We start from the raw sequence: 144,179 nt of genomic DNA, 5'->3' as shown, positions 1-144,179 counted from the left end.
TAGGCCGTGTACTGAAAATAATGTTTTAGAGTTGCTTGGCATATGACTAATGAACAGATTATAACTCTGAAAAACAGGATATCAATTAGAAATCAAATCAAATTGAAAATCAAATGAAATCAAACTTTAAACTTTTTTATTTTAAACTTTTAATTTTATTTTTGTATTTTTAAAAAAACTTGCCTTAGTCTTGCAGTTATGGCCTAGGAAAATACATAGTACCAATGAAACCAAAGAAGAATGAAATGCTCAGGGTCATTTCCTTTTCACCAGCAGTGAATAATTGCTTCATACAAGTGCGACCTACAAAGTGTATCACTCCCTTTTAACCTCAGAAGATACAGTCTCAGCATCTGGCATAGAGCCTGCTGGGAAGATACGTTCCTACACACAAGGATCTGAACAACACCCCCCTCCCAAAAATAAGGTACTGGGGGGGGGTCGTCATATTAAAGAACAACAATTTAAAGGGAACTGAAAAGTGGATCCTGAAACATGCTGCAATTTTCAGCATGATTCGGGAAGCTTTGGCCCTGCTGCCATTTTTTTTAAAAGGAATCTCCTGTCCCATCTCCTAATCACTTGGCTGATAATGGGCTTCACCACCATGGCCTCCTGATTCCATGTGGAATTTGGAGATCACAGTGTGCACGGAAGTCCAATGCTGCAGCCTTCAATGTAGTCCAAAATTTGAGGTGGGTCTCCTGCTATCCTTTATGCCCAAGTGTTCCTCCAGAACTTGGACAAGAGGAGCTCCTCCCTTTGTACTGTGCCTGGAGACTCACCTGGCCTCTCTGTCCTGGTTGACCTCCAGTGACGGTTTTCTGCTGACTCTGCATTCAGACATTATGATGTCAACATGTTTTTCATCCACTGATATCAACTCCAGTTTTCAGCAATCCACTTCTGGTAGAGTCATCAAATCCACTACATGCCTTAGTGTAGCAGCTCCAGGCTTCTACCATGGAAAGGCCAAGAACTGCAGCCAACGAGTAATGAAAATATGTCCTAAGTGTGACAGAACATGTAGACAGCTACCCCTTTATGAAATCATTACCAAAAGTTCAGAGGGGTGGCCATTTTTGTCAGTTAAAGCAAAAGGAATCTCATGGCACCAATTTATCACCAGTATGCAGATATACATATTCACAGGAATTCACACTACACAAAGGAGGGGAAGAAGCCACAGGGGGGTGTAATAGTTTTACAAAGTGCAGCTAGAAGGCCCTGTGAAATTCATCACTGGCTCAATTATACAGAGAACAATACAATTATAAGCCACAATCAGTTCACTTATGGAGTAAGATACTAGCGTATATACATATGTATATGAAATTCTACAGGTGACAGGATATTTTTCAGATCCCCAGTTCTGCTGCTCATATATTGCAGCATACAAATTGCCAAAAGAACTGGCAAAAATAAGCATTCCTTCCAAGTGTTGCTCCATAATTCAATTATAAGCTTTGTTTAATGATTCAGCGCAAGCTTTAGATCATTTTTCCAATGAGTGCTTTGACAAAATAATCACCATTCTTTCTTTAACAGGATTAAGAGATATGGAGTCATTTACTTAAATTATGAAAGAATTAGTTGGAATTAATAATTTGAAGATATTCAGTATGGAATAGGTGGAAGTAATTTGAATGCCAAGAATAATTTCCTTAGTAATGCAAAAGACTGTGTTCTGATTTTAATTACTATGCACTAAAGATCATCAAAGCTAGTACTGCCAAATCATTCTTTTAAAATGAGGTTTCTGGTCATTTTAAAGTAAAATTTTCCAAAGCAATCTTCAGAGGCCTGGAACATCAACAATAGTGCTGATTCCAACCAATATTTGAAAAGATTGCGTGCTTCTCTGATTACAAAACAAAACTGATACCAGCACTTATTTCCCATTGACTTGATGCCATTTTGTCACCAAGCCAGATCCAGCCCAGTTTTTTTGTGCAATTTCTTCCAATTCCTGTCCTTATTACAGCTCCTGTCCCACACAGCTGTTGCCATGCAACTCCCAAGACTCCCATTATAGCTTTTTTTGGTGATCAAAAGGGATCTTCTTTTTCACAAATGGAAAGGTGGATTCAATCTGTAAAGTGCCATCAAATAGCAGCTAACTTATAGCAAACCCATAGGCTTTTCAAGGCAAATGAAAAGCAGAGGTAGGTTGCCATGCCTTCCTCTGCAAAGTCTTCCTTGGTGGTCTCCCATCCAACTACCAGCCCTGCTTAATTTCTGACAAGATTGGGTCATACTATATCACATCTCTCGGATTGAATCTACCCACTATTTTTCAAAAGACAAACAAACTGTAATATGAATCTTGCTAGGAGCTTATTTTTCTAAATGACCTGATGGGTATTTAAACTATGTGGACAACATGGTTCATGTTGATGTAGTAAAGATAGCCCTGTGAATTCAGGCCATAATGACATTTAAACAATGCTGCTTAAATTCCATGGTTTACCCAAGAATACAAGGCAAGGGTCACATGGTTTAAGCTTATTTCAACAGCATGGGAGAATTAAGGTTGAATATGATTCGGATTTAAATTACTGGCATTTCTTGATACTCTATGTTCTATTTCCCATAAGTAAAAAGTAATAAGTAGCAATTACAATGTTGGACTGGGGTCTGTGATACTGGGGTTTGAATTCCCGCTATGTAATGGAAGTTTGTTGTATGATCTTGGACCAAGCACACAAAACGAAGAAACATAAGAAACATAAGAAAGAGCCTGCTGGATCAGAACAGAGTCCATCTAGTTCAGCACTCTGCTACTCGCAGTGGCTCACCAGATGCCTTTGGGAGCTCACATGCAGGATGTGAAAGCAATGGCCTTCTGCTGCTGTTGCTCCAGAGCACCTGGTCTGCTAAGGCATTTGCAATCTCAGATCAAGGAGGATCAAGATTGGTAGCCAAACTACATCAACTACATCACATGGGAGTTATGAGGATGAAATGGAGGGTAGTAGAATGATGTAGACTGTTTTGGGTTCCCTACTGGACAGGAGGATGGGACATAAATAAAATAAACAAATAAATCATGCTCTGGTTCAGATCCTGAATTGTGTCCACTTAGTATTATGCATTTTAAATGTTCACCATCTCCCATTCAGTGAACACTGTAACAATTGAAAGAAAGATGTATATTTATACACCCAGGGAAAAACAGTGAAGGTACACTGGGGAGCCATAACTAATTATGTTTAAAGGCATGAATTTCCTCCATCACACCCCATACCTGCCATGTAAATTTTGATGCACCCCCCTCCCAGAAGTGCAAAGTAGTTCAAGTCTCATTTCATCTGTGGATTTATTAGATGGTTCTGAATATGTCAGTGGCCCTCAGTCTGTGCAGGTTTAGTGATAAAAATGACTTGTCCACATGGCTGTGATGAAAAGCCTTTGGTGAACAAAGAGCTTAATCACAGTTCAAAACAATAAAATAAAAAGGACAAGAGCAATCCATTTTATTTGGGGATTCCAATTGGTAGGTCAGTTCTTATTTTATGCAATCCAAATCTATTTTGAGCCTTGTAATCCAATTGTGTACATTAATAAATGGATATCAGGAGAAAGTGGGCTGTAAGTGCTCTTTTTATTTAATTTTGAGCTAGTGGATATTGGTTAAGAGAGCCAGATGGTTGTAAGGAAGCTAAACACTCTGAAGGATTTAAATGCAGAATCCATTATAACAAAATCCATTATAACAGCAGCCTCAAAAAAATCCCTGAACATTAAAAAATGTATTTTCATAATGTTTGCAATTTTATGTGACAGAAAATATCTCAGTGCTGCAGAAGAGAGAGCCAGATCTGCCTAACAGTGAAGGATTTTATAAGCAAAGTCTTCTAAACAAACTTGACATCCGGAAGATTTTTGTATGCTGTTGGTAAGATAGTGCAAGGCCCAATTCTCTCATGGGAAAGATGAGAGAAAAGTGTCTTATCGGTGTCCTTGGGACAGATTTCCAAAGAACACGGGAGGTTCTTTCCTTGTCCATGATATAAAGCACATTATGATCCCAAAAATAAAGGGCCATAGCAACTTACTTTTACACAAGCTGGCTCTTAATTACAATGAATTCCATGAAATGGGAATAAAAGAAATATAAACAGCTTTTATTCACTTTGTTTAAAATATGTCCAGACCCTTCATAACTCACATGATTTTGGGTTCCAAACAACCTTACAAATGCAATGTAGACTACAGAATAAGTGAAGACAAAAATCAAAATGCATAACATCAACAAATTGGCAGAAGGCAGTAAAAATGTAGGCGATATTAAAAGGTACAGGTTTTTGGGTCACTGCAGTTCAGCAACAAAGATGCCAGCAATGGATATGTTAAGAGACTAAACACAAGTCGGGGAGCCTCTCCCCCAAACAAAAACTTGCCAAAAAACTCAAGGAAGTGAAGTAAATACTATTTATGGTGATCAATACTAAATATATTTAATGACCTGATTACAAGCTAATATAAAAAAACCACGGTACTTATCATGTAATCAATGCTTATCAAGCTCAGTCCATTCATAAGTGCGAAAACTTTTTCTGAATGACGTGCGCAAACGGGAATAGTTGAATGGAAGCCGATGCGAAAAGTCGCTGGTAGATGGAACTAAATCCTGACTAAAGGAAAGGAGTAGCAAGCTTCTTCGCAGTAAATTTTCTTAGATGATCACAGTCATGGCTAAGCTGGAGTGTATTAGATCCGGCGGTACAAACTGCACCGGCCACAGCAAACTCCTCAACTTGAAATCTTCTGCGCGATCCGGGCCGCGACTTCAAGAATGTGTATTCAACGAAGAAGTATCAATTCGCTTAATAAGCACTAGATAGCAAGCCGCAACGTCTTGTGAATGTGTTCAACAACACGGCACAAGCTGCTTAATTTGCACAGATAACAAGCAAAGCCGCTTAATTTGCACTGATAATAAGCGAACGCTATGCGCTAGAAGGCGTTTTCGATTCTTCATCAGTGCCATCATATTAAAGTGCCCACACGCAATAAATCTATATATATAAAAATCTAACAGTTCGTTTTTCTCCTGACAAGTGAACTCCCAAACTACTGGACCGATTGCTTTGAAATTTTCCCACAACGTCGCACTCACGTGCGACCAGGTTTGCATACTGTTTTCACACATCCTGTTGTGTACATGTCACAACTGTGGCCGTTATTGTGAATCTGCCACAACTGTGACAGTTGGAACCACAGTTCTGTTCCGCAACAGCGCCATCTGCTGGCTGTCAAAGCAACACCCTCTGATACAAGGGAAACAAACATGCCTTCTATTCCAGACTATTCCAGACTATTCCAGCCTTTCTCAAAGCAAAAAGGACTTTCAAATCCCCACAGGCTAACCGTATATATGACCGCCTGGAATGTGCATTAGTACGTGAGAGAATTCACACCACCCACAAAGAACTTGCAGCCATAGACAAGGTGTTACTACTTCTCCTCATCCACATCAGTCAAAAAATGAGAAGCCAGGACTGGGACAAAATTGACAATCTCACCTACAGAAAAATGGAGAAAGACATTGCCAGCCACATAAACAGCAGAGGAATTAAGAGGAGAAACAGCAAGAATATTGCGAAAAGCAAAACTTCCCCCCACTAATATTACATGAAAGTAAAGAAATACTATTAAGAATCTCATCTCAGATCCAGAAATCATCATCCTTCCAGCGGACAAGGGAAATGCAACAGTGATCATGAAGACTGAACAATATAAAGAAAAAATCAGAGAACTCCTGGATCCCACAACATACAAAAAACTGAAACAAGACCCAACCAAGAAACTCACTCGCCAAACCATCACATTGATTAAGAGCTCCTCCATTCAACCAGACACATGCCAACGACTCTGCAAGTCAGAAGCGCTTCCACCCTGGTTATATGGACTCCCCAAAATCCACAAGGAATCCATCCCACTCAGACCTATTGTGAGTGTGATTGGTTCCCCCACATATGAACTGGCAAAATTCTTGACTTCACAGTTACAAAGCCACATTGGACACACAGTGTTATGTTAAAGACTCAGCCCACTTCATCGAAAAAATTAGCAATCTCCATCTCAACCCTAGCGACAGACTTATCAACTTTAATGTTGTCTCACTGTTCACCAAAGTTCCAGTGAAAGACACACTTGCACTCATCAGCCAAATGTTTCCAGATGACATCACTGCTTTATTTCAACACTGCCTAACAACCAGCTACTTCCAAGGGGACAATGATTATTATGAGCAGACCGATGGGGTGGCCATGGGAAGCCCCCTCAGCCCAGTGATAGCCAATTTTTACATGGAACATTTTGAGAAAGAAGCCCTCAACACAGCACCCAGGAAATCTGCAACTTGGTTCTGATTTGTGGATGACACTTTTACAATCTGGAGCCATGGTGAGGAGGAACTGCTGAATTTTCTGAACCACCTTAACAGCATCCACCCAAACATACAATTTACCATAGAAACTGAAAAAGAAGGGAAACTGCCTTTTTTAGATGTCTTGGTCTTTCGCAGACCCAACCACCAACTAGGCCACACAGTATACAGAAAACCAACACACAGAGACTGGTGTCTACATAAAAACTCCAACCATCATCCACAACAGAAAAAGGGCATAATCAAAACTCTGACAGATAGTGCAAAACGAATCTGTGAACCTCATCTCCTCCCTGATGAAATCAACCATCTAGACTGGGCTCTGCAGGCTAATGGCTACTCCACAACAGAAATCAGAAGAGCTGTAAGACCAAGAGAAACCAAGAGGACTAAGGAGAAACAGTCTACCGCAGGAAAAATATTTCTACCATACATCAAGGGAATCACAGATTAAATAGGGAAACTGATGAAAAAGCATTACCTACAAAACCATTTTCAAACCCACCAGGAAAATTCAGCAGATGCTACGCTCAGCAAAGGACAAGAGAGACCCCCTCACTTCTGCAGGAGTATATCGCATACCCTGTAGCTGTGGAAAGGTCTACATAGGAACCACAAAACGCAGCATTCAGACCTGTATTAAGGAACACGAAAGACACTGTTGGCTTAACCATCCTGAAAAATCTGCAGTTGCAGAACATGTGTTAAGCAATTCTTAAATTCTGGACAATTCAGAAGCCTACTATGTTAGACTGCATAGGGAGGCCATTGAAATTCACAAACACCAGGACAATTTCAATAAGAAAGAAGAGACTTTGAAGATTAGCAGGGCCTGGCTCCCAGTACTTAAAAAATGGACTGATAACCCCACCTGCAATACAATGCACTCAACCACACCTTTGCATAGCAAGTTCCACCCAAACAGTTAATGATTGGTTCCCCACCCTGGGACATGGACAATATACCACACTAAACTTTCCCTTCTCACTTAGACCCAGTAAGAAACAAACTTTTCTCTGTGATACACCTCTGAAGATGCCAGCCACAGATGCAGGTGAAACGTTAGGAACAAAATCTACCAGACCACAGCCACACAGCCCGGAAACCCTCCAGAACCAACCATGCCTACCTTGAAAATTGCTGCCATCTGGAGTGAAAGGGATGGAGCCCGCAATCTGGACATGGCCCACCCACCCTAGCGGAGGAAGGGGAAGGTGAGGGAGGGTCTGGGGATTTGCTGGACCAAACGCTCTGACAAAACATCGCTCATGCCTCCCAGTGTGTTTTAAGTTAGGTAATTCGCCTGCAAGGGAAGGGAGTGAAAGGGACAGGGACAGCCACCTAGACATGGCCCACCCACCCTAGCAGAGGAAGGGAAACATTAAGGAGGGATGGGGTGGGGTGCCATGCAAGGGAACGGGAGAGAGGGAGGGGAGCGAGGGGTCCCTTGCCCCTCCCCTCTCTTGCAAGCATTGTACAATGATACATGTTCGAACTGTTCACTTCCCCTTTTCTTTCTTTTCCACCTCACCAGACTGAGCCACAGCAACGCGTGGCAGGGCCCGGTAGTTCATTATATATGTGCAATATCGATCACTCAACTGCATGAACCTGTCACCGGATGTATCTGGGTTTTTTATATTAGCTTGTATGTGTATATATATATTTAGTATTGATCACCATAAATAGTATTTACTTCACTTCCTTGAGTTTTTTGGCAAGTTTTGTTTGGGGGAGAGGCTCCCCGACTTGTGTTTAGTATTTTCGGATTCCCTTACTTGCCTTTCATTTGCTATATGTTAAGAGACTATCAGGGCTGATGTACCACATCAGAAAATACCCAGATCTTCAAAAAATGGGCCACTCAGAAGATCTTAAAGAGATACTGGGAAGATTTGGTCTTTTCAGTCCCTAAGTGGGTGAATTGCTGCTTCCTAGATTTCTCCTCTCAGAATTTAATGTTCCCAATAGTTGGGGCATGGAAGAGATATGACACACCTTATCCCTAATTCATAAGATCATTAGAGTTCTCTTAAAAATGCCTATTTCAGTTCCAGAACATATCACTATTTGGCCATCTCTTGTTATAAACATTCACCATGAATGGTTCCAAAGTCCTAAAATGAATCTAGTGTTCTTAAAAAGGTACCAGAGAACTATAATTTGACCACAAGGGCCATTATTTATTAAGAAACCTACTTTTCCCCATAACTTAAAGCACTGGTCATTTCTTCTCATAACATCTTATCCAATTCAGAAAGAGACATTAGCTTAGAAAATGCTTGGATTAGAAATGTGAAACCTATAACGTGAATAAAGCAAAGGTTGAAGTTCTGAAAAGATTAAATTATCATAGAAAAAAATATCAAAGAACAGCCTGAAGAAATAAAGTTCTGTCACACTATTAATGCTGTGGCTGTGATCCTGGCCATTACCTTGGGTGGGAGCTTCCGCAAGAGAACCATCTGCCTTTCTGAACTTCCTGAAGTGTAGCAAATGAAAGCTCTTTCCTATCATTGAAAAATGTGGTAGAAATAACTTTTACATAACATTCAAGAACTCATTCCCACCACACCACCACAAATGGTAGCCAGTAGCCACATAATGGAGGACAGGACAATCAGCTTGCAGAACTGAATACAGCACTGCTCATCTGTATTCAGTCATCCCTAACAAATTGGATTGCCAACCTCCAGTTAGTGGCTGGAGATCTCCTGCTATTCCAACTGATTCCCTGGCAACAGAGATCAGCTCATCTGGAGAAAATGGCCACTTTGGGATATGGACTGTATGGCATTACATCCCACTGAAGTCCCCAAACCGTGCCCTCCTCAGGCTCCTCCCTCAAAATCTTTAGATACTTCCCAATCTGTAGCTGACAACCCTACTAACAAACCACCGCTTGTTCATTACAAGCACAGAATGCTCCCTCTGTCTTCCACTGGCATAGGGAATGTAGTTGAAAGCTTTGTGGTTTCTAATTCCAGTTTCTTTTGTTTCTTTCCCAGTAGCCAGGATTGATTGCAAGTTAGAGTTCTGCTGAAAGCTTCCAAAAGCAGGAAATGATTGATCGTGCACCACACAAAGGAGGGGAAGAAGTGAGCATGACAATAGAGTAAGTTCTTTGCTTGTATCAAACTCGGATTTGTTTGTGATGTCTGCATAGAGTTAGGTAGAAGCAGATGGTTATTATTATTATTATAAATCACACGCAACATGTGATTGGTGTTTGGAATATGCTGCCAGAGGAGGTGGTGATGGCCACTAACCTGGATAGCTTTAAAAAGGGTTTGGACAGATTTATGGAGGAGAAGTCGATCTTTGGCTACCAATCTTGATCCTCCTTGATCTCAGATTGCAGATGCCTTAGCAGACCAGGTGCTCGGGAGCAGCAGCAGCAGAAGGCCATTGCTTTCACCTCCTGCATGTGAGCTCCCAACCTGGTGGGCCACTGCGAGTAGCAGAGTGCTGGACTAGATGGACTCTGGTCTGATCCAGCAGGCATGTTCTTATGTTCTCATTTACAAGAAGATTTCTGGAAGAGAATTCTTAAAGTGTGGAGACTGGACAGTGAATTGCTATGGACAGAATTAGGCTTGTAAGTCTTGTGGCTCTGCCTTACCCAATTGAGCAAGAAGCTGAATACTAGGAGCAGCAGTGGCGTAGTGGTTAAGAGTAGGTGCATTCTAATCTGGAGGAACCGGGTTTGATTCCCCGCTCTGCCACTTGAGCTGTGATGGCTTATCTGGGGAATTCAGATTAGCCTGTGCGCTCCCACACACGCCAGCTGGTTGACCTTGGGCTAGTCACAGCTTTTCAGAGCTCTCTCAGCCCCACCCACCTCCCAGGGGGTTTGTTGTGAGGGGGGAAGGGCAAGGCGACTGTAAGCCCCTTTGAGTCTCCTACAGGAGAGAAAGGGGAGATAGAAATCCAAACTCTTCTTCTTCTTCTACTGGCTCTTCTTACTGTAACTGTTACTTTTTTTATTACGGTTATTTGACCAGTCCAAAATGGTATCAAAATATGAAAAACTTGATTTACAAGATAAAATCATAAACCCTAAAACAAAAACTATTCTACATCAAACAAAACAGTAAAATCCAGCTATTAGAAATTCCCATTTAAGTATTAAATGCAGGGTGCAAACGTAGCAAAGGTCACTGCTGAAGCAAGGCACAATGGATCTTTGGGGGCAACTTTGTCCTGAAATAACTGTAGCAGAGTTAGTGATGTATTTTTGATAGACCACACTAGAGTTCTGACCTGGATAGTCCCTGTGAAGCGTGATCTCATCAGATATCAGAAGCTAAGCAGGATTGGTCTTGGTTAGAATTTGGATAGGTGACCTCCAAGGATTACAAGGACCATGATGAGGAGACAGGCAATGGCAATTTACCTCTGAATGTTGTCTCTTGCCTTGAAAAACCTATTGTGTTGCCATAAATCAGTTGTGACTTGAAGGGGCACACACACATACCTAAAATTCAAAATATAGCATATTCTAAGTAAAATTATTCTTCAGTTTAAATGTACTTCAAAGGGATGATATAGATGTTTCTCAGCACAGCTAAGAAGTGATCATTATGTTTACATAATCTCCTGGAAAATTTCTCAGGATCAGATAATATAAGAGAGGCTCCCAATTATTTTATCCAAATTATCACACCAACGTATAGCTAAATCTTGGTCAACCAGACCATACATGGATACAGCCTGCAGTGACCAGCAGTCATTATTGTGTTCATGGCACAGTATCTTTCAGTGCTAGTGCTAGTTTTTCTTCCCCTTCAATACTTCCATGTTGATTATTTTTGGGGTTTTTATTATTATTTTTCATGTTCTGCTGATGTAAGCCTGTTTCCTCTTATGATCTAGTTAGTCAATTAGATGTAAGTACTAATGCATAAATATATATAGCCATTTCCAAGAGCTGGTGAAATCTTGAAAAAGGTTTGCCAGTGGCAAAATAAGTTTCTGATTATGCAGAGAGAGCGAGAGAGAGCAACTCTTTTCAGGGAATTAATAATTGCAGCAGTTTCGGGGTAGAAAGTGTATAGACTGAACATAAGCATAATTAACTAACTAATCAAATTTCATTCATGCACCCCTCCTCCCATTCCCCAACACTGTTATGTATATGAGCTAGCTTTAGCCAAGACTTTTCATCAATCACTTACGTGCATAAAGAATACATATGAAAACCTAAAGTATGGATGCATTAGAAAAGTAGGTTATAAACCTGTTCAGTCATTTTAAGATGTTATGTACTTACTCATTAAACTGATGGAAAATTAGAAACTGGGTTCCATCGGTTTCTTTCTTAGGAGCTCATAAACAAAAGCTCTGGAGAAACTTTGATGTTCCAAAGCATTTTTTCCTTTGCCAGAATTTTCATTTTTAATTCTCTTTTGCTTAGAATTCGTCTGCAGCCACTGTGAGCAGATTGAGGTCATAATGTCAAGCAAATCCCCCCATCTTCATTGGTAGAGTGACTCCAGCTGGTAGAACACGGAACTAGAAAAGTAACCACAATCAGCTCTGCAATAGAAGCCTAATTCTCAGAGAAGGCAGGACATTTTTTTAAAGGCAAAGCTCTTGGTGTATCTGTTGGTATTATATCAGTCATATTTCATTAAGGCTGATCTATAGTGGCAGTTCCTTCAAGTTCAAAGAACCTTCCCCATATGTAAGAGGCTCCAAACCCCACTATATTTGAAAAAATGTTGTTGACTGTTGCAAGCACCTTTTTAACTAAGACCCCTTCCGCACATGCAGAATAATGTACTTTCAACCCACTTCCAATGCACTTTTCAGCTGGATTTAACTGTGTGGAATAGCAAAATCCACTTGCAAACAGTTGTGAAAGTGGATTGAAAGTGCATTATTCTGCCTATGGGCTCAAGGCCCTTTCCGCACGGGCCAAATACAGCGTCCCAGGGACACTAAAAACAATGTGCCTGGGAGACCGTTCATATGGCCGGCGCTGCTGCCTCACAACTCCCGAGCAGCGCAAAGCCGCTGTTTCCGAACCTCGCTCCCTGAGCAAGGTTTTTTGAAAACAGCGGCTTCCAAATGCTGCCGTGCGAACAGCAGCAGCTGGAAGGTGCCATGTTTCCCCCCACACTTTCCCAAATGCCTTACCGTCCCTCCAGCCTTCCGGCGCGCCGCACAGGCCAGGGGACATGCCGCCCCGCCTTGCAACTCCAGAGCTCCAGAGCTGTGCAATGTTATGGATTTTATTCCCTTGTGTGAACTATTCATATAGAAATCCTCTTCAAAAACAAAACAACATATTCATAAGCAGTCCATTTGACTGAATCTTAACTAACAGGAAACATCTGATTAACACCTATACCTAGGAGTCATAAAAAAAATTGACTGAGCTCTGCTAAAGAATTATTAAAAGGCTTCTAACTGTTGAAGGGAAGGGTCAGCTGTTAAATTATTCAACTTCAGTGAAGGAAGCAAAAGGTTGGTTTGGCTGTCTCAAGCACTTTATATAGGGCCTACCCAAAACTTAAATGTACACCCCAATCCAGACTGTGGAGGCGGCCAGGAACTGTGCTGCTGCTGCCTCAACCCTTTGCCTTCAGAGGGCTTTATGGAGTTATAGAGGGGGAGACAATAGCAAAACCCCTCTCCATCTCTGGAAAGCCCTCCATTGGGGTCAATGGACTCAAAGGCACAACTGGCCACAAAACCCTGATGGGAGCCAACTAATGTCCGAAACACTCTGTCCCCCCCCCCCACACACACACCAGCATCTGTTTTGGACACTAGTGCAGCCCAACCACAACTTTGGCTTTTGTTGTGGTTGAGCTGAGGGCCACCTGGCCACTTTCATATTGGACTCTTCACTGGCCATTCGCACCTCGCCCTGGCAGGGTGGGCATCTGCACCAGCACAAGACTGCACCAAATCGGGGGGGGGGGGCACAGCCACTTAAGAAGCGTGATTTGAACAATGGAAACACCTGCTGCTGCTCCACAAGACAGTTTGCAAACACACACACACACACACACACACACACACACACACACACACACACGCACTTAAAGCAGAGGGGAGAGATTAAAGCTACCTGCTTTGAAAGGGGCTGTTGTGTTTGTGGGTGGCAGATAATATCTCATGCAAATTCCCTATTGTTCCATGATGAACAAAAGGTCTTTGTAAAATGTAGATGGAAGCTGACCTTAGGGCCCCATGGACAGTTGCTACAGCCCTTCTAAAATCTCCCAGCATCAAATCTATTTGTCATGTTTTCCATTCACTTTGAATGACCTTTTCAGGGCTTATGTCATTAGCCCTCCTGCCCAGTTTCAGACAAAAAGGAGGGAAAGACCCAGGTGTACAGGCGATTTAAGGCAAATACTTTATGCTGCATGATACATTTATATTGTACCTTATGAGTTGCAACCAAAACAAACTCAGCACAGTGTTCCTCAGCTGCTGCTAGAACTAATTCACTGCTTCCTCTTCTTCCGATACAAGATCTATTTTAATGAATTACTGAATCTTTCCTATATAATTTTCATACTTCTTGAGCAACTGTTCTCTTTTTCTCTATATGAAACCAGTTATATTTTTATGACCAACCTCAAACTTCCACCAAACTTATGGGAAATGAAAGCTATGTGGTTGAGTTTATTCCTTTTGATTCCAATTACTTTTCATTTTCAGATAAAGGGAGTTTCTGGTTGGTTTTTGGTACCCTGTTTCTCCGAAAATAAGACATCCCCTGTGAATAAGACGTAGTAGAGGTTTTGCTGAAGTGATAAATATAAAACATCCCCTGAAAGTAAGACGTAGCCAAGTTTTTGTTTGGAAGCATGCCCGTTGAACAGAACACCAGAGCATGCAGCTGTGGAGCGGAAAAATAAGACATCCCCTGAAAATAAGACATAGCGCATCTTTGGGAGCAAAAATTAATATAAGATGCTGTACAAATTGTACAGGCCTGTCTTCAGCTCCTCCTCCTCTTCCTCTCTCTCCTTTACAGCTTTGCAAAACACAAGTACGTCCAAAGTACAGTTTGAATATACAAAGCTGAAGAGAGAAAGGCTTCCTTCAGGAACAAAGCCAGCCTAGTATTTGGTTGAGATGTTAAGGTTTTTTTTCCCCTTTTTCATGAAAGCAAACAAGTCTTTGATGCAAAGTATTGGGCATGTGGTTTTCATTGGTAACAGTGAGAACATTATGAAGAAATGGCTAGGGCTGTGTTTCAGGCTAGATCTTATCTGTTGTTATTATTCAACAATTTCTAATTGTGTGTTTATGATTCTATTTTTTTTTAAAAGACACAAGTCTTATACTTTGGGAAAGGATTCCCTCACCCTTCATGATTGTGCTAGGAAGGGAAATTCATCCTGCAGGCGAAGGAATTTCACAAGTGGTGCCTGTCAAAATTCCCTTTTCTAAATAAATGAAAGTGTGCAGGAATCCCAGCTTCCCGTTCAACAGGGCACTTTCCAAAGGAAGAGTATCCAATGACCACAGCAGAAAAGGTCCTGTCTCTGCTGCTTTCATCATCAACAGTTCTCCTTATGGGAGCTGAGATAAAGGACCTCAACAGATGATTATTTCAGGTGAACAAACATTCTTACTGTAAATGATAGTACTGGAGAGAAATGGTTTAAAACAGCTCAGATAGGGGTCATGAGACCCCTAGGGGTGTAAAAGGGTACTCTAAGTGATCTGTGAATCACTGGTAATGACTGGGGATGAGCCCCTCTTATACCCATCCAGCCAACGATAAAAGCCAACGATAAAAGTTTTCTACAAACGAGCGTAGTGATTCTCCATCTCAAGGGAAAGGGATAGAATCCCTCCCGCTTTTAAAGGGCAGAAGCTCACAGAAGCTGTTTCTGCCATCTGCAATCATATAGCTTCCATCTCCAGAGATCAGTCCCCCTGGAGAAAACGAATGCTTTGCAGAGTGTACTATAGGGCATTTTATTCCACATAGATCTCTGTCCTCCCCAGGCTCCACTGTCGAATTTCCAGGAGTTCCCAACCCTTGACCCGGCACCACCAAGGAAATGTAGTCCTAACATATTTATCAGCTATTTCAATTATAAAAATCAATACTCCTTGATGTCAATCAAGGCTGTGACAGTTTGTTGTTTACTCAGCCTGCTCACAACTTAATTTGTTCATCAGTCAATCAGCATTATACATTTTATGTACATTTTCCATATATATGGCTCCCTTACATGTTTAAATGCCATTCAAATTATGTATAAAAGCCTGCAACATGCAAATATTTTAAAAAAATGAATTTACAAAACTAAAAGCAAAACAAAAGAGAACCAAAACTGTGGACAAAAAAATATGTTCCAGACATTAAACATTCACTCATCCTTGCTTTCAACCCTCCACTCACAATCAGTAACGTGAGGAGAACCCCAAGATGCATCAGTTCTCTCAAACATATTAAGCAGCCTCATTCTGAATCAGACCACTCCTACGCAGTGGCGTAGGAGGTTAAGAGCTCGTGTATCTAATCTGGAGGAACTGGGTTTGATTCCCAGCTCTGCCGCCTGAGCTGTGGAGGCTTCTCTGGGGAATTCAGGTTAGCCTGTACACTCCCACACACGCCAGCTGGGTGACCTTGGGCTAGTCACAGCTTCTCGGAGCTCTCTCAGCCTCACCTACCTCACAGGGTGTTTGTTGTGAGGTGGGAAGGGCAAGGAGATTGTAAGCCCCTTTGAGTCTCCTGCAGGAGAGAAAGGGGGGATATAAATCCAAACTCTTCTTCTTCTTCTTCAAACTGCCAGCAGCAGTCCAGAGTCTCAGGGGGAAGAGCACTGTCACATCACTGACTCTGTCTTCAACTAGAAATAGTGGGGATTGAACCTGGGGACTTCCTGCCTGCAAAGAAGATGCTCTGTCACTGAGCCATGGACCCTCCAACTGGAGTCAACCCTTGAAAAAAGGAAGTTAGACTTAGAACAACTCATTGTCTCCAAGTGGCTTTGTTGACTACGATATTTATGGGGAGGAGGGGATGACACACACTTTCCCACTGACTTGGAAAGCAAGTATTGAAAAGTTCTCTTTTGTTTAAAAATGGTTAGCACACGAATTAAACGCCGCAACTGATATCAGCTTGCAATGGTTGTTTTGCTCTAAAACTTGAAATGGAAATTGTGGCCTTGATGAAAATAGTAAAAATCCGGTAAATGGTATTAGTCATCCTTTTGTGTGCACTGAGTTTCAAATAGCCAGCAATAGCCGCCTGAGCTGCCAAGGGGATTCAAACACTCTTCAGAAAAATAGCTGTACCCGGGCTGAGTAATGCTTGACATTTCAAACTTGGATTTCTTTTCTTTCTTTGTAAATGTCTGCCTCCCAGAGGGTAGCTGGATTTCCAAATATTTGGTTCATTGTGGTGACTCTCTTTAATACTGGAGCCATAAAATCCATCAGAAGAACTAACTCCGTACAAAAACAATTTTTATTTAACTCTTTGCACACTGGGAGGCTTGAAGGCAAGAAGTGGGCCATTCAAGAGGCTTAGCATGAGACTTAAATGAATAGAATTGTGGGGCATTTTTCTTGGGCTATGGCCTGCCTTGATGCTTGCCCCATTAGACCACAGTTCAGTTGCACAACCATGCAGGAGGATTGATCCAGAGAAGAAACATGGGGCCTTTCCCCACTTACCTTAAGCCCCGCACTACTTGAGGAGAGTAGCGCGGGGTCCCCCGGCACTCCCCACGAGAGGGGCGGCGACAGCCCAGCCACCCTGACGCTGCCGCTGTTGCGCCCCCTCAGCGCGAGGCATGCCTGGCGCTCTTGCAAAGGGCGCCTTTTGATGACCCCGTGCAGAGCACGGGGTTGTGGGGACGCCTGGGCGCGCACCAGGGATGCTGCGTGCTGGGAATTGCGTGCAGTGACGGCGGCCGAGGGAAAAGTGGGGAAAGGCCCACTTGTGAAGGATCACATTTCTGGACTCTATGTGCTTTCTAAGTGACAACAATCCTACCCTTTTGCACACAACACCATTTTCTTCATCACACTTTCAAAAAATTTGTTTTTCTTTTTGTTGTCAAGTTGCAGCTGATTTGTGGAAACCCTGTACTTTTTCAAGGTAAGAGATGTGCAGAGGTGGTTTGCCATTGCCTACCTCTGGATAGCATCCCTGGACTTCCTTGGTGTTCTCCTATCTGAGAATTGATTAGCTTCTGAGAATTGATGAGATCCAGCTAGCCTGGGACATTCAGGTCAGGCCAAAACAAGCTGTTATACTTCCCTTATTTACTATGATTTTTAACTTCCAACTTCATAACAAAAGTGTCATCAGTATGACCTTGCTGTTCACATTAATAATGTTCATGTTTTTAATATTTATACCCAAATAATAGAAGTCTTGAAAGCAGCACATTTTAAACTTCGACAACAGTGTCTCTAATCCATTCTTTGTCAGTTCAAAGGCTTCCCACACTGTTTCCTCAGCAGAAATACGTTAAGATTTTTTAAAAAAATGTATTTTGTTTTATTGTGCTCATATTTTCAAATGTCAGCAAGGCTTCCCAAATCCTATCTAACGTATAGAAATCCAGTATGCAAATCTGACATTTATGCATTTGCAGATTTTCCTCTTATAAAGATTAACATGCCCTTTAGAAGACAGCCATGGCCCAACCTTTATACATAAAACATTACATCTGAAAAATGAGCACAGATGAAGGTTGCTGGCGAGCACAGGCATTTTTGTACAACAGAATCATCTAGACTAAACAAGGTCAATGTGATGACAGATGGTGTGATTCTACCTTGAAATAATTTCCTTTTAACATCTGAAACACGTTCCCACACCCATGTATTTCAGGAATTCTGCTGTATCACAGGGAAAAAATAGCAGTTACCTTCAGACTGAAAACTTTTGTATATAAACAGAAGTGATTTTAAGTGGCGAGTGTGCCTGGAAGTGAGACGTGGAAAGAGATTCCTGTTTCAGGCAATGGAATGAAAACTCTTTTGTATTAAGCATCAACTTTTATGATCTTCTGAGGAATAATTTCAGATTTATTTATTTTTTGTCAGCCTGGATTGAATTGCAGCATACAAATCTTCAACATTTCTATATTTTGGATCCAATGAGCATGGACACACAAAGTTGCATACATAACTGAAATTATATGATACGAAAAAGAACAGCCAGAGGTATGATACTTCCCTTGTGGCAAGATCAGGGTCATGGGCCACTGATCATCAACAAGGAAAGTCTTTTCCTGTCAGGTGAAGGGGGGGTGGGGGGCGTAGGTACAACCATAGGGAAAAAAGTATGAGAAAACAGTTTACTAACCTGACATGTGGGTCTTAATGGAAGAGCACCTGGCCTGCATACACAAGACCTCAGGTTCAGTCCCTCGCATCTCAATCTTATTTATTGCAAACATTTTTCTGTCACTTTGCCAGCCAGTTCAGGGTCTCAAGCCACAAAACAGCAAAAATTTTTTGCAAAGTGTGTTTCTATAAGACAATAAAAACAATTCAGCAAAGCACAAGCACATAAGTACATTTACAAGTAGTAGTAGTAGTAATGAAGAGAAAGAGGAAGAGGAGGAGGAGGAAGAAGAAGAGGAAGGGGAGGAGGAGGAGGAAGAGGAAGAAGTGGAAAGGCCAGTGAGGGTCACTGAGAGTATGCCAAATAAAATAGAAAACCTTTCATTTGTTGGTGGAAGTCAATGGTAGAGAGAATGAAAGAATCTCCCTGTGGAGGAAATTCAACAATTTCCGAGCCATGATTAAGGAGGCTTACCATCTAACGTGAGAGTACAGAGGCACCTGAAGGAGATCCCCTGAAGAGGTCTCTAATGGATTGGTAGGTTCTCATGGCAGTAGGCAATCCTTAAGGTATGCTGACTTCAAACTACATATGGCTTTAATTAAGGTCAATTCCAGCACCTTGAATTGGACATGGAAGCAAATTAGGAGCCAGTATAGGTGGAACAATACTGGAGTGACATGGTCTCAACCCACTGAACCCACCGAGAGCCAGCATGGTGTAGTGGTTAAGAGCAGTGGACTCTAATCTGAAGAACCAGATTTGATTCTCCACTCCTCCACATGGGTAGTGGAGTATTATCCATTAAATGGGATTTGCTTCCCCACTTCTTCACGTGAAGCCTGCTGGGTGACCTTGGGCTAGTCACAGTTCTTCAGAACTCTTTCAGCCCCACCTATCTCAGAAGGTGTCTGTCAGGGGGAGAGGAAGGGAAGGCGTTTGTAGGCTGCTTTGAGACTCCTTACATGAGAGAAAAGCACCAGATTGGTATAAATCCAAATTCTTCTCTTCTTCACTCTCATCAGCATTCTGACCATAGCGTGATGTATTAATTGTAGCTTCCAAACAATCTTTTAAGGTATGCCCCACATAATGTGCATTGCAGTAGTCTAATCTAGATGTTACCAGGGTGTGCACCACAGTGCCAAGAATGTTTTTTTAATCAGAAAAGGCCACAGCTGGCTCACCAACCAAAGATGGTGAAAGGGCACTGACACCCCTGCTTATCCAGCAAGAGACTTGGATCCAGCAGCATCCTCAAGTTATGGACCTGTTCTTCTAGGAATGAAACTTCATCCAAAACAGAAAATACCTCAGTTTTGGATTCATTCTTTCTCTCAGCAATGGTTCATGGTTTCTACAACCTCTATGGGATCTGCTGTAAGAACTGACTAAAAACTGCATATTGATATGCCAAACCAAACCTCCAGGTGACTTCTCCCAGCATCATCATTTAGATGTTAAAAAGCATGGGGCATGAGGAGAGAGGGGGTATATAGAACTCTATAGGCCAGAGGCCAAGCAGCACCATCTCAGCACCACCTTCTGGGACCTACTTTTTAGGTAGGACCAAAGCCACAACAAGATAGTATTTCTCAGTACCATCTCTGAAAGGTGGTCTAGAGAGGATACTAATGTTGATGGTAATGAAAGCCACTGAGAGGTTCAGGGGAATCACCAGGATCACACTCCTCCCCTCCCCCTCCCCTCACATCCATCTCCCAGCATAGATCATTAAAAAGACTAAGTAGCAGGTGATATGAAAAAGCTCTGCCCAAGACCCTGGAGAGCTGCTGCTAGTCAGATTAGATAACACTGACCTTCACAGATTTGACAGTGACTCAGTATAAGATAGTTGCATGTATATTCCAACCAGGTCTATTGCAACTTCTAAGAATATGTTAAAAAACAGGCATAACATTTATTTATTTATTTGTCTTGTATACTGCCCTCCCCCTGAGGGCTCAGGGCGGTTCACAACAAGGTTAAAACATACCTTAAAACATAATTTAAATATCAGTTACAGAAAAACAGAACCCATTTAAAATGGAGCAGCAGTGGCGTAGTGGTTAAGAGCAGGTGTTCTCTAATCTGGAGGAACCGGGTTTGATTCCCTGCTCTGCTGCCTGAGTTGTGGAGGCTTATCTGGGGAATTCAGATTAGCCTGTACACTCCAACACATGTCAGCTGGGTGACCTTGGGCTAGTCACAGCTTTTCAAAGCTCTCTCAGCCGCACCTACTTCACAGGGTGTTTGTTGTGAGTGGGGAAGGGAAAGGAGTTTGTAAACCCCTTTGAATCTCCTTGCAGAAGAGAAAGGGGGATATAAATCCAACTCCTCCTCCTCCTTCTGCTTCTGCTTATATGCATGTGTTTCTTTATAATGACTGTCAAATTGTAGATGGATGGGGGTAAAGGGGGGATGAGAGAGTGAGATGATTGGTTGACACTGGAGAAAGTATTTACTAAAACTGAGAGAAAGAAGGACGCTGAGATAAATTGAGAACAGTATGATGTTAACAGCCTAGTGTTTTATGATTTATAAGTAGAAAACACTGGGAGACTAGAAATGGAGTCAAATCCTAATGTGGTCTCAGAGATAGCCAGCCTAGATGTGGGCGGGGGGGGCAGTTCCCCCGCACATGACGAACTCTGTGCGCACTTGACCACAGAGAGGGCTCTGAGTGCCACCTCTGGCACCCATGCCATAGGTTCGCCACCACTGATATAGCTATTCAAAACTGCTTTAGAGCTCATACAAACTACTTTAGGACAAATTATAAAGGGGGAATTGAATTCCTGGTGGCAGCAATATATAGATATGGTAAGAAATAAATAAATAAACATTATTTTGCACCTATCATATTTATTTACCAAGAAATAAGAGAGTGGTCATTGCACACTGAAACATAGGGATTATTCCTAACTACAGGTGTCCACTTGTCAATTGATAATCTACCATGGTGAGTGCATCCATTTCCTAAGCTTGTCTTGACAAGTAGTGGGGAAAATATTTCCAGACTCCTCCACCTGATCAGAGATCTTTACTTCTTGATAAAACAGCTTACTTGTGTGTGTGTGTGTGTGTGTGTGTGTGTGTGTGTGTGTGTGTGTGTGTGTGACCATTCTCCATATGCCATTCTCCATATTTTCAGGCTGAAAAGAAAAGTATATTCCATGTTCTCCATTGTTTCTGCCTCTTTTGGTTTGGGAAAAATTTCCAAAACACTTTTTCTCAGTTGTATATGAAAAAACTTTTACAGCATTTTTTTCACTGAAACATTTCCAAGTATGCTTCCTCTCAGTGCAGTCATATTGAAACATTTTATTTCCCTGCCAAAACCACAGGCCATTTTCCATGATTTCTGAGCGGTAACCAAACCTCAATTTTGGCACTTGCTCTGCCATTTTTTTTTGGTCCATCACCTCACAGCTTTGCCTGTCTCCTCTTAAAATATATTATTTCTGGGGTTGTCCTTTTCCCTACCCCCGCAATCTTTGGTTTCACTGAATCAGTGATACTACAAAGCATCACGACAGCACATGCATGGGGAAAAAAACTAAGAGCCAGGAAACAACATTTTGATTAGGAGAGTGCAGACAAACTTTGTTGTAAACGTTGGGATCGAAAACGTCTTTGAAACAGTGTAAGTGGCTTGTGTGGAAAAGGCCTATATTCTGTAGCAAGTTTCTTTTAAATATATTTTGCCTGTATTCTCCCATCAAGTATTTTTTTTTAAAAAAAATTCTAAAAACTCTCTAGACCTTGAAAAGTCCTTTCTTCCTGAATGTCCTGATCCCATAGTTTATAGATTGTGAGTGCAGTCCTAAGGAGAGTTAAACTCTTCTAAGTCCATTAAAGTGAATGGGCTCCAAAAGGTGTAACACTGCTTAGGACTGCATTGTATACCTTGCAGATGCAATGCTGTAGGCATAGACCACAGACATAGGCTAATATTCTTTCCACAAAATTTAAAATATATAGAATTTTAATACAAAAGTAATTTGCCAAAATGTCTGGTAAAAGAGAAGAATGTGGTTATGGGGCATAAGTGTTATAATCATTTAAGGATTAATTGATCAAAAGATTCTCCTTGACTGTGCCCAGGAAGTACAGGTTCTCCATATATCAGTATACATGATATTTTTCTGTTTTATAAACAGCCACCAACTTTCCAGTATACAACCAGTCAGGGGTTGTATTCAATTTGCTTTCAGATTGGTCAAGAAATCACGGAGTTGCTGCATTTTTTTGTAGACGTGCACTAGGTGGCAGTGTAAGACTGAAGGCAGAGCGATTTGTAGTGTAAAAGAACGGGTCTTCCTGTAACATGTACCAAATCCTGGAATTGTGCTTCTCGGAGAGCATATTTGAATCTTATTCTCTCCCAACTGACTGAATGAGGCAGATCCTCCATGGGCAACCATTCATATCAGATTCAGACCTAAAAAAGAAAATGGTGTATGTCTACCCTGATCCACTTGGATTTTAAAGACTGCCTATCTATCAGCAGAGCTGTTCTGAAAAAAGAGCAGGTGGTGGCAGCCAGGGAGAGCATCTGCCTAAAGTGTTATTCACCCAGGGGACCAGTTAACAATGTCCTCTGTTTAAATTGGAAGCAGGAAAGGCTGAGGCAAATCCTGCATGATATCAATAATAAATTATGTGGAACACAACATGGTATTTACTCACTCCAGTCTTTGAGAACTGGGTTTGATTCCCCACTCTTCCACATGAGCTGCAGACTCTTATGTGGTGAATTATGTTTGTTTTCCCAATCCTACACATATGATGCCTGATGAGATCATTCTTGAGCTTATCACAGTTCTCACATAACTCTCTCAGCCCCATCTACCTCACAAGATGTCTGTTGTGGAGAGAGGAAGGGAAGGTGATTGTAAGCCACTTTGAGACTCTTTACTGGAGAGGAAAGCAGGATATAAATCTAAACTCTTCTTTTTCTTCTTCTGTTCATCTCTTGAAAAACCTATGGAGTGACAATAAGTCAGATTGACAACATGTTCCACCAGTTCAGTAGCCAAGTCTTCATCACTTTAAGAGCATCTTGAGTTGGTTAGTAGGCTACTGAAGTGGCAGAGAATATCACTTTAAAATAATCCAAGGCCATTTCTCAGAACTTTACCCTCTCAAATGTGGAAAAAACTGCAGAACTGTACCTCTATTTATGGTTTTCAATGAGTACTACTGCTACCTTATTTCCAAATCCTTGTCTGTGCTGAGGCAACAACTCATAGGATGGGTTTATTATTGGCACTTACAGCCAATACATTACAGGGTTCTAGTGTTTCTCATAAGGCATACGGAGGCAGGTAGGACCCAATTCAAGCAGGAAGTGCTTTTGAAACATTTGCCCAGGGGGTTTCACCTCAACCAGTGTAAAAGGAACATCAAATCTGTTCAGTTTGCAGAAAAACAAAAATTCAGAAAGGATCATATGGGGCAAAAATGTTGCTGTAGTCAAGAAACAGTTGCAAAATTGCCGCTGTCTCAGATGAGGCTGAAATGGAATAGCCCATTGCCACGACCTGAATATTGCTTCAAATCAATCTCCTTCTCATTTACCTCCTCATATAGTAGAGCCAGCTCTTGTTTGACAACATAAAACTTCACATCAAAAGCGCTGCTAGACCCTTAGCAGGTGCTCTCTATGGTACGTTGCAACAAGCACAGTCAGCTGCTGGAATGCACCTTTGAAGCTGCTCTTCCCATTAGACGGTGTATTGGATGATCAAAGCAAAGAGTCCAGGTCACACTTCAATCTGTTCTGTCCCATAACAGGATTATTATTTGTGTCACACCCATGAAATGGAAATTTAAGTAACTGAAGATACTAATGGAGCATATGGGACTAACCTAGGAAAGACTCACTGTTAACAGACCTTTGAAAATGTTCTTATATTATGTGCAGAACACATTTAAATAGAAAACTAAGTACACAAATAATTATTTGTAATTCCTTTTTTTAGACAGCCTACATTTAAAAAACTTCTATCTGAATGAACTTCCAAGGCATATTCCTGAATGAGATAAAAGTAAAGAATAAACGCTTTGAACAGAATGGGACTTGCATCTGAGTAAACCTGCATAAGGCTTATTTTATTATTTCTTTAAAACATTTGTTAGCTGCCTTTCTACCTTGTAGGAACTCAAGGTTTATATGTAAATAATAATAAAATACTTAAAAAACACTACTTGAAATCAATAATTTAAAATTGCCAGGAGGCACAAGCAATAATCAAATGCCATCATGAATAAAACTATCCTCATCTTCCTCTGAAAGATCGAAAAGAAGGTGGACAGATGAACCTCCCTGCGAGTTTGTTCTGTAATTATGAATCTTGTACTGAAAAGACCCTCTCTAGTGCACCCATCAGACATCAGTAGGCCAGTCAAGAGCCTCATCCTTCGTTCCCAGGCAGGGACATAGGGGAGAAGAGGGTCCTTCAGATACCCTGGTCCCAAGCCACACAGGGCTTTTGTGGTCAAAACTGATACCTTGGATTGGGCTTGGAAGTAGATCACAAGCCAGTGTAATTGGTGTAGGATTATGGTCACGTGATCCTGGTAGCTTTGACCAGCAGTCTAGCTACAGCAATGTGTGCTAGCTGCAGCCTATGAACACTCTTCTTTAGGTAGCCCCAAGAAGAACATATTGCAGTAGTCCAGTCTAGAAGTAAGGCATGGATCAGACTAAGCTAGATAAGGATATCTGGTGCATGAACCGAAACTGACCAAAAGCCCTCTGAACCACAACAGTCACCTAGTTTTCTCCCATGCTGTGAATCTGATTTCTCAAGGGAACTGCAATTCCACCTAGACGACTCAGAGAACCTCTGTTCTGTCAGGGTTAAGAGGGCTTTTGCCCAGTTTGTTCTTCATCCATCCCATTCATGACTCCAAGCCCTGGTTTAGAATATTAACAAGTTTCCTCAGAATTAAGTAGGATAGAAACCTAGGACTGGGTCTCATCCACTCATTGGATGAGAAGGCCATTGCTTTCACATCCTGCATGTGAGCTTTCACTTCCTGCATGTGAGCAGCAGAAGGCCATTGCTTTCACACCCTGCATGTGAGCTCCCAAAGGCACCTGGTGGGCCACTGCGAGCATCAGAGTGCTGGACTAGATGGACTCTGGTCTGATCCAGCAGGCTCTTTCTTATGTTCTTATGTTCTCATTGGTGACATTGCAGTCCAAACCGCCTGATCACCTCTCCCAGTGGCATCATGTAGATATTTAATAGCACAGGGATAATATTAGAAGTTATGTTTTAAAGTTGCAATAAATCAATCCATCAACAGATGGACTTAACACAATATAGTTTAATACTATCTTGCCTTCCATTTATTGCTCTGTCCAAAATTCAAATATCATAGTCAAAAAGTCCAAAGAAAACCCAACAACCAAAACAAATTAAAATAAGGATTAAACACACACACACGCACACACTTTAAACCAACTGCAGATTAAAAAAAAGCATGCAGATTAAACCAACAGCCAAATCTGTCCAAGCAATTTAACGTCCTCTAAATGCCCTCTGAAATAAAACTGTCTTGCAAGCCTGCTTAAATGCTGCCAGTGAAGGTGCCCTCAGAATAATCGAGCTACCACCAAGAATGCCCAGAATCTAGATGTTGCATATGCACAATCCTAAGTAAGCTCATAGCAAGAGAAAGGCTGTCCAAAGAACATAACTGGCATGTGAAAGGACATCAGGACATTTAATAGATATGAGGAACTTAGGCTGTGCAGGGCTTGAAAAGTGAGGTAATGTGTTTGGAATCGTTCAACGGAAGTTAATTTTGTTTGAAATGAAATGTTCTCAGAAATTGTATATATGGGCTGCAGCCTTACTCTCACTGACCTAGGTTTAAGTATTTATGCTCCTGGGGTCTTACTGCTGTACCTAGTCCCAGAACAACATAGTAGCGCCCTGTGCATCTAAACTTTTTTTTTAAAGTGTGGTTAGGAAGGGAAAAGTTTTCCAAAAGTGTTTAGAATATGCCTACATTTCAGAACTGGGAACTGAGTTACCATAATGTAGTGGGATAAGATATAGGGTGAACAGTCAGGCAGTAGGTTCACTGCAGTGCTGGAAATCTGCTGGGCTCAGTGGCTGGCCCTGCTAAGCCCCTGATAACACCAGCTGGAATGTGTGCTATAGAACTGCAGACAGCTGGAAAGAGAAAAGGCTGGTCACAAATTAAATTAAGAGGTGTAAAATGCTGTGAGAAGAAAAACAAATTGAGATGGTGAAAACAGGTGCCAACTGACATTTACTCCCATAGTCAGTCACACTTTCTTTTCTCACTGTGTGATTAGCGGCTAAGCCGAATTAGGGCAGATTTCATGCTCCTGTGACCTCCAAGAGCACCCGTAAAGAAAAAGGAAAAACACCTGCAAGTAGATGTTTTTCCAAAGAGCTAAAACCATAAAATCCTCAACTACTGTTGAATTGGCTCAGTAACAGCGATATGCTAGTCAAAAATTAAAGGACAACTTTGCATTCAGGTCTGTGGGATCATGACCCAATTTATATCACCACTTCTCATAGTATTAGTTATTCAAAGAATGATTATGGTGCGTTAACGTGTAAACTGCATAAGAAGTTGTAACTTCTTTGTTCTGTTCTAGAATTAGTTATCTTAAGAGAGCCATACACTTAAAAAAAGTTTAACCTTGCTTTAAAAATGCGGCAACAACTTGCGATACGTGTTAATACCGAATGGCATCCAAAATCAGTTGGTCTCTGTATCTGGGCCATATGGCTTTTCAGTTAAAAGTCACACCGAAGAGGAAAACTGGACTAACCACAAGATACATACAGTATAAAGAACTCTATCTCTTAATGTTCATTTGGTTGTATTCATAATACTTGCTTATTTAAATAACATCACATTTCCTCTATTCATATATGCAGTATTACAACTGGCTGCCATTAGTATTCGTTTGGTGATATGACATAGCCTAAATAAATAAAATTTGTTCTTCAGGGTACCAAAGAACCACAACAAAACTATCCCCACAGGAACAAACAAAGGGGATCTCAGCCACTCTGTAACATCAAGATAGCCAAGATAAATGCGGAACAGCTGGAATGCTACATCTCTCAAGAACAATAGTGCTTGCATGCAGTCCCAGCTGTTGTGAAAATAAAACGTAAGGGGGAAAAAAAAGCTAAAGGACATTATTTCACATTGTGGGTGTAAAGATAACATAATACTTTGTGCAAGGTCTGCTAGTATTTATAGCTAATGGCTTGGACCCAGTGATGCGTGAATGGAAAGGATACTTAGTGCAGTTCCGCTTGCACAAGCAATAGCCAGAGGTTGCAAGCAACACAGGGCTTCAGTGATTTTTAACAAAATAATAATGTGCATATAGAACGAAAACATTCAGAGACTATTGATATGATTCTATTTTCAAAATTTTATCATAGGGAATTCCTTGTGAGTTAGCTTGAAGTGCATTCATTTATAATAATTTTCATTAAACAAAAGAGTGTACTGAACATGTACTGTCAGCTGTAGTCAAAAGCCTCTGCTGTCTGGCACCTTAAAGACTAACATGTTTTATTACATAAGATTTCATGAGCTAGATATAATGTTGTCATATATGAAGGCTGATCATATATGGTTTGTAAACACACAAACAGAAACACAGTGCAGGGAAATGCATTATGCAAGAAGTAACAGGTATCCAACCAGCTTTTTCATGCATTCTCACTCAATTCCCTACAACAGGTACCATGATACTTAGCATAGCCTTTTTTGGTGCTCTGTCACCAGCAGAAAAACTGATTAAATCCAACCTAGTATGTTATTCTGAGATCCAAACAGTAAAGTTGAATGCAACTTTCAAGCAAACAACCCTGATGCCACCTCTGTCCCTTTATCTACTCAAGTGCAGGGGCGTAGGGGGGGAATTGGCGCCCAGGCCCCACTCTGCTCCGGCTGCCAGGGCCTGGCTGGTAAGGCAGAGGGGGCCCCTCCTCGCGGAGCCTTGCCACCCACCCACTTACTTTATTTCAGCTGGCAGCCGGCTGAAAAAACAACCTGCTCTGGCTGCCAGGGCCTGGCGGGTGGGGGAGAAGGGGTGTGGGACACCTCCCCCTCAGAGCCCCATCCCCCACCCAGTTACTTTATTTCAGCCAGCAGCTGGCTGAAAAAACAGCCTGCTCTCGCGGTCGGGGCCTGGCTGGTAGGGTGGAAAGTGGGAGGGGTGTGTGGGGCAATTTTCCACCCCTCACGACTCCAAGGGTGTGCACCTGGGGCAGGGCACCCCACTGTGCCCCATTATCGCTACGCCAGTGCTCAAGTGACAGTGTCTCACAGCTCAGTTCTACAGGCCATGCCATCATTCACCTGCACCTTCTATAAATTTTGGGCCAGCAAGGTCTATCTGCCAATTAAGCTGGCAAAATTGGTTGCTGCACTACAACAAAGCAATATAAAATGGAGACTTCAGCATGAAGCTGCTGAGCTGCAATTTATATGCAGATTCCACAATACCAAGTGTGAGCACAACAGGGGCTGGGAGAGTCTAGCTCACAATAAAAAGCAATTGTCCCTCTGTTCGATTTCGGGATGGGAGGTGTTAATCAGGAGTTGGGAATGATTCACCCCCACTATAATGGGAGCATTTTTTTGACTTGGTCTTGTTTTCATGTGTGCTCTGCAATGTAATGGAACTCATCTATTTCTTGGAATAGCAGGCAACTGACCATAGTACTTCAGGCATGTGATGATCTGGCTAATGAAAGCTTATGCCAATGTAAATTTGTTAATCCTATTTGTGATTATATCAAGAACCAACACAGCCCACCACAACCCAAGATTCCAATATTTCTGCAGTCATTCCACACACAACATTTTACAGGTCATTCTGCAGTTTAAAAAAAAGACAGAAAAAAATAAAAAGATACACTCAAAGCTTTCTTGTTAATACTTTATTAGTGTATTTTTCTGAGCTTTCTCTATTGGACAAAACATAATGCAAACTCCAAAGAAAAAAAACCTTAAAGAGTTCTTAGCTGTTCAGGAAGGGGGGGGGGGGCACCTTGCCATTCCAATTTGTTTTAATTCTTTGCTAAAGAACTGGGGGAAATATCAATGGAACCATTAGGCACACAGTTGACACATACTGTACAATGATATGCACAAGCCATTTATTAACAGCTATATTAAATGTGCTCTTTAGATTTTGCTCCTTGTAATGTAAGACCCATGCTCATTTGAGCACAGATAAGAAGGAATTTACAAGGAGCGACAACCAGACTTTTAAAACAAGTCCTTAAGTAAGCCAACACAGCAGCAGTCACAGAAGATAAGTTGTTGGTTAAGACAGTTTACCTTTTATCTCAAAACCTTTTTAAAAAGCTTCTTTTTGATTACAGTTATTCAAATACACATGCATGACATGAAAATATTGCACTAAAATTAAAACTGAGATTGTGGAATCCATATTTTACTTTTTAAAAAAAAAAACTGGTACACATTCTGGTAGCATTTAAAGTTAGTTTTTAGTACTAGCAAACACCAGCAGCAAAAGTTTCATGATGACCTATGTGAAATATTCCACCTTTTACGGTTCATGTTCTTTTAATTAAGGCTAAAGTAAGTGCATTTTGTTGGACAATGGCACATTTATTTTCAGAGGCTGGTCACAGCAATCATAAGCCAGGACATACCTGACTAGACATTTACACAATCAATTTTAGGGGCGCTTTGAAAGATGTAAATGACACACAGCTGATATAATGTGCAGGGACAACATGAACTATACACAACAGTTAAATCGGGGAGAGACATTATAGATGGTTTCTGCCAAAGAGACACTTGGAACTTAAATACAGATGACAAGACCTTATCTATATGCAGAAAATGCATTAAATGAAACGATACAGCATTATGTTCCATTCACACAGTTCAAGATTTTATAGATACTGAACCAAATTGTAAAATTCAGCTGTTGAATATGACTCTGTGGCTTAATATGAATGCCTACAGATAAGAGGCACTACACGTTTAGTTGACATATTACCCCATTTTGCAATACTGTAAACTAAATTGAGTATTAATATTTTTTTTAATCACAGATTTCAAATGCTAGGGTTCTTTTATTACTTATATATACACCCGCCATGCTTTTGGTATCCAATACTCCATGTAGATTACATTATTTTACCATGCTAGACGTTAACTGGGCTAGAACATGCAGATATCAGGGGCCAAAATACATCTTAAAGCAGATCTGGGGTACAGTTTCCTGACATTTCTATTTGGATTTAAAAGCAGTTGCAGGAGTTCTGAATTTGACCGTGTAACATGTAATTTGGCCCACAGAAGCGGTGTACACCTTATTCTCAATACCGTATTAAGTCTGTTACTGGGATGAATCATTTCAGACTTGCAAATTGAAGCTCGGCAGAAAAGCACATTGCTTTGCATGGAGAAGGTCCTGGATTCAGTCCCTGGCATCTTCATTTACAGGATCTTAATTAAAAGATGCTGGGAAGGCCCTTTCTGTGCTTGAGAACAGCTGCCAGTCAGAGGAGACAATACTCAACCAGCCAGGTCAATATTCTGACTGTGTAAGGCAGCTTTACATAATGCTTATCATAGAAGGAGACAAAATCCCTGCACATAGAAAACTAACGTTCAAGAAAAATGCTAAGACACAACCGTCAGTCTACTATGTGGAATTATTTCTTCCTGTTTGTGAAGCATTCTGTTATGTCTGAAGTGGTACAGCCCCAGGACAGGTTTATCACCTCAGTGAGAACTAGGCCACAAACCAAGATGTGAACTGCCGAAAATTTTGGAAATATGCGCATGAAGGTCAAAATAGACTTGGATAGCTTTTCTTCTCTTTTTAAACACACCAAAGCAGTTGCACCATGCTGTAATTTGACCAAGAAACCAGAAATGAGGGAAGCATCAATCTTTACTTTCATGGCAATTTCCTCTGTGAATCATCCCCCTCATGCCTCCATAAGCTGCTATGAGCTTAGTGGAGGGGAGGAGAGACAGACAAGTTAGGGGCAATTATGAGGGGAAGGCAGAAGAAGAAAGGATGAAAAATCCCTTGTAAGGCCACTTTCCTGGTCAAATTAACAGTCCCACGCAGCAGCTTAAGTTTTTAAAGGGAAGCAGAGTATTCCAAGCACAGGTCATTTCTAAGTAAGCCCAGAGAACATTTGTTAGCACTTCAATTGCCACCTTTATTTAAGAACATGGAGTATGACAGACATGAGTAAATTGATACTCCACATGTTACCTTAGCTCTCCTTTTACTGGTGTAAGAGATTATATGTACAGCATGTAGATATGAAGAAAAAATGCACTTGAACACATGCATACCGTAATAATGACGGCAAAATTTTTATTACAGCATGGCCACCTCACAGCAGTCCAAGTGGGGGAAAAGAAAGAAGTAGGAAACCTGCTCATTCAGGCCTCAGACAGGTGACCTTCTTGGGTATGCCTCGTTGGACCTTCCATTTCCTTCCCCAAGGTTTTAACTATTTTTTTTCCTGAATTTTAAGTTACTATATACAGACCTTAGTTCAAAGATCTTTTAAGTACTGCACTTACACCCCCACTGGAATTACATAGCCTGGAAGCAAGTCCTTCAATTAAAATTAATTTTCTTCCAAGAAATGTGCTCAGTATGAGAGTATTAAATGATTGTTATCTTAGATGTTTGCACTTTCAACTATGTAACAGGATATTCAGAGGTTTATAACCGATATGTGGTAATTCCTTGGTGGTAGAAGGTGCTAAGGAAGAGTCGGAAAAGGAGATGCTGCGTTCAAGATCAATTAAGGCTAAGCAAGCGGAGTCAATTATTACTTCACTCTTAATTAGACATCATGTTTAGAAGTAAAGAGCATAGTAGACCGGGGCTTTTTTTGTGTAGAAGAGGTTTATTTATTAAAATTTTACATTATGCAAAAAAATAAAAAAGATAGTTATTTAAAAAAATATTGTAGTTGTGTCTCTTATTTTCATATATACACAATGGTGCATTCAGGAATTTGCAATTGTTTGCATATGACTGTTTGATGAAGTCCAGAAGACTTTCATGTCAGTAAGAAACCAAGTCATTTTAGTAGTTTTTCCACATGAGGTGTACATACTTAAAAGGTATCTTAGGGTGACTTTAAATGGAATACAGTACAGGTTTTCTTGAAACAGGTTCTTAGTGGAAATAGTGGAATTATGTTATAATTTGATTCTCCCCTTTATTTAAACAGCTCCCCTTTTTCTAGACACCTGTCCCTCCCATTAGTATGTAGTTACTATGAATCTTCTCCTTTAAAATTATATTCAGATTGCATATAAAGAGGCTAATCCAAACCACTGTCTATTTTTCTATACTTCTGCCTTTCCCCACAGAATAATAAACCCAACCAAGATAGTTCATTTAGTTTATTTTCTGAATCCAGGAAGGGGACTTGATTGGATTTTGTGCCACAATCTGACTGCTTTCAGTTAGTAAGAGTAGTTTTTTGGGATAACAATATCTCTCAAAACCAGCTGATCCAAAAGATTTTGCTTCCTGCCAGGTCAGCTTGTCCAGAGCTGCTGACCGAGACTTACAAAGTATCAACAGCCATAATGCAAATCAAATCACACCTGATTCTCACATTGCACAATCTCCCCGTTGCAAGCGAAGCAGTCAAGTCCTCCATTGCTCTCACCATAAGTTGTGCTTTACTTATCTTCCAATGGACAGTCTAGCACTTATTCATTTCTGGCAATCATCAATTCTGTCAGGAGTGGAAGGAACAGACGTTCTCATAGAGCAGGCTAGTATGCGTCTCAGCGTTGCATGACGATGCACCAAATCATTTAAGACATATGACCCAGTTTATGGCGTAGTGGTTGCATTATAGGTGAAGGATGAAAAAGAACCACATTTCTTATGGATGTATTAATAATCTAATATGTGACACTAAAAGACTGGTGCAGAAATAACAGCATGAGAGTTTTAAGCCCCAGAGAATCTGCCCAGGATAAGGGCAAATGGACACCAACGCAATAGTTTGGAGTGTCACCTTTTCTGTAAAGAAGGCGCTTGTGTAGATTGTAGTCTATGCTTGTATCGTTGCATCTGCTTTGAACGTGAATGCAATTTGTTGAAGAGCTCACGGAATTTATACATTGGGAATAAAGTTTCCAAAAAGCCCTCCAGAAAGACATACACCATCCTCTTATTGAGCTGGGTATGCTGGAACATTTCGAAGACACGGAGAATGCCTTTTCTTGTTGTCTCAGCACCAAGGATGTGCTTCAGCTCATCTAGACAGATCACAAAGTTATATAATTAACAGCTTTATCTGAACTATTGCATTGCAGATTCTTAAATAAGATTTTCAAAGAAATACCAAGGCAATGAGAATCAACACGAATGAAATGATGAAAAACTCCTTAGAGAAATACACTTTCATTTGACATTGAATATATTAGTCCTTTGCAGGTAAAAAATTGCATTGTTTCACTGAAAACACTTCATACTTCGAGTCAAGTCGTAACCACAATCTGAATTCAATATTTCACATACCTGGCATTATTCCCAGTAATTTTGTTTTTCCAGCTATTCGTGTTCGCATTCTGATGGCTTTGTCTCTGCGTGGAACAGTCTCAGCTAAGATGCCGTTGGGCCAAAAAGCATCTCTGTAAGCAAAGAAATTTATGGATTAATATGAAATTCATGTTAGAATTTTTAAAAATCTCATTTCATTTTAAGATCATTGGTAGGATACCAACATTAGATGCTGTGTTAAACCCTCAATATGTGTAGAGATTTTTTAAACAGATCAGTTGAGGTTTATTTTTGGACTTTCACTGTACAAGAACAGTAGGTACCAGAGGGAGGAAGGAAGGTAAAGAGGCAGCCTGCACAAATAGCCATGGTCAATAAACTGTTCTCCCTAGAGTGGTCAGAGCAAAAGAAGAGTGAAGAAACAGCACCAGGCTGGGGAATATGCAGAGTCTAACTCTAGACAGTTGAATGTGAAGAAAGCTATAGCCATTTTGGCAAACAAGGGATATTAGAACCTCGATACATTAATATAAAGAAAAAGAAACTTCTCCCTTTCCTATTCTCTGTAGGAAAATTACACAGCTAAGAAAATATTGAGAGCATACAAGAGATGGTCTGGAACAATTACATATCACATTTATTCCTACCTGTGTGCCTCCAAAGAGCTTAAGGCAACACAGGTGATTAGACCCTCTGTCCACTTTAACAGCCACCCCATTAAGCTGAAAGACACCATCTAACCTAAGGTCACCTACTGAACTTTGTGGTGGAGTAGGGACTGCATTTGTCTCCTGCTGCTACACCAGTACTCTTTCCATTATATTACACTGTTCGGGGTTTTTTAAAATGATCTGCATACACCCTGGTCTACACCTTCAGCTGCAGCAAAAATATAGCAATATATAGTAGTGCCTTGGTATGACTTTTCCTTTTCTATTTGGAACATGTCAACATTGGCAGAAGCACAGCCAAGTGTAGTTTCTGGACTGCGGACTGCTCCGCAATTTGGCAGTGCTCCACAAGCATGCTATTGTGTACCAGCAGAATCAGGATAAATCCAATGACCCAAGCTATGAGATACAGACACAGCTCTGTGTATGAGAGGAACTTTGCATATGTGGTGCCAAAAGAGGGGATGCCACTGAGTTCAGTATGACTAACAATTCATTTGCAGTATTGTATTCGTGTAGCACAATCACACAGGTAGTAAAAATGATTACTCTGTGTTTAATAGTGGAAAAAATTAAAAGGTAATTTTAAAGTCGTTCAGTGTAGTTTATGAAAAAATGTGTAATCATACTACAATCAACCAATTTTCAAATGCACAGGCCATAACATTAGGTTCAATCATCAAAAGGGAATTGTAAAAAAGATACATGAAAAAGCCCTGTGAAACAGCTTTGCAAGCATTCCAAAAGTCTTGCCAAGATAGACGTTTTCATATTGTCTCTGGAAGTCCGTTTTGATGAATGGGTGCAATGACAGAAAATGTCTAACAACAGACAATGGTAGAATGAGCCTTCTTTAAAGAGGCTACTTTGAGCTGAAAAAGCTGAGCAGAACTGGCCCATGGCTACATAAGGCTGATATATTTTTCCAGCAAGTGGACAGAATTACAAACCAGCTTTTTTCAATACTGACTTCCTAGAAAGCAATCTTTTTCAAGCCCAAGGTGATTTAATAGTTCTAATGTGAAACAGCATAAGTTGTCAGTTAATGCGGCATGGTTGTATATATTCATTTGGACATGAAATACGTCTTGCTTTCAACACAGCATGAACAAAAGGGACATACCTGAACCGTTTCACTGCATCTGCGACTTGTTCAGGAGAGGTCATCCAATCAACGTGATCAACTATTTTTCTGAAATGAAGATGGACATGCATTTCTGGGTTAATGATTTTAAGCCAAAGATACTGCTTCAGTGCCTTGAATATAAAAACAATGAACCAAAGAAAACAGGCAACAGTTTCTAGTCCAACACTCCTTGGAACAGTGATAGCTGAAATAGGAGAGAAAACTGATATTTCTGTCACAATATAAAATTTGGCAGAGCGTTAACAGGTCCGCAGCTATCGAAAGTTCTGAAATGTTGAAATGTGGGGGGGGGGATATAAATATTATAGCTTACCATAGGATGCTCTTGTTTATAATACACCATCATTAGAATCAAGCTTAGGTTTTAGTAATATTTATTGTGACGTTTTATTGTATTTTCTTGTTTTAGATTTTGTAAGTTGCTCAGAGCCCATTTGTAGTTGGGATTGGGCGAGATATAAATTTAATAATAATAAAAAATTCCCTTCGGGGATCGGGCGGTATATAAATTTAAGAAATAAATAAATAAAATAAATAAAATAAACCTTTGTGTGAAGTTGACTAGAACAAGCTTAGCCTTGACTGAGAATCCTTAATAAACTACTGTACAAAAGTAATGATGTTTCATTCATGATGTTTTAAAGGATACCAGGTATTCTGCGTATTAGTTGAGCCAATTTTAGCCTCACAATATCCCTGCATAGCATGCCAAAAGCCCAGAGGTGCTGAACAACACAAGGCCAACTGTTAATCTTCACAGTGGAACAGGGATTTTATCACATTATCTCTGCAGTGCATATCCACTCTCATTTCAATACATGACTCAGATTCGAAGATGGTGGGGAGTGGGAGATGCTGTGTTCCCACAATGGAATGCAGCCAGTCCATAAGATAGCAGGGTAAAAGATAAAATAGAGACGAAGGAGCATTAAGAACTGGATGACATGAACTGAAAGAGGAAACTGCACAAGAACCAGCCATGATTATTCTGATAGTCTTAATAAACATTCGTTGTTGTGTGTTTTCCGGGCTGTGTGGCTGTGGTCTGATAGATCTTGTTCCTAACGTTTCGCCTGCATCTGTGGTTGGCATCTTCAGAAGTGTATCACAAAGAGACATCTGTGTGTAACGGACTTCCCTCTGTGATACGCTTCTGAAGATGCCAGCCACAGATGCAGGCGATTAGGAACAAGATCTACCAGACCACGGCCACACAGTCCGGAAAATCTGGCCGTGAAAGCCTTCGACAATACATTAATAAACATTGTTGCAGGGTAGGAAGAAGAGTTCATCTCTGTTGAGAAAAGATTTGAGAACTGAAAAGGTGGCCTTTCAATGCAGCTAGAGTATGTCCTGGACCCAACCATGTGATCAGATTAGAATTAAAAAAAACTTTTCTACATAGTGCAATAAAAATAGAGGTCCAGCGTGGTATCTTAAAGACTTAACAAAAGTTATTCCTGCATGACCTTTCATGAATCAGAATTCACTTCTAAAGATGCTATATGAAGCGAACTCTAGCTCACAAAAGCTCATGCTGGAATAACTTTTGTTAAGTCTTTAAAGTACCACTGAGTTTTTATTTTGTTACAACAGACTAACACGGCTGCTCCTTTGAATTTTAGGCAATTCTTTCTATAATTAAATGGCATTCTAATTAAAGTTTTTTTAAAAAAATAGTTTCTCTTAAGCATTCTTCTAACACACAAGGTTTAAGAATTAGGACAATGAAGTCAGTACTTATTTAGTGTGTCTCCATGCATCGCTCTAATAAGCTGCTGAAGCAAGTTTTTGATATTTCTTCGTAACCACTGATTCCTCTCCTTCAGATCAAAGACTTCATCCATGAGTAGCAGCATTATTCTAAGGGGGATTGTGTCATCCACCTAGTAAATTAGGGAGAAAAACCCCACAACACTTAAGTAAAACTGGTAATCTTCTTTAGAGGTTTTCAATAATACTTAGTGCAGAAGATAAATATTATCTTCAAATGATCACATTAACAACTTGATTACATTTTGGTAATGAAAATAAAAATAGCTCCAAACAACTTGTTTTGTTCAGGAGTGTGAGCACACTGGAAAGTTTCAGCTCAAATAAATATCATTACTTCCTCATCAGCTACACTTATTGGACTAGCTGCTCAGCACAGAAAATCGTTTCTTAGTCACTAATATACAGTGTTTGCATGTTACAAAATCTCCCCCAATAAATAAATAAATAAATATATTTGAAGATAAATATTTATTTATTTATTTATTGATTGATTGATTGATTGATTGATTGATTGATTGATTGATTGATTGATTGATTGGGGGGAGATTTTGTAACATGCAAACACTTTATATTAGTGATATACATATATATATAGTCCAGCACTGAATGAGTTGATACACAATTGTTCTCTCCCATCAGCACCTGGAAAGGCTACCCATTGAACGCAAGCATGCAAAAGTGGCATAAAGTACTCCACTTAAAGTTCCTGCTTTTAGAAGTTCTTATATTACAGAATTTAAAACTAGATTAATATCTAGTTTACCTTGATTATATCGACAGCATTAAAAAAAACTGTTTTGTACTCTAATCCCAGGAACCAATTTAGAATAGCTCACCCACTACAATTTTTACTTTAAAAATAAGCATATTCCTATAAACTAAGGCCCCTTCCGCACACGCAAAATAATGCGTTTTCAAACCACTTTCACAACTGTTTGCAAGTGGATTTTGCCATTCCACACAGCTTCAAAAAGCACTGAAAGCAGTTTGAAAGTGCATTATTCTTCATGTGCGGAATGAGCCTAAGTTGGCTATTCTTATCACATTTAAATACGTTTTGCCACACAAAAAGGATCATGGAACACAAGAGCCTTTGGACTGGGCATTTGGATATTGACAACTCTGTTAACTTCAAATAAAACTGTTGGAATAATGATGCATTATTTCAAGCAGCCTAAAGACTGAATCCATTAGATATTTTCCCAAGAAATTAATACACATACACTGAATTGAGGGATACAGGAATTCAAGTAGTACAACTGAATATCCATCAACCGCATTTTAGAAGAAGTAGATCTCCCATAATATGCATATACTATAGATCTTACACAATTAAAGACACAGAAAATTTGCATATTACATCAGAATAAAGATAAGCAAACCTCAAGATAATTAAAAATGCATAATATGAAAGCTGTCATGTTCAGGGGGAGGCATTTGTCAAAGTCACAGTAGCATAGTTGATATAAAGGAACACAAACTGGAATGCTTTGATGTAGAAAGAAAAAAAATGTGTGAAGTGTAGAACAGGTGCAGATCTGTGACCATGACAAATCTGCATATAATCTGTAGTAATCTTATGGACTGTCTGTCCTTATTAAAGATAAAAGATTTTTCTCAACTGATTTTCACATAATTCATCAATGTTTCAACCAAACATTATACAGCTTTGAAGACATCAAGAGTTCAGCTTTTTCAGCTTCTACGTTAAATTTACATTTTCCACTTCTGTGCCTTACATTTAATTGTACAATAATGACTCTCCATCCAAAAATTATTTTTGTCAAGACACAGATGTTGCTCTTCTTATAAGGTATTTATGAAAACTCTCACATTTAAACTGAGAACAGACACAGAAACAGACAAATTATTTTCATGCTGTTAGCACATAAAATCATATAGGCTTTCAAGTTTTTTTTTATGATATATAGAATATATCTTTATAATGATATATAGAATGGGACTCAAAGAATTGCATAATTAGTTTTACAAGAGGATTTATGGCAGTTCTGAAACAGGAGCCTTCCACTCCATGAAAACCTTCATTGGAAATGGAGGAGAGTTTTAAAAACAGCTTGGGGTATGGTAAACTGGTTGACTGATCATTGGAATGTGCATGCCAAGGAACAATATTTAAGTACAACCTGCAGTAGTTTCCTAAGTGAAAACAAATAGAGAAAAGAGCATCTACTTCGTTTAATAAGGCGCAATGCATTCAACAAGGATTTTAACTGGAAACAAAAAAAGAAAGCAAACTCACAATGTCCTCGAGCTGTGCTCCAACACGGCTGTGCTCAGGATCAACATATGTCTTCTGCATTAAAGGAGACTCCTAAATCCCAAAGAGAAACACTTGACAAACAGCACCAGTGGCAAATTATCTACTTATCCACCCACCCATCCTTTCCAAAGTCACAGAACAGTAGTGAATTCAACATTGCACTTCATATATGGATTTTATATGGTAGAATGAAGGTCGTTTAAAAAATGGAACAGAAAAGTAGCTAATTAAGATGCACTGCAAATCCAATGCTAACCTAATGTGAAAAAGGCTAACTAGTCCCAGATACTAACTTCCTGACAATGACCAATATTTATTTGCAATAGGAAAAAAAATCACATGAGAATTACACACACACGCGCACAAACAAAATCTTGCATGTACAGACACACTAAAACCTATTTCTAAATAGTCCAAGGGAGAAAGATTTTATACTTGACAATTCTCTTACTTTTGACTTCACATAGACTTTTATGCCGACAATCTAGCATTTTTCTGGTGTCATATTATTCACTGTTATTATTTACAGAATTTATACCCTTTCTGCTCTCAATGGGGCAATCAATGCATCTGACAAACTACGAAAATACATAATAAAAATACATTTTCAATAAAAACACAATTAAAGCCAAGTTAAAATATACATACAATATATATATTTTAATCCAGTGTTAGCTGACCCTTGGCTCACCCTTGGGTTAGAAAGATTACTTATACTACTTTTACATCTGTTGTCACATACTTACACATTTTTTAAAATTAACACTAATATGATTGAACAATCTCATATTCATGCAATACAAACAAGATGAGAACCAGGGGGAAAAAAGGAAAGGTACCCCCTACGCTTGGGTTGTGACTGCCATGCATTGTGCTTCATTCATTTTCAAACTGAACACACTTGAAACATTCTAGTGTATAGAAAGATGCATTCATGTGAAACAGAGCAGAAGTTGGGTTAGCAATGGCAGGGCTCAATGGGTTAAGTGTACCATATTCAGAGCAAGGGGAACCGATGAAAAGCAAGGTCACTGGCAAAATGGAGGGAAACTGCCCTCATCCAGGGTCTCTAGTACAAATGTGGAGAATTCATGCATTCAGGAACTTGACTCAAGCAAGGAATACCCCATTTGTAACCATTCTGGAGCGTGCACCTCAAATGCACGGCACACAGAGCATTCACTCCCCGCTTAGGTAAAGCAACACATGTGCATTGGAGCCCTGCGAAGTTTTGGATTGCAGTCAGTAAGTGGAAACATGAAATTGTTACAGTAAGCCCAAGCCCTTCAGTAATTCAGTAAGCGTCTGTAATGGCGCAAGTGTTGAAGTAAATGCCATGTGTACTGTTCAGATAAGTTTGAAAGAAGGGATGAGAAGCCTGAAACTGAACATTTTCAAGATTGCCTGGAAATAAGCCCCGAATACCTCCTTCTTTCTGAGGAAATGTATGTTGGGTTTGAAAAATTAACCCCTGTAATGTGACACAACGACTTATGCAGCATGCTGATGACAGGACAAAAGAAAAGGGGGGGGGGGAGCCACAAGACAGATCACCATCCATAAAGAAAACGATGCTCCAAGCCTATTTAAATACAGTTTCAGAGAACTAGAGGCTCCTCACTATAAAAGGGAAGCTGTTTAATACTTGTCCTTACATGACTCTTACACACAAAAACGGAACAGGGGTTTCCCACAGATTTTACATAGTAATAGTCAACACACATGACTCTCACAAATCAGTTGTGTTTCCAACAAAAAAAGCCCTGAAATCTAAAGGAATGAACAATCACTGAGCTAACTTAGACCAGATGCAGTAAGTTTTTCTCTCTGAAAATATCTGACTTCTCCCTGAAAATATCTGACCACATAAAGGACCTTCTCTGTTTTCCTTCTCCACCAGCTGCTGTGTGCAGCCAGGTGCTATATAAAACACCAGGCATCTCAAGGTTAACAAGGTAGCAGAGCACTCAGTGCCTATCAGAACTCCACAGGAAGAAATACAGTGGATCACAGATGTCAGTACCTTAAAGCAGACAGTACTACCTTTAATTTCAAAACAAACATGGTAAATAATGCCTGGTTTTCAAAACTACTTATTTTCTTGGCTCTCAGACTTCCAATTAAAAAGAATAAGCCAACACCATTAATAAACGTTATCCAACTCTGGGCCTCCCTCATTCTCACTTGCTCAAAATGAGGTAGCCCCAAACGTAGCAGAGTCCGCTGTTTATCACTTCAATGCATTCTTACCTTGAAAAATGATTGCTTTATGTCTTGTCCCAATCTTTCTGATATTTTGCCCATGTTGTCTGACATTTTAGTCATCCCCTCTGTCAAGCTGTCAGGGAGGGACTTGACAGCATTTGAAACATTTCTCATAGAATTACGCAGTGGGTTTACAAATGTGTCCATCTGAAGAGGAAAACATTTACCACGATTGCATAAGTCTATGAGGATTACGACTACAGTCACTCAGTAACGTCTGCTGAAAAAGTCACACCGTTTTGGAGAACAGTCACATAAAATCATTACTACTTTTTTTCTGTTGTACTTTCAAGCATCCATAAAGGCTCATTTCAGCAAAAGAACAATTTGGCTACAAGCAGCGAAAACAGGGAAATCAGAAGAATGAAAAATATCATCTGCTGTATCAGTCTGATACCTTCTCTCCCATCCCTCCCTTAACAGCTTCCCCTTGCATCCTGATTTAAATTTAGATTGCAGATTTTAAGAGCAAGGATTTTCATTTTGCTTACACGATATAATGTGCCATGTATACTCCTAATAAATAAATCTTTACTATATAACAGTCATTCCGCACATGCAGAATAATGCACTTTCAAACTGCTTTCAGTGCTCTTTGAAGCTGTGCGGAATAGCAAAATCCACTTGCAAACAGTTGTGAAAGTGGTTTGAAAACGCATTATTTTGCGTGTGCGGAAGGGGCCTAAGACAGCAACGCTAAGAAAAGTTGAAGGCAGGAGGAAAAACTGAAGACACAACAGATTGATTGACTCTACAAAGAATGCCAGGGCCCTTAGCTTCTGAGATCTGAAAAAGGCAATTACCAGTAGGACATTTTGGAGGAAATAGGGTCACCTTGAGTTGGTAGTGACTTGACAACACATAACACACACCTATAGCCAACGATAAGTCTGGGGGGACTTGATAGGTATATAGAAAATATGACTTCATAAATTAACTGCACCAGCAAAAACACAGACCCAAAATTGCTTGCTAAGAATTGAGAAAGTTCCACATGAATGTAGAGAGCAGCTAAGCTTTGAGAGGAGAGATGGGGACATATGCCTACCTCAAGCCTCGAAGAGCTTATATTACCCTACATAATGAGATCTGGGTTGGGAAGCTGAGGTCCCAGTTGATTTGTGCCCATTGCAATTATTTGCTGACCCTAAACTTCTACTAAAGCTTTGCTAATAAAAGAGAAATTATGAACAGGTGCTCAGAGATAAAAGAAGAAAATTAAAACAACAACAACAGATACATCATAAATATTTCCTGGTCTATTAATGCATAACTATTGAGAAATATTAGCAGTTGGATCACAATGCCAGTAAACATTATCCTACGTCGGTGGTGGCAAACCTATGGCACAGGTGCCAGAGATGGCACTCAGAGCCCTCTCTGTGGGCACTCGCGCACAGAGTTCATCATGTGAGGGGTGTGTGGAAAATCACTCTCCACACACACATATCTAGGCTGGCCTGGGCATGATACTTTACCCGGGAGTGAGCTCGGTTGCTGGCAATGGGGCTTGCTTCTGAGTAAATCCTCCTAGGATCGTGATTCACACATTTGAAGCATTGCATGGTTGCTTCACTAAGCTTACTCCTGAGTAACGCGTGCCTCGGAGCCAACCATTTTTTCTAAACTAAAACCTCAGTATTCAGGTTAAATTGCCGTGTTGGCACTTTGCGATAAATAAGTGGGTTTTGGGTTGCAATTTGGGCACTCGGTCTCAAAAAGGTTCGCCATCACTGTCCTGTGTACATATTATGTTATTTTGAAGGGCAAGGATACTGCATCATAGTTAATAAATGGGCAGAATTGTCTGGTCCAATAAACAGAGGGCTGCTTTTTCAGCAGAGGTTCTGGATTGAGTTCTTCTTTCTTGTAACATATATGAATTTACCAGAGCTCTGACTTTACATGATTATATACCTCTTTCATCACCAACAACCAACGTGGGCCTGGGAAACACAATATTATGACATGATAATGTAGACAATTTCTGCTAAAGATTGTGAAAAGGGGGATCTGATGTGGGGTTGATGTTTCCAGTGCAGTATAAGCTAACTGTACGGTAGTTCTACCCTAAGTCTAATTAAAATACTTTCATTAATCTATGCAACTGTTCTTAACTCCCTTTCTTACAATCCTAGAACAAGTACAAAACCTCACTGATTCTCCTGAACTCCTGGGTTTGCAGTTTCCTATTTATCTGAAATTATTCAAAGCTCTATTAACCGCTATGTTGAGGTGCTAAGTAGTTCTGCTTCCAAACTGGTAATTTCTTAATGTGAGCTGTTTACTAACCCCTGTAGCTAATAATCACCTCTGTAAATCTCAGAACTTTCATCTTTATAAAAGAAAATGGTTGCAGACCTAAACTACAGAACTAGCTAAGACTAACTCAACAGTAAAAAAAAAAATTGGGAGTGAATTTCTGGGGCGGGGGCCAGGACACAGGGCCGTGCATGAGAAGAAGAAAGATACGGTTCTCTCTATCAGGATTCCCACTTAGCTACAAAGCTTCATAAAGAGCTTGCAGAGTTCTTGAGCTTACTCACCTTGCTTCCTTGCTTCACAATGTGGGTAGAAAATTTAACATTTTTATAATAGCAAACAAGAATTTTTTTGGTTTAGCCACTTAGTGAACAGTGGATAGATAATCTGTTCTCCAGTTTGACCTGGTGTTCAAATGAACTTGGGTCAATTACAGTTCACTTCTTCCCCACAAACTGGGATCAGGTCAAGGTTTCAAATCCAGCTTTGTGCAAAGGGTCACAATCATAGAGGGCTTTAAAGGGGGATTAGACAGATTCATGGAGGAAAGATCTATCAGTAGATACTATGCATCCACTGGAGGCAACCATCCAACCACAAGCAACATCACAAGAAGCCTTTGGCCTCTATGGCTTGTTTGGTGGTCCCCCAGGGCAACTGGTTAGCCCTCATGTAATGCAAGATACTGGACTAGGATGGACCATTGGTCTTATCCAGCAGGGCTCTTGTGTTCTCACAATGCATTTTGACAACTAGTTTCTGAGGAAAAGGTCTTGCAGCAAGGAATTTTGGGGAAAAGATTACCTCATACCTCAAGCAAACCTCACACTATGGAATAACGTGTATTAGTGGGGAAAGCACATACCATGGAACAATAAGATCAATACGCTAGCTCTGAAAGCTTAATTAATTCCTTAGAGAGAAGTCAGTTCAGTTTCCAAGCAGTTATGGAATCTTGAATACCTATCAACGCATGCATTTTAACTAAGTAATTTAAAATTTTATCACAGCACCTAATCCATACAAGGGAATTCTCAAGGCAAAATGAGGAAATCATGCTGTACAATCTGCAAAGGTATCAACTTCAAGCACAGCTGGTGGATGATCAGCTTTGACAGAAGTGCTGCATTGGAAATTTGGTGCTTAGTGCCATAGATTGTTTGATGTGAAACAGCCTTTTTAAAAAAGCCAAGGGAAACATGCATTCTTTCTTTTGCGCAGGAGAGTGATAATTATAAAGCATGTAGCACTTGAAATGGACAAAGGATTTGAGGGTAGAGAAAAGGAAAGGAGTAGTAACATTCTTCAATAACTGGATGTAATTTTGGATTGATAGTGTATTATAAGCAATTTATAACATTTTTGTACTATAAAAAACTCATTCTGGAAGCCTGGCTTCTTTGAAAATAAGTGTCAATATAGTAAAAGTCTGGTTAACTGGCATCCACAGGGAACTGGCTAACCAAATAGGCCAGTTAACAAAATATGTCAGTTTACCAGCTATGTCCCGAATCACATGAGTGAACAAAGTTTTCCATTTAAATTGCTATTTACATAGTATCATTATATCAAGTAAGTCTGTTGAAATATTAATTATGGAACACACATTTAGCAAATGCTTATACAAACAGCAGATAAAAATGGACTACACTGACTTATTGAATACAACACTGTAGCATCACTATATCACTATGACCTATACTAAACAACAGACATTAATCTTACCTTCCGAGCAAAATCTCCCTTCCCTTTACTGTAGGCCTTATTTTCCAAGAAGTCGTATACACAGTGGGCTAAAATTGGGGAAGCTTTCATCATTTCAGGAGTTAGCAAAAGCTGAGAAATAAAAGAAGCAAGTAATTTTACCTAATAATTAGAAAGGAACGAATCATAAAACTGGCAGTCACAGGAATGAATCATAAAACTGTGTAACAGAGACAAAGCCAGACTATTTGTTTTGCTCCTGATATGGTGGTAGAGAATTAATTTCTTTGTATTGTTGAAGGCTTTCACAGTCAGAATCACTAGAGTGTTATGGGTTTTCCAGGTTGTATGGATGTGTTCCAGTAGCATTTTATCCTGATGTTTTGCCTACATCTGTGGCTGGCATCCTCTGAAGATACCAGCCACAGATGCAGGTGCAACGACAGGAGAACATGCTACTGGAACATGGCCATAGAACCTGGAAAACCAACACCCTAATTAATTTCTTTTTCATACCCAAACCATGAAAGTTGTTTCAGTTTTTTAGAAGTGCAAATACTTGTAGATTTTTATCTTAATTTTGAAGAATATCAATGTGATATATAAAATCTGTTTTGTGAAAAACGATTCTTCTTCCACAACCATAGTAATATACATGAAGTTGCTGAAAATGGTAACTACCTGGTATAAATTTGCTGTGAGTGTTCCTTGCACTCAGAAATACCAAGATACCCTGACTGGTAAGTGATTTTTCCCACTGGGTCTTGAGACAAGGCTTAGCTCAGAGATTACCAAATCTTTTTGGGTCATCACCCCCTTGGTTCCAGAAACTCATTCCCAGTACCCCCTGCCCTAACTTACAAAATGCACAACCCACTAATATTTGCACAACCCACTAAAGAGAATAAAAGTGAAAAAACAGTAATAATTGATTGCACATTTACTCAAAATCTAATTAAAACTTCTTAGTTTAATCCAGTGACTCCAGATCTTAATGCAATGGATAATCCTGATGGAAGCTATATCACTTTCCAAATGTCTGGTTTAAAGTCACTTAGAAGGGCTTAAATGTGTGTGTGCGTGTGTGACACACACACACACACACACACACACACACACACACACACACACACACACACAGAGAATCCCCCTCTGGAGCGAACGCACCCTTGCGCTGGTGTGGGTGCCCAACCCACAAAGCAGAAACAGTTGAACATATTATGGGCAACTCAACAAAGGAAAACACTCTGAACATTGAAACATACCAGCAGCATACTTTTTCCTTCTTAATATATATAACTCGAGAAAATAAAAGATGTAGGGGGACCACAGATAATATCATGAAAGGCATTTGCAAGGTTACAATCTGGTTTGGGAAGCTTGCTGGAGCTTGGTCAAACAAGTTCAGGGACAGCACAACTTTTCTCTGTCCCACAGTTCTCATAATACTTGAAAATAAAACTATCTGAAACAATGGTATTTTTACTTACTAACACAATAGCTGTTAACAATTACTTGACGGAGAACGCTCAAAACGCCTAATTATGATTGTGCCGTACATATGTTGACACAATTAGTCCGTTTTGCCCCTGAAGTGCTAAGATTGCAACTGAACAGTTTGTTGCAATTTCAAGGGATCAAATAAAAACCAAAAATTCATACATACACCCCTTACAGAAAAATGTGAGTGAGAGAACATACCTGCAAGTACGCATTTAAATCTTTCTTCCTTTTTTCTAAAAATTCTCTGTCCATGTTATTGAACGTTTTTTTACCTGGAAGCTTTAATATACTTGCTAGATTTTCAACCTAGAAAGAAATACAAGGAGCAACAGAGTTACTGTTCAAATATATCCATACCTAGAATTTACACAAAACTTGAATTACCATTTGTTATTTAACAAATGTGTTATTTAACAGACACATTTCTAGACCAACGTAAATGTAACACTGCCAAACCTCTTTAGTAATGGCTACAACATGAAGGGGAACTCCCTCCTGCTTTTCTCAGCATTAACCATGATGGAGTTAAATCTTCACCAAATGATTTGGCTAGTTTGATAGACATAATCAATCACATTTGGTGTTAATGCAGACATAATTACAGTGAATAACTCTGGCCAGGATTGGAAAGATTTCTGAACCTCATTTAGTAGATTAACTTGACATGTTTCATGTGAGTGCTGAGATTAGCTGTGGTTAACGACAAGCCACCCAAGCTTCTGATTTTTGTTAAACGCTTCAACAAAAAATGTTATTTCTAGACCAAACCCACAGATTCAGCAGAAAAGCCTGCCGAAGGAGTTGGTACTGTGGACCTTTCCTGTCTTCCCAGGAGCGTATCCCAGGAGCCGAGTGTTTGTCCCGAAACAAGGGATCCACATGGACAAAATGCACCACAGTACTGAGGGCTGGTGAAAGAGAGAAAACATTCTACTGCACATGAACATACCCTTGTGTGTGCCTAAGTACTTCTCCGGATGTTGTCTCATGATGTTTTACACATTCACACATCTATTTTGCTATACCACCAAACTCTTGAAAGGTGTAGTTTACAGCGGTTCCTACACTGCAGACACATTTTTCCTGGACTGGTATATGTATTGAAGAGCCTGTCCAGGATTGCCAAAGTTTTGCCAAGTATTTCAGAAACCTTCAGCTATAGATATCAATATCAAACCACTAAGCCAGCACTCTGCAAGCTATGGTTCCAGAGCCATAAAAACAAAAAGAGCACGGTATATTAGAAAGGTCGATGGGTTGCTAGCAAACCTGTATGTGATGGGAAAGAGTTTTACAGGATAACACGCTTCACAACTTGAGGTGAACAGCTGCCAGTAATCTACATGGAAACCATGCAGAGATTTATGCCAATCACACATGGTGCTCCTGTATATAATAATTACATATTGTGAGATCTTGTGTGTGCCATTTCTAATGGGCTCTCAACAACCAGTGTAGTTAGATGTGGAAAATTTATGGACAATTAATCAACATGTCAATTATTAGTAATGTTAAACTGTATAGGTTCAGTTATTCAAATAGGTTCCCAAAAACTGGCTCATTTTTTACCACGTTCTAAATTTTGACGTAGTTCAGAATTTTCAGGCTAATTATGAGCTAAGGACAAGCATTACCAAAGTTCAGACTCAGCTTTTGCTTCGCCTCAGCCGTCCCCTTTTCTCTTTCCCACTGAAAGTTACCTGAAGGCGTCAGCAACAGGAAAATCTGCTGCTGTGCCCCCCTTGGTTGGTTATAGCAGTCCTGTGATAGCAGAACTCTTAAGAAATGTATCTTTGGACTTTTTGACTCTGTAGCTCACAAAGCTGCTGAATGGATATGTGTGAGAACAGTACAGATCATCTTGCATTTTTCCCACTTGGCAAGAATGTTTCCTCATTGAGGGGGTGGGGTGGGGGTGAGAAAGCTTAGAAAAGGCCTGAGCTTATAATATCCTGACACATAGCAAATCTAGATTGTTTACTTTACAGGCCAAGAGGTACAGTCACTTCTAAATTAAATGAAGGAAAGAGCCACCCCGCCAAAAGCCTCTTCCAACTGTCATCTTTACCTGCTCAGTAATCCTCATATGGAAGTCATGGAAATCACTGTAGCGACGGTATGTTTTCCACACCTCTTCACCATTTGGAGTACGACGACGGACGGTGATGGCATACAGCGCATACGTCTTGCCATGATCGTTACAAACTCCTGCCATGGCATATGGATCATAGTCAGCAAAGACTAGCAATTTGAAACAAAGAAAATGGAAAGGAAAAAAAGGAGGTACAGAAAAGAGGAGAAAGACGAAAGGGCAGAAGAGACATGAAATGAAAAGATGTTGGAAAATGACAACACGAGACAAAATGGATATGAAAACGGAGGAACAAAATGAACTGCTGGACTTTGTGAAAAAATCTTTAGTAGATGCTGCAACAGAACTTTCTCAAGGCCTAAACTCCATTGAAGGTGTGAACTCCATTCAAGGAACACAGAAGGTATGTTTGGACTAATTAGCTTCACTGAAGGTGAGGGGACAGGAAATTGTTTTCAACAATGGAACTTGTCATCCTTCTTCAATGAGCACAATGTGCCTCGCTGCATTTGCCACTAACCTTCCTGTTAGCAGCTGTACAAACATGCACCACTGCAAGACAAGTTGGCAATCTGAGCATCATATGCGTACCAACAGACTTTGGGTAGGGGATACTATGGCTCAGAACATCCGCTTGGTATGGAGAAGATCCTAGGTTTCAACCCCAGTGTCCTAGTTTCAAACCTCAGCATCTCTAGCTAAAGGAAACAGATAGAAGGTGACGTGAAAGAGCTCGGTTGAAGACCCTGGAGAGCTGCTGCCACTGTTCTTGATGGAGCAAAGGTCTGACCAGAAAAAAGGAAGCTTCATGCATTCACATGGCCTTGTATGTAAATTCAGACAACACTGCATCACGGCAGTGCATTTTGGAACAATATGTGAAGGGTTCTAATAAATTCTTGTAACTGGTTCAGCAGCTATGGGACTTTTTGGCCAGCCGGGGCCATGGAAGATGCCTTACTTTCTTTCCTTAATAAAACATCAGTCATTATTACTGGTGCTAGAATACAAAAATTCCTGAATGAAAATCTATATTAGGCAACTTGAATTTTACCAGCGTATATCAACGTACATTCTGGTCTGATCTCCTCAGTCAAGACATAACTCTACAAATCTTTCAAAGTTGCAAGTTTTTAAAAAATGCCATCTTTGTTTATGTTGGGAACAAAAACACTTTCCTTTATGATCTATCTACTGTTTAATTTGTTACTAAAAATAAATCAGGTTACAGTGAAATGAAAACTTTTGCTTGGTGAAAATGCTAGATGAATGTCAGATGTAAACAAACAAAATTCTGATGGAATGCTCGCAAATTCATGCAATTCAATGGTGACACTAATGCACATCAGTACGTTATACATAGACGAATAAAGTCTAATCTTACACAGTGTAGAATTCAAGGCATTTAGGTACAAGTTACATTTGAGTAACTCAAAAAAATTCAAAATGATAGAGGGAACCGGGAAACAACTTCTGTAAGCCCAAGGAGATTTAGGCAGGCTTTACTCAATCATTAGTGCTCCCCAACAAAGGGAACTTTCAAAAGCAATTTGTGATATTGGTAAGTGGGTCAACTTTTCTTCCCCCGTAGTCCAAAAAATCTGCTAGGCTGTAGCAAACCCTTTGCTTAATGCTCAGCAACTCTTTGTTCCAGAGTTTAATTCCAATAACTCTGCTAAGCAAGCAGAGATCATGAAGGAAAAAAGGTCACAGGACAAAAAAACCGATTCAGATGTAAGAGATTCCAAATTATTTAACAATGTAATGCTTCTGAAGGAAACTGCGATATCTCTGTGATAATGTTCAAGTATTATGGTGATAATGCCCAAATATTAGAACAGAAAGCGTCAGTCAGCAGTGAACTCACCGGTATCTGAAATACAAGCACGTAGTTGTATGAACTCATCAGAAGACACATTTGAAAGGTCATCTAATGACTGAAAGAAAATAATTACAATTAAAACTGTTAATATTTAAACATGCTTACCAGATCAGGGGGCTGAGCCTATCCTGAATTTTGTGGCCGAATGCCTGTTGCATCTCATAACCAGTAAGCAGGGCATAGAGGGGATGATCAACCCTATGTTTGTCCCAGGCCACCAGTGTTAAAAAAAAAAATAATGCTCCTGAACATAGAGTTTACATTTAGCTACCGTTTTTACAAGTCAGTAGAGTCTTCAGCAAATGTGTCTAATGCTTTCTTAAAAGCCACCTAAGCTTAGGGCCAATTATACAGGGTAAGAACGCCTGAGGCTGCAGAGGAGAGTTGTATTTTTGAATGTTCTCCTATGGAAAAAAAATTAAAAACCTACATGTTATAAACAAACACATCGTTTTAAAAAGTTGAGCACAGCCACCTCACTGGTGTACTAACTTTTAACTCCCAATTTCAATAATGAATCCAGCTTTGAAGTAGGTACACAGCAGAACTAATATCGTCTCAGAAGTGACGGTGTCCTTAACACTCTCCCTGACTACCTAAGATCTCCTTCACTGCAGATGTGGCCGCTTAGTCATCAGCATGTTGAGCTAAGATATGAGAGATGCAGGTTCAAATCCCCACTCTACCATGAAGGTTCCCGCCATTCTTTCTTAGCCTAACCTACCTCATAGAGCTGTTATGAAGATAAAATGAGGATTGGCAAAACATTCCTTAGAGAAAGGTGGGGCAAAATTAAATTATTATTAAACGGGTAGGGTTTTAAAAAAATTAACCTGCTATTTCCTCCACAGAATAACAGGATCATGATGTAGAGGCAAACAATGGCAAGACACCTCTGAACGTTTCTTGCTTTGAAAACCCCGTCAGAGGTTGCCATTAGTCAAATGTGACGTGACAGAAAAAAAATCAAATGCAGTTCTAAATAAAGCTGTCTTCAGCTTCTAGTCCTAATAAAATATTTACCATCTATTAGTACTGAAATTATGTAGTAAATATGTAGCAGGGACAGAAAATACAGCAACATGCAGTTTCTATGGTGACACAGCAGCTGAGTAAAAAAAGCAGAGGCCCAGGATATAAAATCTTATAAGAATAAAGAATATCCCCATGCATATTTTACAAGCATTACAAAAGTAAGGGAACAGGTCCTCATATATGCACACAATTATCACTATTAGCATTCCACGGAGCCACTGTTACTGTCCAGAAGATCAATTGTTAAATGCCTAAAATGTGACAAAAAGTACGAGCACATTTGGAAGTTGTAGGAATGTGGAAATATGGAGCAGTCCCTATGTTTGCAGCGAATAAGCAATTTAAGCTTCTCACTCTCAAATACAAAAGATTTGTACCCACAAACTACACTGATGCAATTTTCAAAAAATACAGTTTTCCCTATAATGTTCCAAGGTACACTTACCAAGTTAATGCTTCCTGTAGGAGACCCATTAAATGATTCTGCAATAAGAAAATGTTTTATTTTTATGATTGAATTCACACTGACTGAATTGCATTACGTTCAATTTTCCAAACAAAGATTTCTCAATAGGTAATATATATAAATTAAGATTCAAATCTGGATGCAAACTATTCCTGGTACACTTACTACTATACTCAAACATCATAAATAAACTCTCATGCTCACAATGTGATAAGCCAGGAAGCCTTGTCTTATGGGCCTATATCCTCCCAGCTTCTCCTCTCAAGAGGGAACATTTATGTCCAGAGCCCTTCGGGGATAGGGCGGGATATAAATCCAAATAAAAATAAATAAACAAATAAACATGTCCTGCAGTATAGATTGTTCTCACCACAAACCAAACAAATCCATTTCAGTATCTAAATGCAGCTAGCATTTAACCTAACAAAAGAATGTCATTTAATTTTTACATACGTAGAACTTACAGTACGCAGACAAAATACTATATGCCTGCACCCAACAAATTGATGACTAATTGTATGATCATAATGTGTTCTAACTAATGTACCTGGATATAGTACATGCGTATACAAGTGGGCACGATCTAAGGAAGAGGGCAGGCTGTACAATTTGCAGACTGAGGAGAAGCAGAGTATTCAATAAGTTTGTACATAGGGCAGATGTGCATAGGAAATTGAAAATATGACTGAAACTTTTTTGCAGAGTGCGGTTTGGAGTATGAGTACACAAATTTACTGGAATGTGTGTGGCTATTACAGCATCTTAGTGAAAAAAAGTAGGTGAAACCTCTATATTCACTAGATTTATTCACAATGAAACTGTAACATTGAGCTATTAGAATAATACCCAAGGGGGGGGGGGGGGGGGAAAGTGATTGCTGCTTGGACAAATGTTTTCAGCATCCAAAACAAAAGGATTATTAGTGAACTCTATGAAACTCAGCTGCACACACTACACTACTGCCATGTAATCAAAACAAGGTGAAAGGTGTGTGGTATGCTCCTTAATAGCCACCATGCTAGTCCTGTCTCACTTTGAAATTCAGAAGAAATCCACATGTACTGATAATATTCACCACTAGGAAGCAGCAAAGTAAACCTCCAAAAATGTGCCTTTTTATATGTTGATGGTTTTATCTACAGAAAAAGTGTTCTAAGGCAAAGTAAGATTATGGAACTGGGCTAGGTTTTTTTTGCAGAGAGAGGGAAGGAGGAAAACCTGGAGATGGGGGGGAGGGGGGGCAGAAAAAGGTAGGTTGATTGTGGATGGGAAGGAAAGAAGGAAGCAGGAAAAGGGGAGACCCTCAGGGACTTGCAATAAAGGAAAGAAGAAATAGTAGTGCAGAGGAAAACGAGATGCCCTCCGCAAGTTCCCACTTGTAACATTATAATCCAGTGCTTAGTATGCTTATGTAAGCATATAATTTATACAAGGAAATTCATTTAAGTTTTGTATCTAAGCCCAAATATAAAATCACTGCAGAATGCAAATGAAGATGTTTAAACCTGTACAGATTGGGCACACACTTTGTACAATGAGGAAGCTACTCTGAGACTTATCTGTGCCAGGCTTCTCTGACAACTCCTTCAGTCTGAGTTACCTTTTGGTAATTGAGGCTAAGTGGGTGACAGGAAAGGATTTCAGTGTGACTTTTAGTCTACTTTTACTGGATTCCTCCTGTAAACTGTTCTTAAAATGCTATAAATCCTGAGCCGATGTGATTAGGCAAAGCAGAATATTTAAACAAACTCAAAGACAAAATGTTACCTCCATCACCATCATCTGATCCTCTGAAGCTGGGATCTTTCAGCATATCTAGTTCAGCAAGCATTCGAACATACAGTACGTGCTGTTTGAATGAAGGGTAGAATTTCTCATCCCGAAGCATCAATTCATATACCTTATGGAATTAAAGTTAAGTATTATCCAATAAATACATTGCATAGAAATGATATATTGCATATGCTTAATGGCTTGTCCCATTAAGAGCGCAATTAAGATCAGGGGGGCCGAAGGATGGCACTGCTGCCGTGCTGCCTCCAAATGGCTTTTGGGTAGCTGGGGAGGCAAAAAAACACAATAGGCCTCTCCTCAGCCACCTGAAAGTCCTCCACAGGGGAAAACAGAGACAATTAGAGCCAGCTTGGTGTAGTGGTTAAGAGCAGGTGGATTCTAAACTGGAGAACTTGCTTTGATTCCCCACTCCTCCACCTGAGTGGCACAGGTTTATCTGGTGAACCAGAGGTGTTTCCACACTCCTACATTCCTGCTGGGCTAGTCACAGTTTGATAGCCAAAAAAAAATAAATCAATTTTTGCCAAAGTCATAGAAGGCAAACTACAGTGGTCGCGAATGTGGAAACCATAGCATAATATTCCTGGGAAAATCTTTGATTTCACACAAATTGGCAAAATAAATCCTAAACAAACCATTTCCACCCATCCACATGAAACAGCAGAAATGTGCCATACCTTTTTCTGAACCTCATCAAAGATTTCTGGGGTTGGGTCCTCATGATTCAGTTTTTCTGCCAACTTCGCTACCAAGGCGTCATCAATGTTAACTCTTGGTGATGCCTGCCACAGAGAGCTAAATAAACCTCTGCTCTGCACTGAGTGACCTTATTTTAATGCCATCCATTTGTATAAATTAAAATACAGAGAAAATAAAGCTACAGATAAACCGTATAAAGTAACTAATATACAACAACTGTTTAAATCAAAGCAAACGAATAGCCTTCAGGTCTACCATCACCCTGAAGTGCATTGCAGTTAAGCGACTACAACGTCAACAACCTTTACTGGCACAATAATACAATTCTATCAACAGCGAATTCAGTAACCAAACAAATATCAGTATATAAATTGAATGGGGAGAGGGAGAGAAAGGAATTAGGCAAGTTAACCCTTGGATCTCTGGTTTATATATAGGTCAAGAATCTATATATACTGGAGCTGTTACCTCGCTGCTGGTGTTATCTAATAAAAAGGTGATCTTTTGCAAATCGGATGCATGCTCTTTTTTTGCTAACAGTGGAGATAGCCATTTTGTCTAGGTGCCATAAGGAAGGGATAGCATAAGGAGCAGCAGTGGCGTAGGAGGTTAAGAGCTCATGTATCTAATCTGGAGGAACCGGGTTTGATTCCCAGCTCTGCCACCTGAGCTGTGGAGGCTTCTCTGGGGAATTCAGATTAGCCTGTGCACTCCTACACATGCCAGCTGGGTGACCTTGGGCTAGTCACAGCTTCTCAAGCTCTCTCAGCCCCACCTACCTCACAGGGTGTTTGTTGTGAGGGGGGAAGGGCAAGGAGATTGTCAGCCCCTTTGAGTCTCCTGCAGGAGAGAAAGGGGGGATATAAATCCAAACTCTTCTTCTTCTTCTTCTTCTTCTTCTTCTTCTTCATAATAGGTGCCATAAGGAGTGGACAGTATAATAAAATATGTACTACAGAGTCTGGACAGTCCCTATTACATGCACAAAGCCTTTGCTGATAGGGAGTTTTGGCAAATGTACATAAGCAGCAAAGTACAAGTGTTTAATCACTGTTTGTTTTAATAAAAAGGGTTGAAGCACTTGGGTTAACATTCTTCCATTCAAACCAATGGGCTTCTAAAGTTCTGGTTTGGCTGTGTTACAGCTTTGGCCAGACATAATTTATTTGTGGGGAGGAGATACAAGCTGAAACAAGCGAACAGGAGATGAGGCAGTGGTGCGAAGGAGTGGCAAGAACTACGATTATGCAAAAACCCAAGTTCTGTGGCACTTTAAAAACTAATAAAACTTACTCCAGCATAAGCAAGGGTGAACTGTGTATTCTTAGCTAAGACTTTTATGAGCCATTTCTGATATTTAATTTATTCTGCTTCAGATATGTGTCCTATTACAGTTTGAATTTCATGTTTAAATCAAACTAAACACAAAAAGACAAAAAAGAGAAACAAAAATGAATGTCCTCTTAAAGTCGCAACACAGTGTCTTATTGTATTAAGTTCACCAAGCTGGTTCCATATTCAATCTTTAGCATACTTGTCGGTCACTCTATTTTAAGGAGTTGCGTAACACCAAACATTTATAACAGCTCTAGACAAAAATGTCACTGTTAATACCATGGATACAAATTTTTTCTCTTGCTGACCCTTCTTGGGATGTAAAAGCTGAACGAATAAAAAGGATCAACTTGGCAATGTAGCTGCTACGCTGAGATTTCAGTGTTCACAACTTTATTTTAAGCTTGTGATGTAATGTTTTTCTTTTATAATTCATTTCCACAAGCACATTCTTCAAGGAAATATTAGCCTGTTCAGCTTTTTACCTTCTCTGACAAATACTGGTCATAAACTCCAACTGCAGCTGTTCTTAACAGGTCTTTGGTTTGAGTTGTCTGATGCCTTCCATCTTTCTTAGGGCTTGATAGAACAGCTAGCTGCTGCTGTGCTGTAACCCTGTATCCTTCTACAGTCATCCAGAAGAAGAGATGCGCTTGGCCTCCCACCTGCTGCATGTAATCTGCCAAAAAAATATTAATTACGGTGATAAAAATATTCAGGAATATAATTTGTCTTGACAAACTGAATGTGATAGTTTTGAAAAAATTAAAATAGTATGGTGAAATATAAAGATGTATAATAAATCTATAACAATAAAAAGAATAGCATGATGAACTATTGGAATAATGAACTATGCTTATCCTAGTTTTGGACTAGAACGAGTACAAATGCAATCAAACAAACAATACAAACATGGCCCATGAACTCTGACAGCATCAGATTTATGATTTAGTATAAAATACAGGATTTTTCATAGAAGCAGCCTAAGCTAAGAAAGCATAAAGTCAGATTAATATCAGCACATTCTAAAGTACATTCAAAGTGACTTACTTCCACATAGGTATATTTAGGATTAGAGTCTATGATCCCCCACTAAACTAGTTAAAGGCTCGAATCTAAACTGGCTAGAAACTCTTCTAGGACACAAATACAGTGGGTTGCTAGGGGCAATTTTGCATGCAACATTTCTCAGAATACTTCCTGTCATTCTCAAAAAAGTCTGTGCTTTGAAGTGCAGAGGAGTGGGAAATTATTGTCTGTCATGACTCCAGGGCAGCCTCAACATGGAGGGAAGTTCAGTCTGCCCATCACCATCAAACTCTGACTTGAAAAAAGAAGTACACACAAAAAGGCAGAAAAGATAATGCGGTAAGGTGGAGCTCCACAGACAGCTCCATCCACAAGCTGGGCACCCAGCCACTCCCAAAAGTGCAAAAGCCTCCCCGCCGCTGAACAGCCTCCAGGGGGCTACTCCAAGTTAAACCACAATTTTCAGTGGCTCAACTCTGAACCAAACACTGCCGACCCCCTCCCCGAGTCATGTCTCCGGACTGCACAGGAATGCTGGTGCCCCAGGGAGGGTGAATCTGCTGGTGTGACTGGCGCAATGCTCCCACAGCGGATTCGCTCCCCTCCCCTTTGGAAGGGGCTCACAATCTTCCAGATCAGGGGTTTTTTTGGGTAGTTTAACCATCCAGGAGGCTCTGCTGCTACTTGTCCTTCCCATCCTCGTAATTTTTCTCTAGCTTGCCTACACCTCATCACACCTCGCTCCCCTGACTTGGCAGAGAAAGAGAAGCATTCCCTTTTGCTCCATAGATAAGACAGCAACCCTGAATTTAAAAGACCACTGAAATTTTACTTCACAGATTTCTTCCCAAGCCAAGAGGATCTACACATTACTCCTCTGGAGACATGTTGGTTCATAAGAACTGGTTTTTTAAAGGCCAATACATTAGTTGAGTGTTCATTTCCCAGTGTTAAGTGGTTTTAATTTACTAGTGGTAATTACATTCCAGTAATTTTATCATCATGATGCATTGGGACTTAAACCCCCCCCCCCACACACACCTTTATTTCTCCAGCATTCTTCCCAAAAATCAATGACAGTGAGCAGCTTAGTGTAAGGGAAAGAATGCTGCTAATTACAAAATGTGGCTACTGCTATCTGAATACACTACAGTACACTAAGGCAAAAGTGGTCTGCGTAGTCTTTTAACTTGAGAAGTACCTGGTATATGCCTGTGCTGAACTTGGGTGCAGCAAGTAAAAATCAAATTGTCTGTCTTTCTGTAATGCAAACATGGTTACAGCACCATATGAAGATAACTCATAGGACTAAAATCACAAAACCAATCAGGATTTTTAAAAACAACAACAACAGCTAATGTTCTCTTACCCATAAAAAATTGTAGTGCAATATTGTGTACTAGAATGGTGTCCAGAGGGACTGTGCAAAGTTTTCCACATTTTACAGCCAGTTTCACAGTGTCTATTTCCTGGATAAAGACCACAGCACGTTAATAGGTTCATTAGTTAAAAGAGATATACCACGAAACAGCACTATTTTAGAAGCACCATGTATGCAAGCTTCCCACCACATGTTCTTCTTTACAGCAACAAGTTCAGTAACTAACTTTTGAAAGGCTGGATTAGGGGAGGGGGCACAGGGTCAGCAGGCAGGGAGGCTCAATTGTACAGAAGAGATGGCTCCTGCAGCACATGAGCCCCATTCCCCCAATTAGGTTGCTGCTAGAAGGTAGGAGAGGCTGACTTGCATAGAAGAGATGGCTCATTCTGCAGCATGCAGCCCCTGTTCCCCCAATTAGGCTGCTCTTTGGAGGTGGGGGGAAGGGAGAGGGAGACCTTGGTAAGGCAGAAGCTGCGGCTGTTAATCGGCGAGACTACGGAGAGTGAAGAGGTAGGTAAGCTAAAGTTTCCTGAAAAGATGTTCAAAGATGTCATGTTCTATGCAGTGGGAGAAACACACCTCCGCTAATCTTCCTTCCACCAGCTTTGCTCTTCTACCTGCAGAACCTTACAATTTCCTGCCTTCCTTTTCCAGGACTACACATTGACAGGTGGTCATGCAAGACTTCTGGGATAGGGGGCTTAGGTTACATTCTAAACACTCACAGGAGAAGAGTTTTTGGGGTTGGTGACTGTTAATTGTTTAGACTTAACAGTTCAAACCCCCCCCCCCTTTCCTCCTGCCCTGCTTTGTGCTCTGCTGAGGTGCTACATGTCCTGGAGCAGACTGGAGTTGAATTGGGTGAAGGAGAAGAGGATGGGCTCTTCTCTCCCCCCACCCACACTGCTTTACAAGTGGGAGCTGTGTTATTCTTGGCTTTGCCAAAGGCCATGAGTAGACCTGCCCTCGTATTTGATGATTTGGCTGTCCTCCAAGAGCCTGATTTCACACCTTGGGAAAGGACACACACACACACACAAGAATGGTGGGGAGGGGGTGTCTGTTCATATGCCATCAAGTCACTTTGGACTTATGAATCAATGATCTTCAAAATGTCCTCTTGGGTTATGCAAACTGAGGTCTGCAGTTTCCATTACTGAGTCAATACATCTCAAGGATGGTCTTCTTCTTTTCATACTGTCTTCAATCTTTCTTAGCATTATTGCCTTTTCCAGTGAGTCTTTTCCGGTGACTAAAGTATAGTATCTTCAGTTTAGTTATTTCATCTTCTAGGAGCATTATTACCAGATAAAGCTTTTCCTGGGCTACACTTTATCAGGTTGTGAAGGAGCGTGAGGTGTGTTTGGTGCTTCAAAATTATATACACTGCATACACTATATATATGACTCCGTGGGCCAGGCCTTGGTGTGGGAGGTAAGCTCAGTGCTGGAGTGGCAGAGCACAGGGCCAGAGGGACAAGGAAGGGCAGGCTTGCTCTTGACCATGAGGCCCTGACTGCGGAAAAACAGTGCAAGAGGTGAGGCTGGGAGGATAAAAAGGAGGAAGGGCAAAGCTCCAAGGAGGATAACATTGGCCGCCTGTTGAGATGGGAAATTTTGGTGTGTCAGGAGAGAGAGGCAACAAGTGAGACCTCTGCCCTCACTTTTGAGGCCCTTGAGGACCTGGCAGAACCTGCAGGAGCAAGGTTGCAGGATGCGGCCTCAATAACAGGGGGGCACAGAATAGTTGATTATACACTCTTATTACATATGTTTATATAAAGAAAAATATGCATATAATATATGAGGTCATCATTTCGTGCTTTTGCTCTCGTTATAAAAAGTGTAGATCCAGCCCAAGACTTTTGAGCATTGGCCAGGCCTTCAGATTAATAAACAAGGCTGGGACTGTAAAACCTTCTTTTACCTTTTTGCTTTGTGATGATGGAATTATCAATGGAAAAAACTACATGTAGGCTGGGGACAGACTTTGGTATCTAGCAGGCATATGATAAAAAATAGTAGCATTATTAGAATGATGTCACAGAAGACATACCAATTTGTCAATTTAAATTCAATCTAGTGACAGTAGTCACCCACATAGGCATATGTATGCCAACAAGTTGTGCCAATTGCATAAGAATGTTCATCTGCAAAATATTGAAGCAATATTTTTCCTTATTAACCTTTGAAGTGTCCTGTTAAAATTAGCCTAAGTAAATATGCATTATTTAAAAACTTTACAGCAGAGAAAATATACTTACTTTTCCTGTCTGCAATCTCAGTATTCTTGAATCACATATTTTCTTCACAAACAATAAGCTATTTATTTGATTTTTAATATTGTTGATATCTGAAAATAAACATAATAAGTAAACCTCAAAAGCACAGGAAGCTTTCACTGGAGTATTGTGATGTTATGACAAAGTAGGTATTATTTAAATTGTTGTTTTAGGAACACATAAGGAGGAAGTAATGATGCAAAACACAACAAAAATACTGTTATTCTTGTTGGGAAGAATACATTACAGGAAAGGTAGTGTTTTTCGGATACCTGAATACAGGTAATGTATGAACATGCACTGAATTTTTGGAAAATGAAAAGAATACTAACATTACAAAGATTTTTGAACAAATGCTCAACTTTACTCATGGAATTATATTCCTTTCTCTCTCTCTCTCTCTGTCTGTCTGTCTCTCTTTCTTTCTTTAGGGGGGTTTAAATGAGCTATATTTTGCCAATGCCACTTTAGATACCCTTAAACATATGTGGCTGGAGTTCATCTACTGAAATCCTTCTATCAGTGCTGTACATATTGTGACTGCATCATAAACATGCACAATTTACTATGAAGATACTGAATTCCCATGGCCAAGAAGGTCTGTTTTTTGTCTGCAGCCCTCATTAATGCAAAGTTGGTCATGACCTAAAAATATCCTAAGTCAGATCTAGGGTAGATCTAGGATTTTTAAAGTATGAGACCCCCATTCTCTGCATATCCTTAACCTTAACATGACTACCAAAAGAAAATAAAAAATTGCCAAACAAGTAAATTTCACGAGGCTTTAAGGTAACCAATATCATCTTTTAAAGTAAATTATATCATAGTACTTAAACGTGTGATTGAATATTGTCCAGTTAAAAACAACACAAGATTTTCAGGACATCTGCATATTTGCTGCACACCCTCCATTAACTTAGGTATTATGGGAACAACAGGCATACTTATACAGAATTGATATCCACGCAAATCCATCTGCCTTATAACAACATGAAAACACCAGAGGTTTGTAACATTCATTGTTTCACAGAGAAACAATTTGAAGCTTGTAGGCATCTCAAAAGAGATCATCATTTAAATCACATTTAACATAAGAACAATGGTAGGGAAGAAGCAGGCCTTTGCAACCTGTTTCTGTGTTGTTGAATTAAATGCAACTGTTGATTTTACCAGAACTCTGATGCTGACCAATATGCTCCCACCCAACCCTAAGACAACTTCTTGTATTAAACTTTTACAAAAATTACATTTCCTTAATATTGACTAGTTGGCATGTTTTGTTTGAAAAACATATGTTATGATGGTTTAGCAGGAAAAGGAAAGCATTAAAATACCAACCGTCTCCAGCTGTATCTAAAGATCGAAGATACTGCAATTCTTCTGCTGCTTTATCCCTTACTGCTTCCAACTCTCCTACATTGTCACTCAGTTTAATAATGTTCATAAAGGCCTCATAGCTGCAAACAGAATCACGGATCTAAAAACATGCAGATGTGGTAAAATTATTTTAATCAGCCAAAATTAACTGTATGTAACCATTATTTTTTCATGTAAATAAACAGTTCGGGGTTTCCCCCCTTTTCCAAAATCACTGCTTTTAACTCTCTTCATATTGTATCCTCTAAGAAGCAAACTTCATATCTTGTTATCAGCATTTACATTTCCTGACAAGGGAATAGAATTTTTGATGGTTCGTGCTTCTCCTGAGGGTTCTGCTGCTCCCCCCCCCCCCCACTAGCTCTAACCCATCGCTTTAGTCTCTCTCCGGATTTCTGCACACATTTTTGTGCCTTAAGTTTTCACTTCAGGTTCTTTGTTTTTCTTCCTCCCCAACCCCTTTTCAGACAACATATACATATGTATGTGTATCTATATATAGAGAGAGACAGTCATTTAATCCTGTTTTTCAAAAACCAGTCATAATATTGATATATTGATACAAGAAGTTTTAAAAATCTCATTATTTAAAGCAAGTGTGGAAGAAAATAAACTGACCCCACAACTATGAAATGCAAAAAGAGAGCAGATTTTTAATTAATTGTCAAGAAAATCAGGAGTAAGTGGAACATGTGGAAAAGCCCTGAATATCACTGGAAGATTTCAGTTGCATTAAAGTACAGATGTCAAACTCACGGCCCTCCAAATGTTCATGAACTACAATTCCCATCACCCCTTGCCAGTATAGCCAACGCTCATGTTGGGAGGGACTGATGGGAATTGTAGTTCATGAACACCTGGAGGGCCGTGAGTTTGACACCCCTGCATTAAAGAGTAATTACCAAGAGACATCTAACTAACTTGAACTCTGAAAGCAATACAGAATCATCTCTCCTTGTTCTCTAAGAAAAGTACTACTAAAATGGGGCACCACAAGCTCAGCTATTATACTCCCACAAAACATTTAGTCTCATGAAACAAGTGGTCCAGTAAATAACAATAAGGTAAAGAAAGACATAAAACACTGTTATCATTATTACTGCATGAAATGTTAGTAATTCAAAGCTAGGGTCTGTTTGGTATATAATTTCTGTGAAACACTTTCCAACCTAACCACAGTAAACCTTCAGCCTTTCTAATCTAAGAAGGTTATTCTATGTACTAATATGTATATCACATAAATATTTATTACTTAATATTTAAGACTGGTTCCGCTAGCAGAGGCCCTTGTTTCCAGCAGGAGCCACCTCCACCAGACATAAGATGCATCTTGCCAAACAGTGCAGGCTCCACTTGAAAGCCACCATTTTATGTTCTTATGTTCTGGTCTGAGCCTTCTCCCCGTGGCAAGTGAGAGCACTTCTGCACATGACCCACCCACCCTAGCGGAGGGAGAGGGAGAGGGAAGGGAGGGAGGGGGAGGGAGGGGTGGCAAGCAAGGGAAGAGGAGGGAGGGAGGGGAGAGAGTGAGGAGTGGCATGCAAGGGAGGGGAGGGAGGAGGCTTGGCATCTGGACATGACCCACCCTAGTGGAGGGAGAGGGAAGGGACGGAGGGGTGACATGCAAGGGAGGGCAGGAAGTGAGAGGTGGCATGAAATGGAGGGGAGGGAAGGGGGCCCGGCATCTGGACATGGCCTACCCACCCTAGCAGAGGGAGAGGGAAGGGGGAGGGGTGGCATGCAAGTGAAGGGAGTGAGGGAGGGAGAGTGTAAGGGGTGGCATGCAAGGGAGGGGAGGGAGGGGGCCCAGCATCTGGACATGACCCACTCACCCTATCGGTGGGTATAACTGCTTCTAGATGCTTCCATCCATAAAAGGGCTGGTATTAATTTTCAGAAATTCCCTCAGTAGATCCCCATTTTGCCTTATATTGTTGCTGACTTGAGGGGTATGATTTTGAGGATACAGTGCAAAGCAGGAAGAAGAAAGAGGAAGAAAATTCCCTTTCATCCAATGCACCTCTGCTTCGTTTATGATAGGATCCACCCCATGATCAATTTCTGCTATATTTGAAGGAACTGACATACTGGGAAAATTAAGATACACTGGGTACTGAGAGAAGCACAGTGATTTTACTGATCATGGTCTACGAAACCTACCATCCATATGACATACTGATTAATATAATCAGGATCACTGAGCTGGTTTATTAATGGAAGAAGAATTCCTCGAGCAATGATTTCCTGAAAAATAACAGGCAATAAAGTTACAGCTTCATGATGTTAATGTCTAACTTTCAATATCAATTTCAACAAGATTTCTAACTAAAACTGCAGTATGCAAAGAAAGCGGCAAATAAAAATGAGCAAAAAGTCTTACATATAAAATAAGAGTCACATATAACATAAGAATTTATGTTTCTTGAAAAATATTCTAGTGATTGCATTGTATTGTTCAATTTGTATAACGCCCTCCCCAGAAGGGCTCAGGGCGGTAAACAACAACAGCATAATAGCAAACATCAGTAATCATAACGTCAAGCGACAAAACATCAATAAACATAGCATCAATAAACAACATTATAAACATAGCATTATAAACAAGAACATCAATAATCATAACATCATAAACTATAAGGCAACAATAATCATAGCACTACTTTTCATCCTTCAGCAACTTGAATAGCCACAACAAACCCACTACACTCCTATGTATATTCAAGATGGCATAAATCTGAATATACCAAAATTTAGAAGCTCATTTAAGAGTCAAAGATTTGACCTAAGTAATAATTAAATAAGTTCTTAAATGGAGCACATCTCCCATTACAGTCTTGACTCCTCAGATGGCAGGACCTTGTTACAGTATTTGAAGGAAATGAAATATACTGGGAAAGTTAAGATTCACCATGTACCCAGAGAAGCACAGTGAATATACTGATCATGATTTACAAAACCTACCATCGATATGACATGGATGGTAGTTTTTGTTCAGGCAGAACAAGGGCATACTGGCTTAAAGCTGTAGCGCTAGAACAGCCTGCCTGAGACATTGAAGAGGGCTTCATAACTAAGTTTTTATAGGGCATGGTAAAATATATCCTATTCCAGTCAGCATTTTGCAAGGCTGATTGAGTTGAATTGGTCACTACCTTAAAAAGATGTTCTTATGTACTTTAGGATGTTTAGGTTTTTATGAATATGTGGTTGAGATGACAGGTATAGATTTTACTATTCTACAGAAAGCTGGTGCTAGAATTTGTGGGCTCTCTTCAGTCAGAGAAAGACAGGAAGTAAATAAAAATGTTTAAGACTGAGATGCTGATCTTTAGCTAAGATTTCCTTACAAAGCATACAGGGTATAAGGTATTTTTAACAGCTGCACTTCTGTAGTAATTACTATCACTGTCAAACAATGGCTTGGATCCAATAAAATGCTAACAGAAACATAACGTAAATGGACAATGCAGTTCTGCTTGTGAAAGTGTTTGTGCAATCCCTAGTACTATATATTAGTGCTTAAAAATGGTTGCAAAAATGGTTACACAGAATCTGGCACAAGCTAAAACGACCCATTGGATACTCACCGTGAAGGGGTCTTCTCTTGGGTGGTGGAAGCCATCTTGTGGGGTTTTCTCTCTCGACCAATAGGTAGGCAGGAAAAGATTCTTGGTCCCGCCCTGTCGTCTGTTGCCGCCAATTTGCCCCAGTATCTGACCAGCCGAGTAGGTTAACACGACAACAGAACATAGTCCAAAGCAGGAAACATAAAGTTCAACATGGGGAAGGGACCAAGTAAACAATAACAATAACACAAACAAGAAACAGTAAACATGAGCAGGCTCCAATGAATAACAGAACAACTCTGGCCCGAAACGCCTGATGGCCGGAAAGGAGCGAACAGGAGGGAGGGCCAAGATGGCTTCCCACCACCCAAGAAGGACCCCTTCCACGGTGAGTATCCAATGGAGTGCGTTCTCTTGGATGGTTTCAACCATCTTGTGGGGACTCCCAAGCAGTAACCCAATAGGGTGGGTTCAGTTAATCTCCGACAGCGTGCTCTCAGGACTCTTCTCCCGAAAGCGCCTGCAGGGCATCCAGGAGGTCAACCTGTAATGTCTTACAAAAAGGGCAGAAGCAGAGGCCCAAAGGAGGCCGCCATACAGATCCTGCTCCAGAGGAACATGCTTATACAGAGCACGCATGGGAAGCGGCTGTCGCTCATCGTAAGCGAATGAACGCGGCGAAGTAGTAATCCCAAGAGGGATGGGAAGCTGATTGGCCTTATGTGCCTCAATGATGCAAGCTCTGATGTTCGAACTAACAGCCGCTGAGGACATAGGCTTCCCAAGTCTAGGTGGAGCTACGTTGACAAATAAGGTTTCTGACTTCAACTGCTCAGTGCGTATAATAAATGCCTTGAGTGAACGTCTAACGTCTAACGTCCCATCCCTAGGATGGGAGGGTCTGGGGCAAAAATTTGGCAGAACCACCTCCTGGGTCAAATGGAAATGTGACGCGACCTTGGGTCTGAAGGAGGGGTCAAGTTTAAGGACAACCCTGTCTGGAAAAAATAAACACAGATTCGGATTAACTGAAAGGGCCCTGATCTCAGACACCCGCCTGGCCGATGTTATGGCCACCAAGAAGAGGAGCTTCATCCTAAGCCATCGCAGGTGTATAGACTGGACTGGCTCGAACGGGGACTTAGTGAGCGCATCCAGAACTGCATGCAGCCTCCAGGACGGGAAGCGATGAACCACTGGCCCCTGCGACTGCAGAACTCCCTTCAGGAATTTTAGAATATCTGGGTGCCTGGTTACAGGTAGACCGTCCAGCAGTGGGAGGACCGTAGTCAATGCCGCCAGCTGCCTACGAAGGGTGGCACTAGCGGGCCGTTTCGAAGCCTTCCTGTAAAAAGCTAAGGACAGAAGCCACTGAAGGCGACTCTGGATCTATGCCCTTCCTGTTGCACCATCTAGCGAAGCGCCTTCCAGGAGGAGTTATAGATGTAATGGTGGACTTCGCCTGGCCTTGATGATGGTGTCGATATGGCGGTGGAGTAACCTTTCCTTCTCAATCTCTGCGGCTCAAGAGCCAGGCGGTCAGCCTGAGCCACCCTGGATCTTGGTGGAAGAGGGGCCTTGAGACAGCAAGTCGGGCGTTACGGGCAGCGGCAGCAACTGAAGCGATGGCAAGTTGTTGTAGAACTGAGTACCAGGACCTCCTGGGCCAGTCTGGCGCTACCAAGATGACCTCCCTCCACTCTGTCTGCACCCTCCGGAGCAGCTGATGTAATAGAGGTAGAGGTGGAAAGGCATAAAGTAGACCCCCTAGCCAGGGGGCTGTCAGAGCGTCGGTAGCCCTCGCGCTGGGGCAGTAGAACCGTGTCATGAAGCAATCCATCTGCGCGTTGCGAGGGGAGGCAAAGAGATCGATCACCGGTTCTCCGAACTTGGTCGCAATCTCTTGAAATACTTCCGGCTTCAGCTTCCATTCGGCATTGGAGAGCTTGGTCCAGCTGAGCCAATCCGCCTCCACATTCAGACATCCTCTCACATGCTCCGCTCTCAGCGACGCAAGATTGGTCTCGGCCCACAAAAGGATTGGGAATGCTTCCTTGTGTAACTGTAGGGATCGTGATCCCCCTTGATGGTTCGGGTAGCATTTGGCCGATATGTTGTCCATGTGGACGACCACGTGTCGGCGGAGGAGTAGACGTCTGAAGGATTTTAACGCTAAAAAGATTGCTTTGACTTCCAGCACATTGATGGGTAGCTGGGACTGAGCTGCTGACCAGATCACCTGAGCCAGGTGTTGATTCAGTTTGGCTCCCCATCCCGACAGGCTGGCGTCTGAGAATATGTGAAGCACGTTCTGGGGCGCAAATACCTTCCCTTTGGTGAGACTGGACTTGACAGTCCACCATAGGAGACTGTGCCGCACCGCGGGTGGCAAGGACAGGGAGTGATGTTTTGTGTGAATGATCTGAATGGCAAAAGGTCTCAGAAAGGCTTGCAGCGGCCGCGCGTGGGCCCTTGCCCATTGGATTAAGTCTATAGTGGACAAGAGTAGACCCAACAAACTCGCTAGCTGCATCAGGGAGCTGGCCCTCTCTGCTATGACCTTGCGACAGGCCTCCTGGATTTTTGTAACCTTGTTGTGAGGCACAAACAGGGTGCAGGACGTAGTGTTGATTAGAGCCCCCAGGTGTTCCATCTGTTGAGAGGGGAGTGTTGAGCTCTTCTGCAAATTTACCAGGAACCCGTGTTCCGAAAGTGTCCTCTGGACAATCGTGACATCCCTGAGGGCCTGGGTTCAAGACCTGGACCTGATAAGCAGGTCGTCCAGGTAAGGGTATATATCAGGGGTAGGGAACCTTTAACACTCAAAGAGCCATTTGGACCCGTTTTCCACAGGAAAAGAAAACACTTGGAGCCGCAAATAATTTTTGACATTTAAAATAAAGATAACACTATATATATAGGGGTTTTTTTTACCTTTACTCCGCTCATTCTGAGAAGCGCATGGATGCAGCAGGGAGCAGGGCGGGCAAGGATGAAGCCAGCGGCTTGGCCTCGCCGGCCGCTGGGAAAGCGCCCGCCCCGCTCCAATGGGGCGGGCGAGAGGGGAAGCCCGCGGCGCGGCCCAGCCGACCATGGGCAGTTGGTGCGCCCGCCCTGCTGCCTGCAGGGCGGGCAAGTATGGGGCCGGCGGCTCGGCTCGTGGAGCCACAGTGCAAGGGCAGAAGAGCCGCATGCGGCTCTCGAGCCACAGGTTCCCTACCCCTGGTATATATGAATGCCCTTGCTGCGTAGGAGGGCTATCGGGGCTACCAAAACTTTGGTAAAAACTCTGGGAGCTGTGGCTAACCCGAACGGGAGAGCAACATACTGGAAATGACGGTCTCCCAGAGCAAATCTGAGGAAGCGAAAGTGCGCTTGATTGATTGGGATGTGCAGGTACACTTCCTTCAGATCTAAGGACGTGAGATAGTCGTCCTGTTGAATTGCTGCCACCGTGGACCTGAGAGATTCCATCCTGAAGCGGAATTTCCGCAGGTGCCTGTTGAGGTGCCGAAGGTTGAGAATGGCTCTGGTGTCCCCGTTCTTTTTGGGGACCGTAAAGAAGTGGGAATAAATTCCTTGGCCGCGTTGGTTCATTGGCACCGGTTCTATCGCCTGGATGGACAGTAGGTGCACGATGGCAGCATTCAACCTGTCCCTCTTCTCTGGTTGGGATCCTATGGGAGAGGGAATGAATTTGTCTTTGGGCCAGAAAAGGAACTCTAAGGAGTAGCCTGAAGAAACTATCTCCTGAATCCAGCGGTCGGCATGGGCGAGCACCCACAGGTGCTGGAAGTGACGTAGTCGCCCGCCGACCGGAATAGCTAAAGAGTCAGGCCTTGTTGTTGGTACTGGGTTCAGATCTGAAGGGTTTTCCCGACTTGCCCTGACCCTTAAAGTCCTGTCGTCTATGAAAGGAATTGTGTCCCTGCCAGCCGGTCTTTTTGTTGTCCCTCTGAGGGTGATATGCGGACCGAAAGGAGCGAAAGGAAGGCCTAGGTGTGAACCTAGGTTTGTCAGATCTAACTGACCTAGGCATGGTCTTTTTGTGGTCTTTTGTTTCCACTAATATTTTGTCTAGCTGTGTTCTGAATAGAATTCCCCCTTGGAAATCGTAGCTGGCCACTACCGTTTTTGACAGATTGTCTGCTTGCCACGGTTTTAACCACAGCAACCGCCGAGCTACGGATGCAGAAGCCATGATGCGCGATGTTGTTAAAAAAGCATCTAAGGAGGCATCTGCTAAGAAGGAGACAGCCATCATCACTCTCTCCACCCCCTCCCTGATGCCCTGATCCTGGGGAAGAATGATGGACAAAAGACGTTGTAGCCACACGATGGTGGCCCTGGAGACTGTGGATGCAGGAGCCAGTATTCTAGCCGCCATGGCCGCCCCTTCGTGCACTCTGCGCATGCTGGCGTTGGCCTTTCTATCCATGGCATCCTTTAAGTTGCCTTTACCGTCTTGACAGACCAAACCCCCGGAGTGCAGGGCAGAAACTGGGCCGTCTATGGTAGGGGTCCTAATTAAGTTGTGGAGGTGCTCTGGGGCCAGATATAATTTTTTGAAAATTTGAGGGAACCCCCTATTTGCCGCTGGGCTGATCCATTCTTTTTAAAATTTTCTTTCGAATGACTCGGGAAGTGGAAAAAACTGCACACTTTCCTCTTCAGCGAAGATGTCAGTAAGCCCTTTAGGGACGCCCTTGATCGGCTTAGAGGGCTTGGTAGCATTGGGGTCTTCAGCTTCTGCTGAATCATGAAGATCAAAAGCTGAAATAGTTTTTGCTAGTAAGATTGCCAGTTGTTCTGACTTGAACAGGCGATGTGTTTGTTCCGCGACTTGGGGAACTTGGGTGTCTGGATCAGAGAAATGGTCTGAATCTGGATCCAGTTCACCCTCACTGACATCACTAATGTCAGAGTCCAAAATGCTGGGGCGCCAGCGCGACACCTCTCTGCCTGGCCTGGGTGACCTAGAGCGGGCTTGAACCCTGCGATGCCTTTCACTAAGGCCAATGGAACTGAGGTGGTGATCAACCTCCTCTCCAATGGAGGAGCGCATTAATTCCACCAACTGGTGGGGGGAAAAGCGGCTCCAATCCGCCGGAATGTCGCCCGCCCTAGTTGGGACCGGAGGGAGCGAAGACTCTTGCCTGACCAACGACGAGTTTGTGGTGCGCTCAGGATTCCATTGCCGCTGCAGAGGCGGTGCAGGTAGGGCGGGGCGGGCCAGCGCGGGGCCTTGCAGACCTCCGTTTGCGCCCGGGGCCTGTTCCAGAGGCCCGTGAGCGCGGCTGCGGCTCTCCCTTGGCGCCTCCCGGCGACCGGAGAAAGGATCGGCTGAGGTAGCGCGGCGCCCGTTGCGGCCGCGCGGAGAGCGGGAAGAGCTCCTGCGTCTTCCCCTGCGATCCGCCGCGATCTCCCTCTCCTCCGACTCAGCCCAGCCACTACGTGGGGGCGAGCGGAGGGCTCGGGCGGAGGCCCGGGTATTTTCTGCAGCCGACCTGCAGAAGGACTCCCTCTCCGGGGAAAATGGCGCCGTCGCCATTGCTGAGGTGAATTTTGTACAGCGTTGCAGTGCTTTCACCGATCCGACACCGTTGGTCCCAGGGAAGGGAGGAGGTGTGGGGGGCAGAGATAAGGATCACAAACAAGGGAAATCACAATAAAGACAAAAACACACACTGAGGTAAAGTTAGGAAGATTAAGCACGGAGCCTGACGAAGTTGCTGCACTACCTACGAGGCAGGAAAAGATACTGGGGCAAATTGGCGGCAACAGACGACAGGGCGGGACCAAGAATCTTTTCCTGCCTACCTATTGGTCGAGAGAGAAAACCCCACAAGATGGCTGAAACCATCCAAGAGAACGCAAACAATGGCATAAGTCTAACAAGTTGCGACTGCTGCCTTTTTTGCGGTTTCCACTTGTACAAGAGCTCAAGCTCAAGCAGAAAATTTTGCAATGGATTCACCCCCAACAAAAGCTGCAATTTAATATTGCAATTAAAACACTGATTGACTAAATAACTGAAATTTGGTTTACTGGTAATAAAACTAAGACTGCAGTCTTATGCGCACTTGCTTATAAGGGAACATGCATACTAATGATGAAGTTCACAGAAAGAACATGTAATATGAGACTACTCTAGTCAGACAACAGCCTTGTCCAGATTATCCATACATTATGCTAAAGAACTGTGGCTACTCCTGTGATAAGGAATGAAACAAAATTTACCCTGACAAAATATCTCATGATCTTGTTCTGGAAGTCTCCAGGAGGTAGCAATAAATACAGTAAAACTTCACATAGATCCCTTAGGAAACCTAAAGGCAAAACACAACATTGTATAATAAAAAATAATACAGAAAATATAATCCTCTCTTTATCTTTTAAAAACCAACCAAAATATGTATACATTATAAGAGAGGTGTGTGTGTGAAGGGTGGGGGGTTGGTAAAAGACAAGTAACAACAGATCAAATTGGCAATGAATATACACTACACATGCCAAAAATTATAGTATTAACTTGAGGTATAGACTGCCAGTTTAAAACTAACAAATACCGTATATACTCATGTATAAGTCAAATTTTTCAGCACATTTTTAATGCTGAAAAAGCTTTTCTCGACTTATATGCGAGTCATTAATTTTTTTGGTGTTTTTACTTTGCCGGCCAGCAGGGGGCGCAGTTTTTATGCTAGAGGCACCAAAATTTCAGGGTACCCTCAGAAGACACTCCTGATAATACCAGCCAAGTATGGTAAAGTTTGGTTCAGGGGGTCCAAAGTTATGGACTCCCAAAGGAGGTGCCCCCATTCCCCATTGTTTTCAATGGGAGCTATTAGTAGATGGGGCTACCCTTTTGAGGGTCCATAACTTTGGACCCTCTGAATCAAACTTCACCAAACCTGGCTGGTCTCATCAGGAGAGTCTCTTTATGATACCAGCCAGGTTTGGTGAAGTTTGGGTCAGAAGATCCAAAGTTATTGACCCCCAAATGGAAGCTAATAGTAGATTTTCCATTTCTGATAATATCCCTCTTAAAATCTAAGTTGGGTTACATTTGGACATACAGATGATGATGAGGAATCCAGTTTTGGAGGATTTTAACTCTTGTGTTTTAGCTTGGTTGCTGGTTGAGCTAAGGTTTTTGTACTTTTAAAGTTATTGTTGATACCATATTGTTCTTGTTGACCCTCTTTTCCACTTACTTTACTGTTTTTCTTTGAAATAAATATTCAAAATATTCAAAAACATTTAATCTACTGATGCCTCAATTGATGTAATTTTATTGGTATCTATTTTTATTTTTGAAATTTACCAGCAGCTGCTGCATTTCCCACCCTTGACTTATACGCGAGTCAATAAGTTTTCCCAGTTTTTTGTGGTAAAATTAAATGCCTCGACTTATATGCGGGTCGACTTATACACGAGTATATACGGTATATTTTTGTTTTCCCCTGATTAATACACAGAACTAAATTCCCAACCCAACCAAACTAAATTCCCAACTAAATTCAAATAGAAATAATTGAACACCACTGATCCAGCTTGAAATTTCAGCTTATTCCAGATGGCTGATTGTGGCACAATTTCTCACAAGTTCTAAAGAAAGAGAAACAACCTTCTTCATCTTTGGGAGATGTGCAGACTAGATCACGACAGGCCTCCTTCTCCATTTCAACCTCAACTTCAAAAAATGTATCTACAAGATCTTCCACTGCACAGAAAACACAAATTGTAAATATTGATTAGATCTGAAATATTATCTGAAACGGCTGCATCTGTCATCCCTATTAAATTATGACAGCTACACCTTAATCGTCGATTTATTTGTGTCTTTTTTTCAGCCAGCTTGGCTCCTATAGTGGTTTACCATAAAAAATGCATCACAATGTACACATAATAGCAATGATTTGTAAAATGAAACAACTTGTAGAATTCTGACGACTCCTGCTCTTATTGAAAATGTAGCTATTCATTAATTTATCCATATTTTTCACTATTTTACATAAAGACGGTACAAGTAAAAAATGAAGAAGTGGGGAAAGACAGGGTAAAATATATTGTACAGAATTATAATAATGATTGGGTAGCTTTTGGCTGTGAAAGTGGTAATGAAGAAAAGGATTTTTCTAGCTAGATGGAAGTTTTAACTTTAAAGTAGGTGAGATATTCAATTTAATTTAAGTGAGGTTTTGTGATGTTGGCAGGAAATCTCGCACATCTTTTATAAAATATGTAAACTCGATACTTGGGGTGGTTTTGTTTACAAGGTAAATTATCTGTTTCTGATGTATTGAGGATGGGTTGTATTTTGTGCATTTGTTATTAACAGTATATAATTTGTGCATTTGTTATTAAATAAAAGTAATCTTTAATTTAAAAAATTAAAAATGTATGCCAATAAAGGCTCATTCATTCATTCAAAATTTAAAAAAAATGAATGTGGAAGTGTGCACTCTAGTCAAAGGCAACACGTGAAAAAAGTAAGGAAACTAATTCCTGTGCTTGGTGGAAGTGGCAGAGTGTGGCACACAAACACTCCTGCTATGTTCCTTGGAAATGACGATATCTTGGGTAGCAGGGCACAATGGCTCCTTCAACCTTCATTTGAAAGGGTGTTCATTTTTAAATGGTGCAAATTCTCAGGGGAATGTATTGTCGAAGGCTTTCGTGGCAGGATTCAACTAGTTGTTGTGGATTTTCCAGGCTGTGTAACCATGGTCTGGTATATCTTGTTCCTAACGTTTCACCTGCCTCTGTGGCTGGCATCTTCAGAGGTGTATTACGGAGAGAAGTCTGTTATACACTACGTCCACTTCCATCCTGTGGACACAAGGTGTATAACAGACTTCTCTCCATGATACACCTCTGAAGATGCAACCTAAGCAACTGATTAGATCTAGACTCTGATCTAACAACCGGGAACTCCTAACAATACCTCAGGAATAAGGGAATAGCTTTAGTCACTATCTCACCTAATCTATCCCTTTAAGCCATTCTTTTTCCATCAATATGATCGCATTATTACAAGAATTCCAGGAATCTGAGATAAAAGAAAACAGCTTCCCCAGTAAAGAGAAGCAGCTTTCTCTAGGTAGTCATTTAAGTCCTGACAAACGGTACTTACTATTCCTTAAATAACCCAGGAATTTCTTATCTATTTAATATTGTATATTTGCAATAATAAAAGTTGTGTTCCTGTCTCAGGCATTGTAGCCAGTGTGATTTTAAAGTATTGTTTTTACTACAAATAGGCAAAGATCTAATATCAAAATATATGACAGCATTAAAATTACAGTAAACTGTTAGCATGTGTACAACACACAGCTCTGATCTGGAAGAACCCGACAGCTTGGAAAAGTTATTTAAGTCCTCTGTATAAAAGCAAGCATCTTGATATTCCTAATGTACTAAATCAATAGAATATTTACCTTTCATTTTATCATCTTGTTCTGTTATCCTCTGCTGAGCTTTTCTGAATATTCTGAGATGGGTGCCAAAATCATCTACAAGTCGAGTAGCAAAATAAGGCAGCCAATCTATTTCTTTTGACCTTTTAAAATAAAAGTTACAAAGATGACATTTTCTTTACAATACAGAAAACCGGCACAGAACTGAGATTTCCGAAAAAGAGTTGTTGCAGGTTGTGGACACCAACAGATTTAGTAGCATAAACTTTCACTTCTAATGCTTAAAACAGTACATACCAAAATCAGAACACTAGGGGGCAACCTTGCACAATTCTTTGCTCAACATTTTTTAAAGACAACAATAAATTGACAGCATTGTGACTTATTTTGGCCACTTATAAATTGGTAGAGAATGAACAGCAACATAATCACAAATGGAACTGTATGGCATTAACAGAAGTATTTTATTATGCTACACTACCAACCAAAAACAGCTGCACTATTAAGACTACCCCAAATGCCCCACAACAGTATGAACCAGTTCCCGAGAAATCTCCATCAGAATACATGTTAAGTACAAAAGAAGAGAGGAAAGAGTGTTTCAGGCCATGTTTAAGGAGTGCAAACATTTACAGTTCTCAGTTTTCTAAAATGGCAACCTGGAAACATAGTTGAATTGAATAGTCAAAGTGCAGATCATATTTACCACATTTCAAAAGCTTCTGAGATTTAAAAAAAATGCAAAAACACAGTCTTGTCCTTTGAAAATAAAATAACTAGCACTAGTTCATCAAAATCTGGCTCAGCACTTTTCAGAATATGCATATTACTGAACTGCTGAGAACAGCAGGCAAATGTGGCAATCCTTGTATAAAAATGTTTGGATGATGCACTAGAAAACCACAGTGATAATTACACAATGCTTGGAGGGCACATATCCCTTATAAGCAAAAGGCCACTAGGTGATTAACCCCCTCTTCCTGATAAGTATAGTCTCTATCTCAGATGACTAAATGTATATGAATGTAACAAACCCTCAGCCAAATCTGTAGATACTTAAATCCAGACACTGGGGCCATGGACAGACAAGAAAGATCTTTCTACAACCCTGAGAAAAGCCCCGGGTGGCAGAAAAATCTGAAACCTAAAAAATGAACACACAAAAAACCCACACTGGGGATCATCCCCCAATAACAGAGGGAGTACTTGTAATTTTAAGGAACAAGCGCCATCAGTGGCTGTGGAGAGGGGGTTGCTGGGAAAATATAGCAGTATTGGCCAGGTTTCAAGTATTAATGTCTGTCAGTAAAAATGGAGGATGAGTCTTTTCCAGAGCTGTTTTTGGCCTTTAGGGGAAGACTCATCAGGTTAGGCCTGGCAGCAACCACCATGTGACTTAATACCATTTGACTTGCATGACTTCCCCAAGACTGGCTACTTGCTATTGTACAACAGGAGTTGTCCCACAAAAGCCAATGCTTTGCAGTGGTTAGAGTTTCAGAGTAGAATCTGGAAACCCCAGGTTCAAGTCCCTAGACTACTGTGGTAGGTCAATGGGTGACTTTTGGCCTGCTATACATTCTCCGCCTCATTTACCTCTCCCAGTTGGAGGAGAGGAAACCAATTTAAGCTGCTTTGGGTCCCCTATAAGGGAGAGAGGTGGGTACAAATGAAGTTAAAAAAAAACAAATTAGCTAAAAATGGGGAGGGAGGTAAAGGTAGGTTTGTTAGTGGGTGGGAAGGAGAGAAGATACAGGGAAAGATGATACGAAGGCTGATGAGAGGAGGGAAAGAAATTGTGTGTGGACAGGAAAATAGGGACCAGCTTGGCATGCAACTGTGCTACTGAGCCATGGGATTTCCAGGAGAATTGCCAGGGAGTAGATAAACTTAAACTGACTGATGGGTGGGAAAGAGAGACAGTAAAAGGTGCTTTGGAGGCTTCTGAGAAATGGAAGAAGAAATAGTGCTAGAAAGAAAAATGAAATGCCCCATGCTTGTTTCCGCAAATACACAAACACTGTGTTTTCTAGCTTTGTGAATATGAAGATTATGGGATTTTTCTGCTGCTCCCAACTTGCTCCCAACTTGAGCTGACAATGGCTCTGATCATTTTTTACTATTTTCAAGGAGAGAGATTCCATTTTTGTTTCTTCATTCCAGGAGACTGTATGATACTTTATTTGCATTCAGCAGCACAAGTAATTCTTATTGAGAATGCAACACCCCCTGGTCCCTTTTGTAACAAAGCTACAAATATGAGCAACCGGAAGCTTCAAACAAGCCCTGAAGTATATTTTATCTCTTTTTCAACTTCCCCTTTTCTCTTTTTTCTTTTCCACTTAATTTCCAGCCTGATGAAGAACTCTGAGAAATTGGAAATTGTATTATTTTATATATCAGTTAGTTTTGGATTTCGTTTCATCAGGCACATGGATACATTATCTTGCTATATGTACACTTCTTTGAAATAAATGAATTAAGAATAAAAGTGTCAACAAACTTCACTGCTACAAAGAAAGATGCATTTTACTGCTCCAAGAAGTCTCAACTGCCCAATGAAAAATCCTGCATACTTTTCACTTTTTGCTTTAACTTAACAGATGGTAAGTTTCTACTTTTTGTGAAAAAGAAGCACTAATTTCATTTCCTACAATCAATGAAGCGGAAATGAGAAGTCCAGCTTTCTGAAAACAGATCACTATGTTTCACAGTAGAAAGAACAAGCAACCAGTATGATGGTTTCACCTAGTTTTTTCCACAACCTTACTACAAATTGAAAAGCACACCATTTCTCTTAATGGTGGCACTGAAACAACTGAATGAGATATTGAGAATGGTTCTCTTTCTATTTGATTTTTAATTACTAAAGTTTCAACAGTTATTGAATTTACGAAATGTTACAGATACAAATTTCAAAGGTACTTTCCCTTTGTAAAAAAACCCAATTTATCACTGATAGGGGCAATAATAATTCAAGGTGGACTATGTCATCAGGTACTTTTGTACTACTTTACCTAATCTGCTGTTTTCAATGTACAGTTATGTAAAAATAATTTTAGGGAAAACTTTATGAATGATTCAAAACTTTTTAACATCGTTTAATCTTACCTAGTAGAAAATTTAATTAGTGCATTTTGAAGAGTCTTCCTGATTTCATGAAGAAAAGATTCATCATCACTTAGTGTGTAATACCAATACTGTACATAGTCTCTCAGAGAAAACTGAATAACCTAAAATTAACAACAAATTAAAATTAATACTTTGTGAAAACAACTAATTCTTTCTAGAGCATTTAACAAGTACTTCTAAAAAACTTTCTGCCACTGTGTCTAAGGATTACAGCAGCTATTAAAGAAAGTATTAAATGTTATAAAAATATCAACTTAAGAACATAATCTGCAAAAACTTGAAGAGGGATACTGACCACTGCCCTGAAAGAGATTTCCATAAGTTTATTTCTGGCACGCTGACAACAGAAATGCATAAGCTCAATCTTCCATTTTGCACACCAAAAATACATGTAGGTACATGAACAGGTTTAGTTTAGTCAAAGTTCTCAAAATGATGGGTAGATACAAATGTGCAACAATGACATTCCTAGAATTTAAAGCACTACATAACTGGTGTACACCATAGTGTTTAGTCAAGTGCTTCAGTCAGAGAGCTGTATTGGCCATAAACATTTCTGGAAACTTTACATCTCTAGTTTTCCATGGACAGAACTAACATCTTTTAGTTAGTTGGACAGAACTAACATCTTTTAAGAGCAGCAGTGGCATAGGAGGTTAAGAGCTCGTGTATCTAATCTGGAGGAACTGGGTTTGGTTCTCCGCTCTGCCACCTGAGCTGTGGAGGCTTATCTGGGGAATTCAGATTAGCCTGTACACTCCCACACACGCCAGCTGGGTGACCTTGGGCTAGTCACAGCTTCTCAGAGCTCTCTCAGCCCCACCTACCTCATAGGGTGTTTGTTGTGAGGGGGGAAGGGAAGGAGATTGTAAGCCCCTTTGAGTCTCCTACAGGAGAGAAAGGGGGAATATAAATTCAAACTCTTCTTCTTTTTAAAAAGGGGCCTCTAAGGAAACAAAGTGAATCTTGTAATCCAACTGTAACACTTGGTTGTAAATTTTAGGAGAATATGTTCTACTGTACAATTAAAGTATAGGAAAAAGACTTAGCAGGACCTGTTTTTGTATCACCTAAGAACATTTTAAAAAGTTACAGGGACTAGGCTGAAGATCTAGAAAGGTTAATAAATTTTGCCTGTACCAAAGAATTCTGCTAGAAAAGCACAGAAACTTTATTTAATGGAGATAAAACTCCTCATTTAGATTAACTCAGTTTCAGACCTTTGGGGAACAGGCAAGGTTTAAATATCTTAACAAATAAACGTAGTCAATGTTGGAATACTATATATAGCCAACAGGATATCAAAGTTTCCATTGCTCATGTTCTAATATCTAATATAAGGGCAACGGGTAAAGAAGAAACGTTCTATACACTTAGTTCAGGAAACACAATTTCTATTCTAGGGCTTTGTCTGCTGGTCTGTCACATTTGTTTCCGGTTGTTTGCATTCATCATGTCTGTGGCCAAGATCTGCCTGTTGCGTAAAAAATGCACAAAAAACCAATAGCCAGGGGAAAGTAATCGAGAGCAATTTCTTATCAGGGAGAATAGCTCATAATGTGATAAAAATGCAGATGGGGCTTGTAGACTAGGTAGTGATTTGGGAAGAGAGGTTGGAGCAGGCACCTATCAAAAATCCCCATTAAGTGTCCTTTCAGCTGTTGATTTTGTTCCTCATTGTGCATCATTATTTTATTTATTTATTTATTTGGATTTATAGGGTTTAATATTGGTAGTTTGGCGGAATATAAATTTGCGGACATCGTAGTCATTTTATATAAAATCCAATATTCTAAATCAAATATAAATAAAATAAAAAGGACAACAATTTAAATACATGCTATCATTACACTGAGAAGGGAAATAGGAGGGTATGGGTGTACTTAGATATACCAAGTTAAGAGTTGTCGAAGGCTTTCATGGCCGGAATCACTGGGGTATTGTGTGGTTTCTGGGCTGTACACTCTGAAGATGCCAGTCACAGATGCAGTTGAAATATCAGGAGAAAATGCTACTAGAACACGGCCATACAACCCGGAAACTACACAACACCCCAAGTTAGGAGTTATTTCAAGAACGAGGCTAAACAGGGCTATGAAAGGGCCACTCCACTCTTAAGTAATACAAAGCCAGCATTCAGTGGTTAAGTTGTCTGCCTAGGATCTAGAAATCCAAGTTCGAATCCCCACCCTGCCACAGAAACTTGTTGGGCGACCTTTCTCAGTCTCGACCCTAGCTAGTATTTGGAGAGAAGACTTCCAAGTAATACCAGTGGCATGATATGGAAGGAGGCAAAGGCAAACCACCTCTGAACATCTCTTGCCATGAAAACCTTAGAGTCACTATGTCATGTGACTTGACAGAAAAAAATGAATTTGTACACTATACATTTTTTTACTGTACACTTTTTTCTGTTTCAACTATACTGTTTTCCAGCACAATAAACAAATTTGACAATACGTCAAAGTTAATGTGACATAATTATTATAAATCAAATATTTTAAAGACTTACTTGCTGTAGAGGTTCATCAATAATATAGGCACCGGTCAGCCTTCGATCAATTTTAATAGACTTGCTTTCTTGTTTCATTTCATCTATGCACTTTGAGAAAGGTTGGATACTTTTAGCATACATTTTCCACAGAGAAATAAAATGATAATAAATGTCTGTTTTTACAGTAAGAAAGCAATTCTGTGACTAATCCCCAACGGATCAGCTTTTCTCTTCTCTGAACAGAAGCCCTTTAAGGCATATCCTCAGGTTTAAAAAAGGCCCCTTGCAATTTGGAACATGAGGGCAGCTCTTAACGGGGGGGGGGGGGGGGTGGTTGGTTTCACTGAGCTCGCAGCACAAGACATGTACTTCCCTGGAACATGGCAATGCTTGACCCCAAAAAATTCAATACATAAAGAGTGAATGTTGAAAATTACTGGTAACTACTCTTATTCAAAGGGAGGAAACTGCTGAGAACTCCATATGAGAGCATCAGGGCTGGTTGGCCCTGATATAATATGTTTCAAGTAGCTTCCATAAAAGCAGGATTAGGCAATATTTTTTGGACCAAGGACTGGAAAAAAATGTAACATGCTTTTATGCTGATATGCTGGCAAAAAGGAGATCAGGATTGTATTTGACCATATATATGGGGAGAAAACTGAACCTCAGAAGAACTGCCAATTAGGTTTAGTCAATACCCTAGAAGTTCGGTAAAATTCGGGTTCGGATTTATTCGGGCATAAAATGATCTGTATGCCCAAATAAGACGAATAACATATTTGGATATACCCAAATATTTGAGTCCGTCTGATTTTTTTTGTACTTTTGCCTGCAGGGGGTGCATTTTTAAAGCTAGCTGCACCAAAGTTTCAGGGTATCATCTGGGGACTCTCCAGATGATACCAATTGAGTTTGGTGAAGTTTGGTTCAGGGGGTTTTAAGTTATGGACCCCCAAAGGGAGTGCCCCACTCCCCATTGTTTGGAAACAGGAGGCAATCATAGGCATAGGCCATGCCTGTCACTTTCCCCCACTCTTCTGGAGCACCTGGCGCATGGTTTGACTACTCAAACAGGGGCTTGGTCCTGCATGCTGCACAAAATGCTCTCGTGTGCTACCGTTTGGCATGTGTACCAGATGGCTATTTTCTGACCTTTTGCCTTTGTTAGTAGCTTTGGTTTGAACTGAAAAATGGTTTACCCATTTTCCAAGTCTTTACAGCACAAGCATGCTATTTGCCCACTTTCTGACAGCATTCTCTAGTTGGATGAGCCTTCCCATGTGCCCTTGCCTCCAGGATTGCAGAAGAAACAGTGAGGGAAGGAAATGATGATGTGTTGGTGTCATGTCATGTCGAAGCAAAAAGCCAGAGGCAACAACAGTGTATTGATCAGTGGTCTGAAAACTCGAAGGTATTCACCACAGCTTAATTTTTTTAGGGATTTTAATAGGCTTTTAGGAAGTTTAAACAGGTTTTATTGTGCACAGTTTATAATAATTTTTAGGTGATTTTTATGTCTTATGTTGTAATTTGCTCTGAGACCTTTGGGTATAGGGCAGGTTAGAAATGTATATATAAACAGATATAAATAAATACATAAAATAATTATAAAATTTCCTGGAAACTTCGCTGTTGCCACAAGTTTAAGCCCGGATGGACCACGGATGTGGATTGCGATGATATCCTTTCCGCCCCTTGCCTCAGCATCCGCTTTGGAGCATAATATTTGTTAGCTTTTCAGTTTAAGTACCTCAAAGTCAAAGAAAAGAAAGAGATGAGGGAACGTCCAAAGGGGGCAATTTCTAGAATGGTTATCATGACAGATTATGCAGCAAGAAGGGCCAGTAACTTATTTGTAGTATAAATGAATGGTAATACAAATGAAGAAAAATGAAAGGAGAAATCCACATTATTTATTTTAACTACTTCTATAAATCCTTTTCTGACATTATGCAATGTGTGACACACTTCACAATTCTTAATTTTACCATCTCATTTTCATGGTCAGAGAAATAACCTTATTTAAATGCAGCAAAAGGCAAAAACAGAGCCAGCATACTTAAAAGAGGGACTGTGACAAGAGTGGAAATTACCACAAAATCCACCTTGGGAAACATGAATTAATAAAAACAATGGCAATACAGTTTGTTCATGTTGCTTACTTTAGTAATGCCAAATGATGTTGGAGGAAGGAAGGAGTGTTCACACTGTTCAAGGTACTTCTCTGAACTGGTTTTTCCAAACAAAAATGTTACCACAAACCCCCTGAGAAGAATCAAATCAGTCTTTAAGCTTTAGATTAAAGACCATCATCTATTAACATTCTAGCCAAAATAATTCACCAAAACAGAAAACACATTTGTCATTTTCGACCCTTCCCCAATCCCACTCCATGCTAATGCATTTTTGCTATACCTCAAAATGGTTTTATAAAATTAAACAAGTATATTTCTGTAAAACCAACTCCTGCTTAACGTCTTTAAATTAGCTTTATTCTCTTACTGTGATAGAATAATTACCAACAGTTAATCCACCATATGATCCACAGAAAAATATTACAGTATACAGATGTAGAGAAGTAATTAAATGGAACAGCAGCATTCATATTGTGATACAAATGATTTTCAGTGAACCCCCACGTATATCTTCTCAGAACAAAGCCCCTTTACTCCCAGGTAAATACGCATACAATTTCAACCTCAGTCTTAAACCAAGGCTCAGTGGAATCCAGCTTCTATACTACTTTGTTATCTAGAAGCAACTTGTCCGTGAACTGAACTCCAACATTAGATCTAATAGAGATATGGTTCAGCTGCGCCTACAATGTCTCATGCTTTATCAGCAACATCCAGTTACACTGAAACAATTTCTGAAATATGCTCAATAATTTTAACAAGAGAACAAGCAGTGTGGATAACTATCATCAAGCAAGGGGCATAAGTTTCCTTAAACAGTGTTATGTCTTTGCATACAATAAAAATTAGGGCATTTATTTAAATATTCTGTATTATTCAATGCATCGTCTGTCTTTGAGACTCATAAATTTACAATGTTTTGTAAATGTGCCCTACCCGCAAAAACAATAGCATATCAGTGTTAGTTTTAATCTAGATAGCTTCTTTAAATAATTCAAAATGGTAACTAAAACATGATATACTTACCCACCCACAAAGCAGAAGATGTAAAATATAACAAATGGTCCAAACTTTATTAAAAAAAGCACGATGACAAGGCTTCCCCATCCCCATATGGAAAGACTGGTCTGAAATAAAATAAATAAGAATCAATAATGCATACTTTTCATGTCTAATAAAAAGTTTATAAAAGAAATTATCACATTACAAAGATGTGTGAAATGCACAATTACCATTTGAAATTAAATCTTGTCCATGTTTAAAGAGAATGTAAAGGACTATTCTTTTTTTTTTAACTATGTGGGCATACAGTTGAAAGAACATACAAAAACAGGTACGGGGTACAGAAGTCCACAAGAATTGGGGGAACAGAGTCCTCGTTCCTGTTTTGGGCAACCTGGCTGCGTGATAAATGCAACAGGCAAATATTGATTTCTATGCTTCTTCTAAAATATAACCCCTACACAAACATATGACAGCCAGTGTTGCATAATACTTAGAGTATTGGACTAGGATCTGGGAGACCCAGGTGTGAGTCCCCGCTCTGCCATGGAAGCCTACTTGGTGACCTTGGCCAGTCACACACACTCCGCCTAACCTATCTCACAGGGTTATTGTGAAGATACGATCGAGGATAGAAAAAGGAAGTAGGCAGCTTTGGAGAGAAAGGCATAGTAGAAACAAAGTTTTTAAAAAGATTGACTTGGCAGTCTCACTAGTTTAAATAGAAATTACTTCCATGGGTCAGTATTCCTCAAGAGCGCCTACCAGGTTGCCAGTGGTAAAGGATTTTTTCTTTCTTTTTAAGACAAACAATTTTAAGGCCATCATAGTTGTAGGCTTGAAGCAATTGTTATTTTTGTTTTTAGCCCTGCAAATTCTAACAGCTCAATCTGGAACCAAAGAATATGATTTATCACTAAACTATCTTCCCACCTCCCAATTTAGAAAAAGCTTATCTGAAAAACTGGACTGTCCTATTGTCATCAACTCCAACCACAGTTTTTGGACGCATGCTTAGGATCAAGATGTACAATGTTCTTAGAGAATACATTTTCAAATCTGCATCACTGAAATGCTTAAACAGATAATGTTGTTTTCTAAGACAGAGATATGTCACTTTAACAAAAGCTTATTTGGAGTTTGTAAAGCTTATTTTCCTTGGAAGATTTTTAACTTCTCCTACATTGTAAAGGAACTAAAAAAACCCAACAATTTCTTTAGGAAATAAGCTGCAATAGTATTCAGTATTTTAACAAGAACCTATGAACTTGATGCCTAGATGATGTTACCATAGCCAAGTGACTATCATTTAACTGCAGCTAAATCTGATCAGTCATGTGTAATGCTCCTAGCTACATGATTATGCAATATTATGCAATATTACTGTAGGCAATGTGATAGGCCTTTTTTACCAACTAAGGAGATACACACAGTCTCGTGATTTTGGGAATCTAGGTTTGTTTTAAACGATAAACCTCCCCCTTAGTTACTAGGTGTTCTAAAAGTAACAAGTGGGCTTTTGGTTTGCTGCCATGAGGTAAGTTTTGTGATGCACAAGGAGATGACTGAGATCACCAAGACAGGATTAATATATAAACAATTACGAAGATTTATTTATTCACAGGTTGCTTTTAAAGGAACAAACAAAAATTAAAATTGGTTTCGGCTTCAGAGAATAGTTAGAGCTTGTCTACAGTGTTTTCAGGCTCAAACATGCTTTCACTGAAGAGTCACTAGGTTGGATCCTCCCTGACATACAGGATTCTACCCATACCAACATGTCTTTCCCCGGAGTCAGCCCATCACCAGAGACTAGTCTAACAACTGAGTACTCTCTTCTTTCCCAGAAACAGAACTAAACCACTCACCCACACGACCAAGCAGAACTACCTTTCACTTTGTCACCGCTCTTTCCTTAAGCCAGACCTGAACTCCCCCTTCTCCTGTGTTCCCTCCAACATCTAATCACACTTCTCAAAGGTGTTTGGGTGTTTGGAGCGGCGCTTCTTGAAGGTGTTTGGATGTTTGGGGCAGCATTCCTATGGGCTCATCTAAGTGGCTGATTTTCCCTCCAAGGGCACGACAGCATCTTATCCAACACATAATTCTGTACAAAGCTGCCTGACCCTTGCCATCAAAATATGGCAGTTACTGGCACCAGCAACAAGATGGAACAGTTAAAAGGATAGGAACCATATGTACAGTTCTGTAGCTCTTTAAGCACCAAAATAGTTCTTGCGGAATGATTTTTTTCACAGCCACTTTTATCAATCAATCACCCACCCACAGTGGGGGAAAAGGCAAATGAAAATCCGTATTCAAGAGATAATCAAAGTTAGGCACTTCCCACTGTACTTCAGTGTTGGAAAATCTTTGTTCCAATATGGGTTCATCCATCCTAAATGTATTGCCTCTCCTGAAAGCAGACATCACAATGCACAGAATTCACTGAAATGTCTCCACCCTTTCACAGTTTAGGACTGATGCTGGCAAGGCACAGCCCCAACTCCTAAGTAACCTCCAACCCACCTCCTCCTCCCTCCTTTCAGTTTTGGACTCAACCACTGGTTAGCATTAACTCTGTATTAGGACTTTGGCTAACTGTTCAAATCAAAAGAAGTTAGAAAGGAACAAACAAGGAACAAAGAGAAATTAAGAAGAGGGACAAGAAGAAGCGACCTGGGACGTTAAAATTCAGAGACCTGCACGCCCCAGCCTCAAACTCCCTCCTCAAAACTTTCCAAATAGATCAGCAAAAATATGCCTCCTCCAAATGCTTTTGCTGAGCAGTTTCCTGATGCATGGCTGCAAGCTTCAGAAGTCTGTTCTATGGGACACTTGAAGTACAGCATGAGATTGTTGCGGTTCAGGCCTCAATAAAGAGGAAATTACCCATCTAGTCACAAAGCTCAGCAGATATGATATTATGCTGGAGAGGGGGGACTATACAATGTAGGCAGGCAGGCAACTTTCTTATCATTTATTCTCTCTGGCAACTTCTCACAGGTCCACTAACAAACAAATAAAAACCCAAGTCCACAAATTTTCATATATTGTATATACTCAAGTATAAGCCGACACGAATATAAGCCAAGGCACCTAATTTTACCACAAAAAACTGGGAAACTTATTGACTGGGGTATAATAAGCCTTCAAACTTGACTCAGTAGCAGCTAAAAACAGAAGATTTGGGAGCAAGATGAAATAGAGTTGCTTAACAGAGTTTGCATTAGGGATGAGCAGTTTTCCAGCACTCTAGGAACACAAATGAACCACTGCTTTCCTCCAAATGTAGAATAATTCTGGGATTCATAGCCATGCCAGCCTAAACTTTTTCTTCAGCAACATCAGTATTTGGCAGTAAACTACTGTATGAAGAATTGTATTCATCTAGAATGCAATGGACCAATAACCCTTAGGAGAGAAATGCCTCAGTTTCTTTTAACACACACACACACACACACACACACACACACACACACACACACACACACACACACACACACACACACACACACACACACTCTGCAGGCTGTCCTTACAGCTTGTTTCTACAGCTCTCTGGTAAGTTTGAAAAAAAGCAGCAACATGCTTACTGGATCCCCACAGCAGCCCCAGCTCCAGCTGCCATCTTGGAATTATCGTATATACTCGAGTATAAGTTGAGGGGGGCTTTTCAGCATAAAAATGTGATGAAAAAGTCAGCTTATACATTCAGTATATACAACAACTTAATAATCTACATAAAATTTGTCAGAGTCACACGCCCACAACAATACCATTTCATTTGGGTTACCAAGAGTTCGTTATCGATCTTAAAGAACAAAGGGCCGTTTCGCGCATGGCAGCGGAAAGCGGCTGGAGTTCGGAGCTTCTTCGCCGACCGACTAGAACACTGGATGACCGTCCGCCGACGGACTGGCGGTTTCCCAGGAAAGGCGAGCTGCAGGCGCCGCGTGAGCGCCGGCGCCCGCACGACTCCAACTTGTCCCTATGGGCCTCGGTAGTGTCGCCTCGAGCAGAGTAGCGCCAGGGCCAGTAGGCGTGTCCCCAGGCCTCAGCGGCAGCGGTAGTGCGGGACAAGGTGAGTGCCGAGATTGAGGCGCCCGTGAAGAGCCGCTGCCGTTCGCTCGACAAGCTGACTTCACGGCGGCGTATGTCCAGAAGCGCTTCTTGGCGTTCTCGAGGAATCACGCTATTTCACCTTGAACCAACCAGAGGCGCAGGGCCGGCGAAGCGGCGCTTCACAGCTCGCGCCGCCGATCGTCACCGATATGCTTGCAGCCTGGAGACGGCGTTTTTACCGTCTCCAGGCCGTCATTTTCCACCCGTGCGGAAACGGCCAAAGCAAAAGAAAGGATCTCAATCTACTTTGCCATGCTGCATATCATTTTATAAATTTCATGCATATTTATATTTGATCTTTTCCTAAAATTAAAAAGACTAAAACATTTGGAATGCCTTTCTTCAAATGGAATTATTTTGGCTGACTTTTCTATACCTCTTCTAGCTCTTTATGATGAAACTTTGGGGATGGAAGAGGTAAAAAATTAACATTTTACTGTTGCATATGGAAAGACTGTAAAGCAGTAAAAGGGATTGCGAAAATGAAGTGTGTAGCAATTACCTACTAACAATATCTAACAGGGAATCTGCGTTTACACTGTTGTTGCACACACTGTCAATATTTTCCTGAGCTGAACATCTTAACTTCAAGATCTCTTTTCTTGGACAATATAAACTCACATTTCATCAGGATATGTGACTGAAACTTTATTTTTGTTTATTGAATGTGTTCTGCTTTACATTTGTTTACCAGATCTTATTTTCATTCTATTGTCTATTCACCCAAATTGGATACCTGGTCACAGGCTGTTTTAATTTATCACCATGAGTAATTGTTAGCAAGCGCACACCTCTGCAAGACCCCATGCACATGCAAAGGTAGCATGATAAAACTGCCATTTGTTCCTGACTTAAAGGCACACAAAGTAAATTTCATGACCAAGCATATAGGAGACATGTAAAAATCTGTGTCACCTAGACAGCAATTATGAAACACTGTTAATGAAATGGTTGCTTGCTGAAATCACCCTATAAAACCGTTTGGCCAGGGTTTAAAAGCTATTTCAAAAAGCCATTTTAGATCCGGGATAATGTGGATCTACCCCTTCCTGGTTTAATTGACAGAAAAATTGCAGTCATATGCCCTATAAGCATTAAGACTCCTACACTTTCACCCCCATCCTTCTTCTCATTGTAAGAGTACTCCTGGATTGAACATTTGAAGAACAGCTGGGTGTTGTGGCCAGAATTGCTTGCCAACTCTTACCCCTTTTTAGGCCATTTATCCATGCACTACTTAAGCCACGGCTGTTTGCTCTGCATGGGTTTTTTGTTTACACAGGGATTGTCCCTAGCTGAAGTGTCCCTAGCTGAGCCCTTCGGGGAAGGGCAGTATAGAAATTTAATAAAAATAAATAAATAAAACAAACAAACAAACAAACAAACAAACAAAGCCAAGGAAGTGTCCCTAGCTGAGCCAACCCACCATTGTGCTTATCCATCGCTTTCTTGATTTCCGGGCAAACTCAATTTGGAGAGGTTGCCAGCCTCTTTGGCCCAGAATTACTTTGCCAGACCATGCCAACTTCATGTCAATTCCAGGGACTACCACTCTAGCAACAGACCTTAAGTGTTAAAAAATGCCCTTCTGATCATTCTAAAATGGTGGCCTGATGAGTGGGAGGAACTGCTGTTGTGTGGGCAGGGAAAGGTGGGGAGGAGTGAGAAAACCAGAAGAAAGCCTAAGTCACAGTGATCTCCTTCACTTTCCATGCGATGGGAGGGAAAAAGTTGAGACCTTTCAGAGACTTTAAGGATGATCTGATCTGACGGCAGGGCGACTACCAAAAAAGGGGAAACGTATGTGTAACCAAGAATCAGATCCAAAATCAGCTCAGTGTGAAGGTCACAAGTGCATAAATGGCATTAGACGTAGCCTACCTGGTCATGCCGATCCATGCTTTTGTAATCATGCAGCTGGATTACTGTAATGTGCTCTACTGGAATTCCCTAGAAAATAAGCAAAAAACCTCAGCTGACTCAGAATGTGACAGTCCAGTTACTGCTAGGGGTTCTCTACCTGAACAGCCTAGGTACTGTTTTTTTGTAATCCAATGTTTAATGCTGGTTAAGGCTCTGCTGATCTACAGGACTCATGCTACAACCTACTCTACTTAAGGCATGTCATTCAGCATCAACCAGTGTCCATGCCTTCTTGACTCACATTTCTAGTTTGTGATACGCTTTTCCTCAGGAAGTTAAGGGAGAAGTTTGTTTAGACATTTTTAAAAGATGCTGCAAGGCCATTTTATTTTCCAAAGCTTTTAATGTAACATAAACTGCAGGTTTAGACTGTAGGGAGGATTTTTTTTCTTAAATTGTGATTTTTAATTATTTAATTATTTAATTATTTAATTATTTATTTATTTTATTAGACTTTTATACCGCCCCATCCCCGAAGGGCTCTGGGCGGTGTACAACATATAAAAATACAATATAAAATAAGTAACCATTTAAAGCAGCGATAAAAAAATTTCAGTTCCTGTTCCAATTATACAAAAAACTCAGCAAATTAAAGTGGCGTCCAGCATTCCAGTAATAAAAAATGCCTCCCCCCTCGGAAAGGGAGGCATGGCAAGTCTCATTAGATGACAGGTGGCCCAGTTGTCAAGGGCCGAAGGAAGGGGGCACCATTAGCGGCTGGTTCCTCCAAAGGCCCGGCGGAACAGCTCCGTCTTACAGGCCCTGCAGAATTCCCCAAGGTCCCGCAGGGCCCGGACAGCTGGAGGAAGAGTGTTCCACCAGGCCGGGGCCAGAGCTGTAAAGGTCCTGGCCCGTGTGGAGGCCAGCCACATCACTGAAGGGCCAGGGACCACCAGTAAATTGGCCTCCGCTGATCGGAGAGGCCGTGTGGGGACATATGGGGTGATGCGGTCTCTAAGATACAATGGTCCCAGGCCGCGTATGGCCTTAAAGGTCAACTTATTCCCTTCTTAAGGGAAGGGAATTTAAATTATGAGCCTTGAGCCACAAAAAAATGTGGGTCAGAAACAAACAAACAAATAAAGATCAGAATAGCCCTGGAACTTAATCCCATTTTCTCTGTGTGGCTGAGATCTTCATATGCATTTAAAAATTCAGTTGTGTCCAACATTTTTCACAACGAAGGCAGAAACACTACATATATCCCTGTCTTCATTCTGCAATCCTTCCCTGTCTTTTTCATATGAGCTTTACCTACAGACATTTTCCTCCTTCTGATTAACAAAAACACTGATTTAAGCATGTTTTAATATTTTTAGCAATCTGCACTTCTGGTTTGCTGTCTGTTCATCCTATTGCCATCTTTTCCTCTTAGTGGTGCTTCTTGTTATACACATTTGGACTACCAGCGTGCTAGCTATACTTTCAGGTCTTCACAACGATATTATCTGGTGTTTTTGGTGCTGATGGGCACCTCTTCTATGGATTCCTTCCAAAAATAACAGCCTAAATAGACAGTCCATGGTATCTATGATGTCCAGAAGCTTAACACCAGACAAGCCAGTCACTAAGCAACCAACACATCCACCAATGTCTCTGCATTTAATCTCCCTGGATTCTATTATTAGGTCAATATTGTCCCTCAAACTAGGGACTATTTCCTTCTTCCTCAGTATGACACCTTCCTTTCCCAAAGATCTCAATTGTTTAACAGCTGTCAGCCTGGGAATGGGAACTCTCTGACAAGTCTCTCTACATATCTTCTTAGCCTCCCCAGGTCAATCGCCTTCACTCCAACATAATGAAGCTGTTCCCCAGCAGCCAAAACTTCAGTGTACTATAAAAGCATGAAATACTCACTCATATGTGACTATGAGTGCACAACACAGAGTCACTCAAATGGGTTAGGAGATGATTCCGAGTGTTTTTAATTTGTTCTCTCTTGAAGAGCAAAAACAGTGTTATCAACAGTAATCAAACTAATCAATAAAAAGAAAAATGCCACTAATCATCATCAGTACATTATATCCATAAAAAACAATCTCAGTAGCCCAAACTATCAAACAGATAGTTCCTATTAGCCAAACATCATAGAAAAAGAACAATTCAACTAAGGATATAAAGGTCAGAATTGATAAAACACAACCGACCTCTGGAAATGATTCCATAGCCTTGATGCTGCTACTATCAATACATTCCTTCAAAATAATCCCACTCTTCCTCCAAGCATCTCAAGATGTTTCTTGTTCTTTCTTTCCTTTTATCCTTATAACAGTTCCATGAGGATGGTTAGGCCATGGAGCTGACTTTGACATATGTGGGGTCATAACTCTGTCTTGCTTGCATATGAGAGTTTAGGGGTTAGAGTGTCAAACTAGGAACTATAAGACCCAGGTTCAATGTGACAGAAATGTTTGTCACTTAGTTAAAATGACATTTCAATCCCTGATTAAAAGTTATTTCATTCTTTAAAAACCCCTGCATATTCTCATTACCAAATTCATTCATTCATTCATTCATTCATTCATTCATTCATTCATTCATTCATTCATTCATTCATTCATTCATTCATTCATTCATTCATTCATTCTATATTGTATAAAATGTATATCTCACCTTTTTGCCCTCACAAGGGCCACTAAGGCAACTAAGAAATTAAAACATGCACAATAAGCTAATTTTTCAAACCCATCAACCCCCCCTAACCCCCCATTATTAAAGCCAAAAAAAAGTAAAAATGCAAACACAAAACCACAATTAAAAACATTTGGCAGGAAGATGAGATCACTTAGGGAATGCCAAGCAAAATAAAAAGTCTTCACCTGCTGGTGGAAGATGGCATAAGTTTATTCCTTAAATAATAAATTATGAGAAAATGGATTACTTCCCATATCATGTCTCCAGACTTGCTAATAGATCAAACCACTTCTTCATAATGTAAGTGGATTGATTTATTAACTAATCTCCAGGCATGGTCTGGAACATAGTGATTCAGAACCTGTACTACCTTGCTGCCCTGACCATTATGGCCCAGGCTAGCCAGATTTTACCACTTCTTGGAAGCTAAGCAAGTAATCCTGCTTTGCTGGGCGACCAACTAACTACCAAGAAAGTTTGGGGTCACTAAACAGAGGAAAGCAATGGCAAACAAGCAATCTCATGCCTTGAAAAACCCTTCATTTAAAATACAGAATTATATAGAGTCACTTTGGCTTCTAATTCCTTTGCCAGAATTATGTTGGTCATTTGTGTGAAATTTACACAGACAAATGTTTTGAAGGAAGACTAAACCCTTAATCTGTGAAATAAAAACAGTCCTGAGATAGAATTACAATTTATCAAGCAGAAAAAACTGTTTCTTCAAGGATATTTTTAAACAAGCCAGAGGGGGGGAAATAAAATAGAAAGTTAAAGAATTAACTACTGTGAGAAACAACTATATCACTATCAAATGGCATCATTATGTAGTAGTTTTACAGCTACAAAAAGAAAACTTGACCCAATTTCTGCCACGTTAAAAAAAATGGCAGCTAATTATATGGAATGCTACCACAAAGAAACTTTTCCATTAATTGCTGAATAATTCGGACCCTAGTCTTTGTAAAGAGGTCGCCAATTTTATTATGAAGATAGCTGAGAGTACTCATTAGTATGTACTGTATTTTCTGGCATATAAGACTCTTTTTAACCCAGGAAAATCTTCTCAAAAGTTGGGTGTCCTCTTCCACGCCGGGTGTCGTCTTATAGGGCAGGTGCTGAAACTTCCAAGCCAGACTGGAGAATCTGCAGTCGCCGCATATGGTGGGGGGAGCTCAAAAATGGCCGTGGCCGTATCCCCGGCGTATGCGGCTGTACAGGAGCAGGGAACCTCCCCTCCCCAGACTCTCCGGCAGAGATCTACCCCTCCCCAGGCTCACGAGAGGGGTTCCCCACCTTGGACTGGCCGGAGGAGACCAACACCTCCCGACACTGGCCGGACTCGGCAGACTTGCCGACAGGACCCTGTTGCGGCAGGTCCAGGCTGGCGCAGGGATGTGTAGGGGAGGTGGCAGACAGCCAGCACTCCCGTTCTCCCAGGCCGGGAACCAGCGGGCCCGAGAGGATGGAGCCAGGCGCCGCTGACAAGGCGGGCCGGACACCGCCCGAGCGAGCACGCAGGCCTGTGTCCTTGCGAAGGCAGGCCTGTGACGAAGTGGGAGGCGGGGTTCCGGGACCGCCGAGGCTGGCTGGACAGGCGAGGAGGTCGGGAGGGAGGTAGGGCAAAGCAGGGGAGGGGTCTTTATTGGTGGAGCAGAGTCGGGAGGGGATAAAAAGCGCAGAGGAAGAAAAGGTGGGGCTGCGAAGGGAGAGGAGTGAGGGAGGTGGACGGCTGAATGTGGGGAGGCTGGAAAGGAAAGAAGAGGAGAGGGTAGGAAGGAGAGAAGGAAAGAGAGACAAGGAGAGAAAGGAAGAGGAGGAAGAGGCAGGAGAAGACCATATACAGGGGAAGGATGAAGGGACTGAGAGAGAAGGGGAAGAGACCTGTGAGGCTAATAGGCTCTCTCTCTCTTAGGGACAGCAGTGCCAGGCAAGACAGGCTTGGGTGTGGTGGTTTACCCAACAACTTAGCATATTGTGGCTTCAAAAACTGCCACAGCTAGTCCACCCCCCTGACAACAGGGGTGAGGTTGGGGATCCCAGCACCCGGGAAGGGGGAGGGTTGGCCACAGTCTTATACGGCAAGTATATCCCAAACTCTATATTTTAGCTTTCCGATTATGCCAATAAAGGCTTATGTATGTATTTTAAAGACTTAAAGCATAGGTTCCCAACCTTTTGGCAGCCAATTTTCCTAAAATTGTACCCCCATATTAGTTAACTCATTACATAACTTTTTCTTGCATCCCCAAACACTCTGGCACATATCCCGGGGGGAACCGTGCCCCAGGTCAGGAACCACTGCAGAAATCGTGTTCAGGTTCTTATTGGAACTCCCTAGAGAATATTAAACTAGTTGAAGCAAAGGTCTGATATGATGTAGTATAAGAAAGCCATGTAAAAAGAGATTTAAGGGACACAGGATCAGAAACCAGATTCTACATATCTGTCATGAAACACAAGGATAGTGAATGAGGTACCAAAAGTGTTGGGGCCCTACTCTCCCTTATTCCTTCTGCAATCTGGAGTAATACCAATTTTTTCAGTTAGTACAGGGGCAAACAATCCTCAGCAGTCAGGCCGAGAGGCAGCTTTTCCTTGGCTTTATTCCCAAAACAGACATGTAATCAAGATAGAATACTGCTCTGGGACTTCTGCGGATGTGAAGCAGAGATGTGCCCCTTCTGGTCCCTCCCTCAACAAGGACCAGCAACTCCAAGTAGTCTGAGCTGTACTGTAAGTGCAAAACATTGCTTCTACATTTTCTCAGACTGTTAAGTAATTACGCAACTCACCAGCTATGACTGCTGCTACCTCCCTTTGGAGCTGCTGCTGCTGCTGACGATTTTAACCAGAACCACTTTTACGACTAGTGGGGATCAGGGATGCCTACAGCTTATCAGATTCAGCTTCATATCAGGGGATCATCCACCATCCACCATTTGAGAAAAAATACTTTTGAAAATGAAGAAGAGAGCCGTATAAACTCTCCACTTCATACAAACATAATTTTGGAGGATAAGCAAAAATTAAAGTACATGCCTTCTGTTGATGCATCACAGCCCAAGAGATTTTTGGAAAGGATCAGCAAAACACAGAAATTACAAAATGCTGGAGTAGGTATCCTCACATATCAGTTTTAATAGCTGCCACCAGCCCTTTGCACTACCCACACAGCCCAAAGTTGATGGCAAGCTTTCAGCAGGATAAATCACTTGCAGTGTGAGTTTCACAAAACACTTAACTTGTTAGGTATAGCCACATAGGCCTGGGAACTAGAATCAGACTGAAGCCACCTGAAGACAAACCACCACAAGATATAATTAAATGATTTATTAAGATTGTGCAAAAATATTTCTATAAGAACAGTGACTAACTACACTGTAATAGCACTGGTACATATTATCAGATGGTATCCTTCCAGATGAAATCTTCCAGTAATCAAATTCTACTCTTTCTAAGAGTCAGTATGGGCAGACAGCATTTTCAGCCCACAAAGCAGTTACGAAATCAAGAAGCTCAAGATTGGTTCAAGGGCCCATGAATAAGGCACCGAAAGCAAAGCTCGACTGAAAATGCCAAAATTTATGGCCAAGGAACTGAGTTGGCCTGAGCTTAGTTGACCAATCAGATGTGTGGCTGATGATGTCAATAAATTGGATCACGCTATTACTAACCATGTGACCCAAAGGGTTAGAGTGAGATGGAATAATGGGGGCCTATCGCATGTCTCTCAGGTTTCAAGGCTCATGATTCATTTTGCTAAATGAATGGAATGTAGCTCCGCAGTTCTCAGCCTCGGAAACTTAGAGGAGAGTCAGGTTAGATATTGCTTCCTGCCAGCACCTGGGTTCTTATCTCAGTTGCAAAACGTCACGGCTTCGCTGAAACTCAGGAAACAGTGCAGTTATTTTCCTATCTAATTTTTTTCCTTTGGTAGACCTGAAGCCTGAACCAATGTGAGAGAACAAGAAACTGCATAAAAGGACTCAGTTTCTTGAAACTGTGGCTTTCCCTGAAACAGAAACACCATCAGGCATTGCCCCCAATGCCTGAAAATTTCCTTGGTGCTATACAAGAGTGAGACAGAGCAAGCAGTTTTCTCTGCAACACTGATCACTCACAGCTAAGTGAGGAGCCTACTGTAGAGAACACCAAAAATAGAGTATGTGCTCTAATTATAATTTTGTGAAAAGCATGTGGAAAAGCCAAAGAAGCTTAATTATGCCAGCGAGAAAGTAAAATAGGCTGCCAGTATAAACACAAGAACTGCAAGGGGAAACTATTTTCTTGCAAAATTCAAAAGCCTAATGGAAAAGGGGAGAACAATGTAAATCACAAAAGACTGAACAGGATTCCTTCTTCCTGCACACCAATGCTTTTAGGAAGGGAAATCACATATTCCTTTATTAAAGGGTGGATCTGGGAAACTGGAGAGAATCAAAAACCAAAACAGCTAGTGCTGCTGACTACGAAAGCAATCCTAAGCACATCTACTCAGAAGGAAATCTCACTCACAGGCAAGTGTTCTTCAGATGCCTTTATTATGAAAAAATTAAATGCCAGTGTTTGTCAAGAGGTGATAATCTAACCAACTAATCCCCCCCCCCCCCGCCTCCTGCCAGGTTTCTTTGTACTGTAAACATAAGGAATAAAAACAATACAATACAGGCTTTCTCTTGGCAAGCTAGCTAGGATTTTTTAGCAATAGTATAGTAATCCTTTCATTTCCAGTCTGAATTTAAGCCAAGATTATTCAGGTGAGGCTTATTATGCTCTTGGATGGTCAGATTACTTCTAGAAGTAGCAGCGTACTGAAATCATCTCACACTCAGTCGATTCCAGCCACAGTTAAATCATTTATTTAAGTTCCATTGATTTCAATAGAACCACTGGGGTGGATCCAGTTATTCCCCAATTTATAAGTTCTGCCTCCAACAGAAGAGCCACTTAAAATGGAGGAAGACCTCAAACTTTAATCTGTGCTATGCAAGTAAAAATGAACCAGGGCAAACACATATTGGAAACTAATGCAAGGCATACTATGGGGAAGTCACGTTGGTTAGATAGAATATGCTGTGTCAGCTGAAAGAGTAAACGATTGTAACAGTAAATAGATTGGCAATTTCAGGCAAGTTAATCTCAGGCTCTCGTTTACTTTATGAGAAAATATGCTAGGAAGTCAGTTTCACTCAAAAACTCAACTTTTAAGTTTGGTTGTTTATGTATAGGAGCAGCAGTGGCATAGTGGTTAAGAGCAGGTGCATTCTAATCTGGAGGAACCGGGTTTGATTCCCCGCTCTGCCGCCTGAGCTGTGGAGGCTTAGCTGGGGAATTCAGATTAGCCTGTGCGCTCCCACACATGCCAGCAGGGTGACCTTGGGCTAGTCACAGCTTTTCGGAGCTCTCTCAGCCTCACCTACCTCACAGGGTGTTTGTTGTGAGGGGGGAAGGGAAAGGAGATTGTAGGCCCCTTTGAGCCTCCTACAGGAGAGAAAGGGGAGGATATAAATCCAAACTCCTCTTCATATTACATGGAGCATAAATGGACTTGGAAGCTGTCCCCCCCCCCCCCCCCGCAGATTATGCTTTTGGTGTCTCCTGCAATTGTACAGTAAATAATTCAATAGTTCTGGAAATTATTTTTATGTCTTTTATTCAACAGCACAATCGATCCCACCCACTCAAATTTCTACAACCGAAATGAACTCAATAAATCTTAAGTACTTAATCTTAGTGAACATATTTTTAAGGAATGTGCATGAGGCTCCCTTTGGCTCTAGTAGCAAATAAACTCTATGGGGGACACGTAAAAAGGTCATTACTGTTGTAGAATCAAGCATATCCTTTAGGCTGACTATACCAAAAAGAGATGATAGTTTGTACAGTAACAGAAGCACTAAACATGGTAATAAAGGAATGATGGGGGGGGGGGGCAGGATGACAAATTTGTTCAAGGGCCAGGATGACAAATTTTGAATGAAGCCACAACTGAATTGATGACACAATGCTTATGTGGAGAAGACACTCCATTTGGGGATGCTAAAAATAATGTTAAGAAGTATCTCTTTCAGTACAGTACAAGGACAGGAAACAGGAGGAAAGTTAATTGTTCTCAAGCACTCCCATGCCATTTGTGGCTTTCACAAACATCCAGTGCTTAAGGCTTGGTTATATGAATTCTTCTGTTTACTTAAGACCAATCAAAGGATCATCTTACACCCTGGTAGGTATGAGACCCCTAAGTGGGGACAGAGACTTTGGGATGCCAAATGCTACATGGTATGCTCCTGGAGTGCAGAAAGGGAAGATTTGATTCAGAGGCAAAGAAGACGACAGTGGAGATAAATTCATTTGGCACAAAGGGAATGTGGCCCACTTTGGCTGGTACCAGAAGGAGTTCTCTCACTTGATCTCCACGTGGAGGAAATAAAGGTCCAAGGAGAAATCAAACCCCGACCATGACCACACCCCAAAAAGAAGATGGTAAAGATATACAACAGCTTTTATATTTTAATTAGTCTCAAAATTAAGAAGGTAGGTTAAATCAGCAAAAGGAGGATTGACACAGTTTGAAAAAAGATTGTATAGCAAAATGAACATTTATTAGGATAGATGAATATGCTGCTGCAATTTGATACAAAAACTGAACACGTGAAAATATGTACGGTTACGTGGATGCAAAATTTTGAGGTGGAAATATTTCAACAATGGGAATATTTATAGATGAAGGGTATAAAATTTACAGCTTGCCAAATATTAAGAGGAAACTGATGTAAGATGTTTGATCTATTATCCATTATTTCAAAGGATACTGAAAAGATAAATAAGAACTACAAAGGAAAATACTGGAAATGTAAAGTAGGGGATGGCTTTTTCTACCAAATGTGGTATTTGTGTAGTTATAGACATTAAACAGTGCTATTAGGCATATTATCAAAAAGCTTTTTAAGAATCTCAGAAACACTGTTCGGGTACATGATGACAGTGGCCAAAGTGGTAGTTGCAATGAAATGGAAGGCAGAAGAAAGCCCTTGCCTTGAGAACTGAGAAAATAAATCTAGAGAAAATTCAAGGACAAAGTTAGCAAACTGTGAATCGGTGAAGAATCAAAAATTCCAAGACAAATAAAAAACAGTTTTATATTGTGCTGAAAAATAAAAGTAACAATGAAGAAAATTTGAAGAGATGTATCTAAATTAAATAAATATATGTTTTCGTTTTAATATATCAGAAGTAGGGATGAACGTGGGTGTTCTGTGTATCAAGGATGTCAAACACATAGCTGTAATATAATGATCAAAACCTTGCCAAATAATTTATCATCAAGATTAGATTGATGTTTTAAAATTTTGTATCATTCTGGTTTTTTTTAATTTCACTTTAAATTAAAAAACATTGGGGGGAGCACATTATACTCTTAAGAATTCTCTTCCCTACAGAATGCTCCAATAACAGTAATACAGTTAGAAAGAAACAGATAAAGTATACCCAGTTCAACATACCCAGTTCAACTTTCATTCCAAAACGTTAAATTAAAAACATAATCCAGCAAAAATCAAATACTTCTAAACCACACTGAATGAAATATGATTTAAACTCATTTATAATCTACCAGTGCAAACAATGGAATTTAAATTAGCTTAAATTTGGTTGGGTTTTGTGCCCTAACTGATGAATTGGCTACATTCTGATAGGTGAGTATTTCTCTAACATGTCATACAGCATTTAAAAAGTGTAGTTTTTCTAGTTTAAACCAACTCTTACTTTAAAAAAATCACTTCTTCATTCACAATTACCATCAATCTTTCACTGTTCTGATTTAAAACAAAAACAAGGCTAGCAAGGATGGCCTTCTTTTACTGCAGTATCAAAACTATCCTTCTCCTATTCACTGCTACCATTAAAGCTATTTTAGTCAAGGACTATACAGAAAAACAGAACGTATTCTAATAAAGGCTTGTGCGCTTTCTACATTCAGAGAACATTTTGAACTTCTTCTTGCCTGCTAAGTATTATGAGCATCTCCCATGTTTCTGTGAAATATAGGGACACCAACTAGGCCTGTCATTTCGTATAAATTGCAAACGAAGCCAGCAACAATGCTCCATTTCAGCTGAGAAGAGAACTTTTGTCTTTTATTCAAGAGACATGGTTGGTAAAGTGCCTCTGATTGTTGAATGGAGGTTCGATCCCACATTTTTACCAATGTATGTCCAAAAGTGGCAACTGAGGCAAGGAAGGTTGAGGCAAGAAAGGTTGTGCAGGAGTTCGGCTTCTCATTTACCTATGACAAAATGTTAATGTCTCTTACTCTATGCAAAGTACTGGTCCCACCTCCCTTGGCCTCCGATGCCACTCCTCAATGACTGCTGGTGAGAACATGTTTTCTCCCCCCCCTTTCACAATTAAGTGATAATGGACAAGCATTACCTTCCACATTATCTTACCAGCCTATCACTTGATTTCAAAGAGAAAGGCAACTTTCCAAACTGCACATTTGGCAATTCCAGCATTAATATTTAGCTAAAAAGTATGCTTCGCGTCTCAAGGCTTAGTGTGGTTTGCCTCCCCTATGCTAGGGACACATAGGGGTCTTCTGGAAAATGTACAGATTTGCAAAAAAACAATTGGGATACACTGGGGGAAATGTACTCTCAAACGAATTCATATTTTTAATTGTTCGTCTGACTGGTATTAAAGTGAAGACCTTCATATATGGGAAGAACTGAAAAATACAGGATTATGATGAAGAGAGTATAAAAATCAGAACATGCAGTCACAAGAGGCAAGTTTCTGAACTAGGTTAGTAGGTTTTGCATGAAAAGTGAAAAAAGAACAAAAACAACAAATAAAAGCTCTAAATACAGCTGTATCAATGATTTCACAAGAAGTCAGAGTTGTAGGTAATAAAAACTCCATAAGACAACAGTGGCCTTGATATTTTTAATACAACATTAGACATCATATGACCATCAAGTGACATATAGCTACCACAGTTCTTTGGTACAGCCCACTTATCTCTGGATACAATCCTCAAAATGCCCACTTCATTTTTAAGAATGAAATTTAACCTTGGTTATTGCACAAATAGATTGAAAAAAATGTGATGTCAAATTTTAAATAAATATTTCAGAAAAAAATATGTATTTTCCTGCAACACAATGTACCACTCCTGGCAGTACTCCTCATGAACAAGAGCAAAATCCATGTGTGATGGATCTAAGGAGCAGACAGAGAATGTAAAAGCCAGAATGCAAAGTGTTAACCCCCCACAGAGAGTGAGAGTCTGAGTGACAGGCTGGCAGTAGGGGGGTTTAGGAGTAGTTAGAGCTTCAAACAGGTTTTGAAGGAGTTCAGATCTTGAGTTCCAGAGAGAACAGAAGTGTTTAGTTTCTGTGAAAGATCTGTCCTTTAGGCAGGAAGAGAGTATTAAGGGGAGAGAGACTGTACTCTAGCCAGGAAAGGAATTTACTTCTAAGGAAAGAAGAATTCCTAGTCGAGGATCTTAAGAGTGGAACTAGTTCATCCTCTGGACAGAGTGGAACTGACTTGGAAAGAGTTGTATCAGAGAAAGACCACTCTCTTGATAGAAGAGGAAATCACACTGCGTGTTAGTGAAGGATTCCCATCCCTAGTTCTTCAGTAGGATTAACTTCAATTGCTGTGAGTGATACTCAGGTTTGAAGGAAAAGAAAGGAGTTGCAATACTCCTTCCTGTGTACTTCATAGGCACCAGAGTTAACCCATGAACCTCTGGGTGCTAGCTTGGATATAATCTGTGAAACATATTCAAAGCCTAGCATATTTTAAAAGCATTACGAATTCCTTGACAAACTGACATCTTTTCAAAAAGCCAACTACCATCTGTGCTGAACTTTGAAAGCATCTTAATATCTGTAATTAAACAGTTTCATATATTTGTTGACAATATTCCCTCCTACATTTTTAGTTCCTGCCTCCCTGGGAATGGGTTGGGAAATCACCCATACAAAATGCCCTCAGTCGCCTCCAGGAGAACTAACACAACTTAATTCAACGATCGACCCATTGGATACTCACCGTGAAGGGGTCTTCTCCTGGGTGGTCGGGGGCCGTCTTGTGGGTTATTCACCGCCACTCGTCAACGAGGCAGGAAGAGCTTTTCTGGTCACTTCCTGTAGTTGGTCGGGGGCCATTTTAGACTCCAGTATCTGACTAGGCCGAGACATGCTCCGCAGCACAGAAACATAACAAACAACGAACAACTACAACAGGAAATAACATGGAAGGGACCAGAACACAGAAAATAACTGTAACACTTCTAGTCTACCTGATTTAACCAATAAGGAAACACATATCTCGGAGAAGAACGGAACAGGGAGGGCCAAGACGGCCCCCGACCACCCAGGAGAAGACCCCTTCACGGTGAGTATCCAATGGGTCGTTCTCCTGGATGGTGGGGGCCGTCTTGTGGGTACTCCCAAAGCAGTGACCCCATAGGGTGGGTTCCGTTAGTCTCCAACAATGTGTTCCAGGACCCTCCTTCCAAAGGAGGCCTGAACTGCATCTATTGAAGACAATCTGTAGTGCCGCACGAAGGAGGAGGGCGAGGCCCAGGTGGCTGCCCTACATATCTGCTCCAGCGGCACATGCTTGACCAACGCCGCATTGGCGGCTGCACTCCTTGTGGAGTGCGCTGTGATCCCCGTGGGCACCGGCAGGTGATTTGCCTTGTGGGCCTCAATAATGCACGCCTTAATGTTTGAACTGATGGCTGCTGCTGACATGGGCTCGCCCAAGCGAGGTGGCACCACATTCACAAACAGGGACTCGGTCTTACGGAGTTGCTCCGTGCGGATCAGGAAAGCCTTCAGCGAACGGCGGACATCCAGGTGATGCCACAACCGTTCCCTGGGATGTGTAGGCTTGGGACAGAAGTTGGGGAGGACCACCTCCTGGCGCAGATGGAAGGTTGATGCTACCTTAGGACGGAAGGTGGGATCCAACTTAAGGACCACCCTGTCAGGAAAGAAAAGGCAAAGGTTAGGGTTCACTGAGAGGGCTCTTAACTCAGAGACCCTCCGTGCAGAGGTAATGGCTACCAACAGAAGGAGCTTCATTCTGAGCCACCGCAAATGGATCGATTGAACCGGCTCGAATGGGGATCTGGTCAGCGCATCCAGGACAGTATGTAACCGCCAGGACGGAAAGCGATGTTGAGCCTGGGGCTGAGACTGCTGCACCCCCTTAAGAAACTGCAGCACGTCCGGGTGCCTAGTGATGGGAGTCCCCTGCACACGGGGAAGGACTGTCGCCAAGGCCGCCAGTTGCCTCCTCAGGGTGGAACTGCGCAAACCGCGGGCGAACCCCTCTTGAAGGAACCTAAGAATGGAGGCCAGAGAAGGAGACTCGGGGTCTAGGCGCTTGCGCCTGCACCATCTGACAAATGCCTTCCAAGAGGCATTATAGATCTTAATGGTTGACCTACGTCTGGCAGCCACGATGGTGTCCACTACCGACTTGGGGTAGCCCTTACTTCTCAGGCGCCTCCTCTCAAGCGCCAGGCGGTCAGCTTGAGCCAGCCGGGATCCGGGTGGAGGAGGGGCCCCTGGGATAGTAGGTCGGGAATGACCGGGAGGTGGAAGGCCGGCGCGGTCGCCAGCTCCCTGAGGACCGAATACCAGGACCTCCTGGGCCAGTCCGGAGCGACCAGAAGGATTTCCCTGCTCTCCAGCTGAACCCTCCTGAGGAGCCTGTGCAATAGCGGCAGCGGAGGAAAAGCATATAGTAGGCCCTTCGGCCAAGGTGACGAGAGAGCGTCGGTGGCCGTAGCTCTCGGGTGATAAAACCGAGTGATGAAACAGCCTAGCTGAGCATTCTGATACGATGCGAACAAATCCACCCTCGGGGACCCTAGCCTCTCCGTTATCATTTTGAAAACCTCCGGCTTGAGCATCCACTCTGCAGATGACACCCTGGACCGACTGAGATAGTCTGCCTCTACGTTCAGACACCCCCGGATGTGCACCGCCCTCAGGGAAGCCAAGTTCTCCTCCGCCCACCTGAGGATGTGAAAGGCCTCTTTGTTCAGGCGCGAAGACCTGGATCCCCCCTGGTGGTTGATGTAAGCCATGGCCGATATATTGTCGGTGTGTACCACCACATGTCTCCTTAATAATAGATGTCTGAAGGCCTTCAGGGCAAGGAGGATTGCCCGGACCTCCAGAATGTTGATGGGGAGGGCCGCCGCCTCCCTGGACCAAGTCCCCTGTGCCAGGTGGGTCTCGAACTTGGCGCCCCAGCCCTTCAGACTGGCGTCCGAGAAGATGTGTAACTGGAGGCGGGCAGCAAAAGACTTGCCCTGGCATAAGTTGCTCGTCACCAACCACCATCGGAGGCTGAGGCGAACTGCCGGGGATAGGGGCACCGGGCGGTCCTTCCTCTGGATGATGGCCCGGGAAAAGGGGCGGAGAAAGGCTTGAAGGGACCTGGCATGTGCTCTCCCCCACTGGATGAGGTCTATGGTGGATATTAGGAGACCCAAGAGGCTCGCCAGCTGGAGCAAGGACGGGATTCCGTGTGCCAGCACCTTTCGGCAAGACTCCTGGATCTTCTGCACCTTGGCCGCTGGAACAAACAGGGTGCAGGAGGAGGTGTCTATCATAGCCCCCAGGTGCTCCATCCTGTGTGCCGGGGTGATGGAGCTCTTTGCTAAGTTCACTACAAACCCGTGAGCCGACAGTGTTGACTGGACTTCCTGGACGTCCCTGATAGCCTTGTCCCTGGACCGGGAACGAATCAGCAGGTCGTCCAGGTAAGGATGTATATGAATTCCCTGACTGCGTAAGAGGGCGATGGGAGCAATTAGCACTTTCGTGAACACTCTGGGGCTTGTGGCTAAACCAAATGGGAGAGCCACGTATTGGTAGTGCAGGTCCCCCAGGGAGAATCTCAGAAACCGGTAGTGTGCTGGGTTTATGGGCACGTGGAGGTAAGCCTCCTTCAGGTCGAGGGACGTTAGGAGATCCCCCTGTTGGATGGCCGCTACTGTAGATCTGAGAGACTCCATGCGGAACCTGAACCGGCGTAGGTAACGGTTTATGTGGCGCAGATTGAGGCCCTGACGTCTCCATTCTTTTTGGGCACCGTAAAGAAGTGGGAGTAAACTCCCTGGCCCCGTTGTTCCTGGGGCACTGGTTGTATAGCCCCTATGTCCAGTAGGTGGGCAGTGGCCAGCCTCAATCTGTCCCTTTTTTCCCTGCGCGAACCCACTGGGGAGGGGAAGAAGCGATCTTTTGGGAGGAGCCGGAACTCCAAGGAGTATCCGGAGCAGACGATCTCCTGGACCCAGAGGTCGGCATGGGGGAGAACCCACTGACTCTGAAAGACCAAGAGTCGCCCCCCGATGGGTGGGTCGGAGCAGTCACGCCTTGTTCCCAGAGCCTGGGTTGTTGGGGAAGGGCTTGTTACTTCTGCCCTGCCACCTGAAGTCCTGCCGCCTTCTGAAGGAACCCTGTTGCTGCTGCCACCCAGGTCGCCTACCCTCACGCTGGGGACGGAAGGTCGGGCGATACGAACGAAAGGGCTGCTTAAAACTGAACCTAGGTCTATCAGACCTGACCGATCTGGGCATGGTCTTTTTGTGGTCTTTGGTTTCCACAAGTATCTTTTCTAGCTCGGAACCAAAGAGGATCCCTCCTTCAAAATCATAGCTGGCTACAGTTGTTTTAGACTGTGTGTCCGCCTGCCAGGACTTGAGCCAGAGAAGTCTACGTGCCACCGAAGCCGTTGCCATGACGCGTGCGGTGGTAAGAAAGGCGTCCAGAGTCGAATCTGCTAAGAAAGACAGAGCCATAAGTACTCTCTCCGCGCCTTCCCTGACTCCTCTGTCCCCCGGTGGAATGATGTCCAGGAGCCGTTTAAGCCAGACTATGGCGGCTCTAGCCACCGTGGCCGAGGGTGCTAGGATCCTGGCCGCCATGGCTGTGCCCTCGTGGGCCCTGCGGAGGCTGTGATCGGCCTTCCTGTCTATGGCATCCCTGAGGTTGCCCTCTCCATCCTTATGAACCAAGCCTCCTGACTGGAGGGCAGACACGGGCCCATCCACTAAAGGCGTTTTAATGAGCCTGTCCAGGTGTTCAGGGGCCGGGTAGAGCTTCTTAAAAATGGAAGGAAATGCTCTATTTGCTGCAGGGTTGGCCCATTCCTTTCTGAACTTCCTTTCGAACAGCTCAGGGAGAGGGAAATATTTTGCCGCCTCTTCCTCCGCATGGAAAATGGAGGAGAGGCCTTTGGGACAGCCCTTGATAGGCTTGGCCACAGCCACGGCCTGTGGATCGACTGCTTCCTGGGAATCGTGCAAATCCAGGGCCGAGATGGTCTTGACTAAGAGGATGGCTATCTGGTCTGAATTAAATTGCCTGTGACTCTGATCAGAGGGCTCTGGGACCTGAGTGTCCGGATCTGAGAAGTGGTCAGAGTCAGAATACAGTTCCCCCTCACTCATGCCACTCTCATCCGACCCATAGGGAAGGGCAAGCCAATCCCTGTCCGCTCTGTGCCTGGGAGATCTTGAGCGGGACCTGTGTCTCCTGCGGGAGCCAGAACTCCGCGCGTGGGGGGAGGGGGGAGCCGTTGGTAAACGCTGTGCCACCTCCTGATTAATGGACGAGCGCATGATCGCAACTAGCTGCCGGGGAGAGAACTGACTCCAAGTATCAGGGATTTCCATCTCCCCCCCTCTCTCTCTGCCGCCTGTTACTTGCGTGAAACTGGCCTGGAGAGGGCGATCCGGCTCCCTTCCCTCACGAATTTCCTGGGCCACAAGGCTCTGCTGAGCCGGGGCCTGCGCTGCGGCTGCGGCTGCGGCTGCGGGCAGGACGATCAGGGAGGAGGAACCTCGTTCCAAAGGGCTCCCAGCCCTCTGCACGCGGCGTCCGGATGCCTCCGGTGAAGAACGCTGCCGACGTGCCGATGGCCCGGCCGAGCGCGCGCGCCGTCTGCCGCACCTCCGCGGCGATCGGGAGGGAGACCCCCTGCGAGTCCGTAGGCTCGTCAGGGGAGCGTTGCCCTGCTCGTCTCGCTCAGCCCTTTGGCTGCGTGGAGGAGAGCGGGATGGTCTCGTTGCGGCTCGGGTGTTCTCCGCAGCCGATCTCCAGAAGCCCTCACGGGGCGGAGAAAATGGCGCCGTCGCCATTGCTCTTTTCCCTCAGCTTGTTTTTGGCGGGAAGGAGGGAGCGGCAAAAAACGAGGGGAAGGCGAACTGACACCAGAACAAGACTTACTCACTTGGGGAGAGAACGAGACCACAGATAAACTTACTCACAAACAACACTTAAGGGAAGGTAGGAAGGTGAGAAAAGAAAGGCGATGAGGAGCCTGCCGAAGATGCTGCACTCATTGACGAGGCAGGAAGATACTGGGGTCTAAAATGGCCCCCGACCAACTACAGGAAGTGACCAGAAAAGCTCTTCCTGCCTCGTTGACGAGTGGCGGTGAATAACCCACAAGACGGCCCCCACCATCCAGGAGAACTGATGGTTCATAACCAAAAACTCTGAAGGGGAAATTAAAAAAATGCATTGCCTACCCACTGCATGACATCAAGAAGAGATACAATTACTGCTCCAGAGATTCATAACAATACCAACTAGTCTTAAGGTTGACATGCAGCCATGTTTTCAAATGACATCACAAAACAAATCACTTGAAACTGCTATCATCTCTTGATCTGTTTTGCTCTTCCATCTTCTTTAATTTCACATAATCGCCAAAAGTACACCAATCTTCTGTCACAGCATTTTCATTTAAGCACAAACTATGGAACACAAAGCACACAAGTTCTTTGTTGTAGTTCTTCCTTAGACTAATGCTAAGTCACTCACCTTTCTGAAAATACGATGTTCTATCCAAGAACAAGCATCTCTACAAACCAAAAAGGAATTGAGGAACAATGATTGTAATATGTAACTGACATAGGCTCACTTCAAATGCAATATCAAACTCTAGTGTGGCAACTCAAAGTACACACAGGCCCCCGGAACCTACATGCTCCCTGCTCCCCTCACACAAGCAGGTTCTGCTGTCTACTTCTTGGCATTCACTAACCATAGTTAGCCTCGATGTCCAAAGTAACAGGGATATTGGGGAGGCTAGGTGAACTGACAAAAACTAAGCTGGTAGCACCACAGATCCACCCCCAAAATAATTATATATGCTAAGGAAGGTGATTAGCTTTTATATGAATATTCTACTAATAATATAGCATTAAAAAGAATTTATATTGCAGTTAACAAGATAAATGGAATAGTGAAATTAAGAATATTAAACATACCTGAGACACCTTACTCAAAATACTAAAAACTAAAATCAGCCTGAGTGTGAGGTTGTTCAAAAGTTATCAATATTATGACTAAATTATGATGAATGACTCATTAATTAGCTCATTAACTGGAAGTTCACTAGCAAAAAATGACTATCCTTCCAATGCTAAGTATAATAAGAGTTGATAAGTACTATAAAGCTATAAAATTCTGCTGACAGACTGCAATTTCAGGCAAGTTAATCTCAGGTCTACTTTCAAACCATACATAATGGAAAAAAATTATCACAGTCCTGAAGTATATTAACCAATAGAACAAATTCTAAAAGTAAGTGTACAGTTAACATGTTTATTTGGAAACAAGTTCCTTTTGAGCTCAGTGGAACTCTCAAGGAAACAAGCTTAGAATTTCATTTTCAGACCATCAATGTCAGCCTGGCACTGCTATTTTAAACATGTATGCTTGGAAACACCAATTATTTCAAAGAAACATGCTTTGGGACTTGGGAGGCATTTTCTAATCTAGGCCAAATTTTATACAGTAGCATCAGAGTTACTGGCAAGAACACTAATCATATTGATGCCATTCAGTTATGTGAGCAGCCCATGTAGGTTGGTCTTCTCTAATATACCACCTTAAAAAAATTCCCTTAACAATGAAAAAAGCTGGTATAGTTAAAATTGGCCCTAACCACACAGGCAATGCTTCATGGAACACCATGGGTGGTAGAGAGGTACACACAAGTTAAACCCTGTATGTACCAGCTGGAGATGAGCTCTTGAGGCCGCTGGTATCATCACACAGACTTTCTACATGGTGACTTATTTTCATACATTACAACAGAAATGTTGTCAGAAGCAACTGAACTAGTGCTGTGACACATGAAGCAATTCTTAAGCGTACTCAGGCTAAGTGTTCTGTACAAGAAAACCTGACAAGGGCCCCTTCTGCACACGCAAAATAATGCATTTTCAAACCACTTTCACAACTGTTTGCAAGTGGATTTTGCCGTTCCGCACCGCTTCGAAGAGCACTGAAAGCAGTTTGAAAGGGCATTATTCTGCATGTGCGGAATGAGCCAAGATGCCTTGATGATGATGATGAAAAACAGTTGGATTTATAACCCCCCTTTCGCTCCTGTAGGACTCAAAGGAGCTTACAAACTCCTTTCCTTTCCCTTCCCTTCCCTTCTCACAACGAAAACCCTGTGAGGTAGGTGGGGCTGACAGAGCTCAGAAGAACCGTGTCTAGTCCAAGGTCACCCAGTTGGCATGCGTTGGAGTGCACAGGCTAATCTGAATTCCCCAGATAAGCCTCCACAGCTCAAGTGGCAGAGTGGGGAATCAAACCTAATTCCTCCAGATTAGAGTACACCTGCTCTTAACCACTACACCACTGCTGCTCTAGTGAGCTGAAGACTATAAAGGTGAGTTGAAGGCTATAAAGCCTTTTACAATTTCCATGTAGCTGCTTTCCAATAATGATCTGTTTATGTCCCGAATGCTAAATTAAAGCAGTTGAAATTTGAAACTTCTTTTCTTCAGAATAAAGGCATTTGATGTCAACCAGTTAAGAAGTTTAATAAATTTTATCAAAAACTTCATTTACAGTGAACAGCATTCTTATTAAGGATTATAACAACTAGCCAGCTAAACACTAACTCCAGTTTATATTGTCTATTGTGGTGTTTACTGTGTGACATCAACCTTACTCAGTGATGTAGCGAGGGGGAGCAGGGGGAGCTAGATCCCCAGTTGCCACTTCCTGGGGTCACTTGGGGGCGCATTGCAGGGCCATCCCACTCACAACTGCACATCACCACCAAACTCTCAATGGAGTTCAGGACCTGGGCTCAGTTGAATGCAGGCCAGGGAGGCTCACCCCACCCCCAAACTCCACATGGAGTTCAGGAGCAGTGCAGACTCATTTGATACTGATCTCAGATTGTCTGAGTCCAGCTTTAACTGCAGGCTTCAAGCCTTCCATTTAAAGCTCAACCCAAGCCTCACCAAGGCCAAGATCACATTGAACAGCTGGGCTGGCTAGCTTCACCTTTATACTGTTGGCCCTGCCCCCCAAAGTCTCAGGTCAGCATCAAAATGGCCTGGATCATGCCACTCCTGGACTCCACATGGATTTCAGGTATGTGGTGAGCCTGGCTGGCCCCACCCCCAAGCTCCTTGTGGAATTTGGGATGGAATGAGCCCAGCTGACCAGCGTTCAACTACAACTATGCCCCAAACTCCACAGGGAGTTCAGGGGCAGGAGGCAGTTGCTAAGGGTGGAAAGCAGGTGTGGGGGATTTTTTTTTAACAATAATAGTACACTGAGAAACAGTGATATCATCACTATACCACTGAAACACAAAACATTGAAAGAGTTCTTGCTGACAAGACTTAAAAATAGGATCATACTACTTACCAGATCTCAGACTTAAGGGACAGAAAGACTGCCGCTGAAATGCCTTCCTATTTCATAGCAATATAATTATTAAAAGCCAAATGTTGTTCCACACAATATCTACTCAGAAAATACAATTTAAGTTTGCCTGTGAGAAGAAGAACAATTAAGAGAAGGGGCTTAACTAGAAATTTGGAGTAGACAATTGTGGGCTTTTTTGGAGACAGAAATTTTCATTTAGTGTCCCTGGAAAAAGCATAGTTTTGAGTTTAATAGTAATCCATCAAAGAGAACTATTGAGACTGTAGTGGTAGCAGACCACTTACCTAAAACACAGCATTTTATTACTATGATGAATATATGTGTACGCACATCTTAATGGCAATTCTTAAGAAACTGGACAACCAACTGAATATGAGTCCTAGTAAACAACCTAAATGTTTAATACTTGAACAAAGCTTCTGGGATGGAAATCGCTGGACTTAATCTTACAAAGTCCCTTTTGCTAACCTCCAGAATCCATCTAGAATCATAAGAAACTCAGCTTGTGTTTGTAGGGCAGACTTCCAGCTCATATGATTTACTGGAACAAGTGCAAATACATACAAGATCAAGCTCTTCTCTCACACACACTTCAGTGGAGACCAAAAAAATCATTAAGAAGAAACTCTGCACTGATAAGATGTATGACTAGGTAACTGTCAGAATATTTCAACTAGCAGTAGTATAATCAGAGTGTAAAGGGTTCCGGGATGAGTTCAAATATAAAGAGATTAACAAATGTAATCCAATTTATTATATCAGCAAAAGACAGGCTAAGGTGAGAGTTACTGAGCCTGCATGCAAAAAGCGGAGAGACTACTTAGATTTACATCAGTAGAAGTAAAGGGGAATATTTTGTCCATAGTTTCTCAATTTTTTCCTGATGTTTTGTTAAATTTCATGTAATCTTTTTTATAGCCATCAAAGATAGCAGGTATTGGAAATAGTAGTCGTCATGTTCCACAAGAGGACTGGAGGTCAAGGTCTCTTTTTTGTCTGTCCTTAGACAACTGCCCATCATTTCACTGGATGGTCTCCAGTTCCAGTATTTTGGGAGAGAAGACAAAGTAGTATAATATGCGAGTGTCTTGGCCCATCCCCACCTATAAACCAGCCCAAGCCTATAAGGACAAAGTCTCAGTGTGTAGGAAGCATATTCCTGTAGGCTGCTTAGCCATGTTCTTGAATGTTCAGAAAAGCAGCATTCCCAACTGTGGGCGTGTACACTTCCAGCACAAGCGACTATGGTCAAAATCTGGCAATCATGTGTAATCATCTGGTAATCATCTAGTAAACTGGTAATCATCTGGTAAGCACAAAGTCCCAATATGTAGAAAGCATATCCCTGTAGGCTGCTTAGCCATGATCTGGAATGTTCAGAAAAGCAGCATTCCCAACTGTGGGCATGTACACTTCCAGCACAAGCGACTATGGTCAAAATCTGGCAATCATGTGCAGCTGAGGCATTTGTGGTAATCATGCATTCATTTAACTTATCTTGTATACTGTTTTAATATTATCTACCAGTATTAGGGAATGGTTCAATTAGACAACAACTTTTTAAAGTCATGTTGACATTTTTTATTCAATGTTATATTTGTTTATTGTTTATAACCTGTGAAATAATCTGGTTGTAATCTACCCTGAGCCCACTTGATGGGAGAAAGGGGAATATAAATAAATTATCATCATAATTATTCTCCTGTTCGGGAATCTGAAAGGATGTTAGTATTTGTTCAGAAAATATATATCCTGCTTCTCCAGGATAAGAAAATAAAAACAATAATGGATTTATAAGGAAACTGGTAGCCATAGGCACATTGCTAAGAAATCTAAGGATACAAGGAAATTAACTAGGAATGATATACTATGACCTTTAGAGCTTGGCCAAATTCCAAAGGTATAGCAAAAACAACCAAGACATTTCAATTCACGATGATGAAAGTAAAACACATAAATAAAGCCTAATCTGATATTCAACAATAATTCTCCACAGGCAATGATACATTCAGTAATTTGAAGCACAACTGCTGTACTGATTTATAGACAGAGATTGAAGGTCTGGGGGAAAACACACCTTTTGTTATGTTTTCCTGAGAACTTTATTTCATTTTCTATGACAGACAAACTGGAAATTTTGGGAAGCACTAAATTTTTTTTACTGTCAACCCCCCCCCCCCAAACCTCCAAGTAATTTATATTTTTAAAATTCATAAATATACCAAATAATAAATTGTATACACCCACCCACCCCCAATATAAACTATGAATTTTATGTTGTTAAAGAAGTGGATGGCCCAATCCAGGGTGGAGGCAAATCCCTTTCAGGTGGTATCTACTAAGAATTTTATGCCATGAGAAGGATCATCCAAGGTCCAAGATACAAGAGTACAAGTGATGCAAGTCAAGCATCTCAAGTAAACTTTCACTGTCCAATCAAATGGTACCAGGAGGGAGACTACTTGATAGAAACCCGGCTTAACTATATCCAAGTAACAAAAACGAATCAAAATAATTTTATTGTGCTGTGTAAATAACTAATTTCTTACCAAAAGTGCTGTTTAAAACTTACGGATAAATTTCTATTCTTTACATGTAAACCCTCTGGGGACAGATACCAAAAAGTAATTGAGAAAAAAGTAGAGTTGACTAATGTATAGCAAAATGTGTTACCATTAAAGTAGTTAGTCAATGAAACACAGTGATTTCTGTCATCATCACCTTTATAACCACTTAATTGTGCTGTGACAAGATGTGCTGCACATGTAAAAGCCTTGATTTATTCTCTCCGTGTAACTGGTCTATGAGAAAGCCGTCTAGACTGCAAAGATGCAATTTGCACACATAAATTCTATGGAAGGTAAAAAAAATGTATTCCAAGCATACTGTATATAAATTCACCAATGTCATTAAACTCATATCAAAAAATAATCACTCTGCTCTCAACCCGGCACAAGTTATCTTAACTATTTACAGTTCCTTTTCAGATCTAGAGGCAGGACTTCTAAAGAGTTACTGGTAAGTCTCTCTAATTACCCTATCCATCCTATGCAGTTCAATGCTGAATTGTCATGAAGAAAGACAAGTAAGCTGGACACCTCCATGTTATGCATTCTGAGGACTGTGAAGGAAAATGGCTATCATTTCAAAGAATTTATTCTGTATGATACCATGGGACAGTTTGTCCTTGGTCTTCTGGCTGATCAATCTGATTAGTAGGCTAGGGTGAGAACGTTTTAGTTTACTATGCCTTCCTTTCAGTTGCAAGAACTAACAAACAATGTTATAGTTGATTCAATAACAGAAGTATGACTCCATCCTCATTTCATTATAATTCTATTTCAGTACACTTTGTGTGGTAGCAGATATTACAGGAGACGTAACATTACAGTTCTGTTTAGGTATAAACCTCCAGTTGTTTACAAAGTTTAAAAAACTCAGCATTTTGGCAACATAATCATCTCAGTTCCATACAAACTAGTTACTCATTACTAGAAACCCTATCCCATCACAGAAATTAAGAGGCACCAAAAAGGTGACCACAAAACCTAAAGCCAAATACAGAAGATTATTTGAGTGATATAATGCTACACATTATTGAACATGGGTTTGGACATTATGGGCTATTTTAATGACTAATAAGTAGGATTTAAGAAGTATAACATATGATTGTTTTGATGTGCAACCTATACGCTGGACAAGAGACTACTATTAGGACAGAATATGAAGAAACAGAATGGTTTCCAAATGGCAAAAATGGTCAGACAAAGATTATTTCATCAGTCTCTTCAGCCTGTATGCAGAAGACATCAAGAGGAAAACTGGATTAGATTTAGATGAATGTGGAGTAAAAATTGGTGGAAGGTACATTAACAATTTGAAATATGCAGATGATACCACGTTTCTGGTGGAAATCAGCAAAAACTTGAAAAGACTACTGATTAAAGAAGAAAGAGCCAAAGAAGGATGACTGCTGCATATCAACAAGACAGAAGTGTAACGCTCTAGAGCCTATTTTAAATGCCTAATAAAGGTTGTTGTTGTTGAACAAGACAGAAGTAATGACTACTGGGGAATTACATAGTTTTAAGGTGGACGATGAGGAAATGGAAATTGTTCAAGATTTTCTATTCAATAATCATCAACCAAAAGGATGACTGCAACCAAGAAATCCAAAGGAGACCGACATGTTTGAATTGTCTTTATCTCATGATACAATTGTCATACTTGGTTTTTTCAACCTAGCAAGTGTATCACACACTGTTGGACCAGCGCAATACTAGACTGATCTGGAACAATCAAAAGCATGAGACTAAAGGCAGCATCACAGTGACTGAGGCTGATGCTACAATTTTATCTACCGTCCAGCCATCTCATAGAACCAATAAATGTGCATACTTTTTACAATGGTAATGTTTGCAAGCACCTTTGACAGATTGCCACGACATCAGCATGTTCCTCCTCAAAACCCTGTGAAGTCAGACAAAATGGCTGGCCCACGGTCACCCGGTAAGCTTCACAAGTAGTCTAACCACTATACCACACTGACAGCGTCTTCACCCCATTATTTTGTCTTTTTAAAGATTAACTAATTTTAGTTTAACTCAGGTTGAATTGCACTTTAAACAGAAATATTTATCTTGATAGTATAGTGTTCTCACATCAAGATATCACACATACAAAATCATTTTAGACTGCTATATCCAAAATTATAACAAAAGAGATAACCACTATAACTAAGTATGGGACCTGATTACAAGGGGAAAAACTGGAGCGTAAGAATGCATTTTGTAAATTCCCTGTATAAAAAGCTACCCAAAATTAACAGCATGCACTCTGTCAAGAACGTTGTTTTTTCTTTGTCCAGCAGCAACAGCAGAGCTTTTCACTGGGAACAATAGAAGTATCCCTGCTGTAATTTCAACATCTCGAACAAACACAGATATTTCTATAAACAGAGCAACTAAAAAGTAGTTTGCTACTAACAATCAGAGACTGTACAGATTAAATATTTCAGAAAAAAACTGTATAATGGAAAATATTAATAAGTTAAAAAGTAAACACCACCTGTAACTCATAAGTTTGAATGCTACTGCGCAATGAGAATGGGTATCAGAAATATGCTCATGACGCTCTACTACACACTTTGAAATCTAAGCTTCCAGAAGCAGCTGTCTCTGTCCACTCTGTTCAGTGTACAAACGCCAGGGCTCTGGGAGAGCAGGCAAAAGCTTACTCCAGACAAGATGAAGTTGGTGCTGGTAAGCAAAGCTGGTTACCCACACTTGATGGGGTAAGATTGTCGCTGCCAGATTATCCGTTAATACCCTAGAAGCAGTTTTAGACTCAGCTCTTTTATTAGACAAACAGGCTGAGGTAGCAAAAAAGTACTTCCTATCAATTACATTGAGTTTGGAGGCTGTCTCCCTTGTATAACTCAGAAAGTCTTGACACAGTGATCTAGGAAACAGTTATGTCAATCGACGATTGTATCTCACCATACAGGGGCCTTCTGTTGAAAACAATTCAGAGTCTTCAACCAGTACAAACCAGAGCAGTTGACTAGCTATTCAGCATATATTATGCGAGTTCTGTGAACCCTGTGCTGGGTATTGATTTATTTCTAAGTTCAATTCAATGCAATGGGTCTCATGTTTAAAGCCCTTCATGACCATCCACACACCTGTAGGATTGACTCCTCCGTTATCAACCCACACAGCAGCAGCACTGACAAACACCTTTTGGTTATTCTCAACTACTGATTCTGTTAGGTCTGTTAATACTAGATCTAGAAGTTTTTCGGTGGAGGCTCCTATTTTATGGAATAATCATTCTGAAGTTGCTAGGTAGCAATACACGTTACTGAGATTCTGAAAGTTGTGAATGGTACAGTTGCTCAGGAGGAATTTTTTTGTACTACTCTTTTCTGTAAGCTCTTTTGTACATTTGTCTCTTTAAACTGCTAGCAGTGCACAAATATGGCCAGGTGCTCACTGTGCAAGGCATCTCAGTTTCTTCAGATACTGAAATCCAACAGTACTGCCTGGCATCATTTATTCTGGAATGTACATCTGAACAAAACAAAACTGGAACATCAGAACAAAAAATGCATATTTAACCTCACAGCATCCAAGTTTTCAGTTACTCAGAAGAAACACACACATTTTGAAAATCTACGTAAGTATTACAATTACTGAATACTGCAAACGTATCTTTTTTTCCTCTTCAACTTTCTCTCAAAGCAGGTGATCTTTGAGATCCTACTGCATTGTTCATTGATTGTCTTATGTTATATGACTGCATCATTGTATATTCTGTAGTCTCCCTTGAGTCTCAGCTGCTATAAGGTAGATAAATAGCTGCTTGCAACATGAATAGGAATCATCAGAGCAATCTGAATCTTACAATATAGCTACAAGCATGATGTGCCATGAACTCACTGCACATAGTTTCAGAAGCACAATAATAAATACTGACTTCCCTTACAGGATCATTCTAACAATTATGAAAATAATGAATGCAAAATGTTTTGAATACAATAGTACTGAATTAATTGCTCACAACACTTTCTTCCCAGAATACTTTCTTTGTACTCTTTTGTTATTTATAAAAACAATGTTTCAAATTTCCCTGTTGCATATTGACAGGAAACAACCTCACCATAGTCTTGCCATACTCCGTTTCCTGATTCAAACATTATTTGTGCAATATCATGGAAGGAGAACCCCTTATAACTTATCAAGTTGCTCTTATTAAGAGGAGGGCCATAAACTCAGGCAAAGAGCACGTACTTCGCATTAATATTCCCAGGTTTAATTTCCAGCATCTCCAGTTCAACCTTTTTTTTTTTTTCAATAGCAAGGCAGGGAAAAACGTCCATCTGAGACCCTTCAAAGTCACTGGAGTTCACAGGCAGTAATGGGATAGATGGACCAATGGGCAAACTCAATATAAGGCAGTTCCATACATCCAATACATTACAGATCAATTAGCTTCAGGGCCAAGACAGTAGCACTACTGGCAGGCTATCCATCACCAAACCATAAAAGTAGTCATATATTATACAACAGCAACAGTACCTGCAGTTAATTAAACACCAGCAAGTAAGATCATTTCAGTAACCCAATGCAACAAAGAACCAACAGCAAAGAAAAAGTTGCTTTGAGTAACTGCATTTTTAATACTTGAAAACTATTTCAGTGACACAAGGTGTGATTTAGTACATGCAGCAAAGACCAAGGATTGTTTAAAAGATGAGGCAAGTTTAGGGTCTCTATCACTGGCTATTAGTCATGGTGACTAAACTGAACCCCTCAGCTCTGTGTGTCAGTTGCTGGGGTAGAAGTGAGGAAAGACTGTAGATCTCATGCCTTGTGCATGGACTTCCCAGATATACCTGTCCAGCCACTGCATAAGAAAGGATTATGACAAAGAACAAGATAAGAAACTGTTGGATCAGAGGATCAGTCTAGTAGTCACTGTTTCACATAGCAGCCAACCAGTTGTCCTAAACTGCCAAACCAAAAGAACAGAGAAGCCAAGACCTTCTGCTTCTGCTCCTTTCCAGCAATGGTATTCAGAGGTCTGATGACTAGGTATGTAAAGGCTTCCTTCAGTCACCGTGGCTAGTAGCCAATGACAGACTTCTTCTCCATGAATCTGTCTAACCCCCTTTCAAAACTGTCTGCACTTGCAGGTATCACTACATCCACTAGCAGTGGATCTCACAGTTTAATTATTCATTGAGTAAAGAGGTATTTCCTTTCATCTATCTGAATTTCCCACAATTTCTTTAGGAGCCTTGAAGTTCTAGTATTATGGGAGAGGAAGAAAAACGTCCTTCTATCCATTTTGTCCACCTCTTTCATAATTTTAGAAACCTCTATCAGGTCTCCCCTAGCCATCTTTTTTTTTATTGAAAAGCTAAATCGCAATAAAACAGAAAGGTTACTGATGAGCAGAAGGTCTGATGCAGAACTTCAAGGGTCATCTGTTCTAGATAGGGTCGCACTCTCCTTGTAGCAACAAGTCTATAGTTTGGGGGTACTCTTGAACGGATAAGCAGATGGCAGCTATGGCCAGGAGTGCCTTTTACCAGCTTTGACTGGTTAGCCAGCTGCAGCCTTTCCTGGGCTGAAAAGATTTGAACACTGTGGTACATTCCTTGGGTACATCTAGCAACCCCATCAGGAGGGGGGAAAGGCTTGGGGGAGTGGTGCAGACTTGTGCCAGCACATTTGCCCTTCCAGGTCACTTACCCCTCCCTCCCCTCCCTTGCATGCCATCCCTTACTCCCTCCCCTCCCTTCCCTTGCATGCCACCCCTCCCCCTCCCTCCCCTCCCTCCGCTAGGGTGGGTGGGCCATGTTCAGATGCCGGGCCCCCTCCCACCCCTCCCTTGCATGCTACCCCTCCCTTTCCCTCCCCTTCCTTGCATGCCACCCCTCCCTCTCCTCTCCCTCCCTCCGCTAGGGTGGATGTGCCATGTCCAGATGCCAGGGCCCCTTCCCTCCCCTCCCTTGCATGGAGGAAGCAAATGCCTTGGCCCCGCCATTGCAAAACCCAGAACTCTGGGCCATGACAGGGCTATGCTGCAGTCCCAATCGGATGCCAGTGGGGAGGGGGCAGAGTGTTTCCGGGGTTGGAACCCACCCAGGGTTTAGAGCCGGGAGCGCAGCACCCTGGTGAGACCTGTAAACTCTATGGAGGGCTTTCTGATGGCAAGGGGATTTTTTTGCATTTTTATTCCCCATGCTACCACAGCTTCACTGCGTCCTGCTTCCAAGGATGCTTTGGATGCTGCTGTAGCTTAGATTACTGCAACGTACTCCACGAGGGCCTGCCCTTGAAAAGTATTCAAAGTTTTGGGGATCATATCACTCCAGTCTTGGTCCAACTGTACTGGCTCCCAATTTATTATCAGGCACAATTAAAGTTGCTGATATTGACTTTTAAAGCCCTATACTACTTGGGACCAGCATATCTCAAGGACCACCTACTCACTTATAAACCTATCCAAACACTATCTTTGGGTACCCCACCTTCTGAGATTAGGCAGCTGGCAACCCAGGAGAGGGCTTTCTTGGGCAGGGCACCAACTTTCTGGAACCTGCCTGACCCCTTCTGTTGCAATCTTCCACCAGTGTGTAAAGACTTATTTGATACAGCTTTCCTTCCTGCCTGTGTTTTAACAGATTTATGTTTGACTGTAATTGTTCAACAAGGGGGAGGTGGCTTTGTTTTTTGAAGACATGGTCTTGCTCTATCAGCTGCCTTCGTAGACCTGATAAGTGCAGAAAAGTGAGCTATGCATTTTGTAAATAAACAAGCATCCTTACTGAGATACAGCAACCAGGACTGCACACAGTATTACAAGTGAGGCCATACCATAACTTTATACAAGGGCATGATAATATTGGATGTTCTATTTTCAGTCCCTTTCCTAATAATTCATAGCATGGAACTTGTTTTTTTCCACTGCTGCTGGACACTGGGTTGACATTTCACTACACTTTTCACAACTATCACAGCTCTCTTTCAGCCTCAGCCATTTCAGAATCCATCTGTATATATTTAAAACTGGTCCCAGTACCAACCCTTTTGGAACCCCACCACCCACTTCCCTCCATTATGAGAAAGTACATGGCCCAGTCTTGCATCCACTGCTGTGACTTGGAGCACCACAGCGATCATGCTTTGTACCAAAACACAGCAGTAACACTCCATTACTAAGTCAGCATCCAAACAGATCGTTTTGACAGACTGAGAAACTACCAGATGCCTAACTTTCTTCCAGCCACACCTCCTCTAAAAATTCAAGCTTATTTCCCACGTTTTTGCACTAACTCTGGGGAAACATACACAAACACACCATTGACATCAGACAATCATTTGGCCCTTCCTCTCTAAATAAGCTCCAGGGTCACATGAGAGAAACTGAGGCTAATAAGGAAGCTGCTGAATAGCACACAATGAAGCATTTGGAGCTGGAACCAGGAGGACTCATATCTCAACTCAGTTCCACAAAGCTGCCTCAACATTAGATATTGCGGTGGGGGAGAAACTATATTCTTCAAAGAGAAGAGGAGATTCAGGTACAGAATAGCCAAGTGGAAATCTGCGCGTGGAAGCAAACTCCCGTTAGTATATACTTACATGCATATATTGATAGGAGTTCATAATATTTGTACATTTATTGTGCGTGTGTGTGTGTGTATGCACACACAATAAATGTATAAATGTTATAAACAAACGTTTAATACAAATTTTATACACACATATGTTTAGGATAGGGACAAGGTTCCTTGGAGTGAACAGGGCAGGTTGTCAGGCCTAACACTGACAGAATCATAATCTTTGGCCAGGCGTTGGCCCCATAATCTCGTTGACGCCCTTACAAAAACAATTCCCAAACCTCCGGGTCTGACTGTTGAGGGAAAGGGACGGCCCCTGCTGCCCAGAGAAGCCAAAGAGGGAAACCACCGCGCCGAGGTAACCAGCCAGAGCCCCTGTTCATCGGGGCTCTTCGTCCACCAGAAAGCAATCTTTCTGACAGCAGGCAAAAGGGCCTAGAAGGTTTTGCAGCCCAGCAGGCAGAGCCTCCAGGCCAGCCGGCCACTGTCTCAGCCGGCGGTCAGGTCATCCGCAGAGCCAGGCGACCCCCTTTTCCCCACAAAGCCCCCGCTCCCCTTCGCCGCGGCCGGCCTCTCACCTCAGCTAACATCATTACTGGCGGTGGAAGCCTCCGGCTCTAGCCCCGCCGCATGGTGGGCTCGTTCCCCACAGGATCGGCTGTCGCCGCCGCCAGGCGCACGGAGCCGGCTGTCTGTCTGGGTCCTCAGCGCTCCCTCCGTATCGCCAAACCCGCCACAGCCGCCTCCGCAGGTCGCTCCGGAGAGGCGGCCATCTTGAGGAGGCTACGTGCGACGCCGACGCTGCTGCTACTGCTGCTCTCCTCGGCGCGTCGGCCCAATGGGGCGGTGAAAGGCAGGCCAGGCCCTGCCGCCCCGGCCCGGCCCGGCCGCCCGTCCCCTCCTCTCTTCTCCGGCTGGCTGTGTCCCTCCTTCGTATGGTTGTCACGCCTTTCCCGGTTGAGTGGAGGGAGGGAGCAAGAAACGGAAAGGGCCAGGCGAGCAGAGGGCGAGAGTCACAGGCGGAGGGCCGCTTCCTAGTCGAGTTGCAGGTCCTTTGAAGAGAGAGGGGTGTGGGAGCTGCGTGATAGCAAAGCGCTAGGAAATGTTGTCAACCGAGGGACATAGGCAGGCAAGAAGACGCAAAAAGACTTTCTTCCTGGCCTCGGTGCAAGCCACAGGTGGGAGGTTGTTTGTTCCCCTGGGTGAAAACGAACCCGTGAATGTCGGTGAAGTTTCGGTTTAGCAAGATTTTTCCAGGGAGGAACCTTTTCTGCTGAGCTCGATATTTGTTTCCTCTCCCAGGTATAAAGCTGAGGTGTGGTCAAAGGACAGGTGTTCAAACAGTATTAAAAGGAAGGACAGACGAGCCCACTGGGGACAACGGGAGGGGCTCTCTGAAGGGTTTCTTGCTAGAATATGGGAGCCACGAATGCTAATTAAATAGAATGGGTACTATTGACATGGACAGGAGCTGCGTGGCGTAGTGCTTAAGTGCTTGCATTGCCACTCACACCGTCAGGAGTTCGAGCCCCCTGTGGGTCAGATATCCTGGCAGATGGTTCATGGTCAACTCAGCCATCCATCCAGTTCTTAGTCGTAAATTAGTTCCTAGCTCATAACGTGTGTGCAATATATATGTGGTACAATATATGTGTCATGTGCAAAATTTATATAAAATATATTTGTTTATAACATACATTTATTGTGTGTGTGTATATATGTGTGTGTGTGTGTGTGTGTGTATATATATATATATATAGAGAGAGAGAGAGAGAGAGAGAACTACTACTAGTTCCCCTAGGAATAGGTTGAAGTTCTAGAAACCAGAAAATATTTTGTCAAATGTATACATTTTAATGTGAGGGCTGGAGAATCAAAAGGGAACACATAAATTGATATTGTGGTAGGCTGAGGGTTTGAACAAGACTCCTTGAAGTGAACAGGATAATCCTTAACACCTTTTAAAATCACTATTGTCATCCTTCCGCTTAGTGAAAAGGTATATTCATTCTTCCACCTTTTCAGTATAAGTTAAGAACATAAAGAGTCTGCTGGATCAGACCAGAGTCCATCTAGTCCAGCACTCTGCTACTCACAGTGGCCCACAAGATACCTTTGGGAGCTCACATGCAGGATGAAGCAATGGCCTTCTGCTGCTGCTGCTCCCAAGCACCTGGTCTGCTAAGGCATTTGCAATCTCAGATCAAGGAGGATCAAGATTGGTAGCCAGATCGACTTCTCCATAAATCTGTCCAAGCCCCTTTTATTTTATTGGCATGAAGTTTATTGGCATGAATGCAAATACTAATCCAGATTCAGTGACTAAGTAAAGATTATAACTTTACCAAATTAAATGCTACAAAATGTATCTTGCATGCACAGGGTGGGGAAGCATGACATAGCAGACTTTTCTAAACAGGATATGGGTCCTGGGGCTTGTAAGAGATTGAAATAGGTGGAGGTAGCTAATAGACCAGAGTAGCCAGACTGCTTGAACTGAGGGTTGTGATCTGGGGTCAAGAGATGAGAGCTTCAGAAAAGTTGGGAAACAAAGATAAAACGAGTACAGTTGGTTTGAAATGTGGGCTCTAGGTAAGAGTTTTGGGGCTTAAATTAAACATGGAGGAAAAAAGAAACAAGTATGAAGAACGAGTCCGAATAACCTTAAAATAATTGCTTCTTCCGGAATTACAGTTGAAAACAGTAGGAATGAAACTGGCATAGTAGATTGACACTGAATAGAGGAATAAGAGTTCAGTCACTATGTTCAATGTGGAATGATAAGATGTGGAATCGCATGAACGCTCCAGAATACATCAGAGTGATGGGACTGATGTGGGTGGCATTTCAGCTGAATGATATCTTCAGTGGAACGGTAGAATGTAGGCTAGGAGAAACCATTGTGGAATGTAAGAAATTACTATTTCCTTGATTTCAAAATGGGGTATATTTTGCAACCATGTTGGATGGATACATAGTGTTTAGGTACAGTCTTCCAATTCTGTGTCATTCAGTTTAGCAAGTTTCTGCACAAACCTGAGTATTTTAAAAAGTTTGAATGTGTGTAGATGGCCTGACTTTGATGTACCTCTTCAAATGTCTTTTCTTTTTTTGTGTATTAATTTTTTTTTATTAGAATGTAAACAGTTTAGGAATTCTGTGATGCAGAGTGGTAAATTGCTGAACTTCAGTCAAAGCCTCTGCTCATGACTTGAGTTCAATCCTGATGGAAGTTGTGTTCAAGTAACCAGCTCAGGTTTGACTCTATCCTTCCAAGGTGCCCAGCTTGCTGGTGGTAAACTGTAAACAACTGGGTAAGGCAGTGGCAAACTACCCTGTAAATATAATGTGTCTATACCTTTTTCCATAGAAAGATGACAGTGCAGCCGTGTGTTTGGGGGGAGTCAAATGTACGTGCCCCCGTATTTAAAGAGGTCCAGATTCTCTTTTACGATTAGAGAATTGTATTTAAGTGCCGGCTTTGTCAAAACCACTACCTTCTGCACTGTAAAACGAAGCACTTTGATAAAAGAACATACATATTGCTCCATACAGCTATTGGAAACACTTTTATTTTTGAACTGTTGCGCCTGCCATTTTGTTTCCCATTCACAGGAAACAAAGTGGTGGGCACAACTACTCAAAAACAAAAGTATTGCTAATAGTTGTCCAGAGCAATATGACATAGCACTGGAAGTACTAATGTCTGTTCCGCCCTCGAGAAAGCCCCAGCTTCCCCCCCACACACACACACACACACACTGTGGCCAGGACTTCTGACTTTTGCAACAGTGGGGCTGAGGGGTGCCCACCCACAAATCTCCCCCTCTGCTGGCACATCTGTCCTTTGCATCAGCAGAGGGGACAAAAGCATCGGCACAGGGCTGTGTTGCCTCCCCCCCAGATTGGGCTGTAAGTTTCTCATTGCAGATGTTGCACTGTAATGCTAAGATAGCTGAGCAAGTACTCCATTAATCTATCTAGGACACCAGATGGAAAATATGGGTTCCTATAAAATTGTAAGGGCTAGCAAAATGTCCTTGTGGATGAATAGTGTTGTGTGTTGTTACTGAAATAGCATATGCTGCTTCTGGTAAATCAGCATTTACCTGATCCTCAAATCATGCTATTTTGTTATATTCTTCTGCCGTTTGTTCCCTGTCTTGATTGGGCGGGGGTGAAGAGGGGAGATTTGAAGAAAGTAATTACTCCTGAACTGTAGTCTCTTAGAGTGATAACCTTAAGGAATTTCCAGGATGGCTGCCGTACGTGCTTTCCATTATTAGTTAAAATAATAATAGGGTTATTGTTTTTTAACCAAACACAGTTACTTGAGACACTGACACCGCTTAAATATTTTTGGAAGAATGTGAGACCACTTACAAATGATCAAGGATGCACCAGCACTATAATTTGTATGACATTCCTACTAGTAAACTGAGCATGAATTTAATTCAGATTGGCATGCAGCCACCATAGTTCTTTGCTTCCTACCACGTTCACACTTGTATTTTTGGATATTTCTTTGAGTGGATAAGAGACAAATACCCTTTGGTGACTGATAACTTATGGTAGAGTTTCATTCATGTAGTTTATTTACTTATAATGGCATCTTCCATGTAAATAAAAGCAAACAACCTAGTGGCATCTAAAAGACTAACAAGCTTTAATTGTAACAATATTTTATGGGCTAGAGCCCATTTTAGTAAGTTATGTGGAAGATTCTTTTTAGGCAAATCCACAAAGTTATGAAAAATAAGTTGTACACAACAAGATCAGAGGCTGTGAAATGCAGGATGTAGAAGGGAGAGTTGTAATTATGTAAAATTCCACTGTAATCACAAAAAGTATTGAAAGCATTTTAAAAAACCAGTAATTAGTGACCCAAAGTCACCCAGCAAGCATGAGTTTGATCCCTGTATCTCGTCCAACACTCTAACTGCTACATCAAACAATAGTTTGCCACTGTTGATGCACTGTCCTTTAATTCCTTCCGTTTCCATGCTAATCCCATTCTGTTGTCTAGTACATGCCTACTGTTTTCACTACATTTTACTGTCCTACCAACTAGCTTTTCTGTGTTTATGTGCAGCCACATATAGTCCATTGAAAGTCCACTGCTACTTTCATCCTTGTGTTCTAACCTTATCCCATTACCATGTCCTGATTCAAAAACCCAGGAAGCGTTTATCTTCCAGAACAGAAAAGGATTATTTAGCAAAAGAAGAAGTGAAAGCTAGCACCTACACAACAGCTCCTCCAACATCTCTGTTACTCCCATGGAACGGTGTCTGTCATTAAAGATTCATATTTTTCCACTGCTGGCATGATAGAGAATCCAAATCCAGCAATCATAAAGTAACCCCACCAAATCAGGCCTTGATATTTGTAAAAGTACATTAATAGTGCAACCCTAAGCAGAGCTACACTCTTCTAAGTTCATTGATTTCAGTTGACCTTGAAGGCTGTAACTCTGCTTAGAACTGCACTGGGAGACCTCTGAAATATGAATGCAACTTGTTCATGATTGCAGTTGTTCAACAGAGAACTGACAAACAGGCCATCTTGGCTCCTTAATTAATGTGCCTGTAAATGCGCTATTTGTCATGGCTCTGTTGAGTGTATGTTCATATGCTTAGGGGGAAGGACTAATTTTGCTTACAAAACTGGAAAGGAACTCCTGTTTTAAGAGCACTTTGTGCATGTGCATGGTCCATGTACATTACAAAACAGTTATTTAAAAAAACAAATTTTGGGTTGCCGTATTGGGCTACATTGTCATTTTAAATGAATCCTTACAGTTTGTTCATGCCAAGTCAGAATGCTGGATTGCCAACTTTCCATCACGTATTGTGACATCTATCATTGTTGTCTCCGTTCTTTCCCATTGTTTAATAGGTTCAGAGCCTTATTTCGGAACAAGCATAATGTCAAAAAGTTTTAATGTTATTCCAAAAAATAGACTAAAGAAATAGCCATTTACTTATTTTGAGCAGAACAAGATTCAGATTACCTAATGCCCACACTGTCATGTAATTTAGCTGTAGTGCCCTCTATGAGCCTGAGGTATAGTGTCAACTGATATAAAAGGAAAGTACAGTGAGAAGGAAAAACAGAAGGAGAACAAGTGCATCAGAAGTGATATCAGCTTCCCCACTAGCAGTAGTCAGAAACACAGGAGTTATCTCTTACAAGAGGCAGCTATTATGACTAAGTCTGGAATGACTGTTGTTGGCTGTACCAATCTTGCCAGCACATATGCAGTGTGGTCCTATGCACATTTACCTAGAGCTAAATGTAGGACAAGGCCCATTCATATACTGTCTAGGGCATGAAACTGATACAGCATCAGATTTTGCTTTTATGGAAGATCAAACATGAAGAGGTAAATATAGATCTGAAACATTATAAAATCAGGACCCTTTGTTGAGAAGAATAAATATGAATGATTAGCCGTTTTCTATTCCACGATAACACAAAATGTTGTAAGTGACCACAGCGTATGAAACTACAATGGCTTTATCCATTTAAATTACTGCGCATTAAAATTGAATGAGATAAACTGATCACCAGTGGCAGGAATATTTTAGAGGGGGGCAGCAGGGCTTGGGGAGTTCCAGTGGTCGCTAGATAGGAAAGTTTTCTGGGAAGATGCTGATCACAGAGTGGGAAGACTTTCCACAGCTAGTTCCTTTGCACAGTGCAGACAGCTAGATGATCACACAGTGGGTGCCAGTGTACTTTTGGCCACTCTGCCTTCCCACATTTTCAGTGAACATGTGGGGCTATGTATTCCTGGCTACTCCATATTTGTAATTAGGACAATTTTTTAATTACATCTAAAGTTAGGAGTACATGATGCATTTTCAAAACGCATACTTGAATGTTGAAACCACTGTAACTCAACAATTTCTAAAAAAAACACTTGGCAGGCCGCAAAAAAATGGTCAGTGGGTGCTTTGATTGTTCTCATGGGTACTATGCTGGGAACTCCTGCTATGCGCACAAGCAGGAAAGAGTTAGAAGGCTACTACAGACTAGCCCAGCTCAGTCTAGAGGATCTGATATATTATCCAAGAAAATCTCCTTTCAAGAAGAAGAAGACTTTGGATTTATATCCCCCCTTTCTCTCCTGTAGGAGACTCAAAGGGGCTTACAATCTCCTTGCCCTTCCCCCCCTCACAACAAACACCCTGTGAGGTGGGTGGGGCTGAGAGAGCTCCGTAGAGCTGTGACTAGCCCAAGGTCACCCAGCTGGCATGTGTGGGAGTGTACAGGCTAATCTGAATTCCCCAGATAAGCCTCCACAACTCAAGCAGCAGAGCTGGGAATCAAACCCGGTTCCTCCAGATCAGAGTGCACCTGCTCTTAGCCGCTGCTCTTAGCCACTACGCCACTGCTGCTCACCTCTAACTTTCCTGCAGCTTTGTTATATCCTAGAAGTCAGGAGGTGGTGACTGGTTACTTGATGACTGGCAAGGGATGAGTCTGTACCAATAGGAATCCAGATCTATCATTATGGGAATAAGCCTTGAATTCCTTAAGACCATGAATTCCTCCTCTTTCCTCCAGTTGTATGCAACTCAGGAATTGAATGTTTCTTCATGCCCAGCAAACCATTTTTGTGTGAACAAACTATGGCTTGTTTTCTTGTATAGAAACCCAGTAGTCCAAGACTGCCATTTAATCCTGTTTTGGAATCTTAATTTGTAGGCAAGAGAACATAATATAGCATATTGTTTCATACACTTTGTCTGGCATGAGAAACTGTCATTCCTTGGGATGCCAAACTGCTCATTTTCTATGTGAACAAGGGTTTATGAAACCAAGGGCTTCCAAGGCTCATGCCCATAATAACAAACCATGGTCTGAGAGTTTCTATGAAGGGGAAGGGCTCCTCAGGAATCCTAATTTATTGACCTGTACCAGGTGACCCACAGGATTGTTTCTGTAGATGTCCTCAATGACATCTGATGGCCATCATTATCTTTATAAAGCCCTGTAAGATGATTTCATTTCGGCAGGTATAAGACAGCTAGGCCTGTTCTGGATGGCCAAGGCTAACCTGATTTTGTCATATCTCGGAAACTAAGCAGGGTCAGCCTTAGTGTTTGGGTGGGTGACACCCAAGGATGTCCAAAGCAAGCCAGAACAGGGCGGGGGGCAATGGAGCCAGTTGGCATGGACCTGCGATTTCAAGGGAGTCTACTCCAAGAAAGTTAAGGGGCATCATTTACTAAGGGTCACTAGATATTAAAATTTTAAAGAAGATTAATACAGACAAAATATGAACAAATAAATGCAGATAACAGAACCAACTTTGTGCTAAATTCAGTTGAAAATTCGTGGAAAACAAGGGGGTATTCTGTCCTATTACTTGTAAGTATATTGCACACCACATGTACATGTATAATCATAAATCTTTTGTATGTAGCATTGATTACCAAAGTACCATTTGAAATGGAGTGAAGTCGTGCCTGCAGGGTCGCAAGGAAGAGGCGAGACGCGGTGATATCATCCGGTGGAGAGAGCCAGCAGCAGGAAGCGCGGGATCCTTGGATCTGGCAACTCTGCCGTATGCTAGTCCCTGGCACCTTTTATTAGGGTTTCTCTGGGGGAAGTGTCAAAGAGATTGTTAGGATAGGCGGGAGGAAGCAGGGAGGCGGGAGAGATCATCATGTGATGCATGATCTCATCCCGAGACTGCTACAGTATGCAGGAGGAAGCGTGCAGCGTCTGGAGTCCTAATCCATACCTGGGGGGGCAAGAGCCCTTTTGTCCACTTTGTCCTGCAGGACTACCTGGTGACCATGCAGTCCAGGTAGTTCATGACCTGTGACTCCACGGGAGAGGCAGGGGGGTGAGGGAAGCGTCAATGCGCCCAGGAAGGGGGCTGTAGCTGGCACCGGCATTCCAAAGCGCTCTTTCCTACGTTTCTCCTACTGGGTTCAGCGAGGCTCACCCCTACATCTCCCACGTTTCTAACATTTTTTAGAATGGGAGCCGAATTAGCTGGGAGCTTGAATTTAAGGGGGGAATGCTTGCCTCCCCAGTAACTAGATAAAGCTGGTTAAGCTGTTTGTGCAACATGAGAACACTGTAGTTCCACGACATAGGGGAAGGTCAAGGGGTTTCTTGCACACATTACAGGCAAAAGTAGAGATACATTGAACAAGGCAGGATCAACAACAAGGCATACAGATCAAACCAATGAAGGAGTTGTACAATGGCACTTAACCATCCCCTGGCAGCTCCAGCTCCAAAGGGCTGACCACCAATGGAGGAGCTAATACGTCATAAAAACTTCAGACTAGATACAATATCTTGCAACTCATGCACTTTCATATGAATCAGATGAGAGTTATCCAGAGAGATTAAAACAACACATATTATGTACATTTTCACAACCTTGGTGATGCAGCAGCAGCAAGTAATCAATAAGCGGCGTGATTATCTAAAATGGCCTTGACGAAGTTCTTGTTGCTTTCGGAGGCCAAGAGCATCCAGAGCAATGGAGGGTGGAATTGATGGACTTCGCCGGCACAGGCCAACCGGCCAATAGTCTTGGCGTTGTAGGTAGCGAGTCCTGGGACCCCCACCAGGGGAGGAGTTGCTTTGAGGAAACATATTCTGCCTTGGAGAAGGAGAGCAACCGCGTCGGCTCTCTGACAGGAGGAAGAGGTGGAGAGGAAGGGCGGGCTTGGCTGATGGCGCTTGGGCTCCCGAAGGCAAAAGAACTGAGCCTGAGGCAGAGACTGATGAGTGAGAGCGGCTAAGACAGCAAAAGAAGTTCAGGCGGAGGCTGGCGAGCAGGGATGTAGTTGAAAGTTCTCTCCCCGCAAGTCCAGAACCAACCTTTAGGAAGGAGGATGTTCCCCATATACAGGGGGGGAATGTCCTCCCGCGTGTGTCACGATTCCAATTGGCCCGAGCCGGTGACTGGGAGCTCGGGCGGCTTCTTTAATCCACGCCACGTTGGCAATCACGAGGCACAGGTGTTTGAGACTTGTGGTTGGCGACAGTCTTGGTGATGATGAGGAGAGAGCGCCAGCGGAGAGGTCCTGAGCAGCCGGGTCCCACAATCAGCGCTCATAAGAAAGTACCTGATAGGGCTGAGGCATTCATGGGAAGGGGGCTCAGAGCCCGAGGAACTCCTCTAGGAAGTCCCCAGGGGAGGCTTTGCAAGCGGGCAGGGAAGCTTGAGGCAGGAGCTCAGCAGAACTTCCCACCCCCCCCAGATATTGGCCCAAACAGGAAGGGGTGAGGCGTTGGCTTAGCAGACAGCGAGCCGCTCCCAGATGTTGGCAGTTGAAGATCCAGGAGGGGGGTGGCTGAGTATCTGACCCGGCAGGAGGCAGCAAAGCAAGCAGATGATAAGTGACTGCGGAATTTGCAGTAATATGCCACGCAAAGATATTGGCAACGCAGAGATTCTCGGGTGTCTCGGAGGCATTGACCCGTTGATGCCAGCAACTCCCAAAGCCTGGCTGAGTCACATTGCCTTGGCAGCGTCCCCAGGTCAACCCGAGGGTCCCTCGGGCACGTTCTGGTGCTGGCTGGGCCGAAGCTCATCGTTAGAGGCAGCCGCGGGGCCTTTGGAGGTCCTCCAGTGAGATCATGCCCCATCTCCGGGATGGGGTTGGTTTCCTTCTAGAGTGCCACTCACATGCAAGGCTGGCTGGACATGGCAAGCTGGAATCCCACAGGGAGGGAGAAGGACTGGAACGCATACCCCTTCCCCAGGTTATGAGGGGCGAGGCCCGCCAAGAGACGAATGCTCCGTCTGCAGCGGTTTGCTTTCCCCACCACCCCCCAGATGCTTGTGGGCAAGCCTCTGTCGGCCCACTGATCCCAGGCCACTTTCGGCTCTTCCCTCTGATAGCCGGTTACATGCGGCGCGGTGTCCACAAAGCCCTTTGAGCGGATACCCTTCTATGGTGAGCTCCAGGAGAATGCGGGTGGGGAGGCTACCGTGGCGTCTCCACGCCTTCATCGGTGAGGTGCGGCTCAATGCTCTCGATGGTAATTTACACCTGGAGGTAGTGGCCTTTATTGAATTAGCGGCAGGCAGCACGTGAGGGGCAGGAGGATCAGCACAATGTCTAGCATGGCTGATTCCTGCTGGGCAGTTCCTGTGGGATGTTTGTCCACACCTGGATGTGAATGGCTCCCTGGTGTGTGGAGTCCAATGACCCCTGGAGATCACAAACAACCCCTGCTCAGCTATGGAGGCCTTGCCAGGCAAGACTTAACCCGACGGCTTCCGAGGGAGATAGGATGTAAGCTATACTGGAGTCGGTGCTTAACGAGGATCTCATGGGGAACTTAAAGGGGAAAGAGGTTGGAGTGCAGGTGAGAGGAGATACCATTGGAAGGAGGTGGTTTGGGCGTGGGCCTGGAGTTTCTTGGGATAAACAGCTTCCAGTACTCTCCTCCCTTGGTCCCTGGAGCTGGGGAGAGGCCAGTCGCGAGGATTTCCCGATGGGCACTCACAAACTTCTCCAGTGGAAACCTTTCTGGCACTGGGGGCATTTTGGTCTTGGCCCCTTCACTGGGGGTCACTTGCCTCCCTGGTGAGGCGGGCCCTCCTCCCATCAGGGTTATGCAGCCCCCCCGCCCGAGGCTGACCTACACAATCCCCTTCCAAGAAGTGTCGGCTTGCACGCAGTTAGAAGCTTTTACCGCCTTGGGGCTGTCCCTGAGTGAGAGTGGTGGAGAGTGCTGCGGCTAAGAAGGGCTGGCCTGATAAGGCGGAAGATCCGATATCCTGGCAAGCCCTGGAAGCATGTCCCACGGCCAGGATTCAGGAGTTCTTCTTCCTAAGCCCGTGATAAGCTCTGCGGCACTCAGCGGAAGCGTTCTCTCTTTAGCCCGAAGGTGCATGAGGAGCTCATTCTGGAGCCCGCCGTTGTCAAGCCTCTGTCTCTTTAGGGCTTTTCCTGGAGCATGTTCAGGGAATTCATCACTTAAGGCTCCTGGGAGGCTTCTACGGCCCGGACATTGGAGAAGCTTTGAGCTGGTTGCCCGGTATTAGGTACCTTCAGAAATGCCTTGTAGGCGCAATCAGAGGCGACCGTAAGGGTGGCCTCTGGCAGGACGATCTGCGCATTGGGAGTGGTGAAGTTTCCACAGCCATAGAGCTGCTTTCGAGCAGGTATAAGAGCACCGCCAGAGGCTGCTCCTTTGCTTAGGCATTGCTGGCGGAACTCACTTTCCCCAGACTACATGCCGCCCATGGGGTTCAAGAGCATGTGGAAGGTAGTTTTCCAGTCCCTCAGGAACCATTAGGTGATTCCGCATGACTACTTCCAACACTGAAAACTCTCTCCACATAGGGAGAAAACCTTGTAATCCCCGCGTCCGGTTTGCCTTACGGAGTTCCGGTGAAAACGTTACATAGCCTATGTAAGGGTGATGCACTAGAAGCGACCCGCTGAATGTTGCCCATGCGTCCCCAAGCGTGATCCAGTGGGGAAGTGGACAGGGCACAGGGTGAGGAGGTGCGGCATGCGTCTTCCGTCAGGGTTTCCTTCCTCAGCAGATGCGTGGTTAATCGTTCTGCTAGAAGTCTTGAAAACTTCAGCGCCATTGCGTGGTGCTGGCGGAGTCTTGCGGCTGACCGAATGAAGCCCCGGGCAGAAAGGCGGAAGGAGGAGGAAGGGAGGCAGCTGAGCAGCGAAGGTCTCTGGCGGGAGAGTTTGAACAGGCTAAGAGGCAAGGAGGCAAAGTGAGACAGGAGGAGGAGGAGGACAGAAGCGTCCGGCTTAGGGGATAGAAAGAATATTCCGAGGGGTAAGAAATTGTAGGTGAAGAAGAGGATTCGAAGGAGGGACATCCTATGGCAGAGAGGCCACAGACCTGCAGACTGATGAGCGACATAACGTGCCTCCGACGAATTCAGTAGCGAGTGACATGTCGGTAGTGAGGCTTGGCTCTGTGCAGAATAGCGCCCGATGTTTTCAGAATCCTTAAGATTCCAATGTCCCCTCTCCAGGGTACCATGGACATTGCCTATCAATCTCCCAACCAGTTTGTGCAGATCCCTTCTGCTTTGCACTACAGGACTCTAGAAGCTTTTTTCGTCAGCGTTTTTCAGCTCGCGGGGCGTGCTTGTCATAGCCGTGCTTTTACTTAGAAGCTCCCATACTTACAGGTGGTTAAGTCAAGGCGAGAGTGTCCTACGAGCCTTGAGGTCGAAGGATGAGTAGATCCAATAGGACTGATCAGTGCAGGTCAGTGGACGATCGGTGCACCGAGGAGCCCTATCCCGAAGCGTGATGGCCAGCGGAGGAGTTGGAGAATTTCATTTTAGAAGCACCAGCATGAGAAGTCATGCCGCACTTGGGAGTACGCATAAGGGAAAAGAGGCTGAGGCAGCGATTGATATCATCCGGTGGAGAGCCAGCAGCAGGAAGCCTTGGGATCCTTGGATCTGGCAACTCTGCCGTATGCTAGTCCTGGCACCTTTTATTAGGGTTTCTCTGGAAGTGATGTAAAGGGGTCCGGATAGAGGCGGGGAGAGCAGGAGATCATCATGTGATGCATGATCTCATCGGGCTGCTACATGCAGGAGGGAAATGCAGCGTCTGGATTAATCCATACCTGGGGGGGCAAGAGCCCTTTTGTCCCTTGTCTGGGACACCTGGTGACCGTGAGTCAGGTAGTTCATGACCTGTGACTCATGGGGAAGCGAGAAGGGGTGAAGGCGTGTCGCCCAGAAGGCCGTAGCTGGCACCGGCATTCCAAGCGCTCTTTCTACGGTTCTGCTGGGTTCGCGGGCTCACCCCTACAATGGAGGCTATATTTCCAATCAGGGCCAGACCTGTTTCTAGCTCTACAGCGCCCTGGTCAAAGGTCATGATGCAGAGGCGGGCAAAAGCAAACCATCTCTTGGCTTGAAAATTCTAAGTGGTCACCGTCAGTCAGCTGTGATTTGATGGTACTTAGATTGGTGTCTAAACCTAGGCTGGTAGAAGTCACATATTAATGCCTGCTGTTCACTGCCCAGAGCCCTCCAGGGGTTGGGCGGTCTATCAAATAAATAGACAGACAGACAGACAGACAGACAGACAGACAGACAGACAGACAGACAGACAGACAGACAGACAGACAGACAGACAGATAGATAGATAGATAGATAGATAGATAGATAGATAGATAGATAGATAGATAGATAGATAGATAGATAGATAGATAGATAGATAGATAGATAAAATGGAGTGCAGTCCAGGATGTAATAGCAGGGACTGTCTGATCTGCCCTGAAGGCTCAGAAGGGTTTAACAAGCAGATGGCCCATACCTGCAATTCACTAAGTTGCAGATATCCTAGAGGAGGCCCTGCCTAAGAATTTCATGAAGAAGAAAAATCAGACTTTTAATTTTGGCATAACCATGTAAAGAATTGGAGCTTGTTTTCAAAACTGGAGCATTTCAATTAAAACAAAAAAGTATTATACCCAAGAGCGTGGGGTGGGGGTCAAAAGGGCTCTGGATATGACATGACTCTGACCTAGCATAAATGCCACTCAGAATGGGTTTTCTTGGGGGCACATTCTTATTCTCCCCACCTCAGTTTTGTCCTCACAAAATACTATAGGCAGAGACAGACAGTAGCTGGCTCAAGTTTCTATGGCAGAGTGGGTATTCGAACCTGGGCCTCCCAGGCCCTTGACCAACACTTTAAACCCTACCCACACTGGTTGGGTAAAGTGTTGCGTAGAGCAGGAACGGCCAACTTCTGCAGCCTGAGGACTGGATTCTACCTAGCCAAGCAGCAGGGACACTGGATTTCCCCCATCATGATATCACTGCTCCTCCCTCCAACCAAGTTGACTGAGCATGGTCTGGTCCTTTCTGGAAATGTTGCTCTCCCACCAAATGGAGGCTCAGACATGGAAATTATGTCTCAGAGAGGAGAACTGGAAGAGCATCTCAAAGGAATGAGGGGTAAGACGGTTGATGAAAAATAATACTTTCAGCTGAAGGACTCTGGTGTGCTGTTTATTTGACTGGCTTTTTTATTGTACATTTTTTTGTCACTGCCAGGAACATTTTAGACTGCAGATGTTAAACATCCCCATAAACATTTGAATTGCACTAGTAAGAGTGGCTTTAAAAATATTATCAAGATTGCATCTTTAATGAGAAGATGACAGAGGCAGAGAGGCTCTATAAAATTTCTTTTCACTGAAGTACAGGACCTGACTTCAGTTCCATCTGTCACCCAGTACACCCACTGTGCTAGGACTGTGCAGGTTTCCCTAGAACATTAGGACTCTTTATGAGAGCTCTTGGGATGAAACAGATGGCCGATCTCACAGGGTATATTTATACTTCAGGAAAATGCTCAAGTTTACAAGGGGAATTTCCTAATGTTGTGGTGTTAAGATGACGCCAAGCTAATTTTATTTCCTTGTGCAGAAGGAATGCATTACGTCCCTTTCTCTTGCGTCCTTCTCTCATATGAAATAATAAGAATCCAAATCTCTTAACCTAGGTTAAAAAAATAAGCCATTCAAACTGACCTTACAATTCCAGGCACGCTTAGTAGGGAATGAGTCCCACAGAGCTCGATATAGTCTTTTTGTTGAGAAGCTCAACTTGCAACCTCAGTTCCTTTACTGAAGAGCAAATTGTCTGAATTTCATGGGGGTCTTATTTCTAAACATTCACAGGATTGCAGTACTTTATTAATTGCTCAATTAGAAGCAATCTCCATTTTAGTGGCTGGGACATCTAAGGAAAAGGCTTAAGGAACAGGGTGCAAAATATTTTCTATAAATGCAGTTTGCATTGCTAAACATGTGAACTTGTTCTGACGGACTTCCTCTAACTTCTCTTCTTTCAATACACAGTATCACTTGACCAGCAGAGAAATTGATCCCTTGCAAGAAGCTTTAGCCCGATCTAGTTTAATGCTGACGTGGCTTGTATTTTATTATTTATGTCACATTGTTTAGAATCTATGCAGAATAAATATTTTTAGTGAACCTGGCATTAAGTTGACAATAGGGAAAATACATTTCAGAATGATTAAAGGGCACATTTTAAGCAGTTGGGGGTTGATTAGCCCTAATAATGGTTGTCTATAGCACCTCAGAAAGGTCAAGTTAATAAAACGTCATCAACAACAGTAAGAAAGATTTACTTTCAATAAACTCAAACCTGCAATATTATTACAATCACTTTAATCCCTCTGCTGGTCATAATATTGTATTACATATACTCATATTTAATGTGGGTTGCAGTTTGTAAGTAACCAAACAGAGGAAAACACAATTGCTCACACCACACATAATTCATACACTATTATAATGGCCATAAGCATCACAACTATCCATCTCTGCTATTCATTACATAATTGAAATGGCCTAGTTCAAAGACATAAATGGACCACAGCTTTACCGTGAATGGGAATGTAACAGTGGTGGATGGGAACAGCACTGCTACCATGCTGCCTCCAGAGGGCTTTCGGGGAGCATAGGAAGGCAACAAAACCTGAAGAATCCATGGCTGCCTGCACAGCCCCCATTGAGGAAAACAGGTGGTGTAAGTTGGAAACCTGTGCTGGGGGCATTCCCAGCCCGAAAACCCAGTGGAAGCTGACTAAGGTGAGCTCCACTTTCAGGAACGCCCCAGCCTGCCTCCAGTCGCACCAGCATCTGTAGGTTTGCCAGTGCGGCTCTGGGGCAAGCAGCCTCTTCTGGATTGGGCGCTGCACAGCTCTGGTGCCTGCCCACTGCCCTGTTTGCCCTCCCTGCTGGTATAGGTGTTTACTATGCCAGCGGGGTGGGTAAATGCATTGGCACGAGGCCACAACATTTCCTAATCGTGATTCTGCCCCTCCCTTGGGTTGAGTTCTTATACAGCCAGTTTTTTTAAACAATGCATATATTTGATCTGAAGAACCTGCCATGGAGCTAGGGAAATGTATTTCCCCAAGGTACTTGACACCTTTTTAAACGAATAACAGGATGCTACATCCCAGGGCTTATGATATATAATTATCCATATAAATAAGACCAGTGCTTTGGAACAGTCATTTTGCCTAGTATATAGGTTGCTGACATAGCTGTATCATAGCAGTTATCAGGACTCCCAGTTGCATTTCCACATCTAGGGCTGCCCTTGTCCCTATTATTGATGATGGAAAGAGGGTTGCAGGGTTCAGTAGCATTGGTGGGAAGAAATGGGACTTCCCAATGCCCCCAGAAATGCCGTTGGTAATTGATCTTAAGATAAGCTGAGCTATATCTGAGGTTTAGAAATATGGTTTTCCAAGGCCAAGACCGACTCAATATCAAGAAGATTGCCCCTCACTAGTTCCGTTTCTCTTCCCATTGGCTGGGCAAGGATACCCTGCAAACAGATTTCTGTGCTATCTTCTGTGCCAGTGCTGGGCTTTTATGCATCACTGTGTTTTTAAATTGAACTGGAACAGGCTCTTCCCCACCTCCAGAGGTGACAGACTTGTGACTCCCGAGGCTGCAGATGTCGCGCTGCAGTGGCTGTGAGACAAATATGGGGTTATAAAATAAAAGTTTCTGGGTATGTTTAATTGTATGTGCATTTACAAGCTATAATCAAATCAGGAAAAGAAGGTGGGGAAGCACGTCTATTTTGCTATTTCCCAATAATTATGAAAGATGCTGCTTGTAAAAGAGTGCTTCTGTCTGCAGACTTACTGAATTTCAATTGACAGCAGCCGCCAAATTGGAATCTCATTTTAAAGTGACTCGGCATTCACTTTTTGAATTGTCACCTGGAGCATATCTCCAAAGATACCTGAAGAATCTAAATTCTAAAATAGGCCACAGTCTGTATGAAATAAGACTTCGTGTTGTCAAAGGTGGAATCAACTGGCCATAGCAACGGAGCTCATAAAACCCTCAACAGCCAAATTAGATATTGTTGAATCATAATAAATGAAAAGAATAGTCCAGTGCCAGTGTACGCATTCATCGAAATCAAATCGTAAAGTTTGTCTCGCTGTGAGCCCATTCAGGGTTTCTTTGTGTGTGTGTGTGTGGGTGTGGGTGTGGGTGTGGGTGTGAGCTACATATTTGAATATTCTCTTGGATGGGGAAACTTGCCATATTAAAAAGTAGCTTGTCAAGAAGGCCTGACATCATAGGTTTTGTATGTGCAGGGAGACTTTTAGATGTGGGGGTGGGGTGGACTCGAAATATGCCCCTTATATCTAGTCCTCAGAATCTATCACCATTTGATTCCACTGTTCAAAAAGACTGCGTGTGATATGATGATGCAAAATAGGAAGCTATAAAATGTTACTGAGCAGCCGAGTCACAATTTATCAGTCTTGTGACACATCCTCAGATGAATCTTCATTGTAATTAATGTTAATGTTGTCCTTATTTAAGTGGTGCTCCAAGAACAGTATGACCAGGGCTGTCAAAGTCATTTTCCTTTATCAGAGGAACACATAAGATAGAGTCTGCAGCTTCAACCTGGTTCTCAACTCTAGGTGGCAGCTTATTCCATCGTTTTTGTAAAAATGAAAGTGTCAGTAGCAGACGGTGAGTTTGTGTCCCTTAATACACATTTCAAAAGCAATGAATAACTTCAGAGTAGATCATCTGAGCAATAAAAAAGCTCCATCCATTTCATTTTATGCACTGCTAGATGAAAAGCATCATTTTGACCAGGATCAATGGTGTGACAATATTTGCAATACTATGTACAGTTCCAGTCATCTCATTACATGAAGGATGTTGCAGAGCAGGAAAAGATGCAGATAAGGACAGCTGGAATGGAGTCGGAACATCCTTCCTACAAGGGGCCTTTCCCCACTCTCTTCGATCCCCCCTATGCCGCGCGCTGCTCTCAGCATCCCAGGCGCGCACCCGGGCATCATCAAAAGGCGCTGTTAAGAAGAGCGCCTGAGATGCCACGTGCTGAGGGGGTGCGGCAGCGGCAGCGGCAGCGTCGGGGCGGCTGCGCTGTCGCCACCCCTGTCATGGGGAGTTCCGGGGGACCCCGCACTACTCTCCTCAAGTAGCACAGGGCTTAAGGTAAATGGGGAAAGGCCCAAGGAAAAAATAAAGACTTTGGATCTTTCCAGTTTTGAAAAGATGAACAACTCAGAGGCGGATAAGAATGATAAAGACTTCTGAAGTGATATGTGATATGGAGAACTGTTTTTTCTTCTTTTTTGCAAGATACCAGAATCTGAGAAGCATCCAGTATCGTTGTAGACTTGGGGCAGAGGCAGAAAGTATTTCTTGACACACTGCATAATTAGTGTGAAGCTCAGTGCTGCAAGATACAGTGTTGTCCACAAGTGTAGGTGACTTAGAGCCCCATCCAAAAGTAGGGGGGAATCTGCTTGTGGGCATGATGCCCTGGTGGAGGGAAGAATCCAGTGGCATGCAGCCACTGCCCCCACCCCCATGCTGGAATGCAGCACTAGCATCCTAGCATCCTAGCGCCCCTGCCCTCATTGCCAGCATAGCAGAGGCAGGCCAAGGGTGTGGATAGGGTAAAAACAAATGTTAGTTGGCTCCCACCTGGTCATTCAGCACACTGTGCTGGCCGACCAGAATTTAAACTTATGCTACCTTTTGGGGTAGCAGAAATCTATGATGCCCACTTGGAGCTTCTCGCTGTCAGGGATGCTATCATGCTTGTGCAACCTTGCTGCATTGCCAGGAACCCCCTTAGGCCCACTGTGTTTTGTAGCAGCTATGAAGCTGACCATCTGGACCAGTTGATGGGAAGTTAAAAGAAATTAGGACAATATGCGGATGATAGCTAGGATGGCTAAGTAGAACCTCCATGTTCGGTATATCTCTGAATACAATGCAAAGAGTGGTTTTTATACCCTGATTTTCTCTAGCGTAAGGAGTTTCAAAATTGCTTACAATCCCCTTCCATTCACCTCTTAAAAGGCATCTTGTGAGATAGATAGGAATGAGAGAGTTCTGAAAGAACTGTGACTAGCTCAAGGTCACTCAGTAGGCTTCATGTAGAAGAGTGGGGAAACAAATCCAGTTCACCAGATTACAGTCTACCACTCGTGTGGAGGAGCGGGTAATCTAACCTTGTTCTCCAGATTAGAGTCCACTGCTCTTAACCAGTTCACAACCCTGGCTTAATAAGTTGAGTGCACAACAACAAAACAAGGCTTTGGACTCTGTGTCTCTGTTTGTTGGTCTTTCAAGGGCATTTGATTGGCCATTTTGGGGAACAGTATGGTAGATTAGATGGACCATTGCTGTGATCTGGCCAGGTTCTTCTTATGGTGTGAATATGTTTATGCTTTCTGGGAGAAAGAGGAAGATATAGGAAGATTTCCTGTTGGGAACCAGGCCAGGTTTTAAGGTCAGTTTCCTTGTCCACTTCCACTGCCAGACTGAAAAATGGAACAAAGAAAAGGGTAAGGAAAGTAGGTGATCTACCAGGAGCTTGCAGCCACAGAAGAGGAAGAAAGGCCAGAACAAATGGGTTTGTCAGGACAAGGATGGAAGTTAGGCAAGGGGAAGACAAGTAGAGGAAGGTAGATAAAGGATAGGACAGCAGGTGACTGTTTGCAGGTCCCTCCCCCCATCTATATTCCTATTTGTGCATAGTCTGGATGGATGCTGTGGTTAATAAGGCTATGTGAGTGTATAAAAATGTCCCTGCATTTTCTCTGGATCTTCACTTCAGCCTCTTTAACATATGAAGAATGTTTACATACTTTGCACAAACTCAGGTCTCTGGTGCTCCAAGAGGGAGGTTCGCAGCATTAGTTGCTACTGCTTATTCTTTACTTGAGGTTATAATCCCCCCTTTACAAAAATCTTAATCTTTTTTTTCCATTACTACCAGCCAGAATGTCCAAAGCAAAGGATTTATGACTCCTGCTCCTGATCCCTCTGTGTTTTGTAGCAGCTGTGAAGATTCAATACCATTGAAAGAAGTTTGATTACCTTCTATAGGTCTAATAAATGGAAAACAGAATAGTCTGGTTGATCTGATTATAGAATGGATTGGTTCTCTACGATGCTGGCCTTGTACTTAGATATATGTACTATGGGGCTAAGAAGTCATGAGTGGGATCAAATCCCACCAGTTAACCATTCTTGGCAGTGGTGGGATTCAAATAATTTAACAAGTTGTTTACAAGGACCATTTTAACAACTGGTTCTGCCAAAGTGGTGTGATTCTTGGCTAACAAAGTCTATCATTCACATTAACAATGTACCCTTTTACAGGGACTAATGTCATTGAATTATCTTAGCTGAACAACATGAAACCCATGTGCTGAGATTTTTCTGGGATCATACATAATTCAAAGCACGTACCTAATTAAATTTGCCATATTTGATACAAGATGAGCCTCTTTCCTACTAATAATTGAACATACAGGGAATTTGCATATGTTCAGTCGCCTCTGCAAAAACTACAGCATTCAAACTTCCTTCTGCTCTGCTATAAAAATTTTCTCCCTGATAAACCCGGCAGTCCTTTATAATGGGATGGTCCTAGAGTGTAGAAATAAAGTTGCTATGTGTCATTCCTAGGTTAACACATCCTTCAACAGTGTTCAAACTCAGAGCAAGCTCTCTGTGACTTGTTGCTTGAACCTGGACATAAACACATAAAGGGTGAACAAACAGGATAAG

At 42.1% G+C, this 144,179-nt stretch overlaps 1 protein-coding gene across 8 annotated transcripts; it reads right to left on the bottom strand.

Annotated features, from left to right (window-relative positions):
* Positions 1-29,638: 29,638 nt before the first annotated feature.
* On the bottom strand, positions 29,639-123,566 carry SNX13 (sorting nexin 13). Of its 8 annotated transcripts, none has more exons than XM_048510774.1 (27): positions 123,131-123,562; positions 90,996-91,064; positions 85,014-85,114; positions 84,015-84,117; positions 81,868-81,957; positions 79,335-79,456; positions 76,245-76,366; positions 74,432-74,527; positions 73,042-73,130; positions 65,396-65,479; positions 63,197-63,335; positions 61,841-61,929; positions 59,565-59,664; positions 57,652-57,845; positions 55,810-55,914; positions 55,106-55,238; positions 53,318-53,355; positions 51,823-51,892; positions 49,932-50,104; positions 48,062-48,169; positions 46,382-46,492; positions 42,380-42,541; positions 40,109-40,180; positions 37,813-37,958; positions 36,049-36,117; positions 34,273-34,385; positions 29,639-34,010 (listed from the first exon to the last, which is right to left on the bottom strand). In XM_048510774.1, the coding sequence occupies exons 1-27, from the start codon at positions 123,143-123,145 to the stop codon at positions 33,763-33,765; spliced, it is 2,961 nt and encodes a 986-aa protein (XP_048366731.1). In that variant the 5' UTR covers positions 123,146-123,562; the 3' UTR covers positions 29,639-33,762. The 8 variants fall into 8 exon arrangements, with proteins under 8 accessions (XP_048366731.1, XP_048366732.1, XP_048366735.1 ...); XM_048510775.1 differs by having other exon boundaries at positions 49,932-50,071; positions 123,131-123,559; XM_048510778.1 differs by lacking the exon at positions 42,380-42,541 and having other exon boundaries at positions 123,131-123,566.
* Between the last annotated feature and the right edge of the window lie 20,613 nt (positions 123,567-144,179).

The sequence above is a fragment of the Sphaerodactylus townsendi genome, linkage group LG11, assembly GCF_021028975.2.
Source record: "Sphaerodactylus townsendi isolate TG3544 linkage group LG11, MPM_Stown_v2.3, whole genome shotgun sequence".
Taxonomy (NCBI): domain Eukaryota; kingdom Metazoa; phylum Chordata; class Lepidosauria; order Squamata; family Sphaerodactylidae; genus Sphaerodactylus; species Sphaerodactylus townsendi.
This window is presented reverse-complemented; position numbering and strand designations above follow the sequence as displayed.

Coding starts and splice junctions, on each gene's coding strand:
- SNX13 (XM_048510774.1), bottom strand. Junction 74,528..76,244: donor ACAAGATGATAAAATGAAAG/GTAAATATTCTA, acceptor TTTTCTGTGCAG/TGGAAGATCTTGTAGATACA. Junction 73,131..74,431: donor ATCTCCCAAAGATGAAGAAG/GTTGTTTCTCTT, acceptor TTTTGCCTTTAG/GTTTCCTAAGGGATCTATGT.